The sequence below is a fragment of the Pinus tabuliformis genome, chromosome 7, assembly GCF_031772625.1.
Source record: "Pinus tabuliformis cultivar Carrire ecotype Pingquan chromosome 7, CPIR1, whole genome shotgun sequence".
Taxonomy (NCBI): Eukaryota; Viridiplantae; Streptophyta; class Pinopsida; order Pinales; family Pinaceae; genus Pinus; species Pinus tabuliformis.
Genome location: NC_142293.1, coordinates 506,297,166 through 506,441,344, shown reverse-complemented (window position 1 = coordinate 506,441,344; position 144,179 = coordinate 506,297,166).

Here is a 144,179-nt window from a genome sequence, read left to right as displayed (position 1 = left end):
TCCACTGCCACTGAGCCTGGTCAGTACCCCGGCAGAGTTACTTGCATCACCTCTTTGTGTAGGAAGCCTTTGTCTTCTTTCACCTTATTCATTTTCATTTTTTCAATCTTTTTTCACTTTTTAATTTTTTAATTTTTCATCTTCGTAACTGTGCATAACACTTATTCATTCCAGAAGTGGAAGAGGGATCCTGACTTATTGACAACATAAGAGGTTGTTCCTATAGAGAAGTAGTTTATTATACCTTTGACGTGCTTGTTAAGGTTTCCCCCCTCACCTTACTCTACTTGACTGAGCTAACAAGGATTAACCCAAAAACAACTGACTAGAGTAGGTGATACTAGTTAGCATGCAAGCGTTGTGTTTTCACCAAGGTTCACTTTGAATAGTACGTATTTTCCTTCAACATATCATGGACTAAAAAGTAACAAGTTCTTCATAAGAGGCAGGATGACAGATAACCAAGTAGTGATAGCAGCATAATGCCTCTTGTACTTTACCCAACTTGCTTCCAGAGTCATACATGGTTTCATGCGAAAATATCCTATGAAAGAAAAAAGTGAACTAACAAACAACAAAGCAAAGCAAGAGTAGAAGCAAAAATGAAAGCAAATCAAGTAAGCAAACAAGCAAACAAACAAACAAACAAACAAAATAAGTAAGCAAACAAGCATGCAAGCGAACAACTCAAAAGAAAACACTACTCATGCCCCTAAGCTAACAGTGCATGGGCCATCTCATGCGAAGTGATACTTCCAATGTAGCCATTGGCGCATTGGTTGACCCATGTTGGTGAAGGTAGAGTTCGCGAACAAGAGAGCTATGTGAACCAACAAAAAAGAAAGATGTAACAGTGAAGACAAACACACTCCAAGCTTACAAGCGACCACAGAACATAGATGAATGAAAGTGCATGACATGCATTCTGTGGAGCTGCCATGATGTTGTGCTACTACATGCAGATGTTGAGTGTATGCATTCTCTTAACTGTGACATGCAAGCAAATGTGATAAAGGTAGACCACTTGTGTTGTGCATGTGTGCTTGCTGTGTAAGATTCCTCCAATGCATGAGCGATGGGATCGTGTAGTTCGAGTGGAGGAAGTGAAATCTAGGTGTTTGGTTGATCTTCTATGCAAAGTAGAGAGTGATGAGGAGCCTTGAGTGTTTCAACAATTTCCTGACCGGAAGTGAAACCAACCTTAGGACAACGAGGGCCTAACATAACCATCAGCTTGGGCTGAAGTGCCTCGACAGTCTGGGGGTTACGAATTTGTTGAGAAATAGATAATCGTAGACCAGTGTCTTAGATAGATTAAAAATGACTGAATCAACATTGTGATTGTATGAGGAAGTGAATAGATCACGACAACCAAGGTCAGAAAATTCAGGATGTTGGTCGGCATCCTCATGATTTGATGAATCGTGCAGAGGGGTATATGAGAAGCAAGGATGTTCACCCTCTGTGTTTTCAGGAAAGACAAGTGACAGATTGGACGATTTTTTGAGGAAGATGTGCCCTCTCCACATTGTAATGATAGACTGACATCCGAGGTGTCCTGTGAACGATCAGAAGTAGAAAGATTTGGAAATGGGTTTTCACAGCAGAAATCAGTAGTGGCAAAATCACAAGGGATGCCAGGATGAAGCGGATGAGGCGTGGCTAAAAGGGAGTTATCCTTCACCGTGGGTTCTTCTTTAGATTCCCACGCACACACATCATGAATGATGGCGCAGGTTGGCTGTATAACAACAACTTCGTTTACAACTTGATCCTCATTCACTATAGGTGAGGAGTTCGGAATGGAAGAACACAAGACAATACAATCCAGAGGATAAAAAAACACAAGGACAGAGGTCGAGGGAATGAATCCACATGACAACCAACAAGCTTGCAAGCCAAATCTGCACATATATCAAGAGTAGGTGGGGTGGGAGGATGAGACAGTTCAACAGGTGTGTGTGCATGATCTCCCACATCACTCTACGGTGGTGCAAATAGTCACGTGTGACAGAAACTGTGCCTGCCTGTGATTACGCAGCTCCATCACCAAACTGTGCTGAGTGGGGTTCAGATATGTGAAGAAGATACTCAAATCTTCCATCAAGAAATTTCTAATCAATATCATCTCCGCGGAATTGGTATGCAATATTACAAAGTGTGTAAAACTGTTCAATGGATTCATCGAATAATTTTCATAATTCCAGAATTTCTTTGTTGAGTGCTTTATAGTTAAAGTGATCAAAAGCACAGTCTATATTTGTGACCAGATGAGCAAGAGAATGAATAGATTTTTCAGGCAGCGTGGCACACCAGTGCATTGGGTTCCCTTGAAGTGTGTAGAGGAACAATGCGCAGCTCATGTATTCTTCAAAGAATCCGTGTCTTTCACATGAGCCTACAACACTGAACGCATGCCTAACCAAGGCTACATAGCCTTCACCATCAAATGTTTTATGAGACAAGTTATCTGAGATCTTTTCCGAGATGATGAAATCGTTTCCATAGGACATGCACTCCGGAAGAGCAACATGGTAGTTAGTCATGATAGATGTGTAGAGATTCAAAACAGATGTGAGGACTCAAATTATCATTTGGCCCTCCTTCTAGCACCAAAATGTTGATGGTACTAGACTCGCCAACATGTAAGGGGATCTCCCCGGTAAGAAGTCCCAATTAGACCTCAGACCGTTTGGTGTAGGAGTCCCAGCAGTGGGTCGTATGGTAATTCTTTGACCGCGATTTTGCACAAAGGCAAGCAAGATAACTCTATTGGTAGCAAGGGTGTGATAACTGCAGTGAGTCAAGGAAGGAGCATGAGAGGTTCTAACATGTGGGTTGAGATAAGTGCGCCCCTTGGCAACCTGTAATAGTACTCGAATGGGAAGGAAACACACGAGCGAAGATACATCACAAGCTAGAAAGCTAGTTAGCTAACAATCTAAAGTGATGGTTAAACCAATCAACACATTTTAGTAAGATTCATACATACTTATATAGAATAGTCCATACATGCATGCATAAGAAAACAGATACATATGCCATTTAGAGTAAACAAGATAGTTGGAATACAATACAACATATGCATGAAACGCGCTGGCGCTTATTATATAAAGAAGTGTAAGTTCCAGTCATAAAATACATCCATGTCCAACCACTAGCTCCAATAGTGGAAAGTTATAGCCACATTCGCCTACCCTCCAAAGAGATGTACTAGCTCCGTGCAGTGAAGAAGCCAAGGCACATTACAATATTGTCCAAACTCTCTCCAAGATAGTCTTATCAGAAGCTTGGCTGACCAAAATCCTTTACAATGAGTTATGAGGTTCTATTTATAGCAAAGGGTGGGGTGACCCTTGACATTCCCCTTTATGACAGTTCATCTACCCTCATGACTCTTCATATACTCTATGACTGTTACATCCAACTATTGACACTTGACTTACACTTGACAAGACATATCATTACAATGCACATGTACTCATGTGAGACAACATAGCTTGAGCAAGCCATGCAAGACATCACTGACACTCGGTCTGTTGTGATGAGACCAACTCTTTGACATGCTTGTGATGGCAAAGGTGGTGAGCTAATGCCAAGCTTGGTTGTTTGATGGTGTGCATGCACCCCATGTTGACATCTTGCTGAAGCAAACTCTTGCCTCCGTTGCATCTGGTGCATTCATATGGCTCCTTCATCCAACTCGTCTGCTAACATGTGCATGGTCTTCTTGGGTGCAACTAAAATGACAGCACACTGATGCATAGTGTTTGTGTTGATCTTCAAGTGTGTGCTGGTGGTCATGCGCATCAACTTTCCGAAGTACATGTTCAGCTCTAATTGGACTTGCTTCTTGTCTTCGCCTTGGTGAGTGTGTTGAATGGGTTGGATCGCATGTGTGTGCATAATGACATGCATGCTGCTAAATCCCTTGCATACAACCATCAACACTGCTCACCATGTCTGCTCCGTGCCTATTGCTGGGATGGATCTTTAACTTGTACAGGTGCAATTTCATCCGTTAGTGCATGTTGCGCCCACTGTTGTTCCTATTCTTGCTGCAACTCATTCATTTGTCTGTGAAACTTCATGTTCTTCCTTGAGTTGCTACTTCAACACATGCAACTCCTTCATTTTTCCATTCTCTATCTTCACGCGATCTTCATGTTGCATCGTCGCTTGATCACTTGAGTCTCCAAAGTTGATTTCATAATTAGTGGATGTTCTTGAGCTTGCAACTTTGTTCTGCTTCCATGTTGTCGACAACCTTCCTCTTGCATTCGTTACATTTGGTTTTCTACCTTCAACCGTTGTTCATGATGTTGCTCACTGTGATGCTATTGCTATCATATATTGATGTCCTTGTCTACGAACAACTTGATGTCTTCGTGGGTAGGTAAATCATAGACACTTGATTGACTACATCTCTAGGTGTGCTCTAAATGGTGTCTTCGACTCTGTTGTCTTAGAAGCCATTGTACCTGTACTGCTGAGAGGCAGATGAATACCTGCAATACTTCGAGACATGGAAACACTCATGGCAAGCAATTTTTCAGTTGAAAACCAAAATGAACTTGAGAACTGACTTGCAACACACTTGGATGATTGATCATGAAGGTTACGCAATTTCGGCTGGGAGGTTAGGAGACTGACTGCCAAGACTAAGCAAGGCATAGTTTAGGCTACTGGGAGGATGATTGACTACTGGAATTGTGCAATGCACAGTCCAGTCTAGCTGCTAACTGCTGGAATTGTGCAATCTCAGCTGGCAATGACTTTAGGCTCAGGGATTGCATTGCGCAATTTTCTGGGCCAGCTGTCACTGTCCCTCATAAATGCGCAAAATTGTCCTGCAGGATAGTGGCTGGGCATAAATGTGCATTTATGGAGAGGAAGACAGAGCCTTCCTTCCCCAAATTGCGCAATGTTATCTCAGTGAGGGCAGAGTCTGGGCCGAGGTTGCCCAGAATCATCGACGGGCAACTAAACGCGAACATGAGTGTGAATGCATGGTGATACTGAGAGTAAGCATAAGTGAATGATCATGCATGCAAACAGTGAATGACATATTCAAAAAACGGAACAACATGCATGTGGGTGAGGCGAGTTGCCAAATTGGTGACCATTCGTGAAAAACAATTTCATGCATGCGACAGCAGTGAGATGTTGACGAAAACTGAAACAGTGCTAGTACAAGCTAGAGTGTATCAAAATAACATCAAGTGCTCACTGAAATCAAGTAGACAGTGTTCATGCGAAGCGAAACACAAAAAGCATCAGAAATGCAACACAAGTCATGGAAAGCGGGCTTACCCCAAAACAACTGAGCTGAGTGTGCCGAAAACTCCTAGATGTGATGTGGGATGTCAGAGCTGCAAGGTTGATGTGAGGAATGAGCTCTGCAGCGTTTGGTTGATGAGTTTTGATAACATCGAGGTTGTGACGCACATGCCACAAATCTAGGGAAAGCGACACTTGGTGGGAGGTTTCTGAAATGATCCTTGCATGCAACCTCCAACTGCTAAAAATAGATCTCTGAAACAAGGGATGCCTTTGCATGATGCCTTGGGAGAAGCAACCCATGCATGCAAGTCAATTTTGCCTGGTCCTTGAGGGAATCGGTCAACCCAGTTGCACATGGAAGAGATTGCTCGATTGCTGGGAGAAAATGCACATTTTTGGCTAGGAGCTGGGCTGGCTGCCCAGGAGATTTGCACAATTTATGGGGCAGATCAACTGACTGTTGCCCAGATTTGCGCAAATTCTAGGCTAAGCAACCCTGCTGGGGAAAATTGCGCAATTTTCACTGTGAGTGTTGACTGCCAGAATTGCGTAATTTTGGAGCCCAGCAGGCTGCCAGTCAGGATTGCGCAATTTCTGGAGGGAAGGCTGGTTGCCCTCCAGAATTGCGCAATTTCTTGGGGGAGCTGCTCAGCCTGCAGCTGGACCAAGTCTGGGTGATCAGCTTGTGAGGGGAATGCATCGAGCTGTGATCGACAGGCTGCCTTTGTGCAAGAAAAACACTGAAGCTTGTGTACTTGACGAAGTAAGACATGTTGCTGTGAAGGTTGGAAGGGAGGCTCCAAAACGAAGCTAAGGAAAAATTTTGGAGGGTGGTTGTAGCCGCTACAACAAAACCATAGTTTATAAACTACCTAGATAGTGGATTCAAACTCCTATAACCAAGCAATACCCCAGTTGGGCCTTGGGTGAATCCTTGTGATTGATATTAGAGAGAGTAAGCAATCATTGTGGTGCTTACTGACAGAGAGAAGTTGATAAACCATTTGGATAGTGGACTCCATCTCCTGGGTATTTAACCAAGCTTTGTTATAAATTTTCCTTGAGCAACTATCCCCTCAAACTCTAGATCTGGCTCAGGGGTGGTCAGCTATAAGAGAGATTGTAGTGTAGTTGCCTATGGTTGGGAGGAGAGTTGAAGTTCCTCCTTTAGTTTCCAACCATTTTGATTTACTTAGATAAGTATATAATGGTTTATGTTTGGTTTCTAGGTTGTGATAGCCTTATTATGACGATGATAACTATTATGGTTATGCATGCTCATGTGTGGATGTTTGAATGTTGTTGATTACATATATTGTTGGTTATGTTTGTGGTTTCAAGGATTAATAGCACTGTGGAGTTGCTACCCTATTATGATTCATCAATTAACTGTATGCTTGGGTTGATTGCTTATATGACAATAAACACCATTTCTTATAATGAGAAAAAAAATGGTTGAAAACTATAAATCTGAGCAATAATTCCTTCTAATTATTGCTTAGATGATAACTCTGAAATAAATCACTTAATATCCATAATATGAGAAACTACATGACAAAAAACTTAAGACCTAATTTGTAGCTTGTTCTCCTGTTGGAGACCATTATTTAGACCTTGGCCATCTCTTTCAGGAAATTTTTCATCTTAGGCAAATGCCCTAGACTGAAGAAATCTTCATAATTTTCCTTGATTTTCCTCTTTTCTATGCTTTCGTGCCTCTGCAGGAGATCTGGTGAATCCGGGTATCCAGGTTAGAAAGGCATAACTCCTTTACAATGGGTCCGATTCCATCTGGATCAGATTAGGTGATCAAGTGTAGTTCATATCCAGTGATTTGGGGTAGGCCCAACATAGGAGGTTCTTTTGTATGAGGAACAAATCCCATCCGGACCAGATTTTCCGTTATGAAGTAGTCGCATTCGGGATTCGGGTGTGACAAGGGCACAAAAATTTGTAAGGCATTATATTTGCAGTGAACCAAATATCATTTGGTGGGACTTACATTAGATTGTGTTATGGTGGAGTGGATGTCTAGGAATACGAGTATTTGGGTGTGGTGCGTGCACAACCTCTTTGGGGGCCCAAATACACTATGGCAGTGGATACCCAAGTGTTGGGCTAGATTTTCCCATAAGTAGTTTGGATTTAGAGAGTTGATGGTCCAAGAGTGTAGAAGGGTGTCACTATATTGTAACCACAGATCAACCATGAACCAAATTAATGAGAAAATGTCGCATAACATGATGGGGAAGGGTCAAGTGGGCCCTGCCCCATATGCATATGCTAGCGTGGTGATACCATGTGGATACCACATGGATGCCACATGGAAGCCCAATGTTGATGTGGCCTTATATGATTAGCTGAACTTTAATTGAGCATAACTTTCAATCTATGAGTCAGTTTGAGATCAAATATACTTCATCAAAAATATATCGACAAGCTAGGTATGATGGTGAGGTCAAAATTTAATTCCGAAAACTTGAAATAAAATATTTTTGTAACCTCATCTCCATAACAAACCTTGGGGTCTGGTTAGAGAAATAACTAACACCTCCCACAACCTAAGGTAGTACAAGGGGGTGGGAGGAAGTGTTAAAGAATGGTATCAGAGAAATGGTTTAAAAACTAGGCTTGGAGAGCTAGAGGAACACCACCGATAATATTTGCAGCTCTGATACATAGAGTGGTATCAAAGAAAAGGTTCAACACAAGACCTTTAGGGATAAAGTTAGAACCTTTTTTAAAGAGTCATAGAGTGAATCATAGCGAAGAAAGGGGTTCAACATTGGACTCGAAGAGGCTCACACACACACAAACTAGCTAAACCATTTGACTTGATGATTTAATTGCTACATATGTACATGTGTGTTGAATGTTAGATGTGCAATGGAAATTAATACTAACTTTGATAAAATGCTGATGTGATATTTGTTTTCTAACCAACACATTTAAGTGTTGATATGCCAAGGAACAAGTGAATATATTGAATTATTTATACTTGATTGAGCTAACAATTGTGTGTGCGCAAAAACACATAAGAAGTCACAAAATTTGCAGTAAGGAAATAAAATAGCGAGTACCAGAATGGTATAGTACAACATTGATAGATCCCAACATAATTAGGGAGAGGACTTAGTTGGGAAGAGTATAGAGGGAAATTCCCTTAACTGGATGGACACCCTGAAGAGATAAAGGGTTGTGTTGAGATGTTGTAAGGCTGACAATGAAAGGATTGTTAGAGCTTAAGAGAAGCAAGCAGAAGGAAACATCGTAATTTTTTAGAGCTTATTGGATATACAAGTGCAAAAGCAACATGAGCATGGTTCCAACTATCTAGGTAGGCACAAGTCCAAGAAATTCCATCTGAAATATGGAAGCACGAATTGGAAACCAATAGGGTAGAAGGAAACAAGTCAAAGAAGTGACATATACAGGCGAGTAAAGACATAGTGAGAGGAGGAACTCTAGTCAACACTCTAGGAATAAGGGAAGATGATCATGATCATGATCATGAACAATTATCTAGTGTTACATCTAGAAGGCACCACAAGTAAAGGAGGAATGAAAAAAAATAATGCTAGAGGAATTCAAGAAAGCGAGCCCCGCTACATTTGATGAAGAAATAAATAAGGATGAAGAAGTAGAAGCCTGATTATTGGGAATGAAGAAATACTTCAAAGTGCGTGGCTAATCGAAAAACATGAAGGTTAGAGTGGCCATTTTCAACTTACTATTGATGAGTACACTAATAGATTTTTGAAGTCGCTAAGGTATGTATCATACATCAAAGATGAGAAGGTGAAGATTCAAAGGTATCTCAGTGGACCAACACAAGCATATTAAGACATAATTGAGTTTGATGGACCAATAACCTTGGTGGACACTATCTAAAAGGCTGAATGTTGCTATGAGTAGTCCAAGCATAAGGCTAACTTCCGAATAGAATGGAGAAAGAGAGATAAGATCCTATTTAAGTGAAAAGGGCCAAAATACTTAAAATATATGCAAGGAGATAAGAATGCGAAGTTCACCACTCCTACCAAGAGTGATCCTCAACAAAAATTCACTATAGCTTACAAAAATTGGCGCATTAAACTAGAAAGAGAAGAGGCCATGGGATTCACGAAAGAGCCTTTATAGTGTTGGACATGTGTAGAAAACTTCCCGTGGAGAGATGGTCCCCAATAACAACAGAATGACACAAGGTTGAACAAGTGCAAGAGGCAAAAATAGTGAACTATGTTGCTCAAAATGTGTCACAAATTTATGTTGCATTGGATGGCAAGAAAGTAGGTCATCAAGCTCCAGTAATTGAGATGAGAGGTATGGTAGCTAACTAAATTGTTTTGATTTTAATTGACCCAGGATATAATTGAAGTTATGTTAGCCTAAAGGTCACAGAGAGATGTGCCCTACAAAAGAAAAGGCATGAGAAATCTTGGTTGGTCTAGCTAGCCACAGGAATAGAAATGTGTGTGACATAATTAGTGGAATCATTCCCTATGACGATAAACAACATGGCCACTTCATCTGCCATCAATATTTTTCCAATGGGCTCATATGACATTCTAATTATCTTGGATTGGTTAGTGGCCCATAAAATTAAAATTGACTACTACAACAAGTTGTTAGAGTGCCTCAACAATGAAGGTGAGGAAGTGATGTTATAGGAGATAAGGAAGCTTGTCATGGTCAGGAAAATCTCAGCACTACAAGTGAAATGATGCAGCAGGAAAGGGTGCACCTTTTATGTAGTCCAAGTGATCAGCGAATTAAAAAATGACAACGAAAAAATGGAAGAGCACCCTGGGTTAAGGTAGTTCAATGATGTGTTTCTAAACAAGATACCTAGATTTCCACCCAAGAGAGAGATTGATTTTTTCATCAAATTGCATCTAGGATTAGTGTCAGTATCGAAAGCCCCATATCACATGAGCACACCAGAGTTGGTGGAGATAAAATTATAGTAGAAGGAAATTTTAGACAAGGGGTATTTTAGACCCAGTGTGTCACCTTGGGAGCCCCAATTCTATTCATGAAAAAGAAGGATGGCATGTTGTAGCTATGCATTATCTATGGATAACAGAATAAGGCTACAATGAAGAAAAAGTACCCATTGCCTAAAATTGATGACTTGTTTGATCAACTGAGAGGGGTTGTGGTGTTTTCAAAGATAGACTTAAGAATGGGCTACCATCAGATTCAGATTAAGGATGAAGACATCCATAACACAACTTTCAAGGCTAGATATGTACAATATGAGTTTGTGGTGGTGTCATTTAGGCTCACAAATGCCCTAGCCACATTTATGTGTCTGATGAATAATGTACTTAGCCTATATTTGGACAAAATTGTGCTATTTCTCATGGATGATGTCTTTGTCTACTTAAAAACTAGAGAAGAGCATAAAGAGAATTTGAAAATGATATTGCAATTACCGAGGGGGCACAATCTCTATGCCAAGCTTAGCAAATGTGACATCTTTCAATCCCAAGTTCAATACTTGGGACATATCATTTCTAGATAAGGAGTGGCAGTGGATTTTGAGAAGATTCAGGCCATCATGGAGTGGCCTACTCCCAAAAATGTTACAGAAGTTAGGTATTTCATGGGATTGGCCAGATATTACCGACGATTCATTCAATATTTCTCAAAGATTGGGAAACTAATCACAAATTTACAAAAGAAACTGATAAAATTCCAATGGACATCAGAGTGCACTTCTAACTTTGAGCAACTCAAGAAATTTCTCACACGTGCATTGTAATATTCCAAATAGAAATTTTACAGAGATAAGCAAAGACATGCACAGAAATAACAACACAATAAGTTTTAGCAAACATCCATGAAGAGAAAAATGCTCCGCAACACTAAAATGGTCAATTTTATTATAAGTAAACTATTGGAGTGCAATAAATTGGAAGGAGTGAAAATGGGCTTGATCAAGGCAAGCTACAAGCCCCAGGTGACCAATCTCTCAATACCCAACTACTGCAATAGTTTGTTACTCCAGAAATTTGCACTCACCCATTTTCTTTTGGACTGCTAGCTGACTTGGCCCCTCAAAACTACCCATAAAATTCTGTAAATTTAGGGCTATGATCCTTGTAGAAAAACCAAAAAAACCCAAGGGTTTGCTCTGGTTTTGACCCTCCAAATTCAACCCTAAATAGCTTGGCCCTCCTCAAATACCAAAATGCTCCACCTGTAGTAGAAAATAATGAATTGTTGCTCCAAAATGCTAGAAATCTCCCCACAATCTCCCTCTAAATAAAATCCTAGCATCTCAACCCCTAAGTCCTCCAAATGAAACCCTACACAACAATCACCCAAGAAGAATTGCGTAGGACTATGAGGGATTGTGATAAAGGAAAGTGTTCTCTCTGCGAACAGAGGAAGCCCCTCTAGCCCTAAAGTGGGTCTAGTCATAGCAAAGACAAAACAACAATCAATTCCCTTAAATATTCATCGTTGGAGGCCTACCTCAAATCAGTGGTCAATGAAGTTCCCATTGCATTGCTCCAGCTTCCGTTTCTTTCTCCTCAATGAGTAATCAACCTGAAACACCACAAGAAAACAACAGAGAACGTAACCGAGGACAATAATGATCTATTTACTTGTAAAGTCAAGGAGTCACAAGCTATCAAGTAGATTATACACAAGACATAGGAAATCATTACTGCCTGTATTAAAAATGAATCAAGAGCAAACTTACAACCACACCTTGATGTCGCAAGTCTTCTCAGAGGGTCCGGATGGTATATTTCTTCAAGCATTCACTCTGAGGAATGGGTCTCCTAAATAGATGATAGCTCTCTCTCTCACTATCAAGCTCTCATACAAAGCTAAGATACTCCATGACCTCTTATCAAACTATTAGAAATTCCACACTTGTCACACTTGTTAGTCCCTAAATCTACCTCAGGTTGAGAAAAGTAGGATCTAAGGTAACATCAAACCATGCTTAACCTGGTAGCTAGCCCTACCAGGTTAGGATAGGGCTCCCTCCTTGTAAATCTCAGAAAATATGGCCTATGAAGCTTGAGATGACTGATGTAATGACTGATTTTAGGCTAGGTATGTGTACAAAGGTGTTTGATTGAATTTGATGATGTTTTGTTGGGTCAAATGTCAAAGGCAAATTTGGGTTTGGGGAATGAGGCTCAGTTTTGCAGAGATCTCTATGGGGCAAGGTAGGCAAGTGGTTTGATACTTAAAATTTAGTGAGATGGAGAGCTTTTAGACTGGTGAGGAGTTGAAGAGGGCATGAAAAACTCATGGATCCTCTTCAAACAGCTGAAAACATAGATAACTAAACAAACCCTAGGTAGAGCACTGCACTTTCAATGTATTCTACCTTTTATCCTTGTTTGATTTAGTTAAGATGAAGCAAAGAGAGATAATGGCATACATAAAACACATGTAAACTTACAATTACAGAAGGAAACACAATACCAAAGCAAGATGCCACAAGAATCCCATAAAGTGCTGCAAACCCTGGTCTATTCCTTTGCCAAAACTACTGAAATGAGTATACAATGAAGCTCCAAGCTTTCCCAAAAGTCCAACCATGCTAATGACTGAAAAATTACAAGATATAGGAAACTAAAAACTAATCCTAGCCTCTAGGGGTCGAGTTCATAAGTTTAGGAGTTGTTCCAACAAAGTCTAAACTGAGAACTAAAAAGTAGGCAGTGGAAGAACTTGCCTCTAAAAACTAGGGAACTGATTCATTCAGTTGCAAACTACCTTTTCATGGATGAATCTACCTCTATGAGTGAAAATTTAGCATAATTACATCAAAATCCATCATGTCACATTAAATTACATCATGAGTTTGAAAATTAGAAGGAGAAAAGTCAAACTGTGAAAAAACTAGGCAAAAAACAGAGTTTTTGGCCAAAAATGAGCAAAATTCCTCCAATGCACCGCGCTGATTTCCCTATGTGTAGCACCTTTTTGCAGTTGATTTTAGAGGCCTTCCTGGTGTCCAAATTTTCTCCAAGTGGGCTTATTGGAAATTTCTACCTGTCTACTTTCTAGTACAAGTGGAATTTCTGAATTTGGCCTCGATTTGCCCCTCCAAAATTGAGTTGTCCCACACTACTTCTTGTGTGTCCAAAAAGGTGCATAAAGGTCATTTTTGAGGTGTTTTTGATCTTTTTGGAAGCTGAAAGCCTGTCAAAATTTCTTGGCCATTTGTAGGCATGCATATTTTTCCATGAAAAATCCAAAAATGCTAAGTTTTCCTCAAAAGGAGGTCCCCATCAAAAGTGTGCGCCAAGTGGCAGGGCGCATTGGGCAGAAAAACCTATTTTTTAAGCCAAAAATTTCAAAATTGCAAAAAGTGTCCCAAATTTTTTGAAATTTAGGTTGAGTGTCCTTCATCAAGTGTTGTGTTGGGCCAAGGAAGCCTCAACCAAGATCTGAAGTCTATCTTGCTGTTTTCGCCTCCTTGATTCCTTCTTCAACTTGGCCTTCAAGTTTTTGATTCTTGCCTTGCACACTTTGTTTCTCACAAAGTAATGATGGGCCATGTTCCTTAACATATTTTTCTCTCAGTTGGCCTTTTCTAGCATCTTTTCCAAGTGGATATTTTCCCTCTCTAGCCAATATTCACGATAACATTGATTTCTTGTTCAAGTGTTGTGAGCTTGACTTTCCTCCTTTTGGTAGCTTGCCGGTTTTCTCATATGTTTCGTAGCTCCATTATCGTTTACTGATCCTATAGCTATTTGTTTCTTTGCTCCAAATAATTAATGATCCACTTGGCTCTATCCAGGTTGAGAGACAAATGCCGAATGTCATCTTGCTTCTCCTGAATGATCTCTCTAAGCTTTGAGCTTTGTGAGCCCAAATCGGTGTCATCATCCTGAATAAGAATGAAATCTATCTCTTGCCCTCCTGAAGGCCCCTCATCATGTAATGGCTGCTTGCCCTTGTCCTATACTTGTTCTGCTGATGGAGGAAATGAGACCCCTTCCACCCTGGGTGGAGATAATACTCGTTTTGCCACTGCAAACAACCTTCTAGTGCCCTTTTGATAAGTGACAAACACCGACACACTAGTTGTTTGTGTCTCATGAAAAACTGTTGGGGGTACTTGAGGACCTGTGAAGACCTCATGTGAGATGAAATCCTCCCATGAGATGTTTTGTAAACCAAGCTGATGCATGACCACAATTTTGATTAGTGTGAAGTAATATATACTATTTAACTGTTGCTGAGGAGGCTTTCTATGCACTAAGGTGGTCATCTTCTCAATGTTTCGGAAAATAAAATAGGGGAGATTCATCATTCTCACCCTAGTGAAGTGCATCAACAATATGATGTGATAAGGATATAGGTGAGAAAACCGGCCCTCATAGCTGAAATATTTAATTATGAGTTTCATCAAGGGAGCATATGTGTCCTTCAGATATCTGAAGGGAAAAACTCCGCTGAGATGCCTCTGATAACTAGCCTTGATGTAAGGCTCATAATGCTCTCTATCAATCTGATGCCTTTTATTCCACTGCTCACTAACATTTGGAATGCTAGTTGCTTGAGAAATAGTCTCGGGTGTCAAGGAGAATGTCACACTTACCAAAGTGACTTGACCATTATGAAGATGGAGCACAAACAATCTAGCCAACTCATGATGGTACTGGACTCTCTCTACCATCTCACAGAACTGATAACAAGATTGGTGTTGAAAGCATGTGACAGCAAGAGGACATGCCTGCAGCTCAGCAAGTGAAGTAGGCTCCTCTCGTATATGTTTACCACCCTTGTGAGGTCTCCTTGGTGCATGCATTTCTCTAGGAGAATCACTGAGTGTCTCCTCATCTCGGTCATAGGAAGGATCAGACTCCATGTTTACCAATGTTTGAGTTTTCTTGATGAGTATGAAGAGATTTATGGTGTCTTTAGATTTTTGTTGTCAAGGATGAGAATGTATGAGGGACTATGGAGGAAATGTGTATGAGGGGTTTTGGGAATATTGCTGTCAAGTTTCTGGGGAATAGAAAGGTTTAGGGAATAGTATTTAGACTTTTGGGACAGTAATTAGGGTTTGGGGTAGTGGGATTTAGGGATTTGGGGTTAATAATTTAGGGATATGGGGTTTAGGGAGTGGGTAGATGAAAATGTAATGAGAGGGAGGGAATGTAAGAGTGAGGGAGTGAAATGGCTAGGAGTGAAATTGGCAGCAAAACATACAATTTGCAAACCCTATGCAACTGTTTTTGGCAAGAAATTCAAAGAGGTAGGGTTTTGATTTTTTCTCATTAAATCACCATAAACACCAAGGTAACTCATTCATTGGTCATGGGAGAAATGTTAACTTACTTGAACACAAGGAGATTGAGCAAATTTTGCAATTTGGAGGAGTTTGTGGGTGAAATCGGGCTTGAAACCCTGTGCGCCGTGCCACAAACCCAGTGTGCCGCACCCACTCAATGCATCATGCCTGTGTTAATTTTACACTACAAAGGGCAGCCCAATGTGCTGCGCCAGATGGATGTGCTGCGCCAGATGGATGCGCCGCGCCCCTGAAACTTCAAACTTGCTGCGATTTTTTGCCTCCTTTGCGATTTTTGACCTTTCTCTTGCTCACTCCTTCTCTTTTGGATGCAAATGAGCCTTTTGAACATGACAAATGGTTTATATACAAAAGATTTTAATTTTTCACTTATCAAAAACCCACTTTGTAATGTTTGCATTTGACTTGCTTTTAAACTTTGTTTTTGGGCAGTTTACTTTATTTTTGCCTTTGATGAACTGAATGCTTTGATTTTTTGTTTGCCTTGCAGGGGATGGAGTTGCTGAAGCTTGGCAAGGTGACCAGGGTTTCCACTGAAGTTATTACATATGAAAGAACTGAAATTACATCAAATTAAAAATCAATCACTGAGTGAGTGATTATGGAAATTATTGTTGCTGAAACTTTATTTGACCTCCTCATGCGCCTGCTGACTGTTATTGAGCATTTTGAATACCTTATTAACGAAACCCTAGACCTAATGGGACCTAAAACCCTAAAAATGACTTTTACAGATTTAAAGACAAAAATTGACTGCAGATGATCTAGATGAATGAAAATGGGCCAACACATGAGGGAAAATGTATAATAAGCCACTATTGTCAGATGATCTATGACCCTAATGGAATGCAGCTGATTGGGTGAGACACCTAACATGCAATGCAACAAGAGAATTTGATCACTAACGGAGGGATGAAGATACTGACACTAACAACACTCACACGAAAGCTATCTACTTTGCTTCAAACCAAACTCAAAACTAGCAGCTCCCCACTCAAGAACTAGTAGATCATAGCAATGGTGAGTGATTTTATAGGAGAAGGAGTCTTCATGAAATGAGAGAGAGGGAGCTTATCCTCAAGGGAGGTTGCACAAGAGGTGGAACCACCATACCAAAGGAGGAAAAGTGACCCAAACTGGCTCAACAACCAGCTCTAGAAATACCCAGAAGGCCGACTGTTTGAACAAATTCGCCAAATCTAGGTCATCGCAGGTCATGAACTAAGGATCAACGATGACATTGCAAGGAGGCAATGCTTTCAAATGAATCGTCACTGTAAACAGCTGGGAGCTTAGCACCGAGCCCTGAAATGGCACTGTCACATAAAACACGTGTACACCTGTGACAGTGTCGCGACGAGACTATTCATGACAAGGGATCGTTGCACCTTTTAATGTCTTATTAGCGATGATGCAGAAACTTAGGAAAAAGGGTGAGTTCTTCAGCATCAGAGGGCACTGTTTAATCTTTTTGCATAAGTGGGAAGATATGGACATGCATATTTGATACATGACACAACAGAGGGACTGAGATGAGGACAGGGACAAATTACTGTGTAATAGATGCCCCCTAAAGCATGAAGCCCGAGAGAGTGGGAGGGGTGAAATTCTTTACAAAACCATGACCGAACTGGAACACCACCTTGAAAAACTTGCAAGCACAAGTACAATTGATATCTCTGATAGTGAAATACATGTAGTCTAGGCATGGGCACAACCATCCAAAAGACATATGAAACTTGGTCTGTGGTATGGACGCAGCCACCTAGTTGATAAGACCATATATAATGATAAAGGTATGGTTGCAGCCATCCATGAAGACTCAGGTATGGTCACAACCATCCAATCAAAGAGTCATGTATGTAATCACAAACTAATCCACGCAGCCCGAACATATGTAATCTTAGTCTAGGGTCTTGAAACCCTAACCAATCATAGTACAAATTCTAGCATGCGAACAAATGTGTTGAAGTCAAGCATGATAGAAAGTCTCTTGATTACCAGTCAATAATGAAAACCATTAACAAGCATGAGAGAAACCACCAATAATGCCAATGGCTCTCAAGGTACGGCCAGTACAATCCACTAAGTGTGAAAAATGGGCTGAAGTTGAACACTCATGGAATCACCCAATCGAAGACCAATGATGAAAGTCTGTCGTCAGGCACGAAGAACTTGCCATTGAGGCATGCAAGCTCCAAGGTATTGAAAGGGATCTCTAGATCAACCTCCTGGATAATGAGCTGATGTCAACAGGAGATGATCCATTGCAGGAGGGCCATAATGTTTCCCCCATCAATGACACGAGACAAGGAACAAGTGGTAGATGGTGAAACAGAGAATCAAAGGAGGAGGTAAGGGTGTAAACTGCAGAAGGATTATACTCTTGAACATATCGGCGACACGACTCTGGAATACAACAACATTTTGGTACCAAGGGATCGGAGGTCTGACGGAGACAACATGGATTAGATGGAATGAGGCAGGAATTCCAACCCAAAACCCCAAAAAGCCAAATGACGAAGTGGATATCCCAATCCGACGAGAAGCAAAAGTGTCAATGTTCAAGAGTGACTAGCTACCGTAGGTAACCAATGACAATTTCCAAATTTTCCCCCACCATTGCTGGTGAGTACCCCAATTGTTTTTGAAAAACAAGCTTGAAGGGGATAACATATGCTTGTAATATAAGTTCGACCTTTGGACAAATCTAACCTAGTAATCGTTTAACGAGCCCTAGGGAGGAGAAGCTCGAGTCTCGTCATGGTGATGAGTCTAATGTCGTTAGGGTCTAATGAGTCCGACACAGGTAAAACTTGGAGTCTTTCTCATGTTTATAGAGTTTGAAAAAGACATGGAAAAGAAAACTCCAGGGGGTCATTTTTCGTAAATTTGTGTCCCTCGAGCCTAAAAAAGTAGAAAACAATACCTGAGAGAATCGCTTGACCATTACGACCGAGGATTACTTTTCGTAATTAGTGGTCCCAATTCGAAAAAGTAAAAAAGTGATCGAAGACACGTCGTTTCTTAACCAATATCGAACTCGAAATGACAAAAGTCCAGCGATATTTTCATGTTTATACGGTCAGAAAAGAGCTGAAAGCAGACCGCCTTTTATTCTGTTTAACAAGTCAAAAAGGGAAAAATACTCGACAATCTTTTCATCTTCTACGAGTCAGAAAAAGAGCTTAAAGGTGACTCGTCCTAGAGGAATGAGTGGTATAAAGGGTAGCAATTGGTTCTGGCAACAGTGGAACTGCTCAAAACATGTAATGGTCAAGAGGCTGGCTAATAAAACCACGCATTGCTGCAATCCCTCAGGAAAGGACAAACAACCAAGTGAAAGCATACGATCGGCCAAAGAGATGGTGGCGATGGAATGAAACAATCAAGGCTCATCTAGCAGAAATTAGAAGATAAAAACGGCAATCATGAGATGTAAATCGGGTATGGGTTCATTTTTACACAAACTTGAACCATGGAGAACTCTGCTTGGATTCGGTTTCATGTTTACACAAGCTTGAAACGAAAAACTATGCTTGTTATAAGTTTGCATGCCCCCAGCATAATAATACAAATCAAGGTACATGCCCCCCAAGCTTCATTGCATTCAACGAGGTGGATGGAATGAAGGTTCACTTTCAAGATCTTGGAAAGATTCGATTTAGATTTTACGAGATCTTAATCAAAGACTCGATTTGGAAAAGGGAGTTGTTTCATTTTTTAATGAGGTTGACATAAGATCAAGAACTTTCCTCAAGACTCCTTGTTTCATTTTTAACGAGCTTGACACAAGACAAGGAACTATGCTCCATGATCCTTGTTTCATTTTTTAACGAGGTTGACACAAAAAAAAGAACTCTCCTCAAAACTCCTTGATTCATTTTTTAATGAGCTTGACACAAGATCGGGAACTATGCTCGTCACTCCTTGTTTCATTTTTTAACGAGGTTGACACAGGAACAAACTATCCTCGTACTCCTGTTCATGGGCCATATGAGAACATGGCTCCCAAGAGGTCTTCGTGGGATGGAAGAAGCATGTGAAAGATCAGGTTCCAATGCCCCCAGTACATGATGTATGAGACCATCTGCATGATCATCAGCAGAGGTGGAGACGGAACAGGTAGCCACATAATTGACCTGTGGCAAGGAAGGTACTACTTGCGGATGAGAACTAATGGGGGATGATGGTGGTACAGAAGGCACCAGGTGACTAAATAATGACAATTGATCAATAGTCACCATTCTTCCATCGTGCGGAAAACAAACCACACGGAAAAGTGAAGAAACAAGAGCTCCCATGGCATAAATATAATCACGGCCAAGGAGAATACTGAAATATAAAGCACCTTGGACAACCATCACGTCTATATAGACGATTTTTCCTCCCAAAGTAACAGGGAACTTCAGAAGGATCCCTAAAGGTTGACTAGTTCCTCCATCAAATGCCAATAGATTCTGAGTGACCGGCACAAGCTGTGGGGAGCCCAAAGCTTGCCAAGTAGTGAAAGGCATGAGGCTAACCAATGCACCTTCATCCAAGACAGTGCTAGGTACTTCTTTATCATAGGCATGTACTGTAATTTGGAAATGCACATAGGATGGAAGGCAGAAAGCAATCAAGTGACTCCAGTTGAAGGAAACGACTGAACTACTTGGTGGGGGTATCATATGATTGCCCCCATGCTCTACAGGAACCAAAGAAGGACTTTCTGAATTAGTTGGGATAGGAGGGTCATTCTCAGACTCAGGAGAATCTGATGAGATGAGAAGGACATGAGCAGTATAGTCATGATGTTCTTTGGGAACAGAGTGGACCACTGGTAGTGAATCCAAGTCGACACTCTTTCCGACCAATGGTTGGTTAGGAACAGGCTGAGCACAGCCAAGTTCGGGAAGAGAAGGATGGACAAGAGAAGAATCTAAGTTAATCTCTTTTTCAACCGAGAGAGGGTCTGAAGAGAGCCTCTGATAACCAACAGGAAGTTAGGGTGAAGAAGTTGTAAGACTTTCCAAAATGGTGGAAGCTTTATCCATGAGCAGACAAAGGTGAAGGGGATGGTTTCCTTCACATAGTCGACAGCGGAATCGAATCTTCCCTTTCTTCTGAGCACTACCAGTTGAGGATTGAACATCAACATGAGCTTCAAAGGACGATGAGGGACGAGCCATATTGTGAGACCATACTTCTAAGATCCCAGGAATGCCAAGACAATCATGAAGAAGATGGTCACCCTTGCACAATTTACAAGGAAACTTAACCTTCTGCGAAGGAGTAGGAGGTGTTCTGACTTGAGATGTACTCGGAGAAATAGTTACACAGGTGGCCTCATGTTTATCGGACTTCTTCTTCTTCTTCTTCTTAGTCTCTTGGTGACTAGATGTGGAACTTTCACCAGGCGAAGTGGGAGATGAAGATGAAGAAACGGGGGAAGAAGGCATAGGCTCAACCTTGGAATCAATGTGTCATGATTCAGAAGAAGGAGACGGTGGAATAGGAGTCATGACACTCAGGACCACTAAGGTTGAAAACAACCAAACAATGACAAATTATTGTGTAATAGATGCCCCCTAAGGCATGAAGCCCAAGAGAGTGGGAGGGGTGAAATGCTTTACGAAACCATGACTGAACTGGAACACCACCTTGAAGACCTGCAGGCGCAAGTATAACTGATATCTCTGATAGTGAAATACATGTAGTCTAGGCATGGGCATAGCCATCCAAAAGACATATGAAACTTGGTCTATGGTATGGACACAGCCACCCAGTTGATAAGACCATATATAATGATAAAGGTATGGTCGCAGCCATCCAATCAAAGAGTCATGTATGTAATCATGAACCAATCCATGTAGCCCGAACATATGTAATCTTAGTCTGGGGTCTTGAAACCCTAACTGATCATAGTACAAATTCTAGCATGCGAAAAAATGTGCTGAAGTCGAGCATGATAGAAAGTCGCTTGATTACCAGTCAGTAATGAAAATCGTTAACAAGCACGAGAGAAACCACCAATAATGCCAATGGCTCTCAAGGTACTTCAAGGACAATGTTACCATATACAGAGCATCGACATTTCCAAAAGGCGGGAACGAACCAGGATTTCCATATGGGGGGAAGACCTTGGCTGGTAGACTCAGGGAATGTTTCCATCGGGAACGAGCCTGAAAAACACTCGTACTTTAACCAAGAACTCGAACTGTTACCAGGAATATTTCGTGGGTAGTAAATTTTATGACACAAGAACAAAACTGGACCTTTTCATGTTTCAAGAGTCGAGAAAAGGACGAAAAGGTGACTCTATGTCTTTCGACATTTAATGAGCCTGAAAGGACAAGTGGTCAGATGATCCTTTTTTTAAGAAGTCGAAAAGGAATGAAAGTGACTACTCTAGAGAACTAGGCAAAAGGCTTACCAGACAAACTGTAAAGCTGCATATACACCTTAGTGATCAAATGAAAGAGAAATGACCAAGGACTTTCCGTACGACAATCAATCTTCCCGAATGCTGTGTTCGATGCATTACAATTCGTAAGGTGGCAGACATGGCTTCCTATGGATGTAGGATGATAACCTAGTGGGGTCTCCCGATATATACTCAGTGGTACTGGGAGAACAAGTCCGTACTAGGTAGCTATTGAGTCACAGAAGGAGGAATCACCCAACCTTAAGCGAAAGCAATAGTGACTAGGTTTAACGACGCCAGAGCACATCTCTAGCCTAGACCTCTAAATAATGTGCGTTAAGTTCCAACGCGGTGGTAATTTCATTCAATTAATTTTAGAGTTGATCTTTGAATGAGGTTTCAATTTTCAGGCCTTATTGTATGTATATAAAAAACCCCTAGGATGCAGCTACAATGAGTAAAGCATCAATCGTTTTGATGAACATCTACTTAAAGGAGGATAGAAAGTTCATTCCCAAGCAAACACAAGCAAATGAAAACACTAAGAAACACAATGCATCAATACACTAATCTCACGATGCATCGATACTACTAATGAAAGATTTAGAGTTCGCTTTTCAATTTCTCAAACATGAAAATTTGAAATGCACATATACTTTCACTTTCGTATATCAAATGAATGCAATCCATTAATTTTTTTGTTTTGAATTTAAAGAGACAAACAAGCAAGTGTGAACTGATCGATCCAAACAATTGTGATCTATGCTTGGTAGTGAAGAATCGAATCAACATAAAAAATTGGTTCAATAATCGACACTAAAAATCAACCAGCAAGAGAAACAAGTAGCAAAAGCTTCAATCAAATCAATAAGATGATTGCAGATGAACCTTGGATAGACAAGTAACCCAAGCAAATGGTCTAAAACACAAGACTCACTCAATGAAATCAAAGAGACAGTACCTTAACCAAAAGCAATCAAAACAAGCTAATGAGAGACAAGAAACAACAAGGGATAAACAAGACTGATGGATTTAGGAGGTAAAGTTGTAAAAACAACTTTACAGGAATCGTCACAGGTGTTACACTGACAACTAGAGACTAGTTGCAAGAATACACCTATTTTCAGAGATGTCGTCGCAGTTGTTAGGCTATCTTCAGTGACGATCTTAAGCAAAATACAAAGTAAAATAACCTAAATGACACCAGATTGATCTTCCAAATAGTAAGGGGAATTCCCAGATTGACCTAGGTAACCCAAAAAACTGATGGTTCAACCCCCAAAGTTCAAGAGACACTAAATCAAAAGAAAAGCTAAAAGTAAACAAGAAAAAAACATACAAAGTACTCCCCAACAGAGTTGCCAACTTGTGATAAAGGAAAGTGTTCCCTCTACGGACAGAGGCAACCCCTTTAGCCCTAGAGTGGGTCTAGTCACAACAAAGACAAAACAACAATCGATTCCATAAAATAGTCATCATTGGAGGCGTACCTCAAATCGGTGGTTAATGAAGTTCCCGTTGCATTGCTCCAGCTTCCGTTTCTTTCTCCTCAATGAGTAATCAACCTAAAACACCACAAGAAAACAACAAAGAACATAACTAAGGAAAACAATGATCTATTTACTTGTAAATTCAAGGAGTCACAAGCTATCAAGTAGATTATACACAGGACATAGGAAATCGTTACTGCTTGTATTAAAAATGAATCAAGAGAAAACTTACAACCACGCCTTGACGTCGCAAGTCTTCTCAGAGGGTTCGAACGGTATGTTTCTTCAAGCATTCACTCTCGGAAATGGGTCTCCCAAATAGATGATAGCTCTCTCTCTCACTATCAAGCTCTCATACAAAGCTAAGATACTCCACGACCTCTTATGAAACTATTATCAATTCTACACTTGTCACACTGACACTAAAGCTATCTACTTTGCTTCAAACCAAACTCAATTAAACTAGTAGCTCCCCACTCAAGAACTAGTAGATCATAGCAATGGTGAGTGATTTTATAGAAGAAGGAGTCTCCATGAAATGAGGGAGAGGGAGCTTATCCTCAAGGGAGGTTTCACAAGAGGCGGAACCACCATCCCAGAGGAGAAAAAGTGACACAAACTGACCCAACAACTAGCTCTAGAAACACCCAGAAGGCTAACTATTTGAACAAATTCGCCAAATCTGGTTCGTCACAGGTCATGAACTAAGGATCAGTGACGATATCACAAGGAGGCAATGCATTCAGATGAATTGTCGCTGTAAATAGCTGGGAGCTTAGCATCAAGCCCTAAAAAGGCACCGTCGCGGGAAACATGTGTACACTTGTGACGGTGTCATGATGAGACTATTCATGACAAGGGATTGTCGCACCTTTTAATGTCTGATTAACGACAATGCAAAAACTTAGGAAAAAGGGTTAGTTCTTCAGCATCAGAGAGCACTGTTTAATCTTTTTGCATAAGTGGGAAGATATGGACATGCGTATTTTATACATGACACAGTAGAGGGACTGAGATGATGACAGTGAAAATTTACTGTGTAATAGGGATGCCACGGTAGCAAGCTTCAACAATTCATACATTAGTGAGGGACTCCCTTTTGCCTCCTAAAATCTCCCTCCTTTGGCTGGAATCTGGCCAAGAACACCCTTGCAGTAATAAAGACTCCAATTTTCGGCATTAATTCTCCCAATGACTGTGTGGCCTCTCCCTCTGCATCTCAACTGAACCAGAATAGAGTGTACTTGTGTGATGTCCCTCTCCCAACCTCCAAAGCAAGAGAAAATCCTTCCTAGGGTAGCACTCGAAGTCCCCTGAAGAAATGTTGAGCTTCACTCCTTGGGAAGCTCTTATGCTAAGAAGCACTTGTAACTTGGCAAAACAACTAGAGTGACAATCAGTTATCAAAATGTCAAAAGCCCCCAAAATGATGTCTCTTCCTTCTATTTATCTTTGTTTCCCCCTTTCTCTCCTTGTGGGCCCCACCAATTTGATCTTCTTCTCCCTAGCTTGATTTTCCTAAGGGGTTTGAATTCCCCTTTTTGGGTGGCCCCCTACATCCCACTACCAATTTAATTTTTTCATTTTCTCTAATGTTTGTGGCCTCCATCTCTCCAAAAATTAAGTGGAGACTCCCTCCACCCACTCTTCCTAAGTGTACCTGCCAAAATATTTCCCAACACCCAATGGAAAAAATGGAAATTGTTCTTAGCAAAATTAATTTTATTAGGGACATTACATGCATATATCCTGAGAATAACTGATCCAAAGAAGGATTTCCTAGTTTGTACAGATGCATGTAAGGAAGGACTAGGTGGATTGCTAATGCAAGAATGGCATGTGGTATGTTATAAATCAAGAAAATTAAATGAACATGAGAATAACTATGTCACTCACAACTTGGATCTTGCAGTGATAGTGTACATGTTGAAAATATGGAGACACTACTTACTTGGGATGGATGAAGTTCATGTTAATGTTAGACCATGGAGGGTTGAGATACTTGTTTGACTAGCCCAAGTTAAATGCCATGCAAGCTAGATGGTTGGCATTCATCAACAAGTTAGACTTTTAAATAAAGAACATTAAAGGCATGTAAAACAAAATATTATATACACATAGTCTACAAGTGGCTCACTAGGAATCCATGAGCACTTGTGGATTTAATATCAAATAAAGGATCAAGGAGGATTTGATACAAGATGAGAACTTTCAACAAGTGAATTATTTCTTGCAATAGGAGCCAGAGGGGCCATTAAGTAGGAATTATATGCTCATTTATGATGGCATGTTGAAGTTCAAGTATATATGGTATGTACCTTGTAAGGGTGACTTGAAGAAGCTTATCTTAGATAAGTTTGATAAAAGCCCTTATTCAGGTCATCCTGGTTATCAAAAAAAGATAACATCCATGAAGAATATGTAATATTAGTTGTGCATGAAGAAGGAAGTTGTTGATTACATTGCTAGGTGCCTGGAATGCCAACAAGTCAAAGTGGAATGCAGGCACACAGTGTGATTATTGCAATCAATCTCCATTCTTGAGTGGAAGTGGGAAGTCAAGGTACAATGGAAGCACTTTGGACCAGAGAAATCCACTTGGGAAATGACATATATAATGTGGGTACTTTACCCATTTTTGTTTATATTCAAAACACATGTAAGAGCTATAGATATAAGGCTCAGTGTTTGTGAATTTGTTTTCTGTTCATAGAACACCAAGGACAATGTTCCCTTAAGGGGTGGGGTCTATAACAACCATTTTTTGCTACATCCCGTGATTGTAAATACCCTTGTGTAAATTTCAGGGACATATGTATATTCAAGAGAAAATTTTACTGATGGTTGAAGCTAAAGGGGAGGGACATCAATCCATAGCTATTAAGGGGAAGGTTGTGTGGTTTTTTAGGTTGTCGATGGAGTGTAATGAGTACGCCACACTTACCTCATTTATCTTCATCACTTATCACCCTAATCACGATGTTGCCTACATTGATAGGCATTGAAGTTTTGGATTGGACCACAAGCATGAAGGGAAATGCCCATCTTGGTTCCTTCCTTAGGGATCAAGATAAGAACAATGGTCAAAGAAGGAAAATGGAAAGGGGATGAGACAAAACAAGAGGGGGATGACATCATAATGGTTGGTCAACCCAAAAGAGAAAGAGGAATGTGTGTGAAGAGGAAGGTGTAAAAATTTAATGTGTATATCTTAAGTTGTTCACGAATTTTGCTAAATCACAAGACTAGAATCTACTCTATTGTTCTGTGGAAGAAAATTCACGATCGAGAATAGAAATCATTAACATGCATCAAGATTCGACACACATACACAAATATTTATCTATGGGAAAGCAACTACTCAAAACCCCTTATTATCTGTATTGCATTAATCAAAGAATACAAATGAATACAATATGCTCTACTTAAGCTTGAGCTCAACCTGTGCTTGTATCTTCTATCCTCTGCCTGACAAATTGACTTTAGCCAACACTTAACCAATTTGCAAGCCCTCCAAACTCCCATTTCCTTGTGTTGTTCCTCAAGGAATCATCCCCTATTATTTACGAAATTCCTCAATCTAGATTTCATAATTCCATTAGGTCCTTCTCTGACTTCATGCGCCACCTGTACAAATTGGAATAGTTTACAACTGATAGTACATTTCCCTTGAGCTCCAATCTCAACTGGGCAACTCAAATTCTATGCATGCATGAGCTAATTTAGGCTGATTTATCAGTTAACTGGTTGATCACTGAGTTGTGACTGACTACACACCCCACTACGAGACCCTCCACTAGTTCCTCCAACAGTTAGAACTAGTTTAAATTACCATAACGAAATTTAACCAAATTAAATTGCTACAACTGAAATTAACTCAACCTAGGCTCAAAAAAGATAGGAACCCACTGCACACAAACGAACTTCATGACCTTAGCTCGAATTAACTAAGATAGACTCCTATTTTTTAGGAATCAACTCATGTAAACTAAACTTGAACTAATTAACTCGAATTCAGTGTTATTAATTGAGTGAAAAGAGCCATGTCACCTTTGTTAACTCCTCTAAGTTGTTTATTAATGTCGAATTTTGAATTTACTCAATTTTAATTAAGGACAAAATCAAAATTGAGACTTTCTTGCTACATTTTCAACACTTCCTCTTAGCAAGAAAGGGATTATCAACCACCCCTATCGTGCACTTGTGGAGTGTACTACATGTAACACTTGTCAATGTTGATATTACTACTGCAACATCTGCGATTGAAATGCATCCAATAAAAAAAACTGGATCAACTATGTCTGCAACTGTCTAATGGGAAAACTGTGTTGCTATTGAATTTGCTACTAAGCCTCCTAGTTTGTTTTCAACACTACTCTGCACTCCTTAGTATTTGACTAAAAGTGATCCTCCTGCTACTGAATACTATGGGCCCTTGTAGCAAGGTAATGATCCATGGGGAGAACACCTCAATGGACCCTACCCAAATTTCTGCACTCTGAGACTAGGGTTCACATCACCCCACCTCACACTTTGAAGTATGGATGCATGTGCTGCCTCTAACCACTTGGCTCAAAATTTCCCCCTACTAGAGGTCTCTATTTTAGTGGATGTCTCCACTTTTCCTCCACTCCACTTCTCCATTTGTGGTTGCTCCACAACTTCCTGAGGCTCCATTTTGAGAGGTCTATTTTTCTCCCTCTCAATCACCACATCTTTAATCCCTGCCTTTCTCCTCAAGGTTGTGCATGCATCTTCTACCTCAAGTGAATACAGGTTCTTGACTTGAGCCCTGACCTGCTTCACCTGTCACATGGCTATGTGTCTCAGGAATGCCTTTCCTTTGCTGAATATCACATTGTAGCCATAGTCTTCCACCACCACGATGGAAACCAAATTATTCTCTAGACCCGGTACAAACATCACATCCTTGAGCCTGAGAGGGGAGCCAAACTCCCTCTAAAAGGTGACTATACCAATACTGATCACGCTACACCTTCCATCACCTCCAAACTCAATGTTCATCTGGAGGTGTTTCTCCTTCAAGTCACTAAAAATATATCTATTCCCCATCATATGGAACGAGGCACCGCTATCCAAATACCACATAATTCCCATGATTGTGCTCGCCATGCATGCGATGAGAGTAAAGTCAAGCTTGAATTGTGAAGCTAGAGCTTCACCTGTTGCCGCTATTGTAGGGCCTTGCTTGCTTGCCTTCTTCTGTGGACATTTTGTGGCATAGTGCCCAAATTCATGAAAATGAAAGCACTCGATTTTAGACGAGTCTTTCTGCTTGCCCTCTAGGCTGGAACTAACCTCACCTTAGGACTTCTTCTACTTGTCCTTCCTTCCTTTTCTAACTAATGCAAAGTCCTCTTCCTCTTCTTTGGATGAGGACCCATCTCTGTTGCTCTGCCTTATTTCTTCCTGCACTAAATTAGGCCATAATCGCTCCCACTGTGGTAATTTTTCTCTACCATTTGATGAATCTTGATAACTATGCCAACTCTTGGGAAGACCTAAGAGGGCTAGAGCTACCAGATATTCTTCAGGGACATTAACATTGACCCTGCCAAGTTCATCACGACACTATATAAACTTGCACAGGTACTATAGAATTATGTCATTCTTTTGCATCTTGATGCTTTGAAGCTTATCCTTGAGTGCTAGCTTCCTGTGGTCACTACTGTTCTTGAACAAATCTGTCAGTGTTTTCCACATCACGAACAATTCTATTTCCCATGGAGATTCGAGACAATATGATCCCGAACTCCCTCCAATATGATTCTCCTTGCTTTAGCCATATCCTTCTTCCACTTAGCAAGATTTTGGGTATCAGATGCTTGGAGCTTTGCTACATTAGTCTTGATGTATTCTAGCAACCCGTTATCATCCAATACTTCCTCCATGCGAATCTTTCATGCCACAAATTTTGTGGTTCCTTCCAAAGCATACTCGAGCTTGAGTCCATTAAAAGTCACCTTCACAGTCTTGGAGAAAACCTACAATAATGATCTTCAAATTCGGATCTCCTAGAATGAAAACTTCGAAATCTCTTCTCTACTGTGGTTCCTACTTTGATACCATGTAGAAATTTAATGTGTAGATCCTAAACTACTCATGAAATTTACTAAATCACAAGACTAAAATCTACTCTATTGTTATGCGAAAGCAAAATCACGATCAAGAACAAAAATAATTAACATGCATAAAGATTCAACACACACATGCAAAGATTTATCTAGGGGAAATCAACTGCTCAAAACCCCTTACTATATGAATTGTATTAATCAAAGAATATGGATGAATACAATATGCTATGCTCAAGCTTGAGCTCAGCATGCACCTGTATCTTCTATCCTCTATTTGACTGACTAAATTTGGCCAACACTTAGCCAATTTTCAAGACCCCAAAGCTCCTATTTCCTTGCATTGTTCCTTAAGGAATTAACCCCTATTATTTAGAAAATTCCTCAATCTGGATTGCACAATTCCTTTAGGTCCTTCTCTGACTGCATGCACCACTTATACAAACTGGAATAGTTTACAACTGATAATACACTGCCCTTGGACTCCAATCTCAACTGGGTAACTATAATTCTATGCATGCATGAGTTGATTAATTAGTTAACTGGTTGATCATTGAGTTGTGACTGACTACACACCCCACTACTAGACCCTCCACCAATTCCTCCAAGAGTTGGAACTAGTTTAATTGACCCTAACTCAATTTAACTGAATTAGATTTCTACAACTGAAATTAACTCAAACTAGGATCCTAAAATTTAGGAACCCACTACACACAATTGAAATTCATGTCCTTAACTTGAATTAACCGAGCTAGACTCCTATTTTTTAGGAATCAAATCATGTAAACTGAACTGGAACTCATTAATTCGAATTTAATGTGTAACACCCCCTTCTAGGTCTATCCAAAGTAGCCATTCCAAACAGGGTAAACATGAGGAGAGATGCCACTACAATCAGATTCAACCTCCTATGTCACCTTAAGGAAGTGGAATCGATGAAACACCACATACAATCATCCAACATCATCAACAGACCCCTCAGAAGACAAATTAGCCACTCAGACAGCCTGTCCTTGGGTCCCCCTGCTATTCTATAGCTCTTAGCCCTTGATCGCTCTCATTTTATGGGTAAGGGAGCGACCAACAACTCAAAGCTGCTCTCACAGGCTTACCTTCCAGCGAATGTGGTCCAGAATTGCTAGTTATGTGCTAATGACCCCAGGATTTGAGCCACTTTTCTAGCCCAGAATCCTAGCCTCTGCCTAGAACTTGTTGTAACTCTCAGATATCTTTAAAAATATGATAACAATGTTGATCAATCAAAAGCACCCTTAGGACTAATCATGAGCATCCCCATCTAGGACTGACATTCTGTTAAACACTTGGCATCAATGTAACCTACAGGTATAGTATACAATATAGAGCATAAATGACTAAAATAACTTATGAAACATAACCAAAAGGATCACTGCCTTCTCCATTGAACTACTACATCATCAATTAGGTCTTGTATCCATCTATTTAACAGTTACAAGTAACTACATGAAATAACCATGACATGAACCAGTCATTCAACCATGCTTATAACCAACATAAAACCATACAAATATCAGAGATATGACAACCATTTAATCCACATATAAATCAATGCAAAAGTAAGAGAACTTAACTTTTATTAATCATAGGAAAATCTGACCAGGTTCGGGACTTCCACGTACCACCTAACCATAGACATGGTTGAACCAAATCACTCTTTCAGTCAGTCACCCTCGTGCCATATTCCAAGCATGAATGTGGGATCTCATAGACCAACCAAGGGAATCTAGAGGTTAAACCATCTCCACCCTCACCAAACCATGATCACACCAAAATGGTGCTCCGATCACAACCGAATAGAACTTGGAATGCCATCTGGAATCCATTACTATCCTTGAGGAATTTTCTGTCTCCTTGTCTCTTAGGCTTTACCGTAATCTAAACTCGGATCACTAGGCCCTAAACCGAAACTTCTCCCTCAGGCTTTACTGTTTATCCTGCCAAAACTGATCAAGGGATTCCTAGGCCTCTGGGAATGAACCTTGAGACCATCTCTGCCTCGGATCCTTAAATCCATCCGACAATTCCAAAGTTCTAAAACTGAAATAATATCCCAACATACCATGGCATCCAAAAAGGGGCTAGGCTAGGCTTAAAACCATTGTCATAACCTGGCAAGACCACGCCATTGATAGCAAGAGAACCATACACTAACATGGAAAGCCATGCATGTCCAAACCAGTTAGAAAATCACACATGCAAAAGGTTACGTGCAAGTGTTCCTACTGAAGCTGCTTGATCCTGCTTTCCTTTCCTTGTTCCTTTCTTGCTTTTCCTTTCCTTTCCTTTCCTTCCCTTTCCTTTGCTCCAAACTAGAGTGCTCCAAGAAAACTCTAAGTGACCAAGAGAGTGAGAGCGAGAGAGAATAATAAGAGAGCTCGAAACTTGAACTTGACCAAATCCATGAACTGATCCTTAGAAGCATTTTTATGCACGAGGCCTATAATTTCTTCATTTTCCATTATTTTCCTTCAATTTCCTCCTCACATGCAACCTGTGACCTTTTACCTTTCTTTTCTTCTAATTTCCTTTACTTTCATAAATAAATGTGCCAAAAATGCCTTTTTCCTTTTAATGCCTTTGCGTTAGCCTTTGCCAATTTTCCTTAGCCAAAACACACATCTAGTGATGCCCACTATGATATATTTTCCCAACATTCAGCTTGGAATAAGTGTCCCTTAACCATGGTCTTATTTTTCCTTTTTAAACTTTTATTACATGAACTTTTCACCAGGGATATCACAGAACCCTCCCCCTTGGGGAACACTGTCCTCAGTGTTAAACCACACCAAGACCTCAACAAAACCGCTAAAAACCAAACATACTGCGTATGGTGCTTTATAACTTAGCTCGTTGCAGTATTTACAATGAAGATCATTCTAAAAAGCAAAACATCATGACAACATGAAAATATAACAACCATAATAACATGACACCCATACTGCTTACTGGAGCTTTATAACCTAGCTCATGGTGGTATTTAAATCCATATGTATATACATATACAAATATCAAAACATCAACAAAACATATGCCAACATAAACCAACATCAAACCAAAACTGCTTTTCCTCAACCGACAAACAATGAAGGATATAGGGCCCACATCTGATCCGCCATCTCCCATGTAGCTTCTTCAAGCCCAAAGTGCTTCCACTACACTTTAACTTGCTCTATGGCTCTGTTCCTAAGCATGAGATGTTTCCGCTGCAATATGCACTAAGGCTCTGGCTGGAACTCTCCTTCTTGCTCCACTTGCAATATAGACCAATCAATAACATGATCAATATCCTTTATATACTTCTTAAGCAATGAAATATGGAAAACATCATGGAATTTCATTGTTGGAGGCAGTGCAAGTCGATATGCCACTAGTCCAATCCTCTCAAGGATCTCAAAAGGCCCGCAATACTATGGTGCCAACTTGGCACATGAACCAATCCTCAAAGAGCTTTTCTTGGGTTTGATGCGCAATACACATGCTCCCCAACTTGAAACTCTTTGAACACCCTGTGTTGATGTGCATAACTCTTTTGTCTATCATGTGCTACCTTTAAATTCTTCTTTATAACCTACATTTCCTACTCCATGTTCGTTAACATGTCCGATCCAAGTACCCTATTAACTGGATCACTCCAGCTGATGGGAGTGTTACAACTCCATCTATACAATGCCTCGAAAGGACTCATCCTCAATGAATCCTAATAACAATTATTGCATGCAAAATCCACCAATGAAAGATACTCCTCCCATTTTCTCTTCTGGTGCATCACATACATCCTCGACATATCCACTAAGATCCAGTTGACGCTCTTTGTCTGACCATCTGTCTACAGATGATAAGTTATGATGAAGGAAAACTCTGCACCCAAGCCTGCAAATAACTCCTTCCAAAACTTGGAAGTGAACTTTGCATCCCTGTCTGACACAATCTTCTTTGGAACACCATGTAGCCTCACTATTTCTCTGATGAACACCTGTGCTACCTCACTAGCTGAACATGTAGTCTTCACCAGAATGAAGTGAGCTACCTTGCTGAACGTGTCAACCACGATCATAATAGAATCATGCTGCTAAACTATCCTTGGAAGACTTGTGATGAAATCCATGGAAATGGCTTCCCATTTCCATTCCGGAATCTCTATAGGCTGTAGTATACCACCTAGATGCTTGCACTCCACCTTTACCTACTGACAATCTAAGCATCTAGCCGTGAATAGCCACCCCCATGGGCAGTCGGGTGGTGGTTATTCAATTCCGATTACAGGAATAGATACTGTTATGCGTTCAATATTTGTAATATGTGATTTTTGCATTAATTTTTAAGTTAATCATTATTTTTTGAAAAAAAAAAGTGATTATTATTATTTTTTTGACATGAAATTCATAAAAAAAACTATTATTTAACCATTTTTAGTTAAAATTTTCGTATAAAAATTGTGATTTTGACATGTCAATTCTAGCAAAAAATTATCAAAACATGTAGTTTTTTAGTTATATTTATGTTGAAATGGTTATTTTTATGTCCATTGTTAAAAAATATTGTTTTTTAGAAACAATTATTTCATGTGGATTGAAAAATTAATTAAGGATTTATAAATATGTAAAAATATCGAAAATTCAAAATATCGACTTTTTAATTTAAAAATGCAAAACAATAAAAACCTCACTACAAAAAAATTAAAATTAAAATAAAAACAAGAAAATATGAAGAAAACGACCACTTCAAAAATTATTAAATTTACAAAATAATTATTTACATTTCATACATTAGAAAATTTAAAGTAAAAAAAATAGGTCTTTTAAAAAAGGGTCTGATGCAGACTTACCACTTTTTTAAATCAGCATGAAAATCACTACCATTCTAAAACGCAATGTACATAAAAAAATTAAAGTGCTAAAAACTATGCTCTAAAAAAAACATGTGTGTTCTGCATCACCGCTTTTCAAAATCAGGTCACTTTTTTGATATCTCTACGAAATGGGTAACGATATCAGTTCCTATTTCAAATTTTACATTGTTAACAATACCTTCCTTCTAAGAGAATTTGCAACACGGTTCTCCTTCCCTTTGATGTATCTGATCTTGAAGTGAAAATCATTATGGGTGGCCAACCATCTAGCTTTCCTCGCATTTAGATTTGGTTGGTCAAACAAATACCTCAACCCACTGTGATCAGTAATCAATGAAAATCTCCTGCCCAAAAGATAATGTCTCCACATCTTCAATGCATGTATAATTGTTGCTAACTCAAGATCATGCGTTAGATAGTTTTTCTTGTGCTCATTCAGTTTTTGTGAATCATAGAACACTACCTGTCCTTCTTGCATGAGAACTCCACCAAGTCCCTTTTTGCAAGCATTTGTACACACAACAAACTCCTGGTCCAGATCCACAATCTTTAGCACTGGTGCATGTGTCAACAACTTCTTAAGCTACTCAAAACTATCTTCACATTCCGCCATCCATTCAAACTTCTTACCTTTCCATTGCAATGATGTGATAGGATATGCAATGCGTGAGAATTTCCTGATGAACCTCCTGTAGTAACTTTCCAATCCCATGAATGATCTCACCTCATCTACATTCTTAGGATATGTCCATTCCGTGATGGCCCTTATCTTTTCTGGATCTACTGCTATGCCTTCCCTGGAGACAACATGTCCCAAGTAATGTACCTCAGTCTAAAAGAAGTTGCGCTTGCTAAATTTAGCATACAACTGATGCTTTTTTAGCAATCTCAAAACTATCTCTAAATGTTCGACATGTTCCTCCTCATTCTTAGAATATACCAGTATGTCATCAATGAATACAATAACAAACTTGTCTGAATAAGGATGCAACACGTTATTCATCAAACACATGAATGTAGTTGGAGCATTAGTCAAACCAAATGGAACAACAACAAACTCACAATTCCCATGCCTGGTCCTAAATGTAGTCTTGAAGACATCATCTTCCTACAAATGGTACCTGTTCTTGATCGTTACCTTATGCAATTGTCTATAATCAATGCACAATATAAGAGTACCATCTTTCTTCATTACGAACAACATTGGTGCACCCCAAGGTGATACACTGTGTCTGATGTATCTTTGTCCAACATTTCCTGTAGCTGCAACTTCAACTCAACCAACTTAGGTGTGCTCATCCTATTAGGTGTTTTCGATGCTGGAGCTTCCCCTATCTCTAACTCAATAGAAAAGTCTACCTCCCTATGGGGTGGCAACTCTGAAATGTCCTCAGGAAATACATCCCGAAACTGTTGCAATACTGGGTACCTGCTCAACACATCAACATCCTCAACCTCCTTACCCTTGTCACTGGAAATGTGTACTGTAAACATCACATAAACTTTTCTGCAACTACGCTTAGCCTGCATAGCGGTAACCATCCTCACTGATGTAGGCTTCTTCTTTCCCTGCAAGGTCCTCTTTTCCCCACTATCATCCACACACTCAATGGCCTTGTTGAAGCAATCCACTTTGGTTCTATGAAGGTATAGCCAATCCATACCCAAAAGCATACTATACAATCCCAATGGCAATACATTCAAATGTGTTGTTGTAGGCATACCATTTAAATCAAATGCACAAGTTCTTACCCAATGGTGGAATCACTTCTTTGTACCAGTAGCCAACTGTACCAACCAAGATTCTGCCACTTATTTTCTCAAACCACATTTATCCACCAGGTCAGGATTAATATAACTATAGTTAGATCCAGGATCAATGAAAATAGAAACAAATTGATCACAAAGCTTATCATCCATCTCAATGATCGATGCTTGATGATTCGCCTGCCTGTTATCCACAACTACATAAATCCGAGGAATGTTATGATCAACATCACCAACTATATGCGCCTCCTGAGCATTGTAGATTTGGGATCTACCACCATTTTGATACTGTGGACAATCCCTCTTACGATGATCCTTACCACATATCCAACATTGTAATGGTTCCTTACCACCGCCTCTGGCTTGCTACTCTCCATGTCCCTTCTTAGTTGTATTGAATCTCTTGTGAGGTATTGAATTTTCTTTCTCACTTGCATCTTGAGGTCTTCCTTTCTTTGGTGGCTATTTTCCTTTAGCTTTCTTATTTCTTTTCAAGTCATGCTTAGGCTCAACTTTGCGCTTCGACTGCTCATAACAATGCCTCAACTTTCAGATGGCCTCCTCCAACAATCTAGGCTCATCGAACTCAATCTGGTGTCTTTATGCAACTGGAAATCCACTGATGAATCTCTGAACCTTGGCCTTCTCCTCTCTGAGGTAAGGCACGTATCTGAAAAGCTCGAAAAATCTGCTAGTATACTCCTCATCTGTCTTAGAACCCATTCGCAGCTCATAAAACTCCTTAGCTCTGTCATCATAATACCTCTTAGACAAGTACTTCTTCTTGAAAAGCCTTTCAAACACATGCCAAGTCAACTCCTCCTGATGTATGTCCTTTGACATTCTTCATGTCTCCCCCCCAAACATCTGCTTTTCCTTTGAGACTAAAAAGGGTTATCCTTGCTTTCATGTTTTCTGAGTAATCATGCAATCTAAAGAATTTTTGCATGCCAAGCAACCAAGCCTCCGCATCCTGCGATTTCTTCATCTCTCCATCAAAGGTAGGTGGCTTTGCCTTCTTGAACTCATTTGAAAAATATCCCCTATCATTCCTCCTGTATGGATGATAATGATGATGATGATGATGTCTATCAAAATTAGAACTAGAGTAATACCTCTGTCCAATACCTCTCCTATCCGAAGTGTCCAACAACCTGCTATATCTGATAGTGTTAAATATATCTGACCTGTGTCTACTATGAGAACCACTGCCATATGCCCCATTAGCTCTATCCTCATGTCCATGGCTAATTTGAAGAGGTCTATGTCGTTACAAATCTGACAAACTCTGAAGTAATATCATATTCACTGTTATGTTCCTATACAAATAGGAGTCATAATTTTTGAATATCTGAGGTCAAATCTGTAATATATACATACCTTTGCTTTCTGCAAATGTTTTCCATATTCAAAAAGTCAAAAAATTTAAAAATGTAAAGAGGGTATGTCCTACAAGAAAAATCAAAGGACAAAAAGAATAAAAAGGATAAAAAAAATGAAATAATATGAACCCCAAAAACAAAAAGACCATGAAAGTGTACAAGACAAAATGCCACTACTATTTACTTCTCTTCATAATAATGATTGTGTGCAACTTGTTATTCATGCCACAATCCATGGTAATCAAATAGTTTAATCTTGGTTATTCCATGTTTTGAATTTTATGCCTAGAGATAGAGAATAAAATATGACCAAACTGTTTAATCTTGGCAGATAAGTAGATAGGTAGAGTAAATAAAAGGAGCTTAACTATTTAATCTGAGCCTTTAGATGTAACAAAGGTTAGAATTAGATAGATTACTTTTGTAAAAGAAAAGAAAAAGTTTTGATAAAGGGTTTTCCAGCTTAAGTGCACCCTAATAAAGAGAAGTAAAAATGCTAGGCTGAGTAGATAGGTAAGTAGTTGAATGGTTGTAGAATTGTGATAATTGATTAGATAAAGATCATATCTTTCACCTTCATCATCAAAATTATAAGTATGGATGCAAATTGAGCATTTATCAAAGTACACAAAGTCAATTGATTAACCTCCCTCATTCATTACATTTTCCACTTAACTAATTTCCTAAGAAAGTCTTAAAGTACCTAAAATCTTAAGTTAAAGGGGCTCAGAGCATTTCTCTCACTTCTAGAGGGATCGGACCCTCGACCCAATAACTTATAGGTCCTAAGTACTAAAAGTCCCCACATAAGCATTCACCCCCATCAAATTCACTCATATTCTCGAACAACTCCCTTTTCCTAAGAAAAACATTAATTTCCTAGGAAAAATCATATTCACTAATAAACCCCTGTCTCTAAGGGTAAAACCTTAGAAACGTGATCACCCCCATGTGAAATCCCCTTTTTTTCACAAAACCCAAAGGAACACTTGAAGCCTAAGTATAATGTGTTATGTTAAAAAACAAACAAATAAACAAATTACCCTACACTTAGCATTTTGTTCATTCCTCGACATTATCATATTAATTTCTAATTTATATATATTAAATCCCAAAGAATCAATAAAATCCTTTCCCCTATAGTTATATAAAACCCTTATATTAATATCCCACCCCAAAAAAAGTTTGAAATATAAACTTTATATAAACCCTATCCAAATAAAAGAGATTAATTAACCGATCCGCGGTTAATTAATAATCGACCCCACCAATGAAATCACCCCCAATGCCCTTAATCCACCATAAACCCTTATTAAACTTAATCCCACCGTTGTTAAATCTAGTTGGGACCCTCCATTAAACTTTGTGACAAGACTCCACCCTGATCACCGTACGATCAGACTCCATTTGATCCAACGGTTGATGATCATATCGGGCTACCTCCAAAAGCTGACCTTTACCCACCCGATATGAGCGGTTTCACTTTCCACCCCCCTGCTACATGGCGCCCGATGAATGGCATCGGGCGGCCTCTGCTCAAAACCACCCCAGCCCAAAGAGCAGTGCGATCAAACCTGCTTACCGCTTCCCGCTAACGAAAAAATGTCCCATTTCCCTCTAAAATCCAATTGTAACTATCCCCTGTGCACCCGCTAAAAAACAGTTGACTTTACCAATAAAACTAAAAAACTCATGGTTTTTTCTTTTATCGTGAAAAAGACCGCTTAGACCTCCATGTAAGCACTAGAGTATGTGCAATTGTCAATCCACGTCCAACTTCCAACTTGCTGAAGCTGCTGAACTTCTAGACCATCCTTCAGTTGCGTATGCTTGCTGCAAACCGCACAGTCACCCATCAATCCGTTCAAAGTCAAAACTAGGTATTCACCCAAAATTGCTGAGAAACCCTGTTTAATTCCCAAACCTTTACATAATTGCTTTCAGTTATTAAGTAATTCAATAAAAAAATTTCCTAGAAACTCCAAACCATTCCGAATTGAATCAATTTCCCCCCAATTTGACAGAAAACTTTTTGCCCCCGTCCTTGAATCCACAAGAACCAAGGATGGCTGCACCTGTTGCATTGAATGTCTAGCAATTTCCACTCCCACATAGGATTTAGACCATCTCCCTTTGGCGGACAAAGACTTTCAAATCAAAGATATCTTTGTTGAAAAATCCCCATTGATATTATGCTGCAGGTACAGAGACCAGTACTTGAACCATGCAGACAAAATAGGTCTTTGGGAATCAAGCCTATCCAAGTACCAATTCCCTATCATCCATATCTTCCCTGAAATTGTTCACTATTATCATGCGAACTATAATCCCACCTTAAGAGCGGTGATGTCCCCCGACCAGACAATACTTTTCACCATCACTGCTGAATCCATAAATGAAATGCTGCAGTTGCAACCTGGTCAAAATCTTACTCCCCTTTCTATTGGAGACTTGCTTGACAGATTCCCTAAAATCCCCCTTTCCAAAATTGCTCAATTATTCCAAACTTTCATTGTGGAAGAAAAACACATACCAAAGGATCCCCCTCCATACATGTCATCCTATTTTTCTCAGCTTGGCAAAGACATCATATCAATGATATCCAATGTTTTAGGCTATACTACTAGTGAGTATGTAGATGAAATTATTCTTGCCTACATGTCCATTTTCACTCTTGGGTATCCCCTTGGCATCATGTTTGACTATGCCAAATTCATATCAGATAAAATGCATGATCAGTTCATGCGATTGGAAAATGAGAGAGTATTTAAGTACTCATCATTGTTGTATCATCTCTTTCTATACTATCAAGCTGACAATTTTCCCTTCACTGTTCAGAAGCTTGACACTAGAGGCAATCCTAGATCAGTAGTCTTCTGGACCCCTTTAATCCACAAATATGAATCTCCATACACCTATATAGATTTTATAGATCTATTTGTGCATCTAGTAGCGACCATGTTGATAGGAAGTCCTCCTCCAAGAATCAGTGCAGATATCAGGAGGGTCCTACAGCTGTCCAAATAGTACAAAGTGGGAGATTGGTACTTGTACCAAAATCACACTGAAATCAGAATATATGGTTGCGAATTGGAACCTTAAAAATTTCCAAGATACCTCCCAATCAGATTATTTGCCCTGGAGTATTATAGGCAAATAATCAACTCTGACTAGGTAAATTTTGTGAAGGCCAAGAAAAAGGCACAACTCTGAATAAAAGACCAGCTAGGCCCCTTTGTGTGTAACAGTAGAGAAGCTGGAAGGGTTGTAGAAGAAATCCTTCAAGGGCTCAAACTCAAACAAATCTTCATCTGGAGATATGACCCCTTTGATGTCATCTGTAACAGAAGAATGAAAAACAGATTTTCTCCCTACATCCACCACATAATTCTTGAGATTGAACAATATGCAAACCAACTAGAATGGGTGGAAAATACTTTAGTAGAAAGAGATAGCACAAAAGTTGTTGTCGATAATATATTGATTGATCTAGAAAGGAGACTTGATGAACGTTCCTTTGTACAGATACCAAGAGAATCCGTATCCCAGAGGGAAACATAGGACCAAAGTGAGCAGCAATCAGAAGCAACTCAAGAGCCAGAAGAGTCAGAACAGCTAGACATATTAGAAGAGCTGACTCAAACAAAACAGACAGAACCAATCATGAGCACTCCTCCTATTTTACAGATTCCTCTAAATGAGGAGAGAAATCCTAAAAGAGATAGGGAGGAGGCCACTACATCTGGCAGACCTATTGCCCAAACCTATGTCAAAAGGCAAAGGTTGAATCCCTTTTCAAAGCAAGAGTTCATCGAGGAAATGGCTGGAACCACATGTACAGAAAGAGCAAAAAGCAGGAAAACCACTCCCTTTGGAGGTACACAAGAACCTTCCACTTCACAGGCTCAAATGCTAGAAAGACAACAGAGCATGGAAGTATCCTCATTCAGGGCTCCAATAGGCCAGAACCAAGATATTAGACAGAAATACCAAAGAAATAAAGGCCAGAAATGAAAGATTGAAGGCCCAAAGTTCTACACAATACCTTAAAATGGCTCCCACTAATCAAACAAGGCTAATGTCAGCCTTTGATGTAAAAGAAGGTAAGATGCAAATGACTTTTATGAAGCCTACCATACAGCAGCCCAAGTCAATAGCAGATTATTTGAAGATAGACTTTGAGGTACTAGCGAAGGACATTCATCCTATTGACCAAATAGAATTACATAAGCAAACCAGAGAAATCGTCTATTCTACACTAACCAGCAAGGCTATTGTAGCCCACCAACTGCAAAATTCGCTGAATAATATGTCAGCGCAATTCCAGTTAGAAAAGGTCTCTTCACAGGCCAAAGGTACCAAGATAAAGTCCTTAGAGGACTTAATCATAGAGTTGGGGCATGATCCCAAGGATGTCAAAGTTGCAGAAAAATTAATCAAGAACAAGAATGATGACATAGCTACCTTGAAAAAGCAGCTCAAAATCCCTCCTCTGCATCATCCACAAACAGCTAAAGTATTAGAAACTCGGATGGAGGAGGAGCTTATGGACTTAGTCCTTAAGCTGAATGAACAATTGAAGGAGATAGAGAAGGAGATAGCCAACTTGATACAGTCTAAGCAAAGTGAGTTGGCCACCACTCCACAAACTATCATTCCTACAGTCTCTAAAACAATACCTTCTACATTCGATGTTTCCTTAGTGCCAATAGTTCCTCCAGTTGCAGCTATGCCAGTCACAGGTACATCAAAAAATGCAAGTACATCTACAGAAAAGACAACATAATTGGTAAAAGCCATGGAAGAGATAACTATCCAGGTTACATAACTTAAATGGCTAAGAGAAAAGGTGTCAAGCTTGGAAACTGATTGCAAACTTGCATAGATACAACAGAAAGAAGAAGCCCAGAAGAACCATAGAATGGGTGAAAGGATCAAACTCCTTGAGAAGGATTTGACCCTATAATAGCCACTTGGACAGATAAAGGAAATTCTTTGGTCCAACATCATTGACTTTGTCAATGATGTTTGGCCATCAATGCAAGTAATTTTTGAACAAACTGAACTGGTGAAAGTGGCCACCAAAGCAATAGAAAAAACCAAGGGAGACTTGGGAGACCGGCCTAAAGAAGCCAACCAACTTATTACTTTCTTGAATAGCAGAAATAGATATCAGCTATATGAACTGGGCATATAAGACAGAACAGGGACCATCATAGAAATCAAGAAGGTTCTTACTAAAAGGAACCTTATGCTCAATCTGGAGAAGAAGCGCCAAAGCATACAAGCTGACATTGATAGGTTCATGGTAAAATTTGGAATTTTGAGGGAAAAAGGCCTTCCCAGTCTTAAGGTCATCCATGAAAAACTCATGACCCATGAGGACTATGTGGATAAACTAAACAAATTGGCCCAGGACCAAGCTAGTACTTCAGGGGTAAAAGCTCTACCCACAGATAAGGTTTTGTATGACAATCTGGAAAATTTGTTCTTTCTAGAGCATGAAGTAAAGCATCTGTTTGTAAATAAGCCAAATTTTTCCAAGTATATAGAAGATGATGAGATATACTAAAAGATGCTGAAGCTAAAATTACCTAAATAAGAATGGTGGGAAAAATTGACAGATTTACTATAAAGTTACTACAATAAATCTACATGGAAGCCAGGTAAAATAGATGAAACAGAGTCAAAGTGTAGCAGGTAAAGAGTATCAGTAGGTTGAAGACTTAGAATGATTCCAGCACACAGATATCATCCAACTGAAAGAGCCAAATTTGAATTACAATAGCCAACACAATCTTAATAAAAGGGATAGTAAGAAAGTAGTTTCACATCTGTCTCTATCTTCATGCCTGAAGATATTTTCCATTTCCTAGAATAATTCTCATATTGTTATGAGATATTTTGTTCTACCCATCTGTTTTCTAAAGTCCACCACCCAATCAAAATAAAAACCTCAAGAGCACTAAGAACAAGCCTGAAATCCTACTCAAGACAAAGTTAAATTATAAAGAGAGAGCCCTCTCTAGACTTAGGTTGGCTAGAGCCTAAGCCTAAAAGATTGGTTTGTGGTTACCTTAGATTATTCCTTCTTTTATAACTTCTAGGGAAGACTTCTAAGTGATAACATAGTGGCGACCATACTAGGGAGTCAAATCCCCAATCTTAATAAACCTTTGAGAAATTCAAATTTTTATTTTCAATCCTCTTAAAGGGTTTATTAGAAGTTATTTCTAAAAATTTCATAAAAGAGAAAAAATCTGGCTTCAAGGAGAACTCACTATACAAGGGCAACCTTGATCCAAATCCTCTCCCTGTTTTTGACAATCCCAATCTTATTTCGAGAATAGCCAGACGACAAGAAAGTTTAGCAACCCCTAGACCTTTGATCAAAGTAGATTCCTGTCATTATGAGTGGCTCTTTTTAGAAGACCTCCCTTTTGATGTGTCATTTGACCTCTCCCTATTCAGAACCAAGTCTGAAAGTGCACTTGATGACCTAGTTCTAGACCCTAAATTCATTAAAGAACTTGAGGTCCAAAGGGAAAACCAATCAATCGATCAATACCTTCTAAATTCCCTTTAGTCATCCCTTACCACTGATAGGATCCCTTAACTTTCTGAAACAACTTCAACTTCTGTTAGTTCACCCTCATTTCCTCACACTTTTGAAGTTCATTCCTCATCTCTGTACATACCTTCACTTCCTCATCAGCCTATCACTACCCATCAAATACCCATTACCCCTATTACCCCAAATCCCCCTGTTGTCTCAAATCCCCCTGTTACCCCAACTCCTGTTCTCAATCTTGTCCAACTTAGAGCTATGGCACTCAGATATGCCCCTCTTATGATGCCCGCTCCTCAAGGTGTCTTGCCACTAGACTATCAGAGTAAAATTGTCCTATTTGATGGCACTAGATCTTACACAACACAACAGCACACAAGAAAAATGATAGATTATTTTGAACTGCATGAAATTGACATAGGAGATGTCCAAATGAGAATTTTTTCCCAAACTCTAGCTAGAGAAGTGAGAACATGGTTTAGATCTCTGCCTGATAATAATATAGATAGTTTAGAAGTTTTTTACCAGAAATTTTTACATAGGTGGGAGAAGAAAAAGAACCCTCTTCAAATTTTATCTGAATATGAAAACCCCAAGAGGTGACCAAATGAAACCATTCAGGACTATTGTACTAGATTTAACAATGTATATAACACAATACCACTTGACCTAAGGCCTCCACCTGGCTTAGCCTTGATAAAGTTTCCAGATGGGTTTGACACTGACATGGCTTTTCAACTTAGAGAAAGGAATCCCCCTACACTAGAAGATATGCAAAGTGTAGCAGTTAGTGTAGAAGCTAATCTGCTATCCAAGAGAACTAGGGTTAGAAATGAAAGGAGATCACCTTTAAAAGATGAAACTTCACCCTTTGATAAAAAAATGGATGCTTCAGCTAAAGGAATGGAAAAATTGATGGATAGGATAGAAATCATTGAAAGGAAAACTCACTAGGATAACCAGCAGGCACCTCCAGTAAGGAATCCAAACTTCAGGAAAAACCAGAACCAAAATACTGGTAAAAATGGGCCTGATCAGAACATTAGACCTCCTTTCCAAGAGAACTATGTTGAAACTTCCCATCAAGAAGACCCTGAGCTAGACACTCAAATTAACTTAATGGGGTTAGATGATGAGGAAACTGTTTTTCTAACTCAAGATGATTAGGAATTATACATGCTTCAGCAGTTACAAACCCAAACTGGAGAATCTTTCGACTACAAGCAAGGGTATGACTCTGCTATCTTCGAAGTGCATAAACAGTACAATTTGAGGAGCAAAAAGAACATTGATGTTCCGGACCAAAACAAGAAAGCAGTACCTAATCAGCCTAAGAAAGTGAAAGCTGCTCCAGTTACAAAAACTCTACAAATCCTTTCTAGATCAAATCAGAACCCTCCCAGTCCCACCATTGAAGATGTAACCAATGACCAACCTTCTAATGAGAAACCTTCCACTTCAGTTCCCCTCAAGGAAATAGTGGAACGGTCTCCATAAATTATATTAGAAAATCCAATTAAAAAGACTCCAAACACTGAAAAAGAAGAACAAACTACTCCAAACCCTGTTGCTAAGATTTCAAATGTTCAAACAGACAAATCCCCTTTTCCTTTTAATTTGGGAGTAGAGGTGGCAAAACTCAAAATCTCGGTTCCTTTAACAGAACTAGTTAAACATGAAACTTACAGATCTCAAATAAGTAAATCTTTAAACTTTGTTGAGAATGAAGACTCTGTTAACTTATTTGATGATCAACCTGAGTTAATTTTTGGTCCTGATGTTAATGGAAAACCAATGGAAGGAGGGATACCACCCTTCTACATTAGCCTTAACATCCACGATAAAATCTTACATAATGCCATACTAGACTCTGGGACTTCACACAATCTTATGCCTAAATTTGTTATGGAGAAGCTAAACTTGGATATCACTAGACCTTATAAGGACCTGTTTTCATTTGATTCAAGCCAAGTTAAGTTCCTAGGACTTATTAAAGACCTGTGTGTTTCCCTAGTGTAGTACCCTGCTAAGAGCATTCTTATGGACATAGTTGTCACTGATATACCACCTAAATATGGCATGCTGCTGTCTAGATCGTGGGGTGTCAAACTCTAGGGATATTTGCAACTTGACATGTTGTATGCTACCATATCATTCTTTGGACATCCTAAAAAACTGTATAGAGAGACTCTGATGAAGTATGTAGTGAGTACCCAGAAGAGACCTCAAAACTTTCTTATATATTCAATGTATTTTGATATTGATTATTTCATTCCTTACAATGCTGAATTGAACCAATATGACACTTCAAACAACATTATTGCAGAACCAAAAGAAGTTACGGTAGTAGAAGACAATCAAAGTATACAAATTCAAGAGATTTCAGATAATAAAGATGACCTAGATACCTTGGTCAAAGAAGATTTTGTACCCCCAGACAGTAAAAATTATGAACATGAAATTATTTGGCATCTTAAATTCGATGGGTCAGTTAAAAAACTAGGTGCAGGAGCAGGAGTATGGATTTACAACTTAGAAAATGATCATTCAGAGGGTCATGCCTATAGATTAAACTTTAAATGTACGAACAACATGGATGAGTACGAAGCACTTCTTTTAGGTCTCAAATTGGTCAAAAGGTTAGGACCCATAAGATTCTCTATTATGGGAGATTCTGAGTTGGTAATAAAACAAATTAACGCTATTTATATGACTAGGGATCCTAGATTATTATTTTATAGAGAAATAGTTGTAGAAATACTAAATACTTTTTTAGAAACCAAGCCTGCTGTTATTCCAAGAAAACAAAATATGCAAGCTCACAATTTAGTTATGTTTTCCAGTACTTGCAAGTTGCCTTTTCATCCTAACCATCAATACACTGCTGAGGTTAGACACAGACCTACTATTCTTGACAACTTAAAGAACTGGTAAGTATTCGCAAATTATCAACAAATAAACAATTTTTTGACTTTAGATGAAGAATTTGTAAATAGCAACATAGATATTAATGTAACATTAGATTTTGATTACACTGATAAAGTAGAAATTAACAAAGTAGAAGATGAAAGGATATATAGATTCCATCCCACAAAGTTTACAAAATCAGATATTCGAAACCTAAAACAAATTGAAATTGATGAAGCAATCGATGAAGAATCTGAAGTCATCAATCTTAAAGATAATTTTTTGCCCAAAGGATTAACTCCTTTGGAGGACTTGTTTGATTCAAACGATGTCCCTAAAAAGCCAAAAATGGAACCCTTAAAATCAGACATTGAGGAGTGTAACACAGGCTCTGAAGAAGATCCCAAAATGATAATTTCAAAGTCTTTACCTCCCAATGAAAAAGTGAAATGCATAGAACTGTTAAAGGAATTCCAAGATGTTTTTGCTTGGAACTATGAGGATCTTAAGTCCTATGATACTGGCATAATACAACACACCATTCCCTTAAAATAAAACCGGAAACCTTTTAGACAGAAGCTTAGAAGGATTAGCTCCATTCTAATGCCTTCTATTGAAAAAGAGATCAAAAGAATGTACGAAGCTAAGATCATTGCACCAATTAGATTCTCAGATTGGGTTTCTAATTTGGTACCTACAAGAAAGAAAACTAGTGAAATTAGACTGTGTGTTGATCTTAGGAATCTAAATAAAGTTTCACTCAAGGATAACTACCCTCTTCCTAAAATGGATCACATATTACAGAGGGTAGTAGGTTCAACCAGAATCTCACTGCTAGATGGGTTTTCTGGTTATAACCAGATTTTAGTCCACCCAAATGATCAGGCAAAAACTGCATTCACTACTCCATGGGGCACTTTCATGTATGTGAAAATGCCTTTTGGGTTAAAAAATGCAGGGGCCACCTTTCAAAGAGCAATGGACATAGCCTTTGCTAAGGAAATCCATGACTTCCTAGTAATATACCTAGATGATATCATGGTATTCTCTAAATCAGATCAGCAACACCTAGATCATCTCAGGCAGGTCTTCACCAAGTGTAGGAAGTATGGAATTTCTCTGAATCCTAAAAAATCTTTATTTGGGTTGGAAGAGGGAAAATTACTAGGCCACATTATTTCCAAATATGGTATCCGGATCGACCCAACAAGAATTGAAGCCATTTTACAGATACCACATCCTAGGAACATCAGAGAACTACAAGCATTTTTAGGTAAAATAAACTTTTTGAGAAGATTTATCTCTAACTTAGTTGAACTAATTAGATTATTAAACAACATGTTAAAGAAAGATTCGACTATTAAATGGACTCTAGAGGCTAAAAGGTCTTTTGAAGAAATCAAGCTATCCTTAGCACAGACACCAGTCCTAATTAGTCCAGTGTTTGATAGGGATTTCATCATTTTTTCTTTCGCATCAGAACACACCATTGCTACAATCCTACTGAGAAAAATGATTAGGGTTTTGAAAAACCTATAGCCTTCTTTAGCAAAGCCCCAAGAGATGCAACTTTAAATTATAATATAATGGAAAAGCAAGCTTTTGCTCTAATCAAAGGCATTAAATATTTCATAGTTTATATCCTACATTCTCATATAATAGCTTATGTTCCCAATGCTATAGTCAAAGACATCCTAACACAAGACGGTGTGGATGGGAAAAGAGGGAAATGGATAGCTATTTTGTTAGAATATGACTTAGAAATTAAACCTACAAAATTAATCAAAGGCCAAGGTTTAGCCAAGCTTATGGCTTAATCGAACTGTCAGGCCCTAGACATAAATTTCATTGCAAAATTGGATAATGAAGAAGAGATGGAGACTCCACAGATCAACCAGGCCTTTACTGACTCACCATGGTATGATGACATTATATACGTTCTACAAAATCTTCAAGCTCCTCCAGAGTTATCTAGGACTAAAAGTAGGTTGTTAAAAATGAAATCTTTGAAGTTTTGCATAATTGACAATGCTTTATTTTGGAAAAATCATGAAGGCATCCTTCTTAATTGTTTGTTAAAGGAAGAATCTGACAAAATATTACAGGAGTTTCATGTAGGTGACTGTGGGGAACATCTTTACTGGAATACCACAGCTGATAAGATCGTAAGAGCTGGTTTTTATTGGCCCACTCTATTTTCAGATGTAAATAAATTTGTAACCTCATGTCACAAATGTCAGATTTTTGAAGGAAAAAGAAAACTATTACCATTACCTTTGAAACCAATATCTACTGAAGCACCATTTCAACAGTGGGGTCTTGACTTCATTGGTGAAATTCACCCCCCTTCCTCTACCCAACATAGATGGATCTTGATTGCCATAGATTATTTTACAAAGTGGATAGAAGCCATACCCTCAAGACAAGCTACTGATACTGTCATAATAGGTTTCCTTGAGGCCAACATTCTGTCCAGATTTGGTTGTCCAACCAAAATCATCACAAACAATGCAACAGCTTTCAAATCAAAGAGGATGATTGATTTCTGCAACAAATATCATATAACCCTGGGTCACTCCACAACCTACTATCCCCAAGGAAATGGACTAGTAGAGTCTTCCAACAAGAGTTTAGTAAACATCATAAAAAAATTGTTGGAAGATAACAAGAAAACTTGGAACAAGAAGCTAGTAATTTCCTTGTGGGCAGATAGGCTGACCACAAAGAAATCCATTGGTACCAGTCCTTATTAGCTAATCTATGGAATGGAGGTTGTTTTCCCATCTTCCTTGGGAACACTAGTGATGAAATTGCTCCAAGAAGCACAGGTTGAGCCAAATGATATTCAAAGGAGGATCAACTAGACAATTCACTTACAGTAGACTAGGGAAGAAGTGTATATCAGATCCTAAGTTGTGCAGGAGAGAATCAAGAAAGCTTTTGACAAAAGTACCAAGGCAAAATATTTCTACCTAGGAGATAAAGTTTTGAAATGGGACTCAAGGAGGGAGGATAAAGGTAAACATGGGAAGTTCAACTTCCTATGGAAAGGCCCTTACATCATTTATGCTTTCAGGGGTAATAATGCTTTTTTCCTCAAAGAATTGGATGGTGCAGAAGTAGAAGGAGGACCAGTTAATGGTCAAATGCTTAAGCACTATATAGATCCTAGTCACTAATTTCACTAATCACTTGTACATATTTTATTCTTCAAAAAGTTTAGTATTGATTGGATGGTAATTTTGGAGTTGAAGCTTGAAGAGAAGGCCCTAAGCTTCAAAAGTTTCAATGTCATAAATATCAATAAAGCAGCAAAGAAAAAGGGAAAAGTTGCAAGGTAAAATCACAGTAATTCAGAAGGCCATTGATCTACTAGTTCTTGACATTTCACCAGGAAATGCCATTCCCAAGTGGAGCCACTGTTATGTTCCTATACCAATAGGAGTCATAATTTTTAAATAGATGAGGTCAAATCTGTAATATGTACATACCTTTGCTTTTTACAAATGTTTTACACATTAAAAAAATCAAAAAATTTAAAAAATGTAAAGAGGGTATGTCCTAAAAGAAAATCAAAGGACAAAAAGAATAAAAAAAGTAAAAAAATGAAAGAATATGAACCCCAAAAACAAAAAGACCATGAAAGTGTGCGAGACAAAATGCCACTACTATTTACTTTTCTGCATAATAATGATTGTGTGCAACTTGTTATTCATGCCACAATCCATGGTAATAAAACAGTTTAATCTTGGTTATTCCATGTTTTGAATTTGATGCTTAGAGATAGAGAATAAAATCTGACCAAACTGTTTAATCTTGGAAGAATAGTAGATAGGTAGAGTAAATAAAAGGAGCTCAATTGTTTAATCTGATCCCTTGGATATAACAAAGGCCCTTGGATATAACAAAGGTTAGCCTTAGATAGATTACTTTTGTAAAAGAAATGAAAAAGTTTTGATAAAGGGTTTGCCAGCTTAAGTGCACCCTAATAAAGAGAAGTAAAAATGGTAGGGTGAGTAGATGGGTAAGTAGTTGAATGGCTGCAGAATTGTGATGATTGATTAGATAAAGATCATATCATTCACCTTCATCATCAAATTTCTAAGTATGGATTAAAATTGAGCATTTATCAAAGTACACAAAGTCAATTGATTAACCCCCCTCATTCATTACATTTTCCACTTAACTAATTTCCTAAGAAAGTCTTAAAGTACCTAAAATCTTAAATTAAAGGGACTCAGATCATTTCTCTCACTTCTGGAGGGATTGGACCCTCGACCCAATAACTTATAGGTCCTAAGTACTAAAAGTCCCCACATAAGCATTCACCCCCTTCAAATTCACTCATATTCCCCAATAAATCCCTTTTCCTAAGAAAAACATTAATTTCCTAGGAAAAATCATTTTCACTAATAGACCCCTGTCTCTAAGGGTAAAACCTTAGAAAAGTGATCACCCCCATGTGAAAACCCCCTTTTTCACAAAACCCAAAAGAACACTTGAAGCCTAAGTATAATGTGTTATGTTAAAAAACAAACAAATAAACAAAATACCCTATACTTAGCGCTTTATTCATTCCCCGACATTATCATATTAATTTCTAACTTATATATATTAAATCCCAAAAAAGCAATAAAAGCCTTTCCCCTATAGTTATATAAAACCCTTATATTAATATCCCGCCCCGAAAAGAGTTTGAAATATAAACTTTATATAAACCTTATCCAAATAAAAGAGATTAATTAACCGATCAGCGGTTAATTAATAATTGACCCCACCAATGAAATCACCCTCAATGCCCTTAATCCACCATAAACCCTCATTAAACTTAATCCCACTAGGCCCCTCCATTAAACCTTGTGACAAGACTCCACCCCGATCATCGTACGATCAGACTCCATTTGATCTGACGCTTGATGATCATATTGGGCTACCTTCGAAAGTCGACCTTTACCCGCCCGATATGAGCAGTTTCACTTTCCACCCATTTACTATGTGGCGTCCAATGAATGGCATCAGGCGGCCTCTGCTCAAAAGCACCCTAGCCTAAAGAGCGGTGCGATCAAACCCGCTTACCGCCTCCCGTTAACGACAAAATGTCCCATCTCCCTCTAAAATCCAATTGTACCTGTCCCCTGTGCACTCGCCAAAAAATAGTTGACTTTACCAATAAAACTAAAAAACTCATGGTTTTTTGTTTTATCGTGAAAAAGACTGCTTAGACCTCCATGCAAGCACCAGAGTACGTGCAACCGTCAACCCATGTCCAACTGCCAACCTGCTGAAGTTGCTGAACTTCCAGACCATCCTTCAATCACGTATGCTTCCTGCAAACTGTGCACAGTCGCCCATCAATCCGTTCAGAGTCAAAACCAGGTATTTACACAAAATCAGTGAGAAACCATGTTTAATTCCCAAACCTTTACTCAATTTCTTTAAGTTATTAAGTAATTCAGTAAAACAATTGCCCAACAACTCCAAACCATTCTGAATTAAACCAATTTTCCTCCAATCTAATAGAAAACTTTTTGCCCTCATCCTTGAATCCACAAGACCAATTTCCACTCCCCACCAGGATTTACACCATCTCCCTTTGGCAGAAAAAGACTTTCAAATCAAAGATATCTCTGTTGAAGAATCCCCATTGAAATTATGCTGCAGGTACAGAGACCAGTACTTGAACCATGCAGACAAAATAGGTCTTTGGGAATCAAACCTGCCCAAGTACCAATTCCCCAGTGTCCATATCTTCCCCGAAATTGTTCACTATTGTCATGTGAACTACAATCCCACCTTAAGAGCGGTGATGTCCCCCGACTAGACAATACTTTTCACCATCACCGCTGAATCCATAAATGAAATGTTGTAGTTGCAACCTGGTCAAAATCTTACTCCCCTTTCTATTGGAGACTTGCTTGACAGATTCCCTAAAATCTCCCTTTCCAAAATTTCTCAATTATTCCAGACTTTCATTGTGGAAGAAAAACACATACCAAAGGATCCCCCTCCATACATGTCATCCTATTTTTCTCAGCTTGGCAAAGACATCATATCAATGATATCCAGTTTTTTAAGTTGTACTACTAGTGAGTATGTAGATGAAATTATTCTTGCCTACATGTCCATTTTCACTCCTGGGCAGCCCCCTGCCATCATGTTTGACTATGCCAAATTCATCTCAGATAAAATGCATGATCAGTTCATGCGATTGGAAAATGAGAGAGTATTCAAGTACTCATCAGTGTTGTATCATCTCTTTCTATACTATCAAGCTGACAATTTTCCCTTCACTGTTCAAAAGCTTGACACTAGAGGCAATCCTAGATCAGTAGTCTTCTGGACCCCTTTAATCCACAAATATGAATCTCCATACACCTATACATATTTTATAGATCTATTTGTGCATCTAGTAGCGACCATGCTGATAGGAAGTCCTCCTCCAAGAATCAGTGCAGATATCAGGAGGGTCCTACAACTGTCCAAACAGTACAAAGTGGGAGATTGGTACTTGTACCAAAATCACACTGAAATCAGAATATATGGCTGCGAATTGGCACCTTACAAATTGCCAAGATACCTCCTGAGGAGATTATTTTCCCTAGAGTACTATAGGCAAATAATCAACTCTGACGAGTTACATTTTGTGAAGGCCAAGAAAAAGGCACAACTCCGAATAAAAGACCAGCTAGGCCCCTCTGTGTGTAATAGTATAGAAGCTGGAAGAGTTGCAGAAGAAATCCTTCAAGGGCTCAAACTAAAACAAATCTTCATCTGGAGATATGACCCCTTTGATGTCCTCTGTAATAGAAGAATGAAAAACAGATTGTCTCCCTACATCCACCACAAAATTCCTGAGATTTAACAATATGCAAACCAACTAGAATGGGTGGAAAATAATTTAGTTGATAGAGATAGCATAGAAGTTGCTGTCGAAATATATTGATTGATCTAGAAAGGAGACTGGATGAAATTTTCTTTGTACAGGTACCAGGAGAATCCCTATCTCGGAGGGAAGCATAGGACCAAAGTGAGCAGCAATCAGAAGCAACTCAAGAACCAGAAGAGTCAGAACATCCAAACATATCAAAAGAGCTGACTCAAACAAAACAAACATAACCAATCATGAGCACTCCTCCTGTTTTACAGACTCCTCTAAATGAGGAGAGAAATCCTAAAAGAGATAGGGAGGAGGCCACTACATCAAGCAGACCTATTGCCCAAACCTATGTCAAAAGGCAAAGGTTGAATCCCTTTTTAAAGCAAGAGTTCATGGAGGAAACAACTGGAACCACATGTACAGAAAGAGCAGAAAGCAAGCAGACCACTCCCTCTGGAGGTACACAAGAACCTTCCACTTCATAGGCTCAAATGCTAGAAAGACAACAGAGCGTGGAAGTATCCTCATTTAGGGTTCCAACAAGCCAGAACCAAGATATTAGAGAGAAATACAAAGAAATAAAGGCCAGAAATGAAAGATTGAAGGCCCAAAGTTATGCACAATACCTTAAAATGGCTCCCACTAACCAAACAAGGCTAATTTCAGCCTTTGATGTAAAAGAAGGTAAGATGCAGATGAATTTTATGAAGCCTACCATATAGCAGCCCAGGTCAATAGAAGATTATTTGAAGACAAACTTTGAGGTATTGGCGAAGGACATTCATCCTATTGACCAAATAAAATTACATAAGCAAACCAGAGAAATGGTCTATTCTACACTGACCAGCAAGGCTATTGTAGCCCACCAACTGCAAAATTCGCTGAATAATATGTCAGTGCAAGTCCAGCTAGAAAAGGCCACTTCACAGGCCAAAGATACTAGAATAAAGTCCTTAGAGGACTTAATCATAGAGTTGGGGCATGATCCCAAGGATGTCAAAGCTGTAGAAAAATTAATCAAGAAAAAGAATGATGACATAGCTGCCTTGAAAAAGTAGCTCAAAATCCCTCCTCTGCATCATCCACAAACAACTGAAGTATTAGAAACTCGGAAGGAGGAGGAGCTTATGGAATTAGTCCTTAAGCTAAATGAACAATTAAAAGAGATAGAGAAGTAGCTAGACAACTTGATACAGTGTAAGCAGAGTGAGTTGGCCACCACTCCACAGACTATCATTCCTATAGTCTCTACAATAGTACCTTCTACATTGGCTGCTTCCTTAGCACCAACAGTTCCTCCAGTTACAACTATGCCAATCACAGATACATCAACAAATGCAAGTACATCTATAGAAAAGACAACAGAATTGGTAAAATCCATGGAAGAGATGACTATCCAAGCTACAGAACTTAAAAGGCTAAAAGAAAAGGTGTCAAGCTTGGAAACTGATTGCAAGTTTGCACAGATACAATAGAAAGAAGAAGCCCAGAAGAACCATAGAATGGGTGAAAGGATCAAACTCCTTGAGAAGGATTTGACCCTACAACAGCTACTTGGACAGATAAAGGAAATGCTTTGGTCCAACATCATTGACTCCATCAATGATGTTTGGCTATCAATACAAGTAATTTTTGAACAAACTGAACTGATGAAAGTGGCCACCAAAGCAATAGAAAAAACCAAAGGAGACCTAGGAGACCAGCCTGAAGAAGCCAACCAACTTATTACTTTCTTGAATAGCAAAAACAGATATCAGCTGTATGAACTGGGCATAGAAGAAAAAACAAGGACCATCATAGAAATCAAGAAGGTTCTTACTAAGAGGAACCTTATGCTCAATCTGGAGAAGAAGTGCCAAAGCATACAAGCTGACATTGACAGGTTCATGGTAAAATTTGGAATTTTGAGGGAAAAAGACCTTCCCAGTCCAAAGGTCATCCATGAAAAGCTCATGACCCATGAGGACTGTGTGGATAAACTAAACAAATTGGCCCAGGACCAAGCTAGTACTTCAGGGGTAAAAGCTCTACCCACAGGTAAGGTTTTGTATGACAATCTGGAAAATCTATTCTTTCTAGAGCATGAAGTGAAGCATCTGTTTGTAAATAAGCCAAATTTTGCCAAGTATACAGAAGCTGATGAGATATACCAAAAGATGCTGAAGCTAAAATTACCTGAAGATGAATGGTGGGAAAAATTGACAGATTTACCATAAAGTTACTACAGTAAATCTACATGGAAGCCAGGTAAAACAGATGAAATAGATTCAAAGTGTAGCAGGTAGAGAGTATTAGTAGGTTGAAGACTTAGAGTGATTCTAGCACACAAATATCATCCAACTGAAAGAGCCAAATTCAAATTACAACAGCTAGCACAATATTAATAAAAGGGATAGCAAGAAAGCAGTTTCACATCTGTCTCTATCTTCATGCTTGGAGATATTTTCCATTTCATAGAATAATTCTCATATTGTTATAGGATATTTTGTAACATTTTTTGTATAAATACTTCACATTTTGAAGTAATTAGGGTGGATTAAAATACATTTATGTAGACATTTTATATCAAGCTAAGGATCTATTGTAATCAAGACTGGACTGGTTTTGCTGGGTCATGAAATAAAGCTAAAGACATTTCACTGGATTCTTGTACACAGTTGGAACCAAATAAGTATTATCTCTTCATGTTTAATTATTGTTTTCTCGTCATGTTATAAATATTCACATTTTTTCTCTATGAAATCTAAATAGTAAACAAGGAATAATATTTCAGAATTAGCTTTAATGCTCTCTGTCTTGACTGTTTACTTTCTCATTGTTTTCTACTAAACTATCTTGGTCTGGGAATTCTTAATTGCTCCCTTACTTCCGTAGTTTCCCCCCTTAGGTCCATAGTAAATGATTCTTAGTTGCCCTTTGCTACTAATCTCCTTATGTTCTTCATCTTGATCCTGGTTTAAGGATTCTTCATTTCCCTTTTACCTTGGTTGGGACTACCTCATCCATTTGAACCTGCAGATTTTCTTTTTGCCGTGCTAGCCAGCCCTGTGAACTCTTCCTTTAGTGATTGATCTGATCTAGTTAAGCCACTCTTTAATTGACTCCATAGCCCAATGCCCTGAATACTTGTTCTACCCATCTATTTTCTAAAGTCCACCACCCAATCAAAATCAAAACTTCAAGAGCACTAAGAACTAGCCTGAAATCCTACTCAAAACAAAGTTAAATTATAAAGAGAGAGCCCTCTCTGGACTTAGGTTGGCTAGAGCCTAAGCGTAAAAGATTGGTTTGTGGTTACCTCGTATTATTCCTTCATTTATAACGTCTAGGGAAGACTTCTGAGTGATAACATTCACCTCAGCTTGTTTCTCTTGTGCCTGCATGATTTTCTCATTGTCTGCTTTGCAACTCCTTATTTCTTCCTTCGAGCTTCTTAAAGTGTATGCTAAGTCAGAAGAGTGCCCCACACCATGCTTCCCATCTGATTCATAGGGATATTATATGTAGTCTACCACCTTGCTGGCCATCTTATCTCTTTCATGCAATGCACACTATGTCAGCTAAATCAAATCACCATAAATCAACATACCTTAGCATACTCGAGGAGGATACATTGTCTGCAATATCATCAAATCAATGTGATGCATGTACAACATAACCATAATAACACTTAGACATATATCAATAAGTGCATAAACGCATAACCATCATACTAGCTAGGTCCAGTCATGTATGTAAGGCCATATCAATAATGCATGTTATGACCTCATGCATGACAACAACCAATACTCCAATATACCCATTGCTTCATGCAACTATCCACCTGCATAAGCAATGCCTAATCAACTAAACATATGCATAATCACATGTAGTCGAGCATAAGCAATCAATTCTTGTAATCAACCTACAAGATTGATGCATGTAATCAAATAACCAAGAATGCAACCCAACATACAAGAATGTAATCAAGCTGCATGTAATTGTATAACCAGTCATATACTCATGACAATGCATTCCATAAAATTGAAATCAAGTTAGTCATGATAACCTTACTTCTACCATGATCAATATGATGTAGTGCAACAAGCACATGGAACGCAATTGTAAGAGCCACACACACAACTGACATGCATGCATGACCAACACATTCACCATATTTGTAGCACCAGATAGCACCAGATATGACCCAACGAGAGCATAACCATGCTCTGATACCAATCTCTAACACCCCCTCCCAGGTCTACCCAAAGTAGCCATGCCAACTAAGGTAAACAAGAGGAGAGATGCCACTACAATTAGATTCGACCTCCTATGTCACCTTAAGGAAGTGGAATCAATGAAACACCACATACAGTCATCCAACATCATTAACAAACCCCTCAGGAGACAAATCAACCACTCAGATAGCCTATCTCTGGGTCCCACAACTATTCTGCATTTCTTAGCCCTCATTCAATCTCATGATATGTGTAAGGGAGTGACCAACAACTCAAAGTTTCTCTCACAGGCCTGTCTGTCAGTGACTATGGTCCAGAATTGCTAGTTATGTGCCAATGACCTCAGGATTTGAGCCACTTTTCTAGCCCAAAATCCTAGCCTCTTCCCAAAACTTGTTGTACCTTTCAGAGATCGTTAAAAACATGATAGCAATGTTGATCAATCAAAATCACCCTTAGGAATAGGCCTAACCATCTCCATCCAGGACTAACATTTTGTCAAACACTTGGGATCAATGTAACCTACAGGTCTAGGATACAAGACAGAGCATAAATGACAGAAATAAGTTATGAAACATAACTAGAAGGATCACCACCTTCTCCATTGAACTACTACATCATCAATTAGGTCTTGCATCCATTCATTTAACAGTTACAAGTAAATACATGAAATAACCATGACATGAACCAATCATTCAACCATGTTTATAACCAGCATAAAACCATATAAATATCAAAGATATGACAACCATTAAATCCACATATAAATCAGTTAAAAAGTAAGAGAACTTAACTTTTATTAATCATAGGCAAATCTGACCAGGTTCAGGACTTCCACGTACCACCTGACCATAGACATGGCTGAACTAAATCTCTCTTTCAGTCAGTCACCTCTGTGCCATATTCCAAGTATGAATGTGGGATCTCATAGAACAACCAATCCAAGAACAACCAAGGAAGTGTAGAGGTTAAACCACCTCCATCCTCACTAAACCGTGATCACACCAAAACCGATGCTTCGATCACAACCGAACAAAAATTTGGAATTCCATCCAGGATCCATCACTACCCTTGAGGAATTTTCCATCTCCTTGTCTCTTAGGCTTTACTAAAATCCAAACCCAGATCACTAGGCCCTAAACCAAGACTGCTCCCTCAAGCTTTACCATGTATCCCGCCAAAACTGGTCAAGGGATTCCTAGGCCTTTGGGAATGAACCTTGAGACCACCTCTACCTCGGATTCTGAAATCCATCCAACAATTCCAAAGTTCTAAAACCGAAATAACATCCCAACATACCATGACATCCGGAAAAAGGCTATGTTAGGCTAAAAACCACTGTCATAACATGACAAGACCATGCCACCTACAACAAGATAACCATACACCAACATGCAAAGCCATGCATGTCCAAACCAACTGGAAATCACACATGCAAAAGGATACTTGCAAGTATTCCTACTGAAGCTACTTGATATTTCTTTCCTTTCCTTGTTCCTTGCTTGCCTTTCCTTTCCTTTCCTTGCTTTTCCTTTCCTTTGCTTCAAACTAGAGTGCTCCAAGAAAAATCTAAGTGACCAAGAGAGTGAGAGAGAGAGAGAATAATGAGAGGGCTCCAAACTTGAACTTGACCAAAGCTATGAACTGATCTTCAAAAGCATTTTTATGCATGAGGCCTCTAATTTCTTCATTTTCCATTATTTTCCTTCAATTTTCTCCTCACATGCAATCTATGACCTTTTACCTTACTTTTCTTCTAATTTCCTTTACTTTCATAAATAAATGTGCCAAAAATGTCTTTTTCCTTTTAATTCCTTTGCCTTAGCCTTTACCAATTTTCCTTAGCCAAAACACACATCTAGTGATGCCCACTAGGATATATTTTCCCAACTTTAAACTTGGAATAAGTGTCCCTTAACTGTGGTCTTATTTTGCCTTTATTAACTTTTATTACATGAACTTTTCACCATGATTGTTACATAATGTTATTAACTGAGTGACAAGAGCCATGTCACCTCAGTTAACTCCTCCAAGTTGTTTGTTGATGTGGAATTTCAAATTTCCTCAATTTTAATTAAGGCAAAAATCAAAATTGAGACTTCTTGCTACATTGTCAATAAAAGGTGATTGGCAGCTGAGCATCTGGGGAGCCAAACTCACCATAAAGAAATTTGCTGGAAGATAATGAAGAAGGTTGTATTAGATTGGTCTGTCCTTGAGCTAGGGCTCTAGGATTTTGGATTTCATTCCCTATGTTGTGATGAGAAGACTCTAGATGATGTGTTTCAACTTGAATGGCCAGTGGGAGGCTCGAAAGAGGACTGAACCATGAGTACTTACTAAGTAAGTTGATAAAACCATTAAGTGTGTTGGGCCTCTAAATTAGACATAAATTAAGGCCCATGCCTCTAAATTAAAACATAAATTAAGGACTATGACCATCCTTCAGCACATTAAACCTCTCTTTCTGCATTAGATAATTTATTTTTAGCTTTAATATATTCATTAGGAAGGTTTATGAATAACTAGATATTTGTGCCTAATATTATTTATTTTTGTGCAATATTATGAGAATATTGGGCAGATTATGAAGATTTGGAGGAGAAGATAATTTAGGGAGTTGTTCCCTACTACATGAGGATCAATAATAAATAATAAATCAACAAGATATTATGGAATTATGGCACAGATTGTGGAACTCCAATGATTGAGAAAATCTAGGAATGTGTTCCACTAATCAAGGGACCAGATCCACTAATCAAGGGACCATATCCACTAATCAAGGGATTTTGGTGGAGAAATCTTCCTCCATTCATGGGGAATGATTCCTAATCATTTTTTATAAGTATCAAGTCGAATTTGCCTCTAGGGAGAGATTTTCATTAGTGTCACTGTGGAGAGAGCTTGTATTTTTGCAGCTTCATTGTATTTTCTTGTAGGGATGTAATTCTATGGATGAAAATAATGAATATTAGTGTCATGTTCAGCTTTTAAATCTTGTTCTCCTCCATAGGCCTCTGATTTTCCTTGGGCTTGGCCATCCTAGGAGCCTCAAATCCCTTTCATATCATTTTCTTTCCTTCTTTTCACTTCTTATTCACATGCATCTCTTGTTTTTATTTCTTTCTATTTCTGCATTTAGTATTAATAATTTCTTGTTGTAGGATTGAGTTAAATGGTTGATGTAAGTTCTTTTGTAGGATCACAAGTATTATTTGATCCTTGGAAAAGATTTGGAAGTTAATAGTAATCATTGAGTTGCTTGGATTAGTCTTCTTAGTCCCAAATCTAGATTGTTGGACCTCCTTTTTAGCAAAGAACAATAAGTTTCTGCTATTTTTTAGAACATGCTAAAAATATTCAATCAAGTTATTTCCACTTGCATTAGATCACAAAAACATTCTAGTTCATAACAAAAACTAGCCCATTGAATTTTCACTTGATTTGGTTAGGCATTTTTTAGATTTACTAGCTCACTAGTTCTCGAATTTCTAGATTTTTGACTAGTAATGTTTTTTATTCTTTTTGCATGGGTTAATAGAGGTATTTTTGAGTGATTTGTCCCATCCAATTTGGATTTGATTTGCTTGGTCATTAAACCCTCACCAATTTCATCATTTCACATGGAAACTTCTCCAAGAGTTTTGAGAAAATCCATCCATCTCTCAACTTTGGTTTTGAGTTTTGAGTGATCCTAGACATTTTCTCACTCCCTTCCATCCACCAAACACCTTCCCTAAGCCTTCCATCATCTTCATCACCCATATTTTTTCTCTTGGCTGTATTCTGTAGGTTTTTAGGGGATCCTGTAGGTTTTTAGTACATCCTATAGGTTTTCCTGTAGTGGCCTGTTTTGAGGTTGAATTGAGGGAAAACCTCCAGGAAGCCACACAAGGTCACCTAAGGGTCTCCCAAGCCTTCCAACCATCCACCATCATCTCCAAGACACCTGCCACATCACCAAAAGAGATTAGCTTTCACACTCTCACATGAAAAAAGACAAAAAGAAAAACATATTTATTTTATTCATTTTCATGCACAACAGTAGAAGGTTTGATGGTTTGAATCTGCATGCTTAGGATAGTAGGATTGCATACATGTTAACTTAGCATTATTTTGAAGCAAATCCTCTTAGAAGTTAGTTATAAAATGGTGTGTTTTAGCATTTGATTTCAGTCTCTTTCCTTGTACTTTCTTTCTTGCAATAGGTTAAGGTTCCATTTCGAACATTTCATTCTCTGCAATTAGTTTAGGATTTGACTTCAGTACATGCACTCCATTACATCATGACAACAAAGGAAGGACACATTGTATGCGCACATATAGTGTTGATACCTCTTAAGTTTGTACGAACCCTGGGTCGATAATTAAAGTCGGTGGCCTTGGGAGTTACAACATTCTTGTTGCAATACCGAGGCTCATCAAAGTGCTTGCGGAATAAGATGGTAAAACAATTAGTGCTTGTTGAATGGGATGATAAACCACTTGGGTGCCTGTTGTAAGATCGATAAACAACTTGGATAGTAGGCTACAAGCTCCTGTAGTGCTTGCCTTGAAAACACAACTGATAAACCACTTAGATAGTGGATTCAAACTCTTAGAAATGAGAAATACCCTATCTAAGTCATGGGTGAATCCTTACGATCGATCTTAGAGAGACTAAGTGAGTCATTATGGTGCTTACTACCAAATAGTAGTTTATAAACCACCTAGATAGTGGACCCCATCTCCTAGGTATTTAATCAAGCTTTGTTGTGAATTTCCCTTGAGAAGTTGTCCCCTTAGACTCTAGATCCAACTTGGGGGTGGTCAAATGTAAGAGAGATTGTAGTGTAGTTGGCCTATGGTTGATTGGAGAGTTAAATTCCCTCCTTAAGTTGCCAACCATTTCAATTTACTCAGATAAGTATAGAATGGCGTGTGTTTGGTTTTCAGGCTATAATAACCTTATTATGATGATAAAATCTATTATGGTCATGCATTTTCAAGTGTTGGTGTTTGAATGTTGTTGATTTCATTTATTGTTGGCTATCTTGAATTTTGTGGTTTCAAGGATTAATAAAAATGTGGAGTTATTATCCTATTATGATTTATTAGTTAACTATATGCTTGGGATGATTGCCTATACGATGGTAACCGTTGTCTCTTATAATGAGAAAATAATGGTTGAAAACTGTAAATATCAACAATAGTTCCTTGTTGTTGTTGCTTGGATGATAGTCTAATGCCTCATATTCAATGATGATATCAATGCACTCAAACTCAAGTATATAAGAAACAAAGGTGCATTTACAATTTGGCTCCATAAGTAAGAAATCTACACATGCACTTTCTTGAGACTTGGATCCATAAAAAAGTAGCTGCCAAATGCAAGAAACTAGATCTAAGTTAGTATTATTTACATTATTTGAAGTATTTACTTATGAAATGATATAGATAGAATCACTAGTCTATGCCAAATGGATGTCAATATAGTGTTTATATCTAATAAGCAAGATGACGTAAGAAAATACTTTCCAGGCTGTTACGAGAATAAGTACCCTAGGGCTTTGGGTTGGAACCCCAACAGAGCAAGAGCAAACTATAGTAAGAAACACTCATACAACTCAGGCAAAATGCTTAAATAAACAAACTATGTGAGAGCGACCATACCCGGATGTCCTTCGTTCGGGTAGATCCCGCAGGGTTCAGACCCTCTGCAACTCCTGATGTTCTCCAAACCTGAAAATTATTCAATTTGAACATACATAGCAGTATATAGATAAAGAATTTTAATGAAACTAACTTTATATCATATAAGCAAATGATTAGTTATACATCAAAATAACATTCATATATGAATTACAACAGTATTTGATGCATAAACACAGTTAATCTCGGAAACAAGACAATGCTTATTTTTATTGTAGAAAGCTATAACTAACATGGAGAGAATTCACCTGAGTCTTCTTCTTCTGGCTCCAAGCGGAACCATCCTCCAGATCCGTCTAGTCCCAGTCTTCAACAACCTCCTTCCATAACCAATACCATGATATCTCAAGCAAGAGGGAGAATATCAATAATCAAGGAAACAAGGGTTTCTTGAAACTTGGGGAAGTGCTTGAAGCACAGGGATACTTCAGACTCAGTCAGGGATAATCTCAATATAATAACTCTATCTCTTCTCCTCCTTAAGGCCTTCCCATAGAAGTATATTTATACTCCTCCCAATTAGTTTTTTAGTTGGGAAACAGTTGGGCCACGGGCAATAGGAGGTAATCAATAGGTAAAAACCATGAAATCCACCCATAATTAAGGAAATTTAATTTTTTAAAGGGTTTTAACACATATAAGTGGGTTGGGTATTGACTAACCCCCATGTACATGCTTTTCTCTCAGGGAAAAGTAACGTACAGGGAATAAAACATTGTTTTAAAAATATTTGGACCAAGTTTGGAAGGAGGGGTTTCCCTAGGCCATAAACCAAGCATCACAAATACCAAGGGTGGTAAATGGTGCTATAACACAAGATTAGTTTCTAAAAACATGATTGATGCATTTGTTACTTCAATATCTATGAACATACACTTCATGTGCTTCCCTTGATCAACAATGAATCGATTTAGCTTCTATTTCCTAGGAAACCATGGACAACCGATTACAAATATAATTGGAGTTTTTGTGATCAATCTTTTGCTAAAGAAAATGTAATATAAAATTTATTAAGGGTTCACCAACTAATTGAACCAATCTAACATATTTTTCCACATAACTAAACTTGCATCTATATAGGCTAATATAATAGCCTGATAATAATGTTATTTCACAAAACATAAAATCCTATAATTTTTAATGACAAATTTGCCCACTATACGATTTCTTGTATATATTCGCATTGGTTTCTAGGGTAGCATTCTCATATTTTGTTTCCCTTTGGATCTGCTAAAATGTATCTTCCTCATTAATAGCTGCTTATATGGACCTAGTAGAGACCTTTGGAAGAGCTATCATTGAATGTGAATCCTTTCTAAGATCAAAATCAATTGATATTTCATGTTGTGGTAAAAAATGAACTTCTTGTTTTTATTATCTTGAATGACCACCTTTTCTCTAGTTCTCCATTATGAACTTGTTGATATTCAAGATGAACAAACACACTGCTATTGAGCTATCCAATGACTACTTTCATATTCTCGGATTGCCATGAAAGTCTCCATTGAACCCATCAAATATATGCTATTTCATAGGGCATACAATGAATGGTGTGGCGATTCCCCTCCAAGTTGGAAATTGGACTAGAACCAAAACAAAACCAATTGCACATCCCTTAAGTTCAAGATATATCAAGTCAATATCCACTAAAAAAGATAGCTCAAAACAACAAGTCTTGATGTATGATATGGGAAAAACAAAATCTAGAAGTTTTATTGAGAAATAGATGCTAACGAATACCAATAAAATCCCACCTTTAACAAACAAAGCCATCCCACCGATGTTCAATTTTCTTTACTAGTTAGTGTGACAAACCTAGCCCCAAGGTACCCTTCAAGGGATGAGGTCCCAAAAATTTCTTTCCTCTCGATTACACTTGTTTGGGGGGTTCACAGTTAGGATTTCTATTGGCAGGATCTTTCCTTATGAAATAGCCTTGGATCTTATCGAACGAGCAATCACTTCTCCAACAACATAGAGTAGTGAAAGGCCATTTTCATGTGATAAAGGAATTGAACCTTTTCTTTATCACTATAGAGTTTTATTCCTCCATAAAAAAATCCACTTAAATGAATTATGACATGATGTGGAATTCGGGCCTTCCTATATCACTGGAAAAGGTGATTTTGCAGTGACATATGTCGGAAAATGGTGATAACGTGTGACACATCATTGTATCTCCTTTGTTTTTGTTTTTTCTAGCAAATTTTGGATGACCCAATGGTTCACCATTCTAACTTGGAGATGAACTCCTTAACATGGTCAAGTCTATGACAAAATTGGGCTAAGGGAAAAGTGTAGGTTTGATTAATAAGCTTTCCTAATAAGCTCAACTAGCACAGGTGTAATGCCCATCATTTTATTTTGTTGGTTCCTTTAACATTAACACTAAATGATAATGCCCTAATCTAATATATTAGTGGTGATTCCATGTGAGGTAACCCTCCCACATAAAAAATATCCATTGGATTCTCTTACCAAGTTATTGTATTTCTAAGAATGCTTGTAGTCATTTTTGAATTTCGATGGATGATTAATTTCCTCTACTCATACTTGCACCAAATCCTCAATTTACAAAGTTGATACTAAGGATGACCTCCATATATTGACAAGTTTGGCTTCCTTGAACCCAATTGACTTGAGAAAGGGATCCTTCCCTTGGCACATACTCCCAATCCAAGCTTCAAAAAATATTTGCATCAATATTTGAATTATTAAATGCTAATGATGATGTTTTGTAACATCCCTCACTTCGACCCCAATTTATGTAATAATAGATTATGACTGTATTGTCAGCATGGAGAGCCATAACTACCTAATATTCTAACTAAGTTTTTAAAATTTATGAATTGATGATTGAAGGATTACCTTATGGATCCACAACCTAAGGTAAACTTGCTTGCTTTCTAGCGTGCCCCAAAAGTCGAGCCACTAGTTGAAGCCCAATTGAATATCCTGCTAAGGGTATGGTGAGATAAGATTGGGGGCTAGCCTATTGCATGCTGTGAACAAGCCATAGTTGTTTGCATTGAAGTTCCTAACACTCTTACTGACTAACCCACCCACCTACGCTAATATAAGTCATGAGATGGGAATGGGTAGTGTGGGTAGAGGACCACACCCATCCCCATATTCCTCGTGGATCGAGGCTAAGGGATAACTACTTAGGAAAAATGAGGCTCACAAAAAGACGATAGTCAACCATGATATTTTTTTCTTTGAGATATTTAAAGGGAGCAGGAATAAGTTTAAGGGAGTTTTTTAGAGTTTTTGTTCTTTGACATGCACAAAAGTCACATAAGAAAAAAATTGCAAAAGAGGAGAAAGAGACAATAGAACTTACAACATAGGGGACATGAAAAGGAGAGTAAAGAATCCATTGGATGCAAGCTACAAAGAGTAAGGAGACACTAGAGCTAATTCAGAGAGGGCTAATAAGTGCTAGATTTTGTCACTAAGCCATGTACTTAAAGAGTTGGGTGTTATTCCTTGTATTTTTGTGTTGAGGCCACCAGACTATGTTTATGCCTAAGTGGTTAGTGGCAAGATCAAAGAAGTGAGTGATTTACCATATTGTTTACTTCTAGAGAGTAGTGGATGGACCACGAGAATAGTGGACTCCACCACTTGAGTGTCTAGCCAAGCCTTCAGTGTGAAATCCATAAGCAAGTAACCCCTTAGTACGTGGATACAACTCAAGTTCGATAAGCTACAAGAAATATTGCAGTGTAGCCGGCCTATGGTTAGGTGGAGAGTGGAAGTACATCCTTTAGTTGCCATCCATTTGAACATACAAAGATAACTATACTATTCATGCATATTGGACTATTGATTGTGATATTCCTTGTTATTCTTGAGATTAATGCAAGGTTACGTATGCTCATAAATAACTCTTGAAACATGTGATAAAGCGTGGGTTTTGCAATCTATTAATGATTGAAATGAAGGGTTGAGCTGTGTGGATTACAATTATATTCATGATTTATAAGATGTTTTGTATGTCTATGTCTAACTATCTAGAGCGCACTTAGAATTAGCCATCCATCTTATAAACCTTTAGTTACATGGAATGCCATAATTGGATAGTTCAATGCTATATTCATGATTTGCAGGTTATCTAACATGCAATGCATGGTTGAGTACCTTGGATTGTGTTGGTGTGTGATTAGTTCATGAATACTATGATTAATTGTGTAATGTTGTCTCTTCTCAATAGTAAAATCTATGATTTAAATAACTCATCCCGTTCAGTGGACTAGTGATGCCTAAGGATAGAATGTAATTGTCCCTATGTAGTCATGTTGTCTTGTGTTCAATTTTATACCCTTGTTAATTATTGGTCAGGGCACATCATCTGGAAGTACCAGATTTAGGCCCTTGGGCCGGAGCTTGCAAAAGTAGGTATTTAGAGATGTTATTTTGTGATTTTCACCCACCACTCCCCTTTGACTGCAAATACATCCTAACTTGAAAATGGTTCCATTAGTCATTAGATCAGGGACTTGGTATGCTGCTAAATGTTGTGATAGCAGAAGATGGGTAGTTTGATTGAGGTTCCAGCCGTGGAACCTTGTCAGTAGAAGACCAACCACCATTGGGATATTTCACATGTTCAAAATAATCTAGGTAGTATATGAGATATTGGATGATTCATCCATGGTTTCTACCTCCTTGGAACCTTGTTGCAGGAAGACTACCCACCACCAACACTTTCATAACTTAATTCCTTGTGATGGGTGCGCCGACGATGGATTGGCTGATCCAACCATGGTTTCAACATGGAACCCTGTCACCGCCCACTACTCACTGCCGAGTTCCTTGGTGTGTTGTTAAAACTTAAAGTGGTAAGTGGTGAAGAACTGGTCAATTCGACCATGGTTTTGGCTTGGAACCCTGTCACCTCCCAACACTCATCATCGATTTGCTTGACATGTTGTTAAACCTTAAAAGTGGCAAGCAACAAAGAATTGACCAATCGGTAGTGGTTATGATGTGGAACCATATTATTTCCCATAGTGCACTCTTTTCACCTTGAAAGTGGGATAATGGTGAAGCATTGGTCGATTTGGCCATGGTTCTAGCCCTAGAACCCTGTTGTCAGGTTGCCATCCATTTCCAAAACCCATGCACTTAGTTAACCTTGCTAATGGGCACACATATGATAGTTTGGTTGTTCCAACCATGGTTACAACTCCTTGGAACCCTGCCACTAGGTTGTTGACCACTGACCTCACTAAGAAGTTAGGTGGTGGAGCAAGCCAAGACTATTGATTTGACGAGAAATATGTTAAGGTGGGATTATAATCTACACATAACACATGACCACTAGAATTAACATTGAGGTTGTGAGAGAATAGATGAATAATATTGATTAAACCCTCCCCCCCTAGTCATCAATGTTTAATAGGGGGTGGGAGCCATGGTTGGAAATACTACTAAACCACCATTACCCAATCAATGGCTGGAAATGGTTCCAGGCCCCCATGACCCAGGTTTGAACCCACTACTGGGGGGGGGGGGGGGGGGGGGGGGGGAGTTCGTACTACACATTGATGTGGTTGAATTGGTTTTACATGTCAGCATGGTCATGGTTCTAGTGTTGGGACTATTGGAAAATCAATAGTGCCAGCTATTAAACTTATTTTCCTTAACCTTAATATTTTCTTGTGAACTTATTAACTTTCTTATGTTCTTTTAGTTAGACCTTTCATCAAACAAATATCAAGAATATAAACTACAAAAATAGAGGACAAAAATATTAGGCTCTCAGTTAGGGAAAAACCCCTCCAAGGGTAAAAAAAAAAAAAAAAAAAACTCTTCTCTTCCTAGAATATGATTCAAATGAGATACAAAGACCTAAACCCTATACCAATCCTTCTCCTAGTACCAAGTCATTCCTTCCTCAATTCCTTCCATGATTCTGCACTAAACTACTACACACTACAACTTTGACTTGCCAATTTCGATATTGCAACTCATCTTGCAATTTTGGATTTGCAACTTCATAAAAAAACCTAATCCAACCTCCTCCTAAGACCTTCCTAGATCAAGACATCCCTTCCCAAGGTCAATGAGGTTTGGACATAGTATTCTCTCTCCCAACTACAAGTTATTGCACTTCGTCCTCCTGCAACTTGTACTTGCAACTTCAGCCTCTTCCTATAGTCCAGAAACCCTAGAATTTTACACGTGCAAGAGAGATAGAGCCCAAAAACAAGATATTTTGTCCTTCTAGCTTCTCCTTGAGTTTCACTCTTCTTCTTATTTCTTCCCAAATATAGATCAAACTCTTCTTGATAGATCAAACTTGTGATTGAGTGTGTCTCAAATGAGATCAAACTGTTTCTTTACATATCCTTCTCAATGGGTCAAATTCCCTCCTTTAGGCTGATTTGTACTTTGGAGCTTCCAGGACTTTCTAGACTAAAAAATAGTTCCTTTTACAAATATATTTTTTCCTGGAAGGGTCTTATAAATATGACGTTGACTCCTTTGACTCAAGACAATAAATCCTAAGACCTAACAAACCCTAGAATCATGAAGAGCATGCTTTTACCTAGAATATCATCAATAATAAGCTTGAAACCCATGCTTTAATAATAATAAATTTTCTTTTCTTTTCTTGTTTGTTACATAAGATACATATTGTAATGAGTACAACAATTACAAATACCGAAACTAGTTGCATTTCTCAATAGGGAGCTTTCCCACTAAGAGATCACCCATTGCCAGGAATTGTAAATCATTATTTTGTAGTGAGAAATCACGTGAAGGAGAAACCACTACGACATGACATAGACCTGGTTCTTAGCTGGGTAAGTACCATGGATCTCACTGTAATGATGTGACAGGATCACGCGAGCTCAGTAGAGGCCATGTGGGTAATGTAATGACATGGCCTCTTTTAACATGTTAAACTTCTAACAGGCATAACATTTGATTCGAGACTTGGATCGAGATAAAATTTATATCGCCAGAAAGATCTTGGTGATCTAATCACAATGCTGGTATCATAATTAAATTATATAAACTTTCAAAAAATGAGTTTTTTTTTTTTTTTTTTTTTTTTTTTTTTTTTTTTTTTTTTTCAGTAACCCCATCTTCATAACAAACCTTGGAGATTGGGTTAAACAAATAGGTAACACCTTCCTCAACCCGAGAATATTTAAGGGGGTGGAAGGGAGGTGGTTACATGTGGTCACTCCAACAATTAGTAGTGATTCCAATAATAATATTCATAACATCATGATAAGACTTGCAATTATTTTAAAATGCAATTCTCATGATAAATATGGTTACCAATTGACAAATATGTGAGGGTAGTGTTGGCTACCATCTATCTCTCATTCTCTTGATGTTAAATCTTGAGCTCATGGTTTCATATTATTATCTTCTACTTTATCCTCATACTCACTACAACCATAGGTAATATCTCTTTCTTAATAATTCAAGGCAAGGGAAAAAATTCCATGTAAGCCTTGATGATTATATAATAGCTTTCCATCACATATTAACAAAAATTCCAAAAATTGAACGATTAAGTATCTTCCATACCATGGAGTAAAGTTCAATCCTATCAAACAAGCTCATGCCAAAATCAATAAGGCTTGCATCCTATATTCATCAAGTGCATTTAATTATTGCAACCTTTCGTCATGTGCTTTGATGAGATCCATGTCGAGCAAGGTTTCCATCCTCAATGTGTTGTACTCAAACTCAATAGATAATACAACTTTCTTTCCATATACTAACTCATATGGGTGAACCTAGTGATGGTTTTCCAATTTGTGTTGTAAGCCCAAGTGGCCTCAACAAATATTTCTACCCAATCCTTTATGTTGTTGTTCATCACTTTGGTCAAACTATTCTCCAAAGCTCATTTAGTGAATTCCACTTCCCCATTTTCTTATGGGTAATAGGGAGTGGATTTTAGGTGGAAAATGTGGTGTTGCTTAATTATCCTGTTAGGACCTAAATCTGCCTTAGGCTAAAGGAAGGCAAAATTCAGGGTAACCACAAACCACACTCAGTCTGGTAGCTAGCCCTACCAGAACAGGAGAGGGCTCTCTCCGAGTCACGCTCAGCGAATAAGTAAATGGAATGGTCTGAGATGACTAACAGTGAAATATTGATCTTAGGCTAGTAAGTAAATATGGATACAAGAAGCAATTTTTTATGAATGACTGAGTTTCTGGGATGGTATGGGACGAATGGACAACAATGAACAAAGAATTTAATACAAAGGCATAGATTACTTCGTGAGGCAAGATAGGCGGAAAGTCTAGCAATTTAGTTTGAAATAACATGGAATGGAGGAATTGCTTAGGAGGGTGAAAAGGGCATAAATACATGAATCCTTTTCAACAGAAGAAGAACACTGAACATGAAATTTTCCCACAGGCAGAGCAATAAAAATGAATTCTACCTTATCTAACTTAGAAAATTTCACTGGAAATGAATATGAAATGAACTGTGAAACATTACGAAATACATATGAAACATAAGAGACACATTTGCTACACTCACAACCACATGAATCTCATGAAACAGAGCCGCTGCCTTTCATTAATCCTCTGTCAAAATATACAATGAAGAACTGAGTTTCTCTCCCACAGTCTCCTAGAAATTGCAAGCCAACCAACCCTTTGCAAATAGTTCGCATACAATATATAGAATGTTCCATGAAGAGATAGAACGCCCAAGGGTTGGGGAGTTACTCGAATCATTACAAAATGGAGGTGGAAAGCCAACCATTAGCTACAGGTGCAGCGTTACAAACATGAAAAATGGCTTGGGTGACTGTTCGCCTTCCTTCGCCACTTGGATAGAGACCAATCTGGAGTGAAAATACTTTAAATGCTACCTTAGGTGCAAAAAAAGTGAAATTTAGATGAGTGGACCCACTTGGAGAAGTCGCGAATCGAAATTTCGCGAAACGGATGTGAAATTGGCCTTTTTCCCTATATGCGCCGTGCCACTTTCTATATGCGTTGCGCCACTTTGGAGCCTGTTTTGAGGCACTTGTAGGAGTCCAAAATGTGCCCAAGTGTACTTGTTGGAAAGCCTGGCCTGTCCCCTTTCCAACCCAAGTGGAATTTCTGAATTTGGTGCTGATTTGCCCCTCCAAATCTTCATTCTCCCAAGACTGCTTCCTGTGTGTCAAAATAGGGGTAGAGAGGTCATTTTTTGAGTGTTTTTGACCTCCTGGAGACTCAAATCATGTCCAAATTTCTTGTCCAAGAACCAGTAGTCGTGTTTTTCCATGCTGAATCCAAAAATGCAAACCATCCGTGATTTGGAGCTCCCAATCCTAAGCGTCGCGCCAGTGGCGCGGCGCATAAGGAGAAAAAACCTATGTTTTGACCAAAAAATTACCATGTGACCAAAATTGCCCCAAATTTCTTGAAATTTGGGCTAGAGGTTCTCTATGAAGTGCTATGCTGGGCCAAAGAGGCTTCAGCCAATATATGAAGTCGATCAAGCTCCCTTTGCCTCTTTTGCTTCTTGATTACCTTCCTCAATTTAGCCTTCAAATTCCTAATTCGGGCCTTGCATACTTTGTTTCGCGCCATGTAGTGGAAAGCCATGTGTCTTAGTAGTGCATGGTCCTTGTCAGCCTTGTTGAACCGCCTCTCCAAGTGCATGTTAACTCTCTCGAGGTTGGCCTCCCGATCCTCATTAATCTCTTGCTCCAATGACATGAGCTCAACTCTTCTCCTTTGTGCAGCTTGGCGATGCTCACGAATGTTTTATAGCTCCATGATAGTTTGCTGATCCTCAAGCTATTTGCTCCTATGCTCTAGATACTTCATGTTCCGCTTAGCCCTCTCTAAATCAAGGGACATGGCTTCGATCTCTGATTGCTACTCTTGGATTATCTCTTTGAGCTGTGCACTTGTCGGCTCTATATCTGTATCATCATCATGAAGGAGAACGAATTTGGTCTCTCGTTCACCTGATGGATCACCTGAAGGCCCCTCATCATGCATTGGCTCTTTACCTCTGTCCTGTACCTGTAGTGCTGATGTCGGAAGCGAGGCCCCTTCCACCCTGGGTGGAGATAACACTCGCTTTGCTGCTGCAAACAAATGTCTAGCACCCCTCTGATATGTGATGAAAACCGGCACAATAGCAGTCTCATGGCACTCATACCGACGAGAAGTTTCACCCTCATTCTTAACCTCTGATAATACCTGTGAAGTGCTGAAGAAGTCACGAGAGATGAAATCATCCCAAGTAATGCACTACAATCCCAGCTGATGAACCACCAAAATCTTAATAAGAGCAAAGTGATAAACATTGTTAAGTTGCTGCTGAGGGGTCTTGTGCTGCATGAAGTTATTCATCCTCTCTATGTTCCTGCAAATGAAAAATGGGATGTTCATCATCCGTACCCTGGTAAAGTGCATGAGCAACCTGATGTGATAGGCATATAGACGAGAGAACCTCCCCTCACAGCTGAAGTACTTCTTGATCAACTTCATGAGTGGAGCATATTCATCTTTCAAATATCTGAATGGAAAAACTCTTGTGAGATGCCTCAAGCAACTAGCCTTAATGTAAGGCTCATCATGCTGTCGATCAACCTTTTGTTTCTTGTGCTATGGTTCTCCAACATTCGGTATACCGGTTGCTAATGAGACAGTTTCGGGCGTCAGTGTGAAGGTGACCCCAGCCAAGATAGAGTGATCTCCATGTAGGTGAAGCACAAAAAGACGGGCCAACTCATGATGAACTTGAACATTAGCCACTCTTTGACAAAATTCAAAACATGATAGATGCTAGAAACATGACATGGCAAGAGGGCATGCTTGTAATTCAATGAGGGTAGTGGGCTCATCCCTAACATGTTTGCCACTCTTGTGATGTCTCCTGGGAGCCTGCTCTTCCGAGGATGAGTCACTTTGTGTCTCCATCTCATACTTTGATGAATGCTGTGATGTCATGATTGCTATGTGTACTGTATTTAGGTTGCCCTTTGATGATGGTGTGAAGCTGAGTGCTTTTGTGATATCTTCCACCAAGGGGAACAATGAAACAAAAGGGAGTATTAGGAGGGGAGTAATGTGATGGGAATAGGGGTTATGGGGAGAAGTTTGTTTAGGGATATGTAGTGGCTTTGGGTATTTGATAGGGTAGGTTTTTGGGGTGTTATGTTGACAAATAAGAGGAGGGGAAAGAGAATAGGGTTTGGTAGTGTTTTAGGGTAGGGATAATAGGAAAAATGAGAAAGGGAGGATAGGAAAAAATGGTAGGTGAGGGAAAAATGGTGGGTAAAAATGTAACCTTGGCCTCAATACCACAATTATGCAACCCTAGCAACCATGGCCTTTGGTGTTTTCTTGTGGTTGATTTTATGAGTTTTGTTGCATTCAATCATAGCCATAAACCACCATATCATTTATAAACTTTGATGAACAAGTCATGTCATCGAGCCTACCTGTCACTTTGAGGGGCTTTAGAAAAAATTTGAGGTTATTTGGCACAGTTTTGGCCCTCTGTGGGTGTGCGTCGTTCGCAAAACCCAGTGCACCGCGCCCGTTGAAAATTTGAGCTAAGGGGTGGCTCTGTGTGCGCCGCGCCCCTGTGTATATGCGTCGCGCCCTCTGTGTGCGCCGCGCCGCTGTGTATATGCGCCGTGCCCTGAAAAATGCCTCCAACCTTGCTCCAAACACGCATGATGCACACTCAAACACTTTGCAATGTTTCCCTATGCACTTGATTTGCACAATGACTTTGATTTTGGTGGAAACTTGTATATAAAGACTTGGAAGTCATGGTTTAAATTTTTGCTTCTCCAAAAACCCATTTTTCTAATGTTATGTTTTGACACTTTTTCATTGACTTAAAGCAACACTGATTTTCACTTTCCCTTTGAAATTTTAGCTCAAATGATGAAATTTTCGGCACTCTTTGCAGGGATTGCACGACAGGACATTTGGCCACGGAAACCATGTCTGCATCTGAAGAAATCAACTGATGACTTTTTTGAAAATTTTATCACCAATGACACTGTTTGACTTTTCTTCAAAACAGAGTTTTGAAGAACAGTCGAAGTTTATCAATATGACGATGAAACTCTTTGAATCATTACTTTGTAAGGGCCTCACTCTGGCCTGCATGGATTTACTGGACATATTTAAAGACAAAACTGATTAATCCCTAGACCTAATGATCAAAAATGACTTTTGTCCATTAAAGGACCAGACCTTGACTATCATGGACTTTGGTGATCATCGGCAAAAGACCTAAGCCAGTAGGAGCCAGACATAAGGGAAAATGACTAGCAATGACCTTTTCCGTCGGATTATGGCATTTCCCTAGCAGAATGTAGCTGAGTGAATGGAGCGGGATTCCTAAAAATGAAATGCATAAAGAGTTTTGATCTCTGACAGACGACTGACCAGACCGACTCTAACATTGGCTCCAATGGGGGATGGTAGCTCCTTGGAGGTGCCAAGAACAACAGATCTCTCGAAGAGCTAGACAATGCCTTCGTCCATTGGGCTATGGAGTCATTTTTTCGACAAACAACACAGTACTCTGACTCATTTATGAAACTAAAATGACCAAAAATTGACTCAAACTTGACATTGAAATGACTTGAAGACTAACTTGACAAACTCTAACCAAACTAAAATAAAAATGGTATTTACAATGACAGTGGAAGCAGCATTAACAACTCAAAAATGGTACTGCTTGAGCAGCTGACCATTGATCGGCCCTCCTGGACAATCTTCCCCGTTCATTTCCTTCAGAAGAAAGGCATTCTGACCCCGATATGCTGCAATCTTGAAAGGACCTTTCCAAAGATTCTCGAACTTACCATGCTTACCTTTTTCCTCATTCCTTGCACCCCACTTCAGCACCACATCATCCAACTGAAATTTATCCGCCTTTGCTTTTCTGTCATAAATTTTCTTGATCTTCTCCTGCAATTTGGATGTGTTCTTGAAAACTTCTTCTCTGGTCTGCTGCAAGTGGACCATTTGATTCAACCTTCTCTGCATGGGATCTTCTTCACTGCCAGCCTCCTGAAGAAGTTTGACTACTGGGGCAGCAAGAGAGGTAGGAAATACTGTATCAACTCCATAAACAAGCTCAAACGGTGACGTACCAATGGATTTCTTCTGGCTGACCCGATCTGCCCAAAGTGCATTGACCAACCTCTTATGCCAGCTCTTCTTATTTATTTCTAGCAGCTTCTTGATGATGTTGACCAATGATTTGTTCGAAGACTCCGCCAATCCATTGCCTTGCGGATGATAGGCAGTTGAGTGACCCAAAATGATGTTATATTTATGACAAAACTCTACCATCCTTTTTGATTTGAAAGCTGCTGCATTATCAGTGATTAACTTATTCGGGCAACCAAAGTGAGACAAGATGTTATTTTCAAGGAATGAAATGATTACCGCATCAGTAGCTTGTCTGGTGGGAATTGCTTTGATCCATTTCATGAAATAATTTGTCGCTGTGAGGATCCATCTATGCTGACCGAAAGAAGTGGGATGAATTTCACCAATGAAATCCAATCCCCATTGCTGAAAAGGGGCACTCACCTCAATAGGCTTAAGTGGCAAAGGCTGTAACTTCTACTTTCCTTCGAAAATCTGACACTTATGACAGCGCTTGACCATCTTATATACATCAGCGAACAATGTCGGCCAATAGTACCCTGCTCTCAGAATTTTATTTGCTGTTGACTTCCAAAAAAGGTGACCCCCACAGTCTCCTTGGTGGCAGTCCTCCATGACCTTCTTTGCTTCTTCTTCCACCAAACAATTTAAAAGAACGCCATCGGGATCTTTCCAATACAGTGCAGAATTAAGAATGCAAAACTTGGCAGCTTTCAACTTGAGTGTTCTCGCTTTGTTTCTAGTCATGCCGGGCGGTGGTGACAAATTTTTAAGCACATATATGATATCTGAATACCACGGAGAGAGAGCAAACATTTCAGATACCTGAATTGATGATGCTTCCTCATTCTCATCGGACATAGTAGCGATCAGATTTATGTCCAAGGCGTGCAAGTTTGATTCGGCCATTAACTTTGCCAATCCCTGTCCTTTAACCAGCTTTGTGGGCTTTATTTCCACATCATATTCCAGCAAGGCTGCAATCCATTTGCCTCGTCTTCCTTCCAGATTGGTCTGCACTAAAACATCTTTGACAGCAGCGTTAGGAACATAGGCCAAAATATGAGAATGTAGAATATATACCCGGAAATCTTTCAATGCCTTCACAAGTGCAAGGGCTTGCTTCTCAATGATGTTGTATTTTAAGGCTGCATCTCTTATAGCTCTGCTGAAGAATGCAATGGGTCTTTCATGATCATCTCTTTTCTGCAATAATACAGCTGCCATAGTGTGCTTCGAAGCAAATGAAAACAATATGAAATCCTGAGTGTAGTTCGGGCTGACTAGAACGGGAGCTGAAGAAAGAGCCAATTTGACTAAATTGAAAGATTTTATAGCCTCTTCTGTCCAATTCACTTGGTTGTCCTTCTTAAGCATGTTTGTCATCTCTCTTAGGTGCTCAGCAAGGTTAGGTACAAAGCGGCATAGAAAATTCATTTTACCATTGAAAGATTGTATCTCTTTCTTATTCCGGGGCAGATCGATTTGCTGAATTGCTTGCACATGTGCTGGGTCAATACGAATGCCATCTTTTGAGATAATGTGCCCGAGTAGTTTGCCTTCCTCCATGGCGAACAAGCTCTTTTTTGGATTCAGCGACAAGCCATATTTTCTGCACTTTTGAAAGACAATTTTTAGATGGTACATGTGCTCTTCATCAGATTTGGAAAACACCGTCAAATCGTCCAGGTACACAACCAAAAAGACATCCTTCTCATTTGCAAAAGCCAAGTCCATTGCACGCTGAAATGTGGCACCCGCATTCTTTAAACCGAAAGGAATTTTAGCATAATGAAAGGTTCCCCATGGAGTGGTGAACGTTGTCTTGTCTCGGTCATCTTCATGGACAGAAACTTGGTTATATCCGGAATAACCATCAAGTAGTGACATACGAGATGCTCCCACTACTCGCTGAAGTATATGGTCCATTTTGGGCAGTGGATAATTATCTTTCAACGAAACTTTATTGAGATTTCTAAAATCAATGCATAAGTGAATCTCACATGTCTTCTTTCGTACGGGCACCAAATTAGAGATCCAATCTGAAAATCTGATGGGAACAATGATCCTTGATTTGTACAACCTGTTTATCTCCTTTTCAATAGATGGCAGCAACTTTGGATTTAGCCTTCTCAACTTCTGTCTGAATGGTTTTTGATTGGGCTTGATGGGTATAGTGTGCTGAATTATATTGGTATCATATGTCTTTAAGTCAGAATAGTCCCAAGCAAACACATCTGCAAATGAAGCCAGCAAATTGATGTATTTGTCCTTGATCTTTGGCGGCGATGCTTTGGACAATTTTACCAACTTAGGATTAGCAGCCGTTCCGATGTTGGCCTCTTCTACATCCTTCTCTATTGGCTGCAATGTTGGCTTGCAGGCTACATCATCTTGATCAAAAAGTTCTTCTAAACGTATCAAGCCTTTAGGAATAACGTTATTCTTCAGTTGCAACACGTCCATTTCATTGATCTGCACCTCATCTGTACCATTACCTTTACCATCGTCATTTTCTACATCAATTGAGGTCTCTTTGAACTTGCCTTTGTTTCGCAGAAAATCATCAATCTCCTCATCATCTTGGAACACTTGCCAATATCTCTGATTGTCTGGAACGGTTGGACGATGCTTGACATGGATTTCAAATTTATTACTAGAGTTCATTAGGATCTTCAAACTACTTGCTGCCTTGGCAAGAGCGTCAGCAATACTATTTTGTATACGAGGCATGCATGTCAAGGTGTATTCTGAAAATAATTTTAGGATGTCTAGAACTGCATTATGGTAAGCCTGCATCCTAGGATGCTTTGCTTGATACTCGCCTCTGACCTACTTAATTACCAATTCAGAGTCGCCATATACTGAAATCCTCTTAGCATTCAGCTTTCTTAGAATCTTTAGGCTAGCAATCAGAGCTTCATACTCAGCTTCATTGTTTGAACACTCAAAAGCCAACTTGTAAGAACATACCCACACATTACTAGGCACTTTGTTTGGGGTGGAGAAAGGACTGCGTACCCAAATTCCAATTCCAGCGCCATCAATTCTGACTGCTCCATCGAAATCCATGGTCCACAAACCTTCTTCCTCCTCTTGCAAGTGCTGGAAATCTATTTGCTGTGCCTTGTCTGCTTGCTGTCCATTACTTTCAGCTGATTGCCCAACAGTGTTCTGCTGTTCTTGTCCTTCTTTCTTTAAAATTTCTCTGAAATTTTCTGTTATTTTCGGAATATCATCTGCTTCCACTAACTGACTATCTATATCATTGAAACTATTTGAATACAAAACAAAAGACTCTAAATCTGTATGTACATAGTTAATTGGATGATTTATTGGTTTCTCCTTGCTTGTGATCATGTATTTCATTTTTTGTTCCCGATACAATTTCCTCATTTGTCCAAACACCGGAATCGTTGCATAGGAGAAATCTAGTTGTAGTGTCCCTTTCAATTTCGCTACCCAAGACCTGGAAAGAAGCATGCCAAACCTGGGAGGAATATCTGCTACAACAACATCCATCAAAACATTCTTCATTGGGAGCTGATCCAGACTCACAACCAAGTCTTTGATGAGTCCTATACATCTTACTCTGCTGGAATCAAACGAATAGAGATCATGGTATTGTCGGGTGATGTCCAGACCAAGCTTATCCATGATAGCCTTGGGCATGAGATTGTGAGAAGCTCCGGAATCGAACATGGCGTTATGTAACACAAAATCATGCAATCTTAAACTGATATAAAAAGGTGGCACATCACTATCAGGAGACTCACCATTCGATGCTAGCCCAAAAATCATTTCAGGTTGATCATCTTCGACATTCACCATGTCGGACATTGGGTCCAAATTCAACATTTTAGATACTTGCCCTCTATAACTGTTGTTCCTCATTATTTCAGTCAAGGGGATGGATATCTTTAATTTAGAAATCTCATTCTCTAAATTAAAAGCGGGAATATTTTCTACCTCTTTGATTGGGATTTCTTTCTTTTCCTTTTCTTTCGATGCAACTTGCTGATGTGATTGTTCTGCTGATGATGATTTTTTGCTCTCTGGACCAACCGCCTCCTTTCCTTTCCTTTGTGTAACTGATGAATCATTCTTTGATGCCTCAACATCCTTCCTTTTCTGAATTGGTTTGACCATCACATCTCTGTTTCTAAGTGAATATCAATGCTGCTGGGTGGGCAGAGCATTCATATAGCCTCTTTGGTACTCATCTAATTCTTCCTCCAAGACGGTGTCATTTGCTAGAATGAAATCTACATCTTTGTGTACAGCCGAAATTTCTGCATACTCCTCCTCCTCAGTGAGATAAATAGGCAAATCATGAGGAGTAAAGAGGTGGTTTTCTTCACCTATTATATTCCCATCCTCATCTGACTTTGGTCCATGCACAAAATTATGCTGCAAAGGTGTTTGTACTAGCTGTTGTGCTGTCTGCTCTTGGGCTCGCTGATCTCTCTGTCTTATTCTCTATTGTGGTTGTTGCTAACCATGAAAGTTAGGATTTCTAACTTGTGGCTCCGGTTTGTCAAGTTTCACCCTTTCAAGCATCTGCTCTACCTTCTTGAGTAATTGATCCATCAAGGAAGACTCTTCCTTGACTGTGACCTTCTTTTCTGCTTTCGCTCTAGCTCTTTTGGACAACAGATTTGCTTCAACGCTGACCGCTATCTTCTGCATGTCTTCCATTGTGGCCGGTTCTCTCTCTCTTAATTGATAAGCCATGTCAACATCAAAACCATCTAGGAACTTCATCATGGCTAGTCCCATAGGTGGCCTTAGATGATCTATAATTTCGTTATAAACTGAATTGAATCTAATGCAATAGTCTTGGATTGACTCACCAGCGTTTCGTTTGATTTACTCATATTCAACCAGAATTTGAAGAGGATTCTTTTTCACTTCCCATCGGTTTATGAATTGTCTTTTTAGGTCGGCCAAGGTAGCGATACTTGCCGCTGGCAAACCTCTGAACCATTTCCTCACTTCACCTGCAAATGTCTGTACAAAGAGTCTCATTGCCACATTCTCCACATCGATCTCATGAAGTTCATAGAAATCTGCCATTCTGTCCACATGTTGCTGAGCAGTAATGTTGTTAGGAATGCCATCAAAAAATGGGATTTTGCTTTGATAATCTAAGGGCATATCATCTAGAACTTGAGGCAGAACTAGGGGTGCAAAACGGGCAGCCATCACTCTTGGTGGATTTGGCCTTGGAGGTGTTGGAGGAGTGTGCACAGTTTGTAAGGGGCTAGCAATTGGAGTTTGAAGCTGAGCTATAATGTAATTATCAATTGACCGGTTAGCCCTTTCCGTCTCCAAGTCTACAAGAAATTGTGGATTGGGGACAGTATAGTCAACCGCCCTTTCGGATTTGGTTTCGAACAACGATAGTTCAAATTGCTTGTCAAACTCAAGCTCTTCAAGATACTCAAAAATGTCAGGACAGGAATGGGATTTGAACATGGGAGTTATAGTGCTCTCTTGACGAAGGAGTCTTGGAATCAAGTTGGGGTTTTCATAAATATGAGGAGGATCCGGATCTGGATTGGCTCTGGTATATCGTCTCGAAGCTAGCATGCTATTTTCAGAAAACTCAGAAGGACATGAACAACTTACTCAACCTATCAAATCCTAAACTTATCATCCGGAAGCTTAGAATTATGAAGAAGTAAGGGGATTAATTTCGTCCAAAGTGGAGTCGCCACTATGTTAGGACCTAAATCTGCCTTAGGCTGAAGGAAGGCAAAATTTAGGGTAACCACAAACCACGCTCAATCTGGTAGCTAGCCCTACCAGAACAGGAGAGGGCTCTCTCTGAGTCACGCTCAGCGAATAAGTAAACGGAATGGTCTAAGATGACTAACAGTGAAATATTGATCTTAGGCTAGTAAGTAAATATAAATACAAGAAGCAATTTTTTATGAATGACTGAGCTTCTGGGATGGTATGGGACCAACGAACAGCAATGAACAGAGAATTTAATACAAAGGCACAGATTACTTCGTGAGGCAAGACAAGCGGAAAGTCTGGCAATTTAGTTTGAAATAATGCGGAATGGAGGAATTTCTTATAAGGATGAAAAGGGCATAAATACATGAATCCTTTTCAATAGAAGAAGAACACTGAACATGAAATTTTCCCATAGGCAGAGCAATAAAAATGAATTCTACCTTATATAACTTAGAAAATTTCACTAGAAATGAATATGAAATGAACTGTGAAACATTACGAAATACTTATGAAACATAAGAGACACATTTTCTACACTCACAACCACATGAATCTCATGAAACAGAGCTGCTGCCTTTCATTAATCCTCTATCAAAATATACAATGAAGAACTGAGTTTCTCTCTCACAGTCTCCCAGAAATTACAAGCCAACCAACCCTTTGCAAATAGTTCGCATACAATATATAGAATGTGCCATGAAGAGATAGAACACCCAAGGGTTGGGGAGTTACTCGAATCATTACAAAATGGAGGTGGAAAGCCAACCATTAGATATAGGTGCAGCGTTACAAACATGACAAATCGCTTGGGTGACTGTTCGCCTTCCTTCGCCACTTGGATAGAGACCAATATGGAGTGAAAATACTTTAAATTCCACCTTAGGTGCTGAAAAAGTGAAATGTAGATGAGCGGGCCCACTTGGAGAAGTCGCGAATCGAAATTTCGCGAAACGGAGGTGAAATTGGCCTTTTTCCCTATATGCGCTGCGCCACTTTCTATATGCGCCGCGCCACTTTGGAGCCTGTTTTGAGGCACTTGTAGGAGTCAAAAATGTGCCCAAGTGTGCTTGTTGGAAATCCTGGCCTATCTACTTTCCAACCCAAGTGGAATTTCTGAATTTGGTGCTCATTTTCCCCTCCAAATCTTCATTCTCCCAAGACTGCTTCCTGTGTGTCAAAATAGGGGTAGAGAGGTCATTTTTTGAGTGTTTTTGACCTCCTGGAGACTCAAATCATGTCCAAATTTCTTGTCCAAGCACCAGTAGTCGTGATTTTTCATGCTGAATCCAAAAATGCAAACCATTCGTGATTTGGAGCTCCCAATCCTAAGCGCTGCGCCAGTGGCGCGGCGCACAGGGAGAAAAAACCTGTGTTTTGACCAAAAAATTACCATGTGACCAAAATTGCCCCAAATTTCTTGAAATTTGGGCTGGAGGTTCTCTATGAAGTGCTATGCTGGGCCAAAGATGCTTCGGCCAATATCTGAAGTTGATCGAGCTCCCTTTGCCTCTTTTGCTTCTTGATTGCCTTCCTCAATTTAGCCTTCAAATTCCTGATTCAGGCCTTGCATACTTTGTTTTGCGCCATGTAGTGGAAAGCCATGTGTCTCAGCAGTGCATGGTCCTTGTCAGCCTTATCCAGCAGCCTCTCCAAGTGCATGTTAACTCTCTCGAGGTTGGCCTCCTGGTCCTCATTAATCTCTTGCTCCAATGACGTGAGCTCAACTCTTCTCCTTTGTGCAGCTTGGCGATGCTCACGAATGTTTTGTAGCTCCATGATCGTTTGCTGATCCTCAAGTTGTTTGTTCCTCTACTCTAGATACTTCATGTTCCACTTAGACCTCTCCAAATCAAGGGACAAGGCTTCGATCTCTGATTGCTGCTCCTGGATGATCTCTTTGAGCTGTGCACTTGTCGGCTCTGTATCTGTATCATCATCATGAAGGAGAACGAATTCGGTCTCTCGTTCACCTGATGGCTCACCTAAAGGCCCCTCATCATGCATTGACTCTTTACCTCTGTCCTGTACCTGTAGTGTTGATGTTGGAAGCGAGGCCCCTTCCACCCCAGGTGGAGATAACACTCGCTTTGCTGCTGCAAACAAATGTCTAGCACCCCTCTGATATGTGATGAAAATCGGCACACTAGCAGTCTCATGGCGCTCATACCGACGAGAAGTTTCACCCTCATGCTTAACCTCTGATAATACCTATGAAGTGCTGAAGAAGTCACGGGAGATGAAATCATCCCAAGTAATGCCCTGCAATCCCAGCTGATGAACCACCAAAATCTTAATAAGAGCAAAGTGATAAAAACTGTTAAGTTGCTGCTAAGGGGTCTTGTGCTGCATGAAGTTATTCATCCTCTCTATGTTCCTGCAAATGAAAAATGGGATGTTCATCATCCGTACCCTGGTAAAGTGCATGAGAAACCTGATGTGATAGGCATATAGACGAGAGAACCTCCCCTCACAGCTGAAGTACTTCATGATCAACTTCATGAGTGGAGCATATTCATCTTTCAAATATCTGAATGGAAAAACTCTTGTGAGATGCCTCAAGCAACTGGCCTTAATGTAAGGCTCATAATGTTGTCGATCAACCTTCTGTTTCTTGTGCCATGGTTCTCCAACATTCGGTATACCGGTTGCTAATGAGACAGTTTCGGGTGTCAGTGTGAAGGTGACCCCGGCCAAGATAGAGTGATCTCCATGTAGGTGAAGCACAAAAAGACGGGCCAACTCATGATGAACTCGAACATTAGCCACTCTTTGACAAAATTCAAAACATGATAGATGCTGGAAACATGACATGGCAAGAGGGCATGCTTGTAATTCAGTGAGGGTAGTAGGCTCATCCCTAACATGTTTGCCACTCTTGTGACATCTCCTGGGAGCCTGCTCTTCTGAGGATGAGTCACTTTGTGTCTCCATCTCATACTCTGATGAATGCTGTGATGTCATGATTGCTGTGTGTATTGTATTTAGGCTGCCATTTGATGATGGTGTGAAGCTGAGTGCTTTGGTGATCTTTGCCACCAAGTGGAACAATGAAACAAAAGGGAGTATTAGGAGGGGAGTAATGTGATGGGAATAGGGGTTATGGGGAGAAGTTTGTTTAGGAATATGTAGGGGGTTTGGGTATTTTATAGGGTAGGTTTTTGGGGTGTTATGTTGACAAATAAGCGGAGGGGAAAGAGAATAGGGTTTGGTAGTGTTTTAGGGTAGGGATAATAGGAAAAATGAGAAAGGGAGGATAGGGAAAAATGGTAGGTGAGGGAAAAATGGTGGGTAAAAATGTAACCTTGGCCTCAATACCACAATTATGCAACCCTAGCAACCATGGCCTTTGGTGTTTTCTTGTGGTTGATTTTATGAGTTTTGTTGCATTCAATCATAGCCATAAACCACCATATCATTTATAAAATTTGATGAACAAGTCATGTCATAGAGCCTACCTGTCAATTTGAGGGGCTTCACAAAAAATTTGAGGTGATTTGGCACAGTTTTGGCCCTCTGTGGGTGTGCGTTGTGCGCAAAACCCAGTGCGCTGCGCCCATTATATGCGTCGTGCCCGTTGAAAATTTGAACTGAGGGGTGGCTCTGTGTGCGCCGCGCCCCTGTGTATATGCACCGTGCCCTAAAAACTGCCTCCAACCTTGCTCCAAACACGCACAATGCACACTCAAACACTTTGCAATATTTCCCTATGCACTTGATTTGCACAATGACTTTGATTTTGGTGGAAACTTGTATATAAAGACTTGGAAGTCATGGTTTAAATTTTTGCTTCTCCAAAAACCCATTTTTCTAATGTTATGTTTTGACACTTTTTCATTGACTTAAAGCAACACTGATTTTCACTTTCCCTTTGAAATTTTAGCTTAAATGATGCAGGGATTGCACGACAGGACATTTGGCCACGGAAACCATGTCTGCATCTGAAGAAATCAACTTACGACTTTTTTGAAAATTTTATCACCAATGACACTGTTTGACTTTTCTTCAAAATAGAGTTTTGAAGAACAGTCAAAGTTTATCAATATGACCATGAAACTCTCTGAATCATTACTTTGTAAGGGCCTCACTCTGGCCTGCATGGCTTTACTGGACATTTTTAAAAACCAAACTGATTAATCCCTAGACCTAATGATCGAAAATGACTTTTGTCCATTAAAGGACTAGACCTTGACTGTCATGGACTTTGGTGATCATCGACAAAAGACCTAAGCCAGTAGGAGCCAGGCATGAGGGGAAATGACTAGCAATGACCTTTTCCATCGGATTATGGCATGCCTCTAGTGGAATGTAGCTGAGTGAATGGAGTGGGACTCCTAAAAATGAAATGCATAAAGAGTTTTGATCTCTGACGGAGGACTGACCAGACCGACTCTAACATATCCTATCAATCAGATTGGAGGTTAATTGGGAACCTTGTCTTGTCACCAATTCTATTAGGAAACCAAACTTGTAGAAAATTTTTCCCTTAAGAATTCAACCACCTTTTGCTCAGTTGTTTCTTTCACCCTAGCCCACTTATTAGGTAGTTAGTGCACAGAAAAATGTATCTTTTTTGTTTGGATGGAGGATCAATAAGACCAATGAATTCCTTGCCCCACTTCTCAAAAGACACTTGAGGTTGTAAAGGAATTGCATCCTTCTAAGTGGGTTTCCCCATCCTTTGGCACTTATCACACTATGCAATGTATCTTTGGGCATGTTTGTGAAGGGTTGGCCAATAATATCCTGCTTGCAGGATTTTGTAGGCTTTTCTCTTGGAAATAGAATCCCCCCCAAAGGGTCCATTATGACAAGTTGAGAGGATGTAATAAACTTCATCCTCCCTTACACATCTTCTCATGATTTGATTTGGTACTAAATTTAAGAGGGGTCCCCCAATCCAAGTGTAGGAAGCACTTTTTTCTAGCAATCTTACTTTTATCCTTTGAAGGTAAGTGAGGAGGAAATTGGCCAATACCTAGGAAGTTGACAATGTCAGCAAACCATGGAGATATAAGTGATATGGAAAAAAGATGCTTATTAGTGAGATGGTTATCCATCACTTCATCATTTATAGATAAGGTTAGTCTTGAAAGAAAATCTGCAACAACAATCTCTTTTCCATGTTTGTCAACAATATTTAAATCAAATTGTTCCAATAACAATAACCACCTAATTATGCAAGCATTCACATTTGATTTATTCATTAAGCATTTGACGTTGAATGGTCAGTATGTACAAAGAGCTTATAGGGAATGTTGTAATGCTTAAATTTGTTTAAATGTATAGCAACAAGAAGTTATTTTATAGTAACTATATAGTTAAGTTCATCCTTGGACATATTTTGCTAATAAAATAAATGGCATAGGGAAGTTTAGCTTTGAGTTTCCCTAGTTCTGCCCCAATTGCTTTATTTGATGCATCTATATGCAAATGGAAAGGAAAATTCCAATTTGGACCTCTGAGGACAGGTGTAGACATTAGTTTTTCCTTTATTTCCTCAAATGCTTCTTGGCATAAATCTGTTAAGAAAAAAATTTCATCTTTTATCGATAATGAAAATAAAAGAGAAGCAATCTTGCCAAAATATTTGATGAATATTCAAGAATCTATAGCAAGGTCTAGAAAAATTCTAAAAACTTTCTATTTTTTAGGAATGAGAACCCTTTTTTTGAAGGCTAATTTGTTAGGGTCCACTTGGATTCCTTTTAAAGAGAGAAAGTTCCCTATGGCAATCCCCTCAATCATCAGAAACATGCATTTCTCATGGCTTAGGGAGAGGTTCATTTCTTTACACATCTACAAGAATTTTCATAGGTTTGAGAGAGCCTCTTGGAAATCATCCCTGTAGGGTGTAAAACCATCCATGTAGATTTCCATTGAATCATGCACAAGGTCATAGAATATACTCAACACAACCCTCCAGAAGATGGAAGGGGCATTGCATAAACAAAATGGTAGAATGTTGTAAGAAAAATTTCCCCATGGACATGTGAAGATGGTTTTATTCTAATCTTTGGAGTTGAATCGATAGATTTGGTTGTACCCACTAAAGCCATACAAAAAGGATAACAAATTTTTCCCTGTGAGGACATCAAGAACTTGGTCAATAAAGGGCAAGGGAAAATGATCCTTTCTAGTGGCTTTGTTGATTTCTTTGTAATCAATACATATTATCCATTTTTCATTCTTCTTAGGTACAATGACTACGGGAGACACCCATTCACTATCCGAGATCAGATAGATGAATCCTGCATCCAACAAATTTTGCATTCATCTTTCATAGTGTATTTTAATTAGAGTTCATTTTCCTTTTTGGTTGGTGAACAAGTCTATTATCCTCCTTAATATATATATGGTGATTGCATATAGAAGGATGCACACCCTTCATCTCTTTATAGTTCCATGCAAATGCATCAACATGTTGTCTCAAGTGAGAAGTTTGTCCTCTTGATACACTGAGAGAAAGGGGTTGATTTTCAAGGTTTTGGCGAGGCTTATTTCTATGGTTTTCACATTATTTTACTCAGAACCAATAGTTATCAAAATTTCCCATGAATTTTATTAAGAACAACTAGGATTCCCTGTATATGAATATTCTCTTAAGCCATTAATATTCATGGAAACATGGTATTGGTTTTGTAGAAATTTTTTATTCATATTATATTGATCATTTTTTCTGCTACTAATGGTGGTTTCTAATGTATATATATGATAGGATGATGAGAGGTAAGAGTCCTCTTCTTATTCTTCCTATACACACGTTGTAAAGTCATCGTCAACAAGAGGCTAAGTTGGGGGTATAACATAAGTTGTTTTTTTGTTTGCCCATTGGTGATGGTCATGTTCCCAAGCCTACAACTTATTTATGCATCAATAATGGCTAACCAAGGTCTTTTGAATATTAGTGGGTAGCCCTTGAAATTGGAATTGGGATGAAGGACAAGGAAATTAGTGGGATTTCCCAAGAATCAGTGGAGCCCATTACATTGTTTACGATGCCTTCAACTGCTACCATGGATCCATTAGCAAGTTGTAGCATAATAGAGTTCTTCCTTAGAGATCCTTGGAGGTTAAGTTTGAACATGGTTTCCTTGGTCAACTTTTATTGTAGCTACCATATCAATGAGATTGTTTGGAAATGCAATGTCATTGATGTGTACATCCACTAATGGGCTCCTAGGATCTAAGTACTTAGGGATGATTACTCTCCCAAACATAAGATCAACTAGTTTCCCTATGACATTAATAGTGAGGGCATCCTTCTTCTTCCTTCCAGGCCTTCTAAGACATTATTCCTTAATTAATTTGTTGTAAATAGGAACATCCTTGATGGCTTGAATAAAAGGGATCTTGACACACATATTTTTTGGTTCTCCCTGAAGTTCAACTTCTTCTGGGGTGTATGCTTTGTGAGTTGTCAACCTTTTAGAATAAGAGGGTTTTGGTTGGGTGACTTGAGGTACAAGTTCTTCCTTCTCTTCCTCAAGATTATCTATTGGAGGAGGAAAATGAACATCTGTGAGGACCTTCCTAGACCTAAGGTTGATTTCTTGGATTTCTACAAGATAGGTTTGGTTAGTGGTTTCTCCATTGTAGACTAATTGAGCCTACTTGTTCAATAGGGTATGGCTAAAAGGGAGGAGTAATATTTTGAGAAGGATATGGCCAAGGAGTGGGAATAGTCCAGGGCGAAGGGTTAGGAAGATACCAAGGTTGATAATGAGCATTGTAATTTGCATTGAAAGAAGAAGTGAAGTTCATAGCTTGTTGAAACTTACGAGGGGTTTATAGCGTCTTTTGGTTAACAAAGCATAGTTTCTCATGCTCCCTTATGCTCCTTGGTATATAGCTTTCAAACCTGGAAAATACAGACACTTATCCATGGAATGATTTTCTTAACATGCATCACATATTTTTGTGGCATTTAAAGGGAATTCATTCCTAGGATGTCTTTTTGTGCATTAACAACAAAATATGGCTAATGTGTTAGGGTCCAACCCTAACCCCCTTATTTATGTAATAGGGTCGAGTCATGGTTATAGTTAAGTAAAGAGTGAATGAAGCCCATATTAATAATTGTAAGTGGTTGACCCGCATTTAAAGAAGGGACCACAGTTAGTTGCAAATGGGCCATGGTATGAATAAGAACCATGGTACTGACCCATGGTATTGCATGTATGAATCCTATATAAAGGATAGAAACTCCCCTCGAGGAGTGTCGTGTCTTATTTTGTAATTGAGCCCAGCTCTATTGGAGGTTGCCCCCTCGAAGAGGCAAGTGAACATTGCTTTCCTTTCTAAATAATAAAATACATGTTGTTATTTCTTATTGTTCTATGTTCTAGGTATATTTCTTCACATATTTGGTATTTTGGTATCTTCTTACAGGTCAAGAGCATAACAAGTGGTATCAGAGCACTTTCTAGGGCCAGTGGGATCTCCATTTTTAGTAGATTTTTTTATTTTTTTTTCCTAGAGATGTGTTTCGGCATCTTTAAACCATGAGATCTGTCATTGAGCGCATAAACTTGCGAATTTCGGGAGGCATGCATGCAAGAAATACAAGAGGTGGTCATGCTTGTTGGACTCCCTTGTAACCCCTGTGGGTACCCCTTCGAGTAGTAGCGCATTATACAAAACCGCACACGGACTGTCTTCCAAGTACCCTCTGGGTATATCGGAAGCCCCCTAGGCTCTCTTGAAACCTCTCCATAGAAAAACCATTAATCGTCTTGCTGCTACAGTACACCAAGAACAACACTTGGGGAGATTACTCGCGTACAATAGAGTAGTTGGGTTGTACGGCTAAGGGTATGGTTGATCCTTCTTGGTTAGTGCCTTGAAAGATTGGGTCAAGTACTACTGTCGGACCCTTATGTATATTGCGATCTGTAGCACTTGACACTCCTTGAGACCCTAGTTCCCTTGTCTCTCTCTCGATCACGCATCATCTTTGCCCGATTAGATCTAGCAGGTTCGGTTCGGTCACCGCATCAACAATCAGTTCCGCCACTTAGATCTATTAGATTCACCAATCAGATCTATCAGATCCACCATTTAGATCCAGCAGTTGGGTTCTGTAGCAGTTGCAACAGTGAGATCTGCCATTCAGATCTAGTAGCAGGGGTTCGATCACTGCCACATTTCTACTCTCTGCAGTAGAAGGCTTCGCCAATAGATCTGACTATTTGTGTGGCTCCTATACCTGGGAAGGATTCTCGCAGGACATTGGGTAGAAGCAACTTTTCAGGGAATTAGCTACTACAGTATTCCTAAGCGTGGAGTAAAAATCCTCTCGGAGACACTCCCGGGATGCTTATAGGAGACTTAGCCCATAAGAATCAAGTCGAAGAGTTGGGCAAGGCAGTACCATTCACTTGTCAGCATCAAAAAATTGGGTGGTCCCAAATTTTTTCTCACAGTAACGACAAGTACAACCGATCGGTGCATGGTACAAGCCAGAGCTTAAGCGATGGCCAATGAGAAGATAGACACCCTTTAATAGAGGTTGGAGGAATTAACGAAGCAGATCCAGAACTTACAGGCAACTCTCACAAAGGGCAAGTCGGGGGAACAATTGGAGGAATATGATTTTAATGAAAACATTGATGGCGAGTCTAGCCATTCTCTTCACTTCTATGGAAACCACCAACAATCCCAGTTGCGACCACCCAAGTTGGACATGTATAAATTTTATGGCTCTCATCTGGCCACATGGCTAGCACAAATGGAGCAATATTTCACATTGAATCAAATCAGAGATGATGCGACTCAGCTAACTATGGACAGCATGTACTTGGACCACGAAATATGGCAATGGTGGCAGTGGCATCAACATTGCTATGGAAGACCTGTGACTTGGTAGATATTTGCAAAAGCCCTTTCGGATTGCTTTGACCATGAATCTAACTTTTTGGGTCATCTTACTAAGCTCTGAAAAACATGAATAGTGCAAGAATATATTACAGCGTTTGAAGCCGTAGCCTTTCGCATAGGAGGTCTACAAGATGAGTTCTACTTGGCATGTTTTGTTAGTGGTCTCAAAGATGCCATACAAGCCCACATCCGACTACAACACCCACTCTCATGGCTGGATGCTTGCAAGATAGCTCGTGAAGTAGAATGCATGTTAGCGGCCTAATCAACTCGTCCAAATTTCATAGCCAAGGGGCGCCCCACCCAAGCTCCAAGCACTACCCAAACACTTAAGGTTCAAAAGGTGTCACCAATGGAAATGGAGAGAAGAAGAAATCAAGGATTGTGTTACTACTGTGATGAGAAATACTCCCCGGGGCATAAATGCAAGGAACCCAAATTATTTCAAATTGATGCTATTGATCACAGTTCATCGGAGGAAGCCCCACCATTTGAGGAACCAAAGGAGGAAGATGAGGACAACCAGCCAGACAATGCACTCCCAGCTACACCTGAAGAACCAGTTATCTTACTTCATGCTTTGGCAAGGATTTCTTCTCCCCAAAATCTCAAAATCAGAGGTTTTCTTAAGCATCGCATTGTAGTAGTCTTGATTGATAGTGGTAGTATGCATAACTTTATCCATCAAAGAGTTGCTGACATGGTGCATTGTTTTGTCAGAGCAGTCCCTAATTTCTAGGTCCAAATTGCTGATGGGGGGACAATGAAATGTGAAGGCCACTATGAAAATGTCAAAATTCAAATGGGGGATTATCAACTAAAGACCCACATTGCCATACACATGGGTGGGCGTGACATTGTCTTGGGTGCTGAATGGCTCCGCACACTCGGCCCAATCACAATGGATTTCCAAGAGTTATATATGAGCTTTAAGCAGAATAACCACACACATACCCTCCGCGGACTCTAAGCGGGTGCTCCCTCTATCATCAACTTGCATAAGATGGAAAAATTGTTAAAAAAGGGCCACCATGGAGTTATAGCCTAGTTTAATGACATCCAAACCTTTGAACCCACTTCTCTTCATATTCATCCTGAGATGCAACAGATCTTAAACAACCATCTGCTAGTCTTTGACAAGCCTCATGAGCTTCCACCATCGAGAGGGGAACATGATCATAGTATTACTTTGGTCCTAGGGGCACAACCACCAAATGTGCGCCCATATAGATATTTGTTCGCCCAAAAGAATGAAATTGAAAAAATCATCAAGGAACCCCTAGAAGTAGGCATCATTCGTCCTAGAATTAGTCCTTACTCATTGCCTGTGGTCATGGTGCTCAAGAAAGATGGGGAATGACGTATGTGTCTAGACTTCAAGGCCCTCAACAAGTTGACGGTAAAAGATAAATTTCCCATCCCAGTTGTCGATGATTTGCTGGATGAACTAAATGGGGCTCAATTCTTTACTAAGCTCGACCTTCACTCGGGCTATCACCAAATTCGCATGAAAGAAGTAGACATTCCAAAGACTGCTTTCCGAACTCATGAAGGCCATTATGAATTCCTAGTCATGCAATTTGGTCTTTGTAATTCCCCATCCACTTTTCAGAGCCTCATGAACCACTTGCTCAAACCATATCTCAGAAAATTTGTCCTTGTTTTCTTTGATGACATTGTCATCTACAGCCGCACTTGGGCAACACATCTTCAACATGTAGATATGCTCTTGCAACTGCTCTGGAAGCATAAATTATTTGTCAGGATGTCCAAGTGCTCTTTTGGCATGGAAGAAGTTGAGTATTTGGGCCACATTGTGGGGCGTGGAGGTGTCAAGGTGGACCCCAAAAAGATCCAAGCAATGTAGGAGTGGCCTCAACCAAAGACCTTGAAGAGCTTGAGAGGATTTTTGGGTCTCACTGACTACTATTGCAAATTTGTCTGCAATTATGGTTGCATTGCTAGACCCCTCACTCACCTTCTTAAGAAAAATTCATTTCTATAGAATGATGAAGTGCAACCGGCATTTATAGCTCTCAAACATGCCATGTGTTCCACTCCCGTATTAGCACTACCCGACTTCACCAAATCTTTTGTGATTGAATGTGATGCTTCAGGTATGGGTATTGGGGCGGTCTTAATGCAGGAAGGTCGATCCTTGGACTTAACTAGCCAACAACTAAGTGGGAAAAATCTAGGACAATCTACCTATGAGAAGGAGATGATGGCGATCTTACATGTAGTGGATACCTGGCCACCATACTTATTGGGGCGACATTTCCAAATCTGTACAGACCATCAAAGCCTTAAATATTTTTTTCAGCAACACCTATCCTCGCCACAACAAAATAAATGGCTCGCCAAAATTTTGGGATATGATTATGAGATAATTTACAAGAAAGGGTGTGAAAATGTTGTAGCAGATGCTTTATCACACCAATTTGAGGAGGAAATCACCCTGCTCACAATCTCCCTTGCCATTCCAGAATGGATTGAAGAGGCTCGCATGGAATGGTTTTCACATCCTTTGCTCTCCCAACTCATTAATAAATTGCAGGCGGATCCAAATTCCACAGCGGGCTACTCTTGGCAGAATGAGATTCTTCGCTACAAGGACAAAGTAGTGATATCACCAACATCCACCCTCAAAAGTCACATTTTGGCGGAGTTGCACTCATCTCCCACTACAGGCCATTGAGGCTTTCAGAAGACTTATGCTCTTACTTGACATTCATTCTTTTGGACAGGCATGAAAAAGTACATGCTTACTTTTGTGGTTGAGTGTGACATGTGTCAACACCACAAAGGAGAAACAGTCAAATCCCTAGGCACATTACAACCATTGCCCATCCCAGCCTCAATCTGGATGAAGGTTTCTATTGACTTCATTATGGGTCTTCCGAAGTCAGGCAACAATTCAGTCATCATGGTGGTTGTGGAAAGACTTTCTAAGTATGCTCATTTTTTCACCCTACCCCACCCTTTTACACCAGCTTTGGTGGCTCAATCTTTCATGGACCAGATCTTAAAATTGCATGGCATGCCCACTTCCATTGTGTCTGATTGTGACCCGATCTTCACCAGTAACTTTTGGCAGGAAATCTTTAGGCTACAAGGTACCTAACTACAACTCAGTACTTCCTATCATCCCCAAACTGATGGTCAAACTGAAGCAGTCAAAAAATGTCTAGAGACCTACTTTAGGTGTTTCACTTCAGAAAGGCAACATCTATGGGTACAATAATTACCTCTAGCCGAATGGTGGTATAACACTAACTATCATGCCACCACCAAAATGACTCCATATGAAGTAGTTTATGGTCAAATCCCTCCTTCACCTACTTCCTATATCCAGGGATGCTCGAAGGTACAAGTAGTGGATCAAATCCTACAGAACCGCACAACCATGTTGGCCCACCTCAGAGAGAATCTCCATCAAGCTCAAAACCGCATGAAGCAACAAGTAGATCAACATCATTCAGAACACAAATTTCAAGAAGGGGATTAGGTATTCTTGAGGCTACAACCATATAAGCAAACATCCCTCAAAGGCAAGGGTTGTCAGAAATTATCTCCAAAATTCTACGGACCGTATCAAGTACTTCAGCACATCAGAGAAGTAGCCTACAAGCTAGCTTTGCCACCCATGGCAAAAATCCATCGAGTCTTCCATGTCTCATGCCTCAAGAAAGTGGTTGGGAATCATTGCCAAATTCAAACCAGTCTACCGGAATTGGATGAATAAGGTTCAATCTGGCTCCAACCTAAACAGGTTCTTGACACGCGAGAATGACACTTGCGTGACTGCACGATCAAGGAAGTGCTCGTCAACTGGAAAGACACCTCTCCAAATGGTGCAACCTGGGAACTGACCACTGTCCTTCAGTATTTTCTACAGCTTCAGCCTTGAGGACAAGGCTATTTTTATGGGGGAGGGCATGTTAGGGTCCAACCCTAACCCCCTTATTTATGTAATAGGGTCAAGTCATAGTTATAGTTAAGTAAAGAGTCAATAAAGCCCATATTAATAATTGTAAGTGGTTGACCCGCATTTAAAGAAGGGACCACAGTTAGTTGCAAATGGGCCATGGTATTAGATAGATGGTATTAATAAGAACCATGGTACTGACCCATGGTATTGCATGTATGAATCCTATATCAAGGATAGAAACTCCCCTCAAGGAGTGTCGTGTCTTATTTTGTAATTGAGCTCAACTCTATTGGAGGCTGCCCCCTCGAAGAGGCAAGTGAACATTGCTTTCATTTCTGAATAATAAAATACATGTTGTTATTTCTTATAGTTCTGTGTTCTGGGTATATTTCTTCGCATATTTGGTATTCTGGTATCTTGTCACAGGTCAAGAGCATAACATAATGCCTTTTCTACTTCCTCCTGTTTTCTCTTGATATTTAGGGTGTCCATTTGCATGCAAAATGTATGAAATACTCTAGTCTTCATATCCTCTAGCATACCTCCTACCTCTTTTTTAGTAATTGAGGAGGAAGAGGGACTTACCGAACTTTTTTTTTCTCTACCTTTTTTTCTAGCACCCCTTCAGTGATTTTTGAATACCATTTTGATATCATCTTAGTTGAGCTAGGATATGTCTCCATTTGCTAGTATGTTGAGTATCTCCATCGGTTCTTCCCGACTCCTCATAGTAGGACTAACTTCAAGGAATCTGGATCTAGGGTGTAGTTGTGCGCTCTTTTGTAACTCAACTGAAATCTTTCCTAAAAATCTTTAGATATCCATCTACTCCTTGAGTTATTCTAAATATATCATCTCTGGTGTCCCTTTATTTTCAATAATCCTCATACTTGGTGTTGAAGGTTTGTTTCATCTGCTCCCATGAAGTGATGTTATCTCCTTCTAGGTTCATGAACCAACGAAGGGTTACATCCTTAAGGGTGTAAGGGAACAATTTGAGCTTTTGGTCATCAATTGTATAGTCACAAGTCCTCCAAATTGTAGCAAACTCAAACATAAAAGTGTTGGGATCTTCGGTAGCTAAACCATAGAAGTGTGGAAGCATAAATGGATTAATGTTTTTCATTATAGCTTCACCATCTATTTCTCAAATGGGAAATGTGAACACCTCTGGTTATCTGTCTTCAACCATGGAATTGGTGGGATGTGAAGGTATTTATACTTCTACAAGCACCTTAAAGATCATTGCTTTCTCACCAAAAAGGGCCTGAACAGTCCCTATGGACAAGATAAGAGGCTCATAGTTAGAAAAAAGAGGTCTATTGCTAGTGGAAGTGAGGTTTTTTGGAAATAAATTTCATGTCTTATCCCTAACTCTTCAAGGCATAAAAGAAAAAAACATACTTTCTGTTTTTGTAACCTTTTTTTGGAAATGAAAATGGTAATGCAATTTTTCTATTTTTGCAAGAAATGAAATGAGAGAAAGAGTAGACAAAGTAAAGAAGAAGACAATACATACTTGGACACCTCCCCGACAACAACACCAAAATGTGACAATGTTGTAACTCCCAAGGGTTTCAACTTTAATTGTCAACTCGAGGTTCATACAAACTTAAGAGGGGTCAACACTATATGTGCAATAAGAACTATATCTTTGTTTTTCTGACTTTTATGTAAATGGAGGTGCTGAGATGAAATCTGGTTATATATAGACTATTCTAATCGTTTTATGCTATAGTAAAAACTTTAAATTGTATGGAACGAAAGAAAACAATAAAATCTATGCTAATTGCAATGAATGAAGGAAAACCATCTTAACTATAATGAAATGGAAGCATATCTATTCTATTGTGCAAAGAAAGCAAACACACTACCAAAGTGAAATCTTGCAAATAGTAAACCCTAATTTTGTAGGAAAAAACAAATTCTACAATGATCTAAGTCAAGGCATCTACTTGGTATCTCCATTTCTAAATTCCATATTTAGGGTTCCATGGATGTTGTAACACATCAAAGAAGGTGAATCATGAGTTGGAAGCAAATCTAGGAAAGTTTTGGAAGCAAATTGCAAACTGTTACAAGAGTCTTTGTTTTTCCATAGGAGACGGTCCAACAAGTAGAAAAACATGCAAAAGGCAAGGTTGGAAAGAGAAACAAGCTAAGGGATACAAAATGATAAGGAACACATGTCCAAGTTATCACATCTATGGTGGTAGGGTTTATTCAACAAGGTAAGAGTAGTTGCAAAACAAGGTACTGCATAAGCACAATGAAATAATAATGATGGAAAACAAATTAAAAGTAACAAATAAAATGGATTGAAATGCATAAAAAAGTGCTACTTTATCTATGTAACCACTATAAATACTATCATCTAATACTTAGATGCTTTGCAAAGAAAGACTATTCATAAATCATCTAACTAACCATGCACAAAAGCAATATTAAAAAATAAACTGCATAAATGAACAAATGCATAAATAATAATGGAATAGAAGGGGTATTGAGCACATGGGGTGGGCCCTAACCCAAGGAAGCTAAGAACCCTAAAGGAGAAGCAAACTAAGAACTAAAACCAGAGATCATTTCCATTAATAAAAAAGCTACTTACACAGAGCAAAAGTCACCGAACTATACTGAAATTCTCATATTGCTCTATTGTTATTCTCTTACTCCTACTTTGTTCTACTAGGCTACTCAAGCCCTCTATTTACACAAAATGGATAGGGAGCAACCTCCTTGAGGAGAGAATTGATTTCCCTCCAAAATCCCCAAAAGGTTTGATCGTGTTTCTTGGGTCACCAAGCAACGACAGGAAGGACTATTTATTAGCCTTAGTTAATCGAGTTGGAATTTTTATGTAGCAAGGAGCAAGTACCACGAATGTATCTGGTTGGATCTCATTGAAATATATGAAAAATCCTTTTAATATCCTGCATAATAATCATATTAGGGACATAAATCATGAAAATTCTCCTTAGCTCTCTGAAGAATAGATTGAGTTAGGAAAGTGTTATTGAGTGCAAAAAAGAAGGTTTAATTCAACCCTTATGTGCCTAGGAGTGGTCAGATGGGCCTTATGTTTTACCTATTTCCAAGGCCCATCACCATGGAGGGCATTGAACTTATAGATAATTTATAGGAGTTATCACGTCGCACCTAGAAACTTTGCCAACCATGTTGGATATGGTCCTTTCATACTTATCCTTGAAAAGTGATCAAATTTGACCATGTTTTCCCTTATCCATTCACAATACCACTTCAAATTTCTTTTTTTGAGTAACTAGAGAGTTGTTGAGCCCTTTAACTCTCCCTTTCAAGTCATTAGGAGCATTATTAGGCCTAACGATGTTGTATTCTAGTGTTTGGAGAGTGTTAAAGGTGCAAAATATCAGCTTTATGAAGTTTCGATGGACCAAATATTTAATATGATCTTCTTCCCTAATGAACCCTAGGGGGGTGACATTTTGACCTATAACACCCATCTCAAGTTTGAAGCTCTAACCCATGAAATCTATTGAAACATGCCAAAAAATAAAGAGTTTTCTTTGGATTGAGGAGGGAAATGCATGGGGGTTGAAGCATACATTCTTTTGAGTGTGGGAAGAGTGATAAAGAACCTAGAATTGAAAAGGAAGTTTTCTCAAAGAGCAGAGTGCTCTCACAAGTGAAATATGAGATGATTCATGGGTAGGAATTTTTATAGTATTTATAGTCTCATAAAGCTTCCTAGGGTAGCCGATAAGTATACCTAAGGGTACAAAATTTTAGTGGGTAAATTATTGAGTTTGTGGGCCTCTTAAATATTTAATTTCACTACAATTTTGAGGCAAGAAAACCTAACCTAAATTGGGAAAAATGGGACTATGAATTTGACGTTTGTTGGGTTGGATAATAGGCATTGAGAGGGGAGGGCGCTAAGGGACTACAAAAATAGTTAAGAGACTTCCTTGTTCAGTTACAAGCGGTTCAAAAATCATCTAGATAATTCAAGGAAGTCCTAGCTTAGTGGGTAGAGAGTTGCTATCATGGTTTTCCTATGAAAGAGAATGGATATTGGTTATTTTCTTGAGAATCTAAGTTTTTCCCTTGGTGGAATCAGGCCATGGCTAGGGGGTGGTCGCTTGTAGGTAGAGATAGGTATAGTTGAGCCTATGGTTCAGTGGAAAAGTGAACACCCTTCTTTATTTGTAGGCAACCGCTTTCAAATAAATCTATTTATTTGCTTAAGTGATCTGTATCAGCTATAATTTATTTTGTTGTCATAGTTTAATTTTATTTTCTATGTTTTATTGGGGAACAATTATTTTTGTAGTTAATTAAACTGTATTAATCAGTAATGGTGCTAATTGTGTCACTAGGAACTTAAAACATGCCTTGTTAATGTGAATGCTATATTTTATAAGGAGACTAAGTAAGCCTTAGTCTTCATATAACATCCGTTTCTAAGAATTAAAATGCTCACTAGAGCACCTATGATCCTTGTAAATTATGGTTGAGGTATTCTTAGGCTATTAAGCATGTGAGAGTTGTTATGTTATGTTAGGTCCCTATAATGATAGTGTATTCCCTCATTGTTGTTGTTAGTGTAGCCTCCTTATTGTTATTCTTGTGCCCATGTAGTCCCCATATTGTTATTATTTTGCCTCGTAGAAGCCCACTATTGTTATTATTGTTCCCTTACATTATTATTGTTATGTCAACTCTGATTATATTGTGACCCCTTAGACTCCTATATATAGAAAGGAGGTTTTGTCATTTGAATCATCCAAGAATTGTTCATTTGTGTAATGTAAAGGAGGTTTCCTCCTTGAAGAGGCTAGTTTTGAATTCATTGATCCATCTATTTTTCTATTTTGTAGGCTAGTTGCATAACATTTGGTATTAGAGCTTGGGATTCTAGGACAAGGCTTCAGAAGCTAAAATTTTTACCACATGGATCAGAAATCTTGGTGAACTTCGTGCAAAAATTTCAGATCTTGGTTCGCTATATTTTCGGATATATGATCCGGGGAAGTTAGAGTTTATGCAGACTCCAAAATTCTATCTCAAACAGGTGACCTAGGGAAAATTGTCATAACTTTCATTTCAGAAATCAGATTTGAATTATATAAATAGTGATTGAAATCGAACAGACTATAATTTTTCATGTAGCAATTTCAGGGTCGAAGGTTGAAACAGTGACACGTGGCACTCCATACAAGTTTGCTCCATTGAACCAATCTATAATCAGGTCATTGTGGGAGATCATGCATAACTCTTTCCTGAAGAGTCCAATATTGGTTTGACTTGTGGGGTTGGAAAAAGGACTCATAGGGCTACCACAGGATGAAATTTCAGACCTTGGAGATCTGAAATTACAGATATGCAATAGATTCAATATCGAGCTCCTACAAAGCGAAGAAAAGGTGTGTAGTTTTTACAATTTTCACAAGTTTTGTTTGAAAAATTAGTTTGAAGTGATTCAAAGGGCATAGTGAAGAATAATTATCTTTAATTGATGACCCAAAGATAAAAATGGAAACAAATAGTAAACAACCCAAAATATCTAATATGACACATGAAGAAGAGGAAGAAATGCAACATGATATATCAAAATTATGAGACCAAGTGCAACAAATTTTGCTCTCACAAAAAGTAATAGAAGATAAGATGGATGGTTTGAAGAATGACATGGAAGATAATATTGATGGTATAGAAGCAAAACTGAAAGGCAACATGGAAGATTTGAAGAAATATTTGACAAAAGTTCTACAAGAAATGCTTCTTATTTGTGAAAGGGTAGTAGAGGAAACTCATGATGAAAACAAAATAAATGTTAATCATGATTTCATAGACTCTAACATTGGATTTAAGACCCACCACATTCCAAAGATTGATACGAGGAAGTTTGATGGAAGGGATCCCGTGACATGGATACTACAGATGGAGCAATATTTTGATCTCCATAATGTGCAAAACACACAAAAGGTACGTAATGCAACTTTATATTTAGAACCCAATTAGTTTGTATGATATCAATGGATTTTCTCTCGTAAACAAATTTTCAGTTGGTCAATTTTTATGGAGGAAATGATAACACATTATTGGATACAAAGAGAAATACCTTTGTAGAGTTGAGGCTTCTGTGATCCATAACAAGTTTATGATAGATTTTTCGGCGAAAATCACATGAGAAACCATTTGTCGACGCGTTTCGAACCAACTAGTGTGGTTCATCGAACCAACTTGTCCTGGCAATGAACCACACTGGTTGGTTCGAAACGCGTCGACAAATGGTTTCTCATGTGATTTTCGCCAAGAAATACTTTCTTTAGCTAATTGATAAATCTCAAACAAAAGGGTTCAATGGTGGAGCACATTGAGGACTTCCAAAAATTGAATATAAGGGTAAATGATATTCTAGAGGAGCATAGGATTGATGTATTCATAGGGACTTTAAAGGATAACATCCAACATGAGGTTCGTCTTTGGGAACCTGATTCATTGGACAAGGCATTCAGGTTGGCAAGAAATATTGAAAGCAAAATTATGGCAACAAGGAAGCCTACCACTTACAACTATAAATATGGAAGTGTTGTTGCTCCTAGCCTTCCACAACCTACAAGGTTTACACCACGAAAATTGGAAGAAAAAAGAGCAAAAGGGCTTTGTTATGGTTATGATGGAAAATACAATAAAAGTCATAAGTGTGTTAAGAAGAAATGATTTTACATAGATTGTGAAGAGGAGGAAGAAAAGGAACAAGATATATCAAAAGAAAAGGATATTCACTAGGAACCAACCTTAGAGAAAGAAGAAATGAATCCGACCATATCTTGTAATGCGTTGACAGGAATTACCACTCCTCAAACTCTCAAGATAGAAGGACATATCAATAAGAAAAATGTAATAATGTTGATTGATTTAGGTAGTATCCATAATTTTATTCATTGTAAGATAGCCAAGGAATTGAATTGCTTCCTATATCCAACACTAGAGTGTCAAGTGATGGTTGCAAATGGAGGAACCATAAATTCCTATGGAAAGTGCCATAATATCAAGCTATGAATGGGAGAATATGCATTGAATAGTCCAATGCTTTCCATTCCAATGGGTGGTGTTTATGTTCTACTAGGAATCTAATGGTTACAATCATTGGGTGTGATAGCTTTTAATTTTCAAGAACTTTTCTTGAATTTTTTGTTTGTGAAGGAAAGGAAGTTGAATTAAGGAGTATAACAGGGAAACCAGGAAAGATAATCAACTCTAATGGCATGAAAAAGCTTCTAAAGGAAGAAAAATGGGGTGTAATTTCACAATTATGTTCACTAGAGGTTCAAACATCGAAATCATCTATTTCTCCAGATCTCTAAAAATTCTTAGACAATCATTCCAAGGTATTTGAGAATCCCAAACACCTCCCACCTATTCGTGATCATAATCATGCTATTCATTTAATTCCAGGAATTGTTCCTCCAAACATTAGGCCTTACAGATATCCCTATGCCTAAAAGAGTGAAATTGAATGTAAGGTTATAGATATGCTAGAGGCTGGTATAATTCAACCTAGTCAAAGTTCTTTCTTTGCTCCAGTAGTATTGGTGCACAAGAAGGATGGATCATGACACATATGCTTAGATTATAGGGAGTTCAACAAACTCATTATTAAAGATCAATTTCTCATTCCTGTCATTGATGAATTATTGGATGAATTACATAGAGAAATTTACTTCACCAAGTTGGATCTTTGTTTAGGATATCGTCAACTAAGAATGAAGACTGCAGACATTCTAAAACCAAAATTTAGAACTCATTAAGGTAATTATGAATTTTTGGTCATGCATTTTGGCCTTACCAATGCACCTTCTACATTTCAAGGTTTAATGAATTCCATTTTCAAAACCTTCCTTAGAAAATTTGTGTTAGTATTTTTTGATGTTATACTAATCTACATCAAGTATAGGAAGGATCGTGTTAAACATGTTGATAGGGTGCTCAAACTATTGGAGGAGAAACAATTATATGAAAAAACCTCCAAATGTTTCTTTGGAGTACAAGAGGTGGAATATCTGGGTCATATTATATCTCATGAGGGTGTTAAGGTAGACCCTAAAAAATTAAAGCCATTAAGGAATGGAAAATCCCCACATCCATAAAGCATTTGTGAGGATTTCTGAGGTTGACATGGTATTATCACAAGTTTGTTAAGAATTATGGGAGAATAGCAACACTTCTAATAAAATTGCTGAAGAAAGATGAATTTTCTTGGACTCTAGAAGCAACTAAGGCCTTTGAACATCTTAAAGAGGCAATGTGCCAAGCACCGGTCTTAGCTATAATAGACTTCACAAAAACCTTTATTGTGGAATGTGATGCCTCAAGAAATGGAATTGGTGCTATTTTAATGCAAGTAGGAAGACCCATTTCTTTTGAAAGTCATCTAATCAAAGGAAAGTATTTACAAAAAGCTATTTCTAAGAAGGAAATGTTGGAAATACTACATGCACTTAAGAAATGACAACCTTACATAATGGGAAGACACTTCAAGGTAAAAATGGATCATGTTAGTCTTAAATACTTTTTAGAACAAAGATTATCTTCATAAGAGCAACAAAAATGGGTCACAAAGATGTTGGGTTATGACTTTGAAATCATCTACAAAAAAGGGAAGCAAAATGTTGTTGCAGATGCACTCTCAAGAAAGGATGAGGATGTGGAAGCATTGCTTTGTGCCATTTCTATTATCCATCCAGATTTGTTAACTAAAGCAAAGGATGAATGGAATAATGGAGAAGAAGTTTGGGCACTCATTCAAAAGTGTCGGCAAGATCCCAGTACATTTGATACATTTATATGGAAAAATGATTCATTATAGTACAATGATCACTTATACCTTTGTAAGAATTCTCAACTCAAACTAAATATTCTTCTAGAACTATACACCTCTCCCTTAGGAGGGCACTCAGGATTTTTAAAAACTTTCCATAGGGTTAAGAAGGATTTTTTTTGGGATGGACTTAAATATGATACTCAAAATTTTGTGGCAAAATGTTTGTTTTCCAACAAAATAAAGTTGAGACAAGACCCTAGGTCTGTTACAACCTTTATCCATTACAATTCAATGTTTGGAGGAGGTTTTAATGGATTTTATCACAAGTTTACCCAAGTGTTGAAGGCTCAGAATGTCCTTGCTTCAACACCAGGGAAACCACCCGGTCAGGAACTTGAATACCATTCCTTTTCCGTTTGGGATAGTGATTCTGACTAGGGATATAGGGACTAGTTTCCCATTCAAATATATGATGGAGTTTGAGGTGTGATATAGATGGGGTGAAAATGATTTGATAGAATAAATATGAATGCAAATAAATAAATCTATATATATCTATCTAATTCCCGGGATATGACTAACTTTACATATGCGATTTCATAAATATTTATTTATAAATGAAAGATAATATAGATCATAAAACATTTAAAAGAGTTAAAACAAATTAAAGATAATTAAATTGATTAAATAGTTAATGAATTTAATTGTTAAGCACATATCACATAAAAATTATACCATTTCATACATACAACTAAAGATAACAATTAATACACTTTTCAATAGTGAAACAATGCTTAATTGAGTTTTGATATTGCATATAATAAAACAATAATAAAACTTGACTAAATTTTAAACATAAAGCATAGCATCAATTTAAAGATAATAGTACCACATATATCAGTGCTCTTCTTATGCAAGAAGATAGTCTCTGGCCCAACCTTTCTATTAAAATTATCAAAGAATATATAAGTGCAAGTTCCTTGAGTCTTCCTACAAAAATTCTGAACCCCTTCTCTAAAAACATGAGAGGGTATTTATAAATAAAAGTTAAACTATCAAAATAGAAAATACATATTTTTCCAAGGAGGTTGAAATAAACACTCCTCGAAATAGGGAACAAAAGGACAAAAAATAACTTCAGTTTTAACAAGAAACTAAAGATGGGAAGTTGATTTCTCTCCCATTTTCTCTCGTAATTTGTAAATAGCTTCCATCAGATTCAATTCTCGACGATGAGCTGGCTTGATCTGCATCTGTCCTGCAAACAAGGAATCTGAAAGAGGTAGGAACATGTATTCTTGCTGTCCAGCCAAGTGATGAAATAAGAAATCTTGTTGTTGATATCTCCATAGTATGTTCTTAATACAGACATTTGATCAGTCAATGAGTCACTGTTTTTGCAGAGGTCATTGATGATCTTTAACTTCTTACAGAAGTTCACTTGTTGTTGGGTGAGGAGAGAATTGATCTCTCCGACTTCTTTTCTGAGTCCTTCAATATCAGTGTTCTTCTGTATCTAAGTATTCAAAGGAAATTGGTCAATCTCTACATTTCAGCTTTGAATATCAACTTCACTTTGAACTTTAAATTGATTAAACTCAGTTTGTAATTTTGACAACTTGAGTTGCCATTCCTACTCAATGTCATGTCTTGAATTAAGTAATGTTTGTTCTAATTGCAAGATTTTTTTTTTTCTTTTTTTTTAACAAGTTGTTGAACTTCAGTAGCTTTAAAAGTGGTGGTCGTAGCATAGGCTCCTACATATTGTGAAAGCTTAGCTAAATCATCAAACAAATTAGCTTGATAATATTTCCATACCACATCTAATGGAACGCTTCCAGGAAGAATTTCCTAAGAATGTTCCATTCTTCTTTTCTTCTTCTGTCGACTCATGACAACACGATGTTCAAGATTGTAAAAAGTATCAAGAGGTGAAATCTCTTCTACTCTGAGAATGATTTCAGAGGCAGGGACTACCAGGATAACTTCTTTATCCATTATTTGACTAGATGGCTCATTTACAAGAGAATTTGTCTTATTGGCTACAGGAGTCTTATCTATCTACATTGAAGCTGAATCCTGCACTTCGTTCTCTTGTGTGCTATCTAGTTCTTTGTTGAACTGATCCCAGAATTTATCAAGCTCACTAGTAGATAAGAGCTCTTCTATTTGTTTCTTTGAGAGTGCAGTAGTGGGTGTCTTTTCTGTTTCTTTTGTAGATGACGACAAATATTTTCCTGTAGGCAATTCTGGCTGTAAAGCAATTAGGCATTCAGAAGGCAGTTTCTGTAGCCTTTTATTTATGTACTCTTGGAATAAGACAAAATCCTTGGGGCCCAGTCAAATTTGTGCTAAATGTTCCACCTGTCTATATGACTCACATGTCTCAAACAAATCATCAAAATCATCAGGTTCATGAACAAATGGCCTTATTTTAACCTGAGTAGTGAAATCATGAATGACCTTTTTAGGGTCGTACTGTCTAGGAGGAATAGTGGGGAGCTGCATGCCCTCTATTTGCTTCATTTCTAGGACAACATGGTTGTAATTTTCAGGAGCATAGAATCCACATTGAATAGGAAATTGTGGCCAAATAGCCTTTTTGGAGTCTTTCAAGACTTTAGTTATACCATGACCTATGGTCTGATAGGCAACTTCCTGAGCCAGAAGCTTATCGGGAACATAAATAGGAAGAACATGTGGGGCCACAAGACTCCCAAATACTCTAACATAAGTGAAATTTTCTTCAGTAAAACAACTGCCAATAGTAGTGAAGTATGTCGTGGCTTCTTGAGACAACTTGGGGGCATTTTGATAAAAAAATTCTTTGTACAAAGGCAACATTACCTTATTGCAAATTCTGTAAAAATGAGGTTGGTACTTATATTTTCATAGGATATCATGATATAAGTGAATTTGTGTAGGGTCTTCGAGTGTCCATTTCCATCCCATTGAAGGAAAATCAAAAGAGAAACAAATGTCATCCATAATATAGGCACTCATATAAAAAGATGGCATGATTATCTTTGAAACACTGTGCTTTTGACTATATTCTAAGATTTTGGACACAATGTTGTTGGACAAAATAGTAGCCTAATCCATAACTTCATAATTAGAAGCAACTTGAATAAAGGAACCCATTCAATTGTAAATTCTTGTGGGTTCGGAGAACCAAACAATCTACATATCATAGCAGCAACATAACAGAATGGACCAGCAAGAGAAGCTAAAGAATACATACCCTTACTATCATGCTTGTGCTTGCTTAGGTCTTGTCTCCATTGTCTAATGGGATCTGATTCTAATTTGTTCTTATCTGCAAATTTTTTAAGAAACTGCTTGTCGTAAATATTTTGTGGGTCTGACAAATGATACATCCTCTTCAAATCTGCAGCTTTGAAGGATCCTACTATCATTTTCCTTAATTTCAAGAATGTCCTATCTTCAATATTCACATTACCAACCATCCACTTGATCATACCTGCATAGGGTAATATTTTAGGCTGCACAACAATTTGGTGAAGAAAGGAATTGGTGACATGAGACAAGGTAGCCTTGTATGATGATGAGGCGTCAGTTGTTGCTTGCTTGACTACTACTACTCTGGGGTTTTCTTCTTCAAATAGATTATACAATGATTCCCAAGAAGAAGTACCATAATTGGCGTGCATGTAGTGTTTGTGAATAATGGAGCCATCTTTGTTGCTTCTGGTTTGAATTGAGTTACTTCTATTTGAACAGACAACCCTTTTCCTTTCTTTTCTGCTTTGGACATTTCAACGAAATGTCGTTTATTAGTATTAACCTACAGAAATGAAACATAGAGGAATGTTTTAGATCTCAAAGAACGAAAGGACACGCGGGACAAATACATACGTTTTAAATAACAACCGGCCAATTAAATCAATTTCATCAAATGAGGAACATTAAAACCATCAGATTTGAAATTTAATGAAAATCTAAGTACTCACGGATCTTGACTAAGTGGAGCTTAGTTAGCAATTTTGCATCGAAAATCTTCTTTGGAAGTATTTTGTTTGAAGTGACACTGTGATCTATGATGTGCGATATGCAATATCACATACATCACATCGAAGGTCAGGTAACATTTCTTTTATATTGCAATCACAACATAGAGATGTATAAGCTAATAAAGAGCTGGTAGGGATGTGTGACTCGTGATCTGCGATAATGACGTGTCTTTGTGGCGGGTCCAATGAAGCTTTATGTGTGAGAGAGCATTTTCCCTTTGTTTTCATTGTTTTATTAATACAAGCTTTATTTGAAAATGATATCTCGCATTGCAATGTTTGATAAGGGATATTATCATGACCTATAAACATTTTGCGATGCGTGATTTTATTTAAAATGTAATCCTAAGTTATTCAACTAGGACTCAAACCTAAAATATAACTGAAAATGACATATTTTGGGTTTTTCGGAATTTTTTGGAATATAAATATATTATGATTAATTTATCTATTATAAAACCTAGAGAAAAATTTAAAGGGGTCCCCATTATTTAAATGTTCTAACTATAAATAATAGGGGATTGTTGGGTACCATAACAATTGGCTATTCACTGGAAGAACCAATTATCTCTGGAAATTTGTAAAACAAACTTTTAAACTTAAAAGTAAAGACCCTAAGGAAAGAAAAAACAATTTGTAAAATGAGATAAATAGAACTACTCTGAATCAAAAGTTTCACTTAATTGTAAGGTTCCTTATCACTTTTATAGATAAAAATATTTAATCATTAAAATCAGTCCTTAATTGGTAAGAAAGATAAAGCAAAAGAATATTTCAAACTTAGATTTTGATGAACTCATTTTGTCATAGATAGAGCCACTGCTGCCAGTAGCTGCCCATAGCCACTACAGACTTATCTTTACCAAATGGCGAACCAGTATCACATCCATGTTTGTAATTCTTTAGAGGTAATTTTGAGGATTCATTTACATTTTCAAAGATATTTAGAAGCCATTGTCTTGGTTTGGTGGCCAAATCATGACAATGCCATTCACAAGTAATAACAGAATTGAACAAGCTAGCTCGCGATGAGAGTCCTTGTCTTGTACCTTTAAAAATAAAAAAGCACAAGCCACTATCCCAGTTTGGTGGCCAGTAATGATAATGTCAACCTGTTATTTCCTTATGATCATGGTAAGTAAGCTCGTGATGAGACTTCTTATCTTCTAAGTTTCTTATATTTTTGAATTACACTCTAAAAATACATGAACAATGAGTGGGGAGGTCCACCTACTCCTTAAGAGTAATGGATGACAATTGAAGCTAAAGATACTAAGATTTCAAAATAGCCTTTTACTTTGTTAAAGGAACCTTTCTTGACTGATTATCAAGAATGAAGATTTTATGAAGTTTGAAGTGATAAGGATTTACAACTTTAATGTATAAAAATTTTAGAGTTTTAAAGTATTTATCTGATCTTCAATTTTGAAATTGCTTTCTCTTAAAATCGATACCTTTCAAGGTTAAAGTCATAAATGAATAGAGATTTTTAAATGAAAGCCAATAATGTGTTACTCAATCTTATTTATAACAAAAGCATGGATATATACATATAATATAGTAGAACAAAAGTCCTACGAAAATAATTGTTTGAGAATTATTCCATTAACAGGAAGAGCATCTCTCTTACCTTGTAGATCTTGTAAAACAAAAGTCGATGGACCTAATTGTTCAATGATTTGGAATGGTCCAAGCCACAATTTATGAAATTTGGTGTGCTTTCCTTTTTCCTCATGTGCCTTGTCCCATTTCAAAACTAAGTCACCAATTTGAAAAGATTTTTTGCTAACTGAGCTTGCATCAAAGGAAGATTTTACTAACTATTGATGATGTGCATGGGTTTGTTTAGCCTTTTCCCTTTCTTCTTCTAATTTTATAATTTGAGACATCCTTAGTTGTATAGAAGAGGAGGGTTGTTCTTCAATAAATTGTACTAAGGCCAATGAAGGAAGAGCTAGATTGGGAGGGAGAATAACTTCTTTTCCATAAACTAAATTGAAAGGAGTAGTTCTGATAGAAGCTTTCATAGTTATCCTATCAGCCCATAAAGCAAACACCAAATATTTATGCCAATTCTTTTGACTTTGATCAACAATATGCTTGATAATCCTAATGAGGTTTTTATTGGTAGATTCTGCTAAACCATTTCCTTGAGGATAATAATTAGCAGAGTATTTTAGCTTAAATCCTCTTTTTAATGCAAACTCAGTCATACTATTTCCTGAGAAATAAGATGCATTTTCAAAGATGAGTGCATTAGGTAATCCAAATCTGGTAATAATAAATTGATCGATGAATTCAATAATGTTATCAGAATTAGCTACCTTTAGTGGAATTTCTTCTACCCACTTTGTGAAATAATTTGTGGTAGTTAGGATGAACTTATGCTGCTTAGAAGAGTGAGGAACGATCTCACCTATTATGTCCAATCCCCATTGTTTGAAAGGTTGTTCAATGTTAACTGGCTAGAGTGGTAGGGCTAGTTTCCTTTGTCTTCCTACAATGATTTGACAAATTTTGCATTTTCTCACGTAGGCATGTGTATCTCTGAACAACATTGGCCAATAATATCCAACATGAAGGATTTTATGTGTAGTAGTATCTCCTCCAAAATGTCCTCCAGCTGGTCCATCATGGAGGTCCTGCAAAATTTTTTTTTCTTTAGATTTTTCTACGCATATTAATAAAACAGAGTCATAATTTCTTTTGAATAACACACCATCAATGATCTCATACTATTTTGCTTTAAGTCTTAGAGCCCTTTTTCTTTTATGATTAAGTTCTGGTGGAGCGTAACCATTCTTTAAATAGAACAAAAGATCAACATATTTGGATTCAATGTTAGTAAGACACACCTCAGATATTTGAACTATATTACCTAAATCTTCATTTGCTGAAATATTTGAAGCTCCAGTAATTAGTTTGCAAAAACCTTGTCCTCTAACAATTTTAGTAGGTTGTTACCCAGTTTTCTCTTTTCTCACCTAACTCTTTTTGTACAAGTAATTGTTTCACTACTAAGAATGGAAAAATAACTTTTGTATGAGATTTTAGTAAAAAAGTTATAAAATGTTTGATAGTCTTGAAGACTACGAAGGCCTATTTCTCTACTTTAGAATAATTGAGTTATGCTCCTTGAAAATTTGAACTGAAGAAAGAGATAGGTGCTTCTATATTTTGATCATTGATTTGTGTTAGCATTGTAGCATAAGACAATTCAGAAGCAAAAGTATACAAAATAAAAGGATCAGAAAAATTGGGAGTGATTAAAGAGGGGGCATCAATTATAGCTTGTTTGATTGCTTGAAAGGATTCCCTTTCATTATTTCCCCATTTAAAAAAAAATAAAAATTCTTTATCATGATCTATAAAGGTAAAACAATTTGGGAAAAATCAAGAACAAATCTCTTTAGAAAATTAATTTTTCTTAAAAAAGATTGCATCGATTTCTTGTTATGGGGCAAAGGAATTTCTGAAATAGCCTTAATTATGTCTAGATCTATACAGATTCCTTCTTTAGAGACAATGAATCCTAGAAGTTTTCCTTCACTTAAAGCGAAGTAGGACTTTTTAGGATTAAGAGAAATCCCATATCTTCTGCATCTCTCAAATATTTGTTTCAGGTCATGATAGTGATTGTTTCTCTTCTTAGAATATATGGTAATGTCATCCAAATAAACAACAATTGTTTTGTTAATCAGACCTTTGAAAGCGATGTCCATAGCCCTTTGAAAAGTAGCTCCTGTGTTTATTAATCCGAAAGGCATTTTCTGATATGCATAAGTTCCCCATTTAGTTCTAAATGTAGTCTTTAATCTATCATCTGGATGAACAAGTACTTGATTGTAACCTAAGAAACCATCAAGAAAAGACATAAGCTCAAAAATAACGACTCTCTATAAGATTTGTTCCATAGGTGGTAAAAGAAAATTGTCTTTTCTCATAGGCTTTATTCATATTGCAAAAATATATACAAATCCTAACGTCACCATTCTTCTTCCTAATTGGTACTAAATTAGATAGTCATTTAGAATGCCTCACTAGAAAAATTATTTTTACTTTAAGGAGTTTATTCAGTTCATTTTCAATTTGATTCTCCAGATTTGGATGAATCTTTCTGAATTTATGCTGAATAGGCTTAACATCAGGCATCATTGGGATGGTGTGTGGATGATGGAAGTATCATAAGTATTTAGATCTTCGTGATTCCAGGAAAAGACATCTTTATATTTGTTCAACAGACGAATAAAAGATGGTCTCTCATCGGGAGAAAGATTCGGACCTAAATTGACATTTTGAGGTATATATTTAGATCCAAGGTTTACTAATTCAAACCTCAATGTTGAACTCTAAAGTTTACAATTAGATACTTTCTTGAATCTATATTTTAGATCATAAAGGTTTTCAAGTTTAACCACAGAATTTGGGGAGAGAATTATCTTCATTTGCTTGTTTCATTTGTCTGTCATGTTCATCTTTGTCAATTATCTAATCAAAATATGATTCTTCAGATGTTAAGAAACTTAAGATATCTCCATCATCGTTAAACACACACCAATTTGTAATGTTATTAGGAATGGAAGGGTGAAAAATTAACTCAATTGAAAATCGATCTAGACTAAAATATTCAGGTGGAATTATTTTGGATGCGACATTGGCTAATAAATCAACACTGACATTTTGAAGTCTAGGGATTGGAGAAATATCAAAAGCCAATAAATGTGAAGTAAGAGATTGAACTAGAGTCTGATAATGTTTCAAATGGTTGGAGATATAATGAATAGTATTTCTTACTTGTTTGATAACAATTTCTGAATCTCTAAATACTTGAAGATATTGGACATCAAGAGATATTGCTTTGTACAAGCCTTGAACCAGAGCTTCATACTCAACAACATTGTTTATATATTCAAACTCTAATTAACAAGCTAACATTGTTCTTTCTCATCATGAATAATTAATATACATCCTACTCCAGTACCATCATTAGATCTAGATCTGTCAAAATAGAAAGTCCAAAACAAAGATTTAACTAAAGGCTTATCTACAAAATTTACACATTTGGATAAATCTGTCTATGACTAGTTTTCAATTTGCAAAGAGACAAAATTAACTAAGAAAGGCGATTCTTGAGCTCTAAAGTTACCCCAAAAAGACTCTAAGAAATAATTCCCAAGAATATTACTAGCGAAGATGACTAGTTCATTTTCTTCATCTAGATCCATTACTGAATATTTCATATATTTTTCGCAGTCAACACGGATTTGATTTGGTTTTCCATTATATGGTAACCACATATGAGACCAGTTTGTAGCAAAGTAATCGTGTAACTTTTTAGACCAATATCTACTTAGGATTAAACCATAGAAATCTGGAATATCAACAACTAGAATGTCAATGATTTGAAATACTTCAGGATTAGAAGAAAGTCTAATGAGGACTGAGTTGATTTCTCCTAATACTTTAACTTTTGTTCTATCGAGTTGCACTATATGAACAACAAAATTTTGGGGAGATATGTTCAATTTTGAACAAACTGATTGGGGCATTATATTTGATGACGCTCCATAATCGACTAAGAAATTGTGCACGTTTTTATTGAAGAGTTCAAAAGTTAAAATAAATGGGGGAGTGTGAGAATTTGATTTGTCTCCAATCAAGATAACATCTGTGGAAGCAACTTTATCTGTAGAATTAGCAGGAGGCTTACCTATTCCTCGAGTAGCTTTAGAAGTGACAACAGTTGGTAAAGGAGATGCATTCAATTCATTAAGAAGATACCTCTACTGCTGTTTTAATTTTGAAACTTCATATAAAGAAATGTTAGCCTTAACTTTTTTCATATCTTCCACTATATTATACTCAATGTTATCAGAGACAACCAAAGTTTTTGATGTGGATGGAGGATTAGAAGAAGAAGAAGGGGTTGTTTTGTTGATGTTCTTGTCTTTAGTAGCAGAAATAGAAGCTTTCTGTTTCTGGATTGTTTGAGGAGAATCAAGTGGTCCTTTACTTCTTGTACTTATAGGTAAGGCTTCGTGTTCTTCTTCATTGTCAGAAGTGGGGAGGATAAAATCCCAAAGCCCATGAACTTCTACAAATTCTTCATCTTGAGAATCCTTGGTAGACATAACTATTTCTTCTTCATCGTCATCTTCATTTGATTCTATGTTCAATATGACATTGGGGGGTTGGGAGGTCGAAGTCTGAGTTCTTTTAAAGGGTCTGAAAGGTTTCTTTGAAGATTCAACCACTTGTTTTTTAATCTCAACCATCTCGTTAGACATAGTTTTGAGGACTTTCTGTAATCCTTCGAGATCAAAAGGATCCTTTGGATTTTTCTTCTTTGGCTCATCCTTAAATGTAACATTTTTGGCTTTTCTTTCATCGTGTGCAACTTTTTTTTCTAAAGCAAGTATCCTTTTCTCAACTGCTAATGCTTCTTTCATGTTTTCTAATAGAGTCATTTTATTAGCCCTATCGACAAAAAATGCAATATGTGAAGGTAAGGCACATAAATACCACTCATTCCGTACGTTAACACCATGTTTCGATGTATCTGGGATTTTATTCAAGAGTTTATTAAATCTAGAATTAAAATCCTTGATTTTTTCATTGGGACTTTCTTTAAGATTGGAGAGATCATTAATCAAAGTAGTAGTAGTGTAATCATCACCAAACTTAGTTAAGAATTGTTCTTCAAATATGTCCCAGCTAATAATGGACCCTATTGCTAATGAAAAATACCATGAACCTGCAGATCCTTCAAAAGTGTATGGAAATAATCTTACTACACAGTCCTCTTCAACTACTCCATTTAGATTAATGGCTAACATATAATTGTGAAGATGTTCTTCAGCAGGAAGTCCATCATTAGGATTAAATTTTGGTAGCCATATTTCAGGATGTTTAGGTAGATCATGGAGAGGTGCTAGCATTTGTATAGCTCCAGGATTGGCCCATGGTCTGATTGGGGGTGGTTTTTGTTGTTGTTTTCTAGCCATTATTGGAGTTTGGGTAAAGGTGGATGTAGAAGGTGATTGTGTGGAAGAAGAGGTAGATTGTGTATTAGTGCTAGATGAATTGGCACTAGTACTCTGAGAAGAAGGGGTATGAATAGGAGGATTGATTGGAGGAAATGTATGAAATGAAGGTGTTTATGGAGGTGAGTTTGAAAAAATCTCACCAGTGGATATTTGTGATTTAGACTTCTTAGGCTTCTTTTGGAAGGAAGGAAGAGGAAACTCGAATGGAGTAACTCCAAGTTTTTCACTCTGAGAACGAGTTAAAATCCGAGTAGATTGAAAAGATGAAGGTACACTACCTTAAGATATTTCTGATCATTGAGGTTTTTCTTCAAAAATAGAAATACTTTCCAATTTTTCAATTAAGGTTTCAACCTCTAGTACTTGATGAGAAGAAGGTGGATCAGAATATTGGGGTAGTGTTCTAGGAGATTTTGTAGATGTTTGTTCAACTTCTGATCTAGAAGTTGGAGGTGATCTTGAGGGGGGAGTGACTCTTAGAATGGATTTTAGATTTAGGTTTAGCTCTTTTTCCCATTCATAGTCGATGCCCTCCTTCTAGCGCCAAAAATGTTGAAGGCTCAGGATGTCCGTGCCCCAACATTGGGGAAACCACCCGATTGGGAACTTGAATACCGTTCCTTTTCCGTTTTGGATAGCGGTTCCGACTAGGGATACATGGACCAATTTCCCGTTTAAATATATGATGGAGTTTTAGGCATGATATAGATGTGGTGAAAACGATTTGATAGAGTAAATATGAATGCAAATAAATAAATCTATATCTATCTATCTAATTCCTGGGATATGACTAACTTTGCATATGCGATTTCATAAAGATTTCTTTATAAATGAAAGACAATATAGATCATCAAACATTTAAAAGAGTTAAAACAAATTAAAGATAATTAAATTGATTAAATAGTTAATCAATTTAATTGTTAAGCACATATCGCATAAAAATTATACCATTTCATACATACAACTAAAGATAACAATTAATACACTTTTCAATAGTGAAATAATGCTTAATTGAGTTTTGATATTGCATATAATAAAACAGTAATAAAACTTGACTAAATTTTAAACATAAAGCATAACATCAATATAAAGATAATAGTACCACATATATCAATGCTCTGCTTATGGAAGAAGATAGTCTCTGGCCCAACCTTTCTATTAAAATTATCAAAGAAATACAAAAGTGCAAGTTCCTTGAGTCTTCTTACAAAAAATATGAATCCGTTCTCTAAAAACATGAGAGGGTATTTATAAATAAAATTTAAACTATCAAAATAGAAAATACATATTATTCTAAGGAGGTTGAAACAAACACTCCTTGAAAATAGGGAAGAAAAAGACAAAAATAGCTTCAATTTTAATGAGAAATTAAAGATGGGAAGTTGACTGCTCCCCCATTTTCTCTTGTAATCTGTAAATAACTTCCATCGACTTCAATTATTGGATATGAGTTGGCTTGATCTACATCTGTCCTACAAACAAGGCATCTAAAAGAGGTGGGAGCATGTATTCAGTTGTATTAACAAGGCTGCGAAGAACTAACCATTGACCATAGGGATTTACCAAGAACTGTTGATGATATTCAAGATTTAACTTAGATAATTTCTTGATGCTATATTCTTTTTCCTTTGATTTGTTATGCCAATAATCTATGAGTTTTTGAGTATCTGGAAAACATTCTCTTGGGCACTCAGTAATAAGATTAGCATTTGTTAGACTTTCTCTAACAGTTTTGGTAATTTGGCCTGCTAGGTCTCTTGCTCTATAAATTGCTTCTTCAACCTACTTTAATCTAATATCCCAATCTCTGAAAAGAAGATCTTTGTATGATTCTTGTATTTTGGGAAGATTTTATTTTATTCCATCTGAACTATCCTACCAAGTGATGAAATCAGAAATCTTGTTGTTGATATCATCATAGTATGTTCTTAATTCAGACATTTGATCAGTTAACAAGTCACTGTTTTTGTAGAGGTCATTGATCATATTCAATTTCTTACAGAAGTTCACTTGTTGTGGGCGGAGGAGAGCATTGATCTCTTCAGGTTCTTTTCTGAATCCTTCAATATCAGTGTTCTTCTATACCTGAGTTATTCTAAGTTGAAGCTGGTCAATCTATGCATTTCGACTCTGAATATCAACTTCATTTTGAAATTTCAATTGATTAAACTCAGTTTGTAATTTTGACAACTTGAGTTGCCATTCCTGCTCAATATCATGTCTTGAATTAAGTAATGTTTGTTCTAATTGCAATATTTTTTCATATTTTTCTTTAACCAGTTGTTGAACTTCAGTAGCTTTAAAAATGGTGGTCGTAGCATAGGCTCCTGCATATTGCAAAAGCTTAGCTAAATCATCAGACGAATTAGCTTGATAATCTTTCCATACCACATCTAATGGAATGCTTCCAAGAAGAAGTTCCTGATAATGTTCCATTCTTCTTTTCTTCTTCTATTAACTCACGACAACACAATGTTCAGGACTGTAAAAAATATCAAGAGGTGGAATCTCTTCTAGTTTGAGAAATATTTCGGAGGTGGGGACTACCAAGATAACTTCTTTATCCATTATTTGACTAGATGACTCATTTACATTAGACTTGTTCTTACTGGCTACAAGAGTCTTATCTATATCCATTTAAGATGAATCCTGCACTTCCTTCTCATGTGTGCTATCTAGTTCTTTGTTGAACTGATCCTAGACTTTATCGGGCACGCTAGTGGACATGAGCTCTTTTATTTGTTTCTCTGAGAGTGCAATAGTGGGTGTCTTTTCTGTTTATTTTGTAGATGATGACAAATATTTCCCCATAGGCAATTTTGGTTGTAAAGAAATCAGGCATTCAAAAGGTAGTTTCTGTAGCCTTTTATTTCTGTACTCTTGGAATAAGACAAAATCCTTGGGGCCTAGTCGAATTTGTGCTAAATGTTCCACCTGTCTATATGACTCACATGTCTCAAACAAATCATCAAAATCATCAAGTTCATGAACAAATGGCCTTATTTTAACCTGAGTAGTGAAATCATGAATGACCTTTTTAGGGTCATACTGTCTAGGAGGAATAGTGGGGAGCTGCATGCCCTCAATTTGTTTGATTTCTAGGACAACATGATTGTAATTTTCAAGAGCATAGACTCCACATTGAATAGGAAATTGTGGCCAAATAGCCTTTTTGGAGTCTTTCAAGACTTTAGTTACACCATGACCTACAGTCTGATAGGCAACTTCCCGAGCCAGAAGTTTATCAAGAACATGTAGGTTTTAACCCCGTACAGAAATTACATGCATACGAATTCTAAAACACATAAATTAAACAATGCGAGAGCATAACACATAAAACACATATACACAAATATTTTCCCCTAGATCCCAAAATCAGGACTACCAGCTTGATTTTTCATTATATTCCTTTCAATGTTATAATACATATTTATACATGCCGAAGCATCCAATACCATGGACCGAAAAACCATCACGTCCAAAACCATGGACCGAAAACCATCGTGTCCAAAAACATGTGTGAAAATCATGCACAAAACCATAGGTGGGTCCGCCCAACCTAACATAGGGTCCAAAACCAAAATTTTCCGGGGCGCTACCTCGGACCCCATAAAGTGGGGTTACGGGTGCCCCTCAAACCCCCTATGACCTCCCCCCCTCTAACCCCCAGTTAACTACGTGGGCTAGTCGTGGAAATAATATAACACAACCCAACATTCTCCCACTTGTTGTTTTCTTTCCACAGGGGGCCACAAGAGAGCTTAGTCATTTATCTAGCCCTGCAACGCCCATTGTTTCTCTACACCAAGAGAACTTCTCAGAGCTCATAGATTTTGTCAATGCATCCGCAATATTCTTCAAAGTGTCCACCTTTACTAGCAACACCTTTTTGTCTTCTATCATGTCCATCACAAAGTGATACTGAACATCAATGTGCTTTGTCTTTGAATGATATGCAGGGTTCTTTGCCAAGAAAATTGCACTTTGGCTATCACAGTCTATCCTTATAGCTTCTTGTACTAACCCCATACTTGAACACAATCTCTGCAACCAAACTGCTTCCTTGCTTGCATGAGTGGCTACCATGTATTCTGCCTCTGTAGTTGATACTGCCACTATATATTGTTTCTTACTCATCCAACTGATTGCACCTCCAAATAGGTTAAACACATACCCACTTGTAGATCTTCTCTGATCCAGATCTCCATCCCAGCCTGCATCAACAAAGCCATGAATATCAAACTCTCTGTCCAATCCTGGTCTTCCTTGTTAGGACAAACCATAATCACTAGTGCCATGCAAATACCTGAAAACCTGCTTCACTACCGTCTAATGCTCCTTTCCTGGTTTTGACATAAACCTGCTCAATACTCCCACTGCATGTGCAATGTCTGGTCTAGTACAGACCATTGCATACATTAGGCTACTGACTGCACTTGCATATGGAACACGGGACATGTCCTCTTCCTCTTCATGTGTCTTGGGACACTGTTCAATAGATAACCTCACACCTACAGGGATAGGAACCTTCACCGGTTTACTATCCTGCATATTAAACCTCTGCAGTATTGTCTCGACATACTTCCTCTAGTTTAACCAGAGCTTCCTCTTTGCCTGATCTCTTTTAATTTATATTCCCAAAATATAGTTTGCAACACCAAGATCTTTCATGTCGAATTTAGAGGACAATTGGGTCTTCAAATCCTAGATAATTTCTTTGTCATTTCCAACCAGCAACATATCATCCACATACAAGACCAGATAAATAACATGGTCACCAATTAATTTAAAATACACATAGTGATCTGCTTTGCTTCTGGTGAAGCCAAGTCCCCATATAAATGTATCAAATTTTTGATACCACATCCTTGGTGACTGTTTTAACCCATACAGAGACTTCTTTAACTTGCATACCAGTTCTTTCTTACCCTTCACTGCAAAGCCTTCAGGTTGCTTCATGTAGATCTCCTCTTCCAGATCCCCATGAAGAAATGTTGTCTTCACATCAACCTCAAAATCAAAAGTAGTAGCAATAGATAAAAGTAATCTAATAGAAGTTACCTTGGCAACAGGAGAAAAAATATCACCAAAATCAATTCCCGGCACCTGGGAATAACCTTTTGCTACCAACCGAGCTTTGTATTTCTCCACTTTTCCTTCTGCATTTGTCTTCTTTTTAAACACCCATTTGTTGCCAATTGGTTTCCTTCCAGCCGGCAACTCCACCAGATCCCAAGCCTCATTTTTGTGCAAAGATGCCATTTCATCAACCATGGCCTCTTTCCAGAGTTTTCCATCCTCTGAATCCACTGCTTCCTTCACAGTTCTAGGATCATCATCAGTAATAGACAAAGAAAAATTTGAACAGAAAGCAGATGGACTATACCTTTCTGGTTGCCTTCTTTCTCGAACTGATCTTCTCACAGCCGGAGTGTGTGGCTCTTCATCTTCTGATTCCTCCTCTGCTGTAGAGTCTGATTCTTCCTCCTTTCGCTCAAACTCTATCTTCTTAGGTTCCTTTGGTTGGACTTCATGTTTAATAACATCTTTCATCTCTTTGAGCACCACATCTCGGCTGTACACAACCTTCCTTGTTACTGGGTTCCAAAGCTTATAACCCTTTAAACCATCCTTATACCCAATAAAGATGCACTTTTCAGATTTACTATCCAACTTTGTTCATTTCTCCCTTGGAACATGTACATATGCATCACATCCAAATACCCTTAGATGTGAAAGAGAGGCTTTCTTACCAGTCCATACCTCTTGTGGAGTCTTATCCTCCAACGCTGATGAAGGTGACCTGTTGACCAGGTAACATGCAGTATCCACCGCCTCTGCCTAGAATTCCTGTCCTAACCCAACACCACTGAGCATGCTTCTTGCCCTTTCCATCAATGTCTTGTTCATTCTTTCTGCAACTCCATTTTTCTGAGGTGTATATGGAGTAATCTTCTGCCATGCTATACCACACTTCTTATAGAATTCTTAAAATTCCTTGCTGCAAAACTCTCCACCATTATCTGTCCTCAACACCTTTATCTTCTTCCCTGTCTGATTTTCCACGAGAGCCTTAAATTCTTTAAACCTGTCAAAGACTTCAGATTTCTTCTTAAGGAATATATCCATGTATTCCTTGAGAAGTCATCTATAAATGATACATAGTACACAGAATTACCCAGTGATGGAATCTTCACAGGTCCAAACACATCACTGTGCACAAGCTCTAATATCTATTTCGCCCTCTTACTACCGAGGGGAAACTCACCCGATTCTGCTTCCCATATACACAATTTTCACAGAAATCAAAATCCAGAGAGCTATTACTCATACCTTCTACCATACCTTTACCATGAAGTATTCAAAGGCCCTTATCTCCAATATGTCCAAGCCTTTTATGCCACATCATGGTCTTTTCTCCAAAGACCACTAGATTTTCTGCTCCACTTTTAGGAACCATAGAACTGTTGCACCCATCAATAATAGTGCTACCTTGCGGCTTGTACAGAGTTCAAATCCAAACTCCCCGCATCAATACTAGTGCTCCCCAAACCATTTTGTAGGTATCCTTCTCGAACACTGTTTTTACACCTGCATCATCTAGCTTGCTTACAGAAATCAAATTTCTGGCTAATGCAGGAATATGTAGAACACCTGGAAGCATTCTAACCCTTCCACCTTGCAACTTCAACTTTACTTTTCTGTGACCAATGATTCTAGCCTTCCTATCATCCCCCAAGAAGACATCACCACCATCATATTTCTCATACTCGCAGAACCACTCTCTATGGGGAGTGAAGTGAAAGGATGCACCTGAGTCAATCAACCATGCCTCATGATCTACATGTGTACTTGAAGAAGCCAAGTACACATCCCCACCTTCATCTGAGGTGTTTTTTTCCTCTACAGAAGGAGCCTCATCAGATCCCTTTCCTTTGTCAGGAGCTTTAGATTTACTGTCCCTTTTAAAGTGGCCTTCCTTTCTACATTTCTAGCACACCACCTTTATAGGTTTTCCTGGAGATTTAGATCTCCCTCTAGATTTAGATCTCCCACTCGATGACTTATTTTTGTTTCTATTTAGTGACTTTCCTCATACAGACAAGGCATCACCATTCTGGCTCTCCATATTTTTTCATCTCATCTCCTCCGTCAGCAAGGCTGAGACTATTTCATCAATTTACAAGGCAGTTTCATTGCTACCTATTGCAATAACCAAACTATCCCACGAATTTGATAGAGAACACAACAAACTGATGCAATTATCTTCATCTAAAATTTTAATATCAAGAGATGCTAACTGACTTACCACAGTATTAAATTCATTCAGATGCTCTGTCACCGAGTCTCCATCTTTCAACCTCAGGTTATACAGCTTTTTCCGTAGGAATATTTTATTCACCAGAGACTTAGATTGGTACAAAGTCCCTAACTTATCCCACAAAGCCTTCGCCGTAGCTTCCCCTGATACATTCAGCAATATTGAATCTGAGACACATAATCATATTGTGCTCTTTGCCATCCGATCCAACTTCTTCCATTCTTCATCGGACACTCCCATTGGTTTAGTACCCGGATCTACTGCAATACACTAATCTTTATCCACCAACAGATCCTCCATCTTGAGTTTCCACAACTCAAAACTCTGACCATTAAATTTCTCGATCTCTATCTTTCCACTGCTCGCCATCTTCTTTCACCACCAGAATCGATCTCGCAGATCTCCCACTGAACAGGGTCTACCACAGGCCCGAGCGAAACCCCTCAACAACAAAGGTGTCCCCTTGAAGCCAAAACAGCTCTGATACCAAATGTAGGTTTTAACCCCGTACAGAAATTACCTGCATACGAATTCTAAAACACATAAAATAAACAATGCAAGAGCATAACACATAAAACACATATACATAGAGATTTCCCCTGGATCCCAAAACTGGGACTACCAGCTTGATTTTTCATTATATTCCTTTCAATGTTACAATACATATTTATACATGCCTATGCATCTAATACCATGGACTGAAAAACCATCGCGTCCAAAACCATGGACTGAAAACCATCGCGTCCAAAAACATGTGTGAAAATCATGCATAAAACCATAGGTGGGTCCTCCCAACCTAACATAGGGTCCAAAACCAAAAATTTCCGGGGCACTGCCCCAGACCCCATAAAGTGGGGTTATGAGTGTCCCTCAAACCCCCTGTGACCTCCCCCCCTCTAACCCCTGGTTAACTACGTGGGCTAGTCATGGAAAGAATATAACACAACCCAACAGAACATAAATAGGAAGAACATGTGGGGCCACAAAATTACCAAATACTCTGACATGAGTGAAATTTTCTTCAATAAACCAACTTCCAATAGTAGTGAAGTCTACTATGGCTTCTTGAGACAACCTGGGGGTGTTTCGATCAAAAATTTCTTTGTACAAATGCAACATTACCTTATTGCAAATTCTCTAAAAATGAGGTTGGTACTTAGATTCCCATATGATAGCATGATATAAGTGAATTGGTGTAGGGTCTTCGAGTGTCCATTTCCATCCCATTAAAGGAAAATCAAAAGAGAAACAAATGGCATGCATAATATAGGAACTCATATAAAAAGCTAGCACGATTCTCTCTGAAACATTGTTCTTTTGCATATATTCTAAGATTTTGGATGCAATATTGTTGGAAAAAATAGTAGCCCAATCCATAACTTCAAAATTAGAAGCAACTTGAATCAAGGGAACCCATTCAACTGTAATTTTTTGTGTGTTTGGAGAATTGAATGATCTACATATCATAGCAGCAGCATAACATAACGGAATGATAAGAGAAGCTAAAGAATACATACCCTTACTATCATGCTTATGCTTGCTTGGGTCTTGTCTCCAATGTCTAATGGGATCTAATTCTAACTTGTTCTTCTTTGCAATTATTTTATGAAAATTCTCATCGTAAATCTTTTGAGGGTTTGGCAAATGATACATCCTCTTCAAACCTGCAGCTTTGAAGGATCCTACTATCATTTGCCTTGACATCAAGAACTTCCTGTCTTCAATATTCACATTATCAATCATCCACTTAATCATATCTGCATAGGGTAATATTTTAGGTTGCACAATAATTTGGTGAAGAAAGGAATTGGTGACATCAGAGAAGGTAGCCTTGGATGATGATTGGATGTCAACTATTGCTTGCTTGACTGCTACTACTTTGGGGTTTTCTTCTTCAAATAGATTGTGCATTGATTCATGAGAAGAAGTACCAAAATCCGGCGTGCATGTAGTTTCTGTGAATAATGGAGCCATATCTGTTGCTTCTGGTTTGAATTGAGTTACTTCTATTTGAACATACAACCCTTTTCCTTTCTTTCCTACTTTGGACATTTCAACAAAATGTCATTTATTAGTATTAGCCTACGGAAAGGAAACATAGAGGAATGTTTTAGATCTCCAAGGATGAAAGGACACATAGGACAAATACATAAATTTCAAATAAAAACATGCCAATTAAATCAATTTTTTCAACGAGGTACGTTAAAACCATTAGTTTTGAAATTTAATGAAAATATAAGTACACACAGATCCTCATTAAGTGGAGCTTAGTCAGTGATTTCACATTGCAAATTTTATTTGGAAGTATTTCATTTGAAGTGACACTGTTATGTGCGATGTGCGATTTGTGATATGCAATATCGCATACATCACATTGGAGATCAAGCAATGTTTCTTTTCTATCAGAATCGTAACATAGAGATGTATGAGCTAATAAGAGCTGGTAGGGATGTGTGACTCACAATCTGCAATAATGATGTGTCTTTGTGGTGGGTCCAATGAAGCTTTATGTGTGGGAGAGCGTTTTTCCTTTGTTTTCTTCATTTTATTAAGAGAAGCTTTATTTGCAAATGATATCCCACATTGCAACGTTTGATAAGGGATATTATCACGACTTCTAAACATTTTGCGATGCAAAATTTTATTTAAAAAGTAAACCTAAGTTATTCAACTAGGACTTAAACATAAAAGATAACTGAAAATGACATATTTTGGATTTTTTGGAATTTTTTGGAATATAAATATATTATGATTAATTTATCTATTATAAAACCTAGAGAAAAATTTAAAAGGGTCCCCATTATTTAAATGTTGTAACTATAAATAATAAGGGATTGCTGGGTACCCTAACACTAGGTCCGAAGGAAAGAGTGTCATCATGGTGGTAGTGTATAGAATTACCAATTATGCACACTTTTGTGCATTATCTCATCCATTTAAAGCCAATACAGTTGCTATTACATTTATGGAAACAATTCAATAGCTACATGGAAACCTAAAGATTATTGTAAGCGATAGAGATCCCATTTTCACTGGAAATTTTTGGACGAAATTATTTTCTTGTCTGGGTACTCAATTAGCTCATAGCTCATCTTATCATCCTCAATTTGATGGGAAAGCTAAGATAGTTAACAAATTTTTGGAAGGATATATTTGTTTCTTTATATCTGATAAACAGACACAATGGGTCAAGTGGTTACCTCTGCCTGAATGGTGGTATAAAACTTTCTTCCATATTGTAGCAAAAATGACCCCATTTATGGCACTTTATGGATATCATCCACCATCCATCACATCATGCTTAAGAGAAAATTATAAGTTCAAGAAGTGGAAGATCACATCGAGCATCAACAACAAGTTCTCCAACTCTTAAAGGATAACCTCACTTTGGCACTGAATAGAATGAAACAACATGCATATCAACATCACAACAAAATAAGTTTTGATGTAGGTGACTAGGTATTTTTATGGCTACAACCATACAAACAATTTTCCCTCAAGCAAGATAAGAAGGATAATAAATTATCACCAAAGTATTATGGTCCTTACAAGGTGTTTCAAAAGATTGGTACTATGGCATACAAATTGGAGCTTCCTGCATCTTCTTTAGTACGTTGAGTTTTCCATGTTTCATGATTAAAAAAGGTTATAGGTGACAAGCTCCTAGTTCAAATAATATTGCCAGAACTTGATGAGGAAGGAAAAATCATATTGGAACCTCAAGAAGTCACGAAAACAAGAACTCGATAGCTACGAAATCGATCAATTTCATATTATATCATTAATTGGAAGAAATTACTCGTTAAACATTCCACACGGGAGGATGATAATTTTATATAGAATAATCTAGAACTACTTAAGCATTGAGGAAAACACTTTTTTGAAGGAGAGGGGCATGTTTGGTCCCTATAATACTAGTGTATTCCCTCATTGTTATTGTCAGTGTAGCCCCCTCATTGTTATTGTTATGCCCATGTGGTCCCCATATTGTCATTATTGTGTCCCATAGAAGCTCACTACTGTTATTGTTGTGAATTTACAATAATTATTGTTATGTCAGCTTTTATTATATTGTGACCCCTTAGACTCCTATATATAGAAAGGAGGTTTTGTCATTTGAATAATTCAAGAATTGTTAATTTATGTAATGTAAAGGAGGTTGGCCCCTCGAAGAGGCTAATTTTGAAGTTGTTGATCTATCTCTTCTTCTATTTTGTGAGCTGGTTGCATAACATGTTACACCTCAAGTTCACCCAAATACTATCACTAATATTCATCAAGCCCCATAGTATAGCATAGGACAATGCCAAGCTAAAGAGTCATAGTACTATGATGCCAACCAGATGGAACAATGAGAGTTTAGGCCTTTCCTTGTAGAACCCCCATTAACATGTTTTCTCAAAAGTGGGAGGGTCTTTAACCCATTCTGGATTTAAGGAACATATGAGTTAGTATAGTCCCTGGGCTTCCCATTATTTTAACCTAGAAAAGTTGAGATGTTTCAGCCAACACTCTTGAGAAATTTAGGCCGAGGGAGCCTCCTACTGTTATCAACCTATTTTTCTCCCTAGGGTTAGTACCTATAAGTCATTATGCTGATTGACCTTCTTCTAGGCCTTGACCACTCTTTTTCCTGGTGTTATGCCATAACCGCATGCACAAGTCGGGTTCCATGTGGTTGTGGCATAACACTAGGAAGAATAGTGGTGAAGGCCCATAAGAAGTTCAATCAACATAATGACTCAGAGGTACTAACCCTAGTGAGAAAAATAGGATGATAACACTTGTATGACTCAATTTTTAAGGATTTTAAAGGGAAGCTCATGACTAGATGATTGGGGCCTTACTTGCTTAAAAATGTTATGATATTGGTTCAATCAAGAACAAAAATATAGATGAAGAGAAGATTCAAATTTTGCGAAATGGTTATTAGTTTAAATTCTACAAGAAGCCCCTCTCCAAGGATGAATATGCTGATTCAATAAATAAGGAGCTAAATTTGGTTGAGAGCATCAAATCCCAATCCATTTAGTCTTTGACAAAAAAAAAAATTCAAGCGAAAAAATCCTTTGAGGCACTTGAGGCAAACTCATTAACTGAAAACCTCTATCTGTGAGTTTGAGAAAAAACAATTTTTTTATGAAGAAACCAAGGTGAAAACCTCCTCCAAAGCACTTGGGGCAGACCTACTAGTTGAATACCTCCATGATGTAGCTAGTGGGCCTCAAAAAAATAAGAAAGAAAAAAGAGAAAAAGATAAAAGTGAACAAAATAATGAAAAATGAAAAATGTTTTATCTTACCTTGATTTGTGTGTACGTACCATATAGGAAAAGATCAACAAGCTGACTTTAACATAATGGCTTGCACATTCAACCCAAGGCATCAACTCATGCATTCTCAAAGGGCCCAAAAATTACTGTTACACCATTTTCCATCATCTTCCATCATCCATAACATCATATCTACATCTCCAAATCCTTTCCATGCATTTCTTTCCAACTCCCCTGAACTACTATAAGAAAGTCTTGTAAGGTTATAGGATAAACCAAATTTGATAAAAGGATATAGACAAAGAAATTTCTTTGCATATAAGCTAGGGAAAAGCACCAGATGCATCCTACCACCTAACTATTTCATCAATATGCATTACCTCCTAGTTTTTCCTTCACTTTTCACCATTTCTACTCTCGAAACAACTCAAATTATTTAGTTTTCCTTCACAACCATAATCAAAAGCCTCTCCATCACCATCATCGACTCCTTGAATTATCAATACCACTTCATGTTTTAGAAGAGTATTTTGATGAGCATGAGGGATCTTTATGACTGCTACATGAGACTACATAGTCTTGTAGTAGTATGTAGAAATCCTACAAGCCCAAGTCTCGAACATTCCTAAGAAAGATCACAACATGCAAAAAATTCCTGCACATCTACATCAACATTAATATTGTAGACACCCATTCAAGCTCTAAAAATGAGCATAAGAAGCTACAAGATTTCCTATAAACTACTGCACGATTATCTATTCAAAAACATCATCATGATAACACCTGCAAATACATCAGAGCAACCTCCAACATCATGAAAAGATAAAACATTAGGTATGAGGATCTCTTACACTTACCCTTCGAATTCACTTGAAACATTAGGAAACATTGTGAGTGAAAAGAGTGAATGGTTTTATAGCTAGATAAACTAGTAGAGGTCTCGAAAAATTTTGGCATAAAACTCCACTCGATCTAAAAGTTGTTCCAACGTGTGATGAAGTGAATAAGACAAAATCATGAGAAAATTTAAAAGTAGCACATTATTTCCTATTGATGATGAGGTAAAGTGGAAGTACATGGACACTAAGATAGAGGTAGGTGGGGGCCAACTCAACTATTGCACGCTAATTTTTCTCCCATCCACCACCCGACATAATCTCCACTTAACCTCAAGATCAAATTGATCTCACCACCTATTCTCATTCCACATTTTTCATGCACCCAAGTATTAAAAATATTTGGCAAAGTTTTCCATTTCTACAGGAGAAGGTTATAGGATATCGAGTCCAAAATCTTTGATCTATAGGAACTAGTCTATAACAAGCTATAGGATACAAAAGGTTCTACTACAAGACACAAAATATCACTCAAAATGCTCATAGATACTCCAAACAAGATGAGAAAGGGAGGTTTCATCAAGAAATCGTAATTCTAACATCTTTCCATTAACTTACTTACATTTGGCACTGGGATCATTACTTAATTACATTTGGCACTGGGATTATTACTTAATTACTTGAATTTATCAGTCGTCAAGTTTTCTATGACAAGAGTCCGAGTTAATATAGGAAAATTTAGTTAGTATTTCGTCTTCAAATATGTGAAATGATTTAAAATATGGAGCGATAAGTTTTTTTTAAAATAATTGATTGAGATTTGTGCATTTTACTTAGTTATAAAATTCCCTGTTGCCACAGGAAAACCCTAATTCCTGTAGCAACATAGAAACATTATTTCCTTGAAATTTTTTTGTTCAAACTTGTGCAAGTCATATCATACAATGGGTAAGAGGATTATATAGGAGAGAACCAACTAATGCCACTCAAACTCATCAAAATCCCAAGGTCATGGTCATCCTATAAAACTATCACTGGCTAGGGTTTCTTAAGAAACTTAAAAGATATGATGATGAAGTTGCCTTAGAGTTTGCCTTGAACTTACCACATCCTAAGGGCCAGGAAGTAGTCACTGCATTCAAAGGGTTGGTAAAACATATTGATGAAGACTTAATCAATAGGGTCACCACACTTTCAAAAGGGATGCATTGGAGTAAAGGGGAAAGGCATGAAGCTATCAGTACAAAGAGAGGATTTTTCCTTCCTAATGAGCAACAAGATGAGAACAAGAATGGGATTAAAAGGGAAATATTACCTTACCCCTAAGATGAAATAACCTACCATGTTCTTAAGTACATTTATTGTGAGGGAAGGCTAAGCATAGTGTATTATTACCAGTTTAGACTCCTCTACCAACTAATATTTCAAGATGATATACCAAGTCATGAGGGGTTAAGTGTCCCATATTTCCTCCTCCAATCATATAAGAGATGAGCACCAAGTGAAGGAGGGTAAATAGAGTTACCTAGCCCATCATGACCTAATTAAATTAAGAGACATGGATGCATTAAAACATATTCAATGCCCCATTTCCTGGGTAGGCTTTGTTGATATGGATAGGCAAGCCTTGTTATAGGCCTAAGATGGATTGTTAGAACCTTAGACAGAGTTGAAAACCCCAGGCTTAGTTAACAGAACCTCAAATATAGTTTCATACAAAGTTGGAAAAACCTCATGAAGAATAAAAAAACCTCAGGTAGAGGGTAAAAAACCACAAAAGAGGCCAACTAAAAAGAGGAAAGAAGAGGCAGTGGTAAGACCTGTACCACAAAGAGAAGGAGAATAACTCTTGATGAAGAAGAAAAGGAAATTGAAGTTGTATTGGTAGCACTTAGAACTCCCACAAAGCTAAATACCAGTAGACCTGCCCAATATATTTCTTAAATCAGGAGGAGAAAAATCACTCGATTAGTATGATATAGTGGCAAGCCAAGGCCTCCTTCTACCAATCCTATCACTATTGAAGAAACCCTTAGCCTAGAAAAGGAAGAGATTCAATATGTAAAAGAGTAGAAATTAAAGGAACTATAGGTACAAACAATAGTAATACAAACACCTCTTGAGGAAATTTGGAAGTAAATATAGTCAGAGGAGCAAGGTGCTCAACTATAGGAACAACTTGTATAATTATAGGAGATTGAAAGGAAAACAAAGAAATTATCTCCATATATCCACCTCCTTTTATCCTTGGATTGAGTCAGGAAAACAACTTCTTATGCACCTAGCACCATAACTATTGTTCACAGTAGAACAGGAGAAAGGTGAGACTCATTGATGGAAGAGGATAAACCAATATAAAGGTGTCATAGATATGTCCAATATGGAATGTGATATGAGGATAATGAGAGAAGAAATGTCACTCCCAAGGTTTGATAAAGAAAATAGAAGGGTGTACCTAGAGAAAGAAAACAAGAAATTAAAAAACCAATTACAATAGACGTAAATATTGCTACAGGAGAGGGACACTCAGGTTGCAACCTTGGAAACATAGTTGGGAACCATGCACAACTCTCTTTAGAGGCAATAAATTGTAGGTAACTCTTAAAGAGCTACTCCCTATTCCTAAAACAACAATGGTTCCAGTTTCAGATAAACATGTTTGCACAAAAAGGGGCTCTCCCTGTGCAAGAATTTAGGGACTTCATTGACTTATGCCCACAATGCATTATAAAAGGCAAGGCTAAGGTTTCTAAATTTTACCTTCACAACCTTGTGCTTCTAGATCTGACCATAATGGACCCAAATCCATATTTGGTAGATGCACAATTATTGGCCCTATCATCTTGGCTAAGGGGCGAGTAGGTTAAAGCTGAAGAAGTAAAGAGGACCATGGATGGAGAGCTGAAGGAGCCACTTTGGATTAGACCTAAACATCAAAATCCATCCATCCTCACCTCCACTCATGAACTCCTAGTAGAGGATCCTAAAGTAGTGGATATTTACAAACAAAGGAAAGTGGAGGTCATCCTCCACTTTGAAGATACTTTCAGGCTATTGGGAGAATAAAGTTCATAGTGTTTCTAAAGAAGATGGAAAACACTTCCTTACAACACGATAATTAGATAATATCATTCCCCTGATAGATTACAACCTGCACTTTCCAAGAATTCATTGTATAAGAGGATCCTTCAGAGGATTTGGGTCCAATGGATTGGACTTAGATGTAATCCACCCATGCTGTTAGGACTTAAGGAGTATCAGAGTCAGGAATAGGAGTCAAGGGAGTGGTAGTACATTGAAGATAAGGAATTTTTCCATTTAGCAGACACAACCATCTGCAACTCAGCATGGAATGACAAACAAGTTATCAAAGAAATGGATGAGGAAAAATAGAAGAACGAGGAGGAATAGTTTAATCAAAGGGTGAGAAACAATTTCAATAGGGGCATATGATGGAATTTCCAAATAGGTAAAACATAATGCCCATCTAACCACTCCTAGGCACATAAAGGCTACATTAGACCTTCCTTTTTGTACTTAATAACACTTTCCTAGCTCAATGCATTTGTAGAAGGATTAAGGATATTTTTTCAATATGCTTTATTTGCCTAATATGATTATTTTGCAAGATATTAAGAATTAAAAATTTAAAAATGTTCATGTTAGGAGAAATGTTCTGGATTTATAATTTAATGTGGGTGTACATAGGGCACTCTAAGATTTTTTTTCATCTTCAACATTTTTTATGTCATAAATATTATAGATTCTTTCGACCCACAACATTTTGGGAATGATCCAATGCCTAATTTCAATATGTACCTCATGAGAGTTTGTTATTATTTTAACAATGTTGATTTTCTTCTTTATGTTAGTCCAAATAGGAAGATACTTTTGATATTCAAGATTAGGGTTGATCACCTCTTTATAAGTATCTTATTTTTTTTAATCCTCTAATTCGTTATCCCACCACAATTTATCTTTAATTTCACATTTGTAAAATTTTAAATATTATCATTATTATGTAAATTGGGGTTTTTCTTTATACCTTAATGATCTAGCTAAGACTTCACATCTTCATGCCATCACCTTTTGCTTCGTAGGTGGTTTGACTAGGAAGTGTCTTATCATCCAAACAACCTTTTAACTAATTAGCTTATATGCCAAAAATAGTAGGGCACTGTCAAGGGACAATCCTACTTGACTCCTATATTAGACTTTGTTTTTTTATATCAACCCTTAGTGCCTCTAAATTTGGTAGTAACATTCTCATACAATCTTACCACGACAACTCTCAACTTGAAATGAATTTTTAGCTCTTCTAACACATTCCAAAGGTTATTTAGGAATTTTGTTAAAAAGTTGTTTAAAATCAATGAAACAACATAAGAGATTGGTTTTATTATTGTGACACTTCTCTTAAATTATACTAAGCCTAATAAGGTGGTCTAAATTATAATGATTGTTTATAAATCTGGTTTGGAAATCATCTTTTTTCCATTATTTTTTAGCCATACATTGATTTTATTTTCCACAATAATTCCATGTAACTTGGATAAAGTGGTGTTAATCATAATTATCTTATAATTAGAGGGGTTGTGTTTATTCCCGCTTTTAAATATAGGAACATTGAGGCCTTGAATCCAATTTAGTGAAGCCTTGCTTGAGTGCTAAATTGAAGAGTATGTATATGTGAGGGATAATGATATGCCTTCCAATTTTAATATTTGAGCTAGGTAGCATTTGATGTCCCTCACTTTCCCTTTTATGAGATTCTTAACACTAAACTCATAGTCTTTTATTGAAACATCTTCTTCCTGTATAGAAACATGTCGAGTTTTGTCCATGGCGTTAAGGTATTCATAAATATATTTACGGTAGGAATTCTAATCTCTCAAGGAAATCATATTGTTTACATTAGCTTTATGAGTCAAAAATTTCCTCTAAAATTTCTTAGGTTCTAACTCAAATAGATGTAAAATCTTCTCTTGATTTTTATTTATAGAATACTCTCTTCTCTCTCCTTTTAATTAGAGTTTTCTTTTTAATCTTATCATTAGAAGCATTATTAATGGATTTTGTAGCAATTTCACACTTTTTATCATACTAAGGGTTTCCCATTCCATTTTCCCTTTTAAATAATGGCTCGATGGAGAACTCGTTAATGTGGTTAAAGAGGGTTGTTGTAAAATCATGATAAAGGTCTTAAATATTGTTTTTATCTCATAAGAGATTTAATTCAATATTTAATTTGTTAAGAAAATATCAATTTTATTTTTGTCAAATAACAATTACTTTTTTTTATCAGGATTCACAATTCTCTTCAATGGGGCTTCTATGCATGAAAAAGTTTAGAGACAAGTAAAGGTATATGAAAAAATTTACTATTTGGTTGTATACGAATGTATTAAATATCACATAGTACATTACACTCCTACTAAACCCATGAATACAGTTCATCCTATATTCTTTAAACCATTACAAGTTATTGGATCTTGAGAACTGTAGAGCTTGATTAATTCAATACTAAACATATTATCGATTAGGTATTTATAGTTTCTTTTGTATATATTAGCTAAAATGAGGTTCTCCTCTAGCCATGAGATTAGGGTTGGAATCATTTCTTAAAATAATAGCCTGATTAGTTGCAGTTCAAATATTAAAAGCACTTAGCATGAGGATATTGTCTTCTATTCTCAAATTGCAAATATCTTGTTCTAAGGCACTATAGGGACAATTTTAACTAAATTTTTTTCTTATAAAATGCAGAATTAAAAGACATGAATGTTATGAAACCAGCTCACACAAAGATAGAAAAGATAGATCAACGCCTTAGAAATAAGCCTCTTCGAGGGGACAACCTCCTTTACATTACACAAATGAACAATTCTTAGATGATACAAATGACTAAACCTCCCTTCTATATATAAGAGTCTAAGGGGTCACAATATAATCAAGCTGACATAACATTAATAACATAAGGGCACAAAAATAACAATAGTGGGTTTCTATGGGGCATACTAATAACAATATGGGGACACTAGGGGCACAATAATAAGAATAAAGGATACAATGACAATAGTAATGGGGGAATCACTAGTATTATAGGGGCCTAACATGCCCCTCTCCTTCCGAAAAGTGTTTTCCTCAACACTTGAGTAGTTCTGGATGCTTTTGTATAAAATTATCATCCTCCCATGTGGAATCTTCAATGGACAAGTTCTTCCACTTGATGAGATACTCCGAAATTTCTTGATTTCATAGCTATTGAGTTCTTGTTTCTGTGACTGCTTTTGGTTCCAATATAATTTTTCTTTCATCCTCAAGTTTTGCCAATACTGGTTGAACTGGGAGCTTGTCACCTATAACCTTCTTTAAACATGAAACATGGAAAACTGGGTGCACTCGAGAAGCTGCAGGAAGCTCCAATTTGTATGCCATAGTACCAATATTTTGCAACACCTTGTACAAGCCATAATACTTCGGTGATAATTTATTATCCTTCTTAGTTTGCTTGAGGGACATTTGTTTATATGGTTGTAGCTGTAAGAATACCTAGTTACCTACACCAAAACTTCTTTCGCTGCGATGTTGATCTACCTATTGTTTCATTCTATTCTGCGCCAACGTGAGGTTATCCTTTAAGAGTTTGAGAACTTGTTGTTGATGCTCGATGTGACGTGCCACTGCTTGAACCTTAGAATTTTCTCTTAAATATGATGTGATGGATGGTGGATGATATCCATAAAGTGCCATAAATGGGGTCATTTTTGATGTAGTATGGAAGGAAGTGTTATACCACCATTCAACCAGAGGCAACCATTTGACCCATTGTGTTTGTTTATCAAATACAAAGCAACAAAGATATCCTTCCAAAAATTTATTTACTATCTTAGTTTTCCCATCAGATTGAGGATGATAAGATGAGCTATGAGCTAACTGAGTACCGAGACAAGAAAATAATTTTGTCCAAAAATTTCCAGTGAAATTGGGATCTCTATCACTTATAATAATCATTGGGTTTCCATGTCGCTTTTGAATTGTTTCCATAAATGCAGTAGAAACTGTATTGGCTTTAAATGGCTGTGATAATGCACAAAAGTGTGCATACTTGGTAAGTCTGTCAACTACCACCATGATGACACTCTTTCCTTTGGACTTGGGTAAACCTGTGATAAAATCCATTGAAACCTCATCCCAACATTGGCTTGGAATGGATAAAGGTTGTAATAGACCTAGGGTCTTAATTGTTTCAACTTTATTTTGTTGGCAAACCAAACATTTCGCCACAAACTTTTGAATATCTGATTTAAGGCCATCCCAAAAAAATCCCTTCTTAACCCTGTGGTAAGTTTTTAAAAATCTTGAGTGCCCTCCTAAGGGAGAAGTGTGCAATTTCATAAGAATCTTTTGTTTGAGTTGGGAATTCTTACATAGGTATAAGCGATCTTTGTACCATAATGAAATATTTTTCCAGCTAAATGTATCAGATGTACTGGGATCTTGTTGTAGCTTGCGAATGAGTGCCCACACTTCTTCGTCATTCTTCCATTCCTCCCTTGCTTCGTTTATCCAATCTGGTTGGATAATAGTAATGGCACACAACAATGCTTCCACATCCTCACCCTTTCTTGAGAGTGCATCTTCCACAACATTTTGCTTCCCTTTTTTGTATATGATTTCAAAATCATAACCCAACATCTTTGTGACCCATTTTTGTTGCTCTTTGGAGGATAATATTTGTTCTAAAAAGTATTTAAGACTATCATGATCCATTTTTACCTTGAAGTGTCTTCCCATTAGGTAGGGTCGCCATTTCTTAAGTGCATGTAGTATTGCCAACATTTCCTTCTCATAAATAGCTTTGTGTAAATACTTTCCCTTGATTGGACAACTTTGAAAACCAATGGGTCTTTCATCTTGCATTAAAACAACACCAATTCCATTTCCTGAAGCATCACATTCCACAATAAATGTTTTTGTGAAGTCTGGCGTAGCTAAGACTGGTGCTTGGCACATTGCCTCTTTAAGATGTTCGAAGGCCTTTGTTGCTTCTGGAGTCCATGAAAATGCATCTTTCTTTAATAATGTTGTTAGAGGTGCTGTTATTCTCCCATAATTCTTAACAAAATTCTGATAATACCCTGTCAACCTGAGAAATCCTCGCAGATGCTTTATGGATGTGGGGATTTTCCATTCCTTAATGGCTTTAATTTTGCTAGGGTCTACCTTAACACCTTCATGAGATACAATATGACCCAGGTATTCCACCTCTTGTACTCCAAAGAAACATTTGGATCTTTTTGCATATAATTGTTTCTCCTTCAATAGTTTGAGCACCCTATCAACATGTTCAACATGATCCTTCCAAGACTTGCTGTAGATTAGTATATCATCAAAAAATACTAACACAAATTTTCTAAGGAAGGGTTTGAAAATGGAATTCATCAAACTTTGAAATGTAGAAGGTGCATTAGTAAGGCCAAAAGGCATGACCAAAAATTCATAATGACCCTCATGAGTTCTAAATGTTGTTTTCGGAATGTCTTCAGTCTTCATTCTGATTTGATGATATCCTGAACGAAGATCCAACTTGGTGAAGTAAATTGATCCATGCAATTCATCCAATAATTCATCAATGACAGGAATGGGAAATTTATTTTTAATAGTGAGCTTGTTGAGCTCCCTATAATCCGGACACATGCACCATGATCCATCCTTCTTGTGCACCAATACTACTGGAGCAGAGAAAGAACTTTGACTAGGTTGAATTATACCAGCCTCTAGCATTTCTACAACCATACATTCAATTTCACTCTTTTGGGCATAGAGATATCTGTACGACCTGATGTTTGGAGGAACACTTCCTAGAATCAAATGAATAGCATGATCATGATCACGAATAGGTGGGAGAACTTTGGGAGTATCAAATAGCTTGGAATGATTATCCAAGACATTTTGGAGATCTGGAGAAATATATGATTTTGATGTGGGAACCTCTAGAGAACATAATTGTGCAATTACACCTCGTTGTTCCTTCTTTAGAAGCTTTGTCATACCATTAGAGCTTATTATCTTTCTCGGTTTCCCTGCAATACCCCTTAATTCAACTTCCTTTCCTTCCGCACAAAATTTCATGAAAAGTTCTTGAAAATTAAAAGCTATTGTACCCAAGGATTGTAGCCATTGGACTCCCAGCACAACATCAACACCACCCATTGGAATGGAAAGCATTGGGATATTCAATACATATTCTCCCATGGATAGCTTGATATTATGGCACTTTCTATAGCAATTTATGGTTCCTCCACTTGCAACCATCACTTGACACTTTGGTGTTGGATATAGGAAGCAAATCAATTCCTTTTCTATCTTACAATGAATAAAATTATGGGTACTTCTTGAATCAATCAACACTATTACCTTTTTCTTCTTGATATGTCCTTCTATCTTGATAGTTTGAGGAGTGGTAATTGTAGCCAATGCATTACAAGGTATGGTCGGATTCATTTCTTCTTTATCTAGGGTTTGTTCCTGGAGTGTATCCTCTTCTTTTGACATTTCTTTTTCCTTTTCTTCCTCTTCTTCACAATCTATGTAGAATAATTTCTTCTCAGCACATTTATGACCTTTAGTGTATTTGCTATCACAACTGTAACAAAGCCCTTTTGCTCTTTCTTCTTCCAACTTTTGTGGTGTCAACCTTGTAGGTTGTGGAAGGCTAGGGGCAACAACACTTCCATCTTTATAATTGTGAGTGGTAGGCTTCCTAGTTGCCATAATTTTGCTTTCCATTTTTCTTGCTGCCCTGAATGCCTTCTCCAATGAATCAAGTTCCCAAAGGTGAATCTCATGTTGGATATTATCCTTTAAAGTCCCTATGAACACATCAATCCTATGCTCCTTTGGAATATCTTTTACCCTTATGTTCAATTTTTGGAAGTCCTCAATGTGCTCCATCATTGAACCCTTTTGTTTGAGATTTATCAATTGGCTAAAAAAGGTGTTTCTTTTTGTATCCTCATAATGTGCTATCATTTCTTCTATAAAAATTACCCAAGTGACAATTTTTTTATGAGAGAAAAGCCATTGATACCATACAAATTGATTTGGTTCCAAATATAAAGTTGCAATACATACCTTTTGTGTGTTTTGCACATTATGGAGATTGAAAAATTGCTCCATCTGTAGTATCCATGTTCCGGGATCCTTGCCATCAAACTTCCTCATATCGATTTTTGGAACATGGTGGGTCTTCAATCCAACATTAGAGTCTATGAAATCATGATTAACATTTCTTTTGTTCTCATCATGAGTTTCCTTTACAACCCTTTCACCATTAGTGACCATTTCTGGTAGCAACTTATTCAAATTTATCTTCAATTCTTCCATCTTATCATCCATGCCATTCATCTTAGCTTCATTTACCTTTAGTGAGAGTGAAATTTGTTGTACTTGGTCTTGTAATTTTGATATATCATGTTGCATTTCTTCCTCTTCTTCACGAGTCATGCTAGTGATTTCAGGTTTCTTACTAGGTGTTTCTATTTTCTTTCTTCAGGGCATTAATTAATGCTAATAATTCTTCAATATTCCCTTTGAATTCCTTCAAACTAATTTTTCAAACCAATCTTATGCAAAAAAAAAACTACACACCTCTTTTTCACTTTGTAAGAGCTTGATATTGAATCTGTTGTATCTCTGTAACTGTGGATCTCAAATATCTAAAATCTCATCCTGCGGTAGCCCTTTGAGTCCTCTTTCTAACCCCACAAGTATGATCAAGATTGGATTCTCCAAGGAAGAGTTATGCCAAATCTCCCACGGTGACCTGATTATAGACTAGTTCAGTAGAGCGAACTTGTATGACGTGCCACGTGTCATTGTTTCGACCTTAGTACCTAAAACTGATACACATAAAACTATAGGATGTCCTCTTTCTAAAAATTCTTATGAAATTTTAATCTGATGCTCAAAACATAAGTTATGACAATTTTCCCTAGGTCACCTGTTTGAAATGTAATTTGGGAGTCTGCAAAAACCCTAACTCCCACAGATCATATCTCCGAAAATATAGCGAGACAACTCTGAAATTTGGACCCAAAGTTCAAAACTATTTCAGCTCAAATGAGTTTTTTTTTTTTAGCTTCTGAAACGTCACAAAAAATAAGTTATAGTGAAAATTCCACGGTGACCTGTTTGGAGCAGTGAAACTCTAGAATCCAAAGCTCTGATACCAAATGTTATGAAACCAGCTCACAAAAAGATAGAAAAGATAGATCAATGCCTTAGAAATAAGCCTCTTCAAGGGGGCAACCTCCTTTACATTACATAAATGAACAATTCTTAGATGATATAAATGACTAAACCTCCCTTCTATATATAGGAGTCTAAGGGGTCACAATATAATCAAGCCGACATAACAGTAATAACATAAGGGCACAAAAATAACAATAGTGGGTTTCTATGGGGCATACTAATAACAATATGGAGACACTAGGGCACAATAATAAGAATAAAGGATACAATGACAATAGTAATGGGGGAATCACTAGTATTATAGGGGCCTAACAATGAAATAACAAATTTCTATATAAATGTACTTGGCACTAATGTTTGAAATATCCATCCACATTAATTGATTGAAAGGGTCTATCTTGTGAAGTCTAATGTAAGGAAATATGTTTTTGCTTTTGTAACAATTTATGCCTCCAATCCATCTAAAATAGCGTCTCTTGTTCCATATTAGCCATAAGACAAATCCTTTTGTGTTAGAAACCTTATATTCTTCATGCTCCCAAGTTTCAACCCAAAATATAATATCAATTTCACTAAAGATAAAACTTAACATATGCCCTTTTCTCCATGCAAATCCATAACAATTTCAAGAGAAGATTTGGAGTGTCCCAAATTCTTGTTTATTATTATTATTTTTTCGTTGCTAGCCCTAATAATGGATTTTCAATTTTTAATTATGCCCATTTTTCTTCTTTCCTAGTTTCTTTTACCTTTTGAAGTTATTTCTTCAACCAAACTATTATGAAACCAGCTCAAGAAAGGATAGAAAAGATAGATCAACACCTTAGAATTCAGCCTCTTCGAGGGGGCAACCTCCTTTACATTACATAAATGAACAATTCTTGGATGATTCAAATGACAAAACCTCCTTTCTATATATAGGAGTCTAAGGAGTCACAATATAACCCAGCTGACCTAACCATAATAATATAAAGCCACAAAAATAACAATAGAGGGATTCTAAGGGGCATAGTAATAACAATATGGGGGCAATAGGGGCACAACATTATTAATAAAGGGTATAAATACAATAGTAATGGGGTAATCACTACCATAAATGGGGTCATTTTTGTTGCTGTATGGAAGGAAGTGTTATACCACCATTCAGCCAGAGGCAACCATTTGACCCATTGTGTCTGTTTATCAGATACAAAGCAATGAAGATATCCTTCCAAACATTTGTTTACTATCTCAGTTTGCCCATCAGATTGAGGATGATAAGATGAGCTATGAGCTAACTGAGTACCAAGACAAGAAAATAATTCTGTCCAAAAATTTCCAGTGAAAATGGGATCTCTGTCACTTACAATAATCTTTGGGTTTCCATGTAGCTTTTGAATTGTTTCCATAAATGCAGTAGAAACTGTATTGGCTTTAAATGGATGTGATAATGCACAAAAGTGTGCATACTTGGTAAGTCTGTCAACTACCACCATGATGACACTCTTTCCCTCAGACTTGGGTAAACCTGTGATAAAATCCATGTTAAGATTGCAACAAGATGATGGAGCTTAGTGAAAAGAGTCGCCTTCACTAAGTGGGCCCGCAGGCAAATTATGGCGCAAGTTCTATTTTTGATCACAGTGTGGATGATCACAGTGTGAGTGATCACAGTGTGGGTGACCACAATGTGGGTGACCAAAGTGTGGGTGATCACAATGTGGGTGACCAAAGTGTGGGTGACCACAGTGTGGGTGATCAAAGTCTATTTTTAGACTGGCTGTCAAAAATAGAAAAGTCAAATATTATTGTCTCATAATAATATTTGGACTATAAACTTGATCTTATTCTCTTGGAGCACTTCAGTTTGAGCTACAGATGTAGCCCATGCAGCTGTCAGAAGGAAGTACGCTTTTCTTATGAGTCAGTTGAGTTGTTGCATGCATGACTTCAGTTAGAACTCAATCAGTTGAGTTTGGTGGAGTTGATTGTGGAGTTGATGGAGTTGTGTTCAGTTTGACTTGGTTAAACTAGTTGTAGTTAGTCTAACTGCAAGTAGACTAATTATGAGTTGTTAAACTAATTATTAACTCATAATACAACTATACAATACATCAGTTAACTCAGTTGCATGTCAGTGCATGTTCAGTTCAGCAGGGACAGGTGTTAGAGAATCAGATTGGTATCAGTTGTGACTATAGTTGTGCATCAGATCTTGCACAATCAAGGGATTGAGTATGCCAATGAGTTTGCTCACGTATTTGCCCAGTTTGTAGCTTCTGCTCACGTCTTACACATTGTGAGTGATTCTTTGGAGGTGAAATACGAGTTTGGTAGACCATTCTCATTCATTCTTGAGCAGGTATTGAGCAGTGGAGGCAGGCAAGCAGTGGAATAGATTTGGAGATCAGATCTTAGATGTACTGTGTGTAACAGGTGGAGATGGTACTGGATTGCTTGTGATAAGCATTGTACTTTGTAATGTTACATGGTCTCAATCATTAATATACAGATAGTGTGGGGTTTTTAGCGAGATGCTTTCCCCGAGTTCCATATTGTGTTAATGTGTGAATGCTCTTGATGTTTTATTGTTATTGATGCTGCTATATTGATGATCAACGTAGAGGAGCTTATGTATTGTGTATGTATTCCGCAATAGTACATGATCAGGATAATCTCTGTTGAATATGTGTTAAATTATTCAAAATTTCTACAATCCATTGAAACCTCCTCCCAACGTTGGCTTGGAATGGATAAAGGTTGTAATAGACCCGGTGTCTTAATTGTTTCAACTTTATTTTGTTGGCAAACCAAACATTCCGCCACAAACTTTTGAATATCTGATTTAAGGCCATCCCAAAAAAATTCCTTCTTAACCCTGTGGTAAGTTTTTAAAAATCCTGAGTGCCATCCTAAGGGAGAAGTGTGCAATTCCATAAGAATCTTTTGTTTTAGCTGGGAATTCTTACAGAGGTATAAGCGATCTTTGTACCATAACGAATCATTTTGCTAGCTAAATGTACCAGACGTATTGGAATCTTGTTGTAACTTTCAAATAAGT